The 103,618-nt window shown below is 39.6% G+C and overlaps 20 protein-coding genes, 1 non-coding gene and 1 pseudogene across 29 annotated transcripts; 8 read left to right on the top strand and 14 right to left on the bottom strand.

Moving 5' to 3' along the window:
- Positions 1 to 4,003: 4,003 nt before the first annotated feature.
- LOC140782518 (subtilisin-like protease SBT3.18) lies at positions 4,004 to 7,427 on the top strand. Of its 3 annotated transcripts, none has more exons than XM_073129141.1 (10): positions 4,004 to 4,096; positions 4,191 to 4,282; positions 4,367 to 4,464; positions 4,537 to 4,692; positions 4,779 to 5,449; positions 5,724 to 5,791; positions 5,929 to 6,168; positions 6,261 to 6,375; positions 6,453 to 6,666; positions 6,746 to 7,427. In XM_073129141.1, the coding sequence occupies exons 1-10, from the start codon at positions 4,010 to 4,012 to the stop codon at positions 7,339 to 7,341; spliced, it is 2,337 nt and encodes a 778-aa protein (XP_072985242.1). In that variant the 5' UTR covers positions 4,004 to 4,009; the 3' UTR covers positions 7,342 to 7,427. The 3 variants fall into 3 exon arrangements, with proteins under 3 accessions (XP_072985242.1, XP_072985249.1, XP_072985234.1); XM_073129148.1 differs by having other exon boundaries at positions 4,355 to 4,464; positions 6,291 to 6,375; XM_073129133.1 differs by having other exon boundaries at positions 4,355 to 4,464.
- Positions 7,428 to 8,103: 676 nt separating this feature from the next.
- On the top strand, positions 8,104 to 13,069 carry LOC140785357 (YTH domain-containing protein ECT4-like). The gene is made up of 9 exons (XM_073133230.1): positions 8,104 to 8,336; positions 9,039 to 9,115; positions 9,241 to 9,379; positions 9,657 to 9,730; positions 10,101 to 10,685; positions 11,031 to 11,618; positions 11,695 to 11,907; positions 11,987 to 12,133; positions 12,360 to 13,069. The coding sequence occupies exons 1-9, from the start codon at positions 8,309 to 8,311 to the stop codon at positions 12,606 to 12,608; spliced, it is 2,100 nt and encodes a 699-aa protein (XP_072989331.1). The 5' UTR covers positions 8,104 to 8,308; the 3' UTR covers positions 12,609 to 13,069.
- Positions 13,070 to 15,789: 2,720 nt separating this feature from the next.
- LOC140782089 (GATA transcription factor 7-like) lies at positions 15,790 to 17,781 on the bottom strand. The gene is made up of 2 exons (XM_073128466.1): positions 17,233 to 17,781; positions 15,790 to 16,673 (listed from the first exon to the last, which is right to left on the bottom strand). Exons 1-2 carry the CDS (start codon positions 17,362 to 17,364, stop codon positions 16,023 to 16,025), a joined length of 783 nt encoding a protein of 260 aa, XP_072984567.1. The 5' UTR covers positions 17,365 to 17,781; the 3' UTR covers positions 15,790 to 16,022.
- Positions 17,782 to 21,649: 3,868 nt separating this feature from the next.
- On the top strand, positions 21,650 to 24,929 carry LOC140784225 (NADPH-dependent aldehyde reductase-like protein, chloroplastic). The gene is made up of 3 exons (XM_073131534.1): positions 21,650 to 22,996; positions 23,120 to 23,343; positions 24,095 to 24,929. The coding sequence occupies exon 1, from the start codon at positions 21,846 to 21,848 to the stop codon at positions 22,653 to 22,655; it is 810 nt and encodes a 269-aa protein (XP_072987635.1). The 5' UTR covers positions 21,650 to 21,845; the 3' UTR covers positions 22,656 to 22,996; positions 23,120 to 23,343; positions 24,095 to 24,929.
- LOC140792413 (zinc finger A20 and AN1 domain-containing stress-associated protein 9-like) lies at positions 24,223 to 24,729 on the top strand. The gene has a single exon (XM_073143412.1). The coding sequence runs from the start codon at positions 24,223 to 24,225 to the stop codon at positions 24,727 to 24,729; it is 507 nt and encodes a 168-aa protein (XP_072999513.1).
- Positions 24,930 to 25,683: 754 nt separating the features above from the next.
- On the bottom strand, positions 25,684 to 25,767 carry TRNAL-CAA (transfer RNA leucine (anticodon CAA)). Its single transcript has one exon. It is a non-coding gene; the product is annotated as a tRNA-Leu (tRNA).
- A 108-nt stretch (positions 25,768 to 25,875) lies between these two features.
- On the bottom strand, positions 25,876 to 27,792 carry LOC140792390 (pentatricopeptide repeat-containing protein At1g11290, chloroplastic-like). Its single transcript, XM_073143372.1, has one exon. It carries the CDS (start codon positions 27,790 to 27,792, stop codon positions 25,876 to 25,878), a length of 1,917 nt encoding a protein of 638 aa, XP_072999473.1.
- Positions 27,793 to 28,188: 396 nt separating this feature from the next.
- On the bottom strand, positions 28,189 to 30,428 carry LOC140783910 (protein NDH-DEPENDENT CYCLIC ELECTRON FLOW 5). The gene is made up of 3 exons (XM_073131081.1): positions 29,821 to 30,428; positions 28,873 to 29,337; positions 28,189 to 28,561 (listed from the first exon to the last, which is right to left on the bottom strand). Exons 1-3 carry the CDS (start codon positions 30,322 to 30,324, stop codon positions 28,370 to 28,372), a joined length of 1,161 nt encoding a protein of 386 aa, XP_072987182.1. The 5' UTR covers positions 30,325 to 30,428; the 3' UTR covers positions 28,189 to 28,369.
- A 731-nt stretch (positions 30,429 to 31,159) lies between these two features.
- LOC140783979 (photosynthetic NDH subunit of subcomplex B 2, chloroplastic) lies at positions 31,160 to 32,700 on the bottom strand. Its single transcript, XM_073131183.1, has 3 exons — positions 32,121 to 32,700; positions 31,587 to 32,039; positions 31,160 to 31,481 (listed from the first exon to the last, which is right to left on the bottom strand). Exons 1-3 carry the CDS (start codon positions 32,598 to 32,600, stop codon positions 31,287 to 31,289), a joined length of 1,128 nt encoding a protein of 375 aa, XP_072987284.1. The 5' UTR covers positions 32,601 to 32,700; the 3' UTR covers positions 31,160 to 31,286.
- A 133-nt stretch (positions 32,701 to 32,833) lies between these two features.
- On the bottom strand, positions 32,834 to 38,504 carry LOC140783569 (T-complex protein 1 subunit theta-like). The gene is made up of 13 exons (XM_073130523.1): positions 38,129 to 38,504; positions 37,244 to 37,506; positions 37,006 to 37,152; positions 36,770 to 36,931; positions 36,541 to 36,618; positions 36,201 to 36,334; positions 35,412 to 35,484; positions 35,238 to 35,315; positions 35,033 to 35,155; positions 34,840 to 34,934; positions 34,029 to 34,238; positions 33,326 to 33,383; positions 32,834 to 33,211 (listed from the first exon to the last, which is right to left on the bottom strand). The coding sequence occupies exons 1-13, from the start codon at positions 38,274 to 38,276 to the stop codon at positions 33,146 to 33,148; spliced, it is 1,635 nt and encodes a 544-aa protein (XP_072986624.1). The 5' UTR covers positions 38,277 to 38,504; the 3' UTR covers positions 32,834 to 33,145.
- A 360-nt stretch (positions 38,505 to 38,864) lies between these two features.
- Positions 38,865 to 42,634, top strand: LOC140783643 (uncharacterized). Of its 2 annotated transcripts, XM_073130710.1 has the most exons (5): positions 38,892 to 39,037; positions 39,165 to 39,512; positions 39,822 to 40,736; positions 41,819 to 41,866; positions 41,942 to 42,634. In XM_073130710.1, the coding sequence occupies exons 2-5, from the start codon at positions 39,318 to 39,320 to the stop codon at positions 42,377 to 42,379; spliced, it is 1,596 nt and encodes a 531-aa protein (XP_072986811.1). In that variant the 5' UTR covers positions 38,892 to 39,037; positions 39,165 to 39,317; the 3' UTR covers positions 42,380 to 42,634. The 2 variants fall into 2 exon arrangements, with proteins under 2 accessions (XP_072986725.1, XP_072986811.1); XM_073130624.1 differs by having other exon boundaries at positions 38,865 to 39,512.
- Positions 42,635 to 42,839: 205 nt separating this feature from the next.
- Positions 42,840 to 44,626, bottom strand: LOC140792385 (glucan endo-1,3-beta-glucosidase 8-like). Its single transcript, XM_073143359.1, has 2 exons — positions 44,298 to 44,626; positions 42,840 to 44,029 (listed from the first exon to the last, which is right to left on the bottom strand). The coding sequence occupies exons 1-2, from the start codon at positions 44,624 to 44,626 to the stop codon at positions 42,919 to 42,921; spliced, it is 1,440 nt and encodes a 479-aa protein (XP_072999460.1). The 3' UTR covers positions 42,840 to 42,918.
- Positions 44,627 to 45,747: 1,121 nt separating this feature from the next.
- On the bottom strand, positions 45,748 to 51,253 carry LOC140784067 (probable NAD(P)H dehydrogenase (quinone) FQR1-like 2). The gene is made up of 3 exons (XM_073131290.1): positions 51,082 to 51,253; positions 50,118 to 50,946; positions 45,748 to 46,222 (listed from the first exon to the last, which is right to left on the bottom strand). Exons 2-3 carry the CDS (start codon positions 50,663 to 50,665, stop codon positions 45,994 to 45,996), a joined length of 777 nt encoding a protein of 258 aa, XP_072987391.1. The 5' UTR covers positions 50,666 to 50,946; positions 51,082 to 51,253; the 3' UTR covers positions 45,748 to 45,993.
- A 712-nt stretch (positions 51,254 to 51,965) lies between these two features.
- On the top strand, positions 51,966 to 56,416 carry LOC140780375 (cation/calcium exchanger 1-like). Of its 6 annotated transcripts, XM_073126320.1 has the most exons (5): positions 51,968 to 52,084; positions 52,165 to 52,241; positions 52,365 to 52,427; positions 54,142 to 54,640; positions 54,743 to 56,416. In XM_073126320.1, exons 4-5 carry the CDS (start codon positions 54,605 to 54,607, stop codon positions 56,351 to 56,353), a joined length of 1,647 nt encoding a protein of 548 aa, XP_072982421.1. In that variant the 5' UTR covers positions 51,968 to 52,084; positions 52,165 to 52,241; positions 52,365 to 52,427; positions 54,142 to 54,604; the 3' UTR covers positions 56,354 to 56,416. The 6 variants fall into 6 exon arrangements, with proteins under 6 accessions (XP_072982261.1, XP_072982181.1, XP_072982421.1 ...); XM_073125999.1 differs by having other exon boundaries at positions 51,969 to 52,084; positions 54,414 to 56,416; XM_073125918.1 differs by having other exon boundaries at positions 51,969 to 52,084; positions 54,142 to 56,416.
- A 4,815-nt stretch (positions 56,417 to 61,231) lies between these two features.
- On the bottom strand, positions 61,232 to 63,376 carry LOC140783485 (cation/calcium exchanger 1-like). The gene has a single exon (XM_073130416.1). The coding sequence runs from the start codon at positions 63,102 to 63,104 to the stop codon at positions 61,407 to 61,409; it is 1,698 nt and encodes a 565-aa protein (XP_072986517.1). The 5' UTR covers positions 63,105 to 63,376; the 3' UTR covers positions 61,232 to 61,406.
- Positions 63,377 to 66,957: 3,581 nt separating this feature from the next.
- Positions 66,958 to 69,417, top strand: LOC140783838 (beta-glucuronosyltransferase GlcAT14A-like; annotated as a pseudogene).
- A 236-nt stretch (positions 69,418 to 69,653) lies between these two features.
- Positions 69,654 to 74,508, bottom strand: LOC140783761 (DEAD-box ATP-dependent RNA helicase 38). The gene is made up of 8 exons (XM_073130832.1): positions 74,138 to 74,508; positions 73,419 to 73,712; positions 73,113 to 73,340; positions 72,266 to 72,331; positions 71,591 to 71,992; positions 71,395 to 71,503; positions 70,152 to 70,237; positions 69,654 to 70,070 (listed from the first exon to the last, which is right to left on the bottom strand). Exons 1-8 carry the CDS (start codon positions 74,384 to 74,386, stop codon positions 70,008 to 70,010), a joined length of 1,497 nt encoding a protein of 498 aa, XP_072986933.1. The 5' UTR covers positions 74,387 to 74,508; the 3' UTR covers positions 69,654 to 70,007.
- Positions 74,509 to 74,633: 125 nt separating this feature from the next.
- On the top strand, positions 74,634 to 76,543 carry LOC140784142 (uncharacterized). The gene is made up of 4 exons (XM_073131411.1): positions 74,634 to 74,793; positions 75,609 to 75,831; positions 75,934 to 75,977; positions 76,130 to 76,543. Exons 1-4 carry the CDS (start codon positions 74,740 to 74,742, stop codon positions 76,343 to 76,345), a joined length of 537 nt encoding a protein of 178 aa, XP_072987512.1. The 5' UTR covers positions 74,634 to 74,739; the 3' UTR covers positions 76,346 to 76,543.
- A 1,722-nt stretch (positions 76,544 to 78,265) lies between these two features.
- Positions 78,266 to 79,941, bottom strand: LOC140783393 (phosphoserine aminotransferase 2, chloroplastic-like). Its single transcript, XM_073130311.1, has one exon. It carries the CDS (start codon positions 79,813 to 79,815, stop codon positions 78,544 to 78,546), a length of 1,272 nt encoding a protein of 423 aa, XP_072986412.1. The 5' UTR covers positions 79,816 to 79,941; the 3' UTR covers positions 78,266 to 78,543.
- Positions 79,942 to 80,906: 965 nt separating this feature from the next.
- On the bottom strand, positions 80,907 to 89,523 carry LOC140792309 (protein RRP6-like 2). Its single transcript, XM_073143225.1, has 14 exons — positions 88,610 to 89,523; positions 87,414 to 87,569; positions 86,439 to 86,597; positions 86,256 to 86,339; positions 85,571 to 85,650; positions 85,395 to 85,445; positions 85,145 to 85,244; positions 84,883 to 84,965; positions 84,690 to 84,735; positions 84,173 to 84,260; positions 83,907 to 84,076; positions 83,474 to 83,830; positions 83,282 to 83,392; positions 80,907 to 82,046 (listed from the first exon to the last, which is right to left on the bottom strand). Exons 1-14 carry the CDS (start codon positions 89,297 to 89,299, stop codon positions 81,366 to 81,368), a joined length of 2,856 nt encoding a protein of 951 aa, XP_072999326.1. The 5' UTR covers positions 89,300 to 89,523; the 3' UTR covers positions 80,907 to 81,365.
- A 241-nt stretch (positions 89,524 to 89,764) lies between these two features.
- Positions 89,765 to 93,599, bottom strand: LOC140798967 (uncharacterized). The gene is made up of 10 exons (XM_073153063.1): positions 93,533 to 93,599; positions 92,708 to 92,936; positions 92,445 to 92,552; positions 92,134 to 92,303; positions 91,861 to 91,994; positions 91,563 to 91,743; positions 90,832 to 91,384; positions 90,632 to 90,744; positions 90,255 to 90,498; positions 89,765 to 90,153 (listed from the first exon to the last, which is right to left on the bottom strand). Exons 1-10 carry the CDS (start codon positions 93,583 to 93,585, stop codon positions 89,935 to 89,937), a joined length of 2,004 nt encoding a protein of 667 aa, XP_073009164.1. The 5' UTR covers positions 93,586 to 93,599; the 3' UTR covers positions 89,765 to 89,934.
- Positions 93,600 to 95,043: 1,444 nt separating this feature from the next.
- Positions 95,044 to 103,184, bottom strand: LOC140794220 (DExH-box ATP-dependent RNA helicase DExH3). Its single transcript, XM_073146146.1, has 19 exons — positions 102,609 to 103,184; positions 102,049 to 102,203; positions 101,796 to 101,883; positions 101,443 to 101,679; positions 100,958 to 101,053; positions 100,534 to 100,722; positions 100,255 to 100,414; positions 100,009 to 100,139; positions 99,230 to 99,400; positions 98,880 to 99,152; positions 98,570 to 98,764; positions 98,243 to 98,446; positions 97,600 to 97,669; positions 97,262 to 97,410; positions 96,756 to 97,064; positions 96,592 to 96,651; positions 96,329 to 96,481; positions 96,146 to 96,256; positions 95,044 to 95,767 (listed from the first exon to the last, which is right to left on the bottom strand). Exons 1-19 carry the CDS (start codon positions 102,834 to 102,836, stop codon positions 95,279 to 95,281), a joined length of 3,468 nt encoding a protein of 1,155 aa, XP_073002247.1. The 5' UTR covers positions 102,837 to 103,184; the 3' UTR covers positions 95,044 to 95,278.
- Between the last annotated feature and the right edge of the window lie 434 nt (positions 103,185 to 103,618).

The raw sequence follows: 103,618 nt of genomic DNA, 5'->3' as shown, positions 1-103,618 counted from the left end.
TGGCATCATCCAGGATAGCACATCACAGTGCTGCAGCTGCTGCTGCTGCTGGTGGCGGTGGTGGTGGTGGTGGTGGTGGTGGAGATATATGGACGTAGTGGAGGTTTGAATCACTAAAAGCAGTCAGTACCAGAACTTTCCGAGTGGTAGCCTTTCGCTGAAATTTTTGTACCACTAGAGTAGTGAGTGGAAGTGTCCAAGTGTATTTAATTGAGACTTTTGTCATTTGCCAAATCCCAATTCCCAGCCCTTCCAACCTCGCGTTGTCGACTTCAGATTGGTGTGGAGCTATTTTCCATCGTGACACTTTTTTTTCTTTTTTTTTATCCTTCCTCAAAGCCCCAAAGTTAAATATGAGTTGGGCAGAGGACTTATCTTCATTAAATATAGATTTATTTAAATTTTATTATATTTTTATTTTAAGTTGTCTAGACTTTAAGTTATATACATTATTAAATAATTATTTCGAAATAAACTGCTCCAAATTATCCTATGGTCAAGCTGTTTATTCAAATCAACTGCACTGTCAAATCATAAATTGAGTCGATCTATTAAATTAAGCCACCAAATTACTAAATAATATTATTTTTAAAATTGGAGCTAAACTCATGGCTTTATTTATCATAGAAAAAGCACCTACTAATTTTACTATAGATGATTGATGTACTCTACTGAAGGTTGGTCCAGCAGCACACTTTAAACTATCACAGGTTCACAGTAGATGTGGTAAATGAGGAGTACGTGGCCCACCACGAGGTACCGGCCTTTGGAGTTGCTCTTGATGTAGATGTATGCTGCACGCCTATTTGTTCAGCTCGTGATAGATGTCGACCAGAGTTGATGAATCTGAAAGTGTCGGTTTTGGTCTCACGATCTCTGGGCTTGTTGGGTCAGTAATAATAGGATGGTTTTGCTAATTAGGCTCCAAGTGTGCTGGGCTTGAATACTTGCAATGGTGGTATTCTTTTCCCACCTACTGACGGGAATCATTCTAAGAGCATATGCATTAATCAGTGTATGTAGGCATACATCCTCTCAATCTACCAAACCCACAAGGACACCGCTTTCAATAGTGACGTTGCCGGCTATATCAGGGAAATTGAATATATTTCAACAGGTTTCTTTCTCAAACTACGTTGAGCATTAAATTGTTAGAGAATAAATTCTATGGTCTCAACTTAATGCAATACCTGGAAACAACTGCATTAAACTCAATTCAACTTTACTTCCGAATAAAGTTTACCAAGAAACAAAAGAAAAATGTGCTCATTTTTCAACTAAAGAATGCATCAGAGATGTAATCCATCTTTTTTAAAAAAAATAAAAAAAATCCTAATCGCTGTTTGTTTCTTCTGGAGACAAAGATAAAACTACAAATTAATATGAAAGAGTTAGCTCGAGTTTGGAAGGACTTATTATGAGAGAATTAATTATCACATCCAGTTTAAGTAGGTATTGTTCAGCTTTTGATTTTTCTGAGTCAGTATATCAATAAAATAATTCATCAAGTCAACTTGACCTCAGCTAAAAAAGACATGTTCTTTAAGAAAAAGAAAGAAAGGAGAGACATATCTTGACGCTGTGTTGACAGCTTACCAAAAAAAAAAAAAAAAAGACCAAGACTTGGGCTAATTAGTTACCGGTGACGATGAACTCTACATTTGCTGCCTTACAAATTACCGCGTGAAATCACGAAGTAGCAGACAAATATGGAAATAACAGTTCGGTTGGATGCAATCATGTTGGACTTCAAGATCAATTAGGAATTAAAATTTTGGTTGTCTCTTTCTCGCTCTCACTTGGAGATTTGGTTGTCTTATACGAGCTATACAATCAAGATTGTTTTCTGTGGATAGTTGGGCCCTGGACTGTGCTCTTAGATCTATAGTAGCACATCGTATCCAACCTGAGGAGGGAATTTTATTCATGAACTCTTGTCTTCACAGTAATGCTTTATTATAACATATATTTGATTAATAAGCTATTCATAAACTTCTTTTCATCAACTAGTAGGCAAACTTGTCCTTCGGGCTTCTCTATCTTGTTTCTTACCTTTGTTACTGTTCCATAGGCCTTCAGGCTATCAAATTTTTTGATGCCATAATCGAAACATACTTAAAGTTTACTAGATGTAGACTATATAATATCACTCTTGATGCAATTTGCGAATCAAATACGAAATTATCTATGGTAAACTGTCTGCTCTCATAAATTATCTCAGTTCTTCCCAAGCCCAGTGGAAATTTCATAATTGCATTAGCATAGTCAACAATATACTCCTCTCTCATGCTTGAACTCAAGGAATTGGAACAATAACAGATATTATTCCACCCTGCAGAGGATTTGACAAGAATTGTTAATGCAAATGAAGAACTCTTAGAAAGAAATTTTGTGCTTGCAAAGTATAATAAGCCAGACCTTTAGCACAACTCCTGATATCGTCTGAAGGGTCCATAAAATAGGTTACATGGAACTATGACAGCCACTCGACATGAATCTTAACAAAAGTATTGTGGTTTGCATTCTCTGATGTTGTATACTATGACGCAAGACATCTATGTAATTATAGATAGCCACAAGAGATTGACGGTCGGTGAAGCTTGCCGTTATATTTTCGGTTAAAGTAAAAGAAATATGATGGTTGAACTCATGGCAGTAGAGAAAGAGTGTTACGTAAGTCTCATTTTAGTAGCAATTCAACTTTCTGAAATGCTTCATACTGAAATTTCTTTCTAGGTAAATATAACTGTAAAAATGGAATTTAGTTACTAGTCACAGACCAATTTTTGTGATAAAAGTTTTAAGACTAGTGGCTACATAGATTAAGAACAATAAGGAGCTACTTCGAGTTAATGATACCTCCTAAACCATGGATTGATCACACATAAAGAATAACAACATAGCATAGGGAGATTATAAGTATATAACTCCATGTTCTTAAGACATGTTTATATCGGTACATGACACGCATGACTCTAGGCGATCGATAGGGTTTAAGACTTCATGATTATGCATGTTAGTCCTTTACTTTCAGTTATCTCTTAAGAACTGAAATGAAAGAGAGAACGAAGAACAAAAAGGTTGAAGTTGATGAAGATGTTTGAAAGTTCGTAGAGTAGGTTCTTTGAAGATGTTGAATTGAAAGTTCTGAATAATCTAGATATGGTGCAGGCAGATATAGCACTTCACTCTGCTCATGCAACCTTTTAGTTGTTTAAGCATAGCTTTCATGACACTAGATCTACTGTGTTCAACAAGAAAGCTATGACTGTGAGGAGGGTAGAGTAATGTATGCTAGAATAGTATGAAGACCCTATGTTTTATGTAATGCCAAACATATTGAGCTTAATTTTGAGTTGTCGCACTTTCGCAGATTGCCCTTGGATACGATATATTAAGATACCCTTATCATGGTGGCTTCAAAACACTTTAATGTAATAGGGGAGATCTAGTTTATGATCTTATCATGAAATTGGATATTTAGGGGTAATCATGCAGACCACACATGTATTCTCTAAATGTCCATTCCTCACCTATATGCTTGAACTCTAAATCCTGAGATTAGCCTTTTTGGGAATCACAAAAGCTATCATAGTTTTACATAGCTTAGTCTCACCTATATATAATCTTAAGTCTAAAAGGTAGTAAGACTAAATAATAGAATTGGAACAAAAGAAGGGGAAGTGGGTTCCGTTTCTTGTTACAGCCTAGCTTGCAACATTAGCATAAAAATTATACTGTATGATCGTCCGTCTTGAATAAATTTTACCGCTTAGCTAAGTGATCAAAAGACAAGGAGCTCTAAATGTAGATGGAAGATCAACAGGACAAAGGTAATCATGCAGCCATGGGGGGTTGTCAGAAGTCATTCTAGCTTTGGAAGCTTGTATTGCAAGCACCCTACACCATGCCAATCCAGTACACTCAAACCCATGGAATCATATATTCTGACCTTTTCTTCATCTATATAATCCCCACGCATTCCATTTGGGTGATCGTGTTAAAGACAATGACTGCTTCCTTTAAGCAGCTCTGGGTCCTCCTCCTCATCCTCACACTCGCACTTTATTGTATCTCTACCACACCAACACCCCATGTAAACTTTGTCATCCCAAGAGCTTCACTTTTTATTCTGTTAGCCACCAAATTAAGGTTTTGTATCATGCTGTCTATTTTCCCTTGTCTTGCAGGTTCACATTGTCTACTTGGGCCATAACCATGGCCAAGATCCTCTTCTCACCACAAAGTCCCATCTCGGACTTCTTTCCAGTGTCTTCTCTAAGTAAACAACCTCTAGCTTAGGCTAAATGTGTTAATGTTTCTTTCTTTCATACCAACTCTAGCTATTTGAAAGTTTAACTTGCAGAGAGAAGGACGCAAGAAAAGCCCTTCTCTATAGCTACAAGCATGGGTTCTCAGGATTTGCTGCAGTGCTCAATTCAACGCAGGCCACTACCTTGGCCAGTAAGAAGCAAATACTTACTCATGCCAACTCTCTGCCAAAGAATACAAATTTTACATACTGGAATTTAACAGGTATGGAAGGGGTGATATCGGTTTTCAGAAGCAAGATGCTGCAGCTACATACGACTCGGAGTTGGGACTTTATGGGCCTCAAGTTGGATTCTGGGAAAGTGACTCCGATGCAGTTGACGTACGGGGATGATGTAATTGTTGGCATCTTTGACACAGGTGCATTTATTTATTTTTCCTTCGGATCTTAATGCAGTACTCCCTTATACTCTGTTTTGCTAAATTATTAATTTGTTCGCCGAAAGGCATATGGCCGGAATCCGAGAGCTTGAAGGAGGAGCCAAACATGGGACCAATCCCTGCATCATGGCGCGGTGCATGTGTCAAAGGTGAGAAATTCGACCCTAAGACTGCATGCAACCGGAAGCTGATCGGCGCTCGTTATTACATCAATGGCTTTGAAAGCGAGTTCGGGCCATTGAACACCTCCGGCGACGCCGAATTCAGATCGCCTCGAGACCGGCTTGGGCACGGGACACACACGGCCTCCACTGCCGTCGGATCGATTGCGCCGAACGCGAGCTTCTTCGGCTTAGGCCGCGGCGTCGCCCGTGGCGGAGCGCCCCGGGCTAGGCTAGCGGTGTACAAGATATGCTGGTTCAAGGATCTGCAAGGGAGATGCAGCGAAGCCGACATATTGGCGGCGTTCGACGACGCGTTACGCGACGGCGTGCATGTGATATCGGCGTCGTTAGGAGCATCGCCGCCGTTGATGCCGTTCTTATCGACAAGCACGGATATCGGATCGTTCCACGCGATGCAGCTCGGGGTGACGGCGGTGTTCTCGGCGGGGAACGACGGGCCGGAGCCGACTCTAGTGCAGAATGTTTCCCCATGGGGGTTGTGCGTTGCTGCTGGTACTATAGACCGGACTTTTCCGACCCAGATCACACTAGGGAACAATACCTCCTTTACGGTATATATATATATATATATATATATATTTCACTCCTCCTCTACTATTCGAATAGATCTATCTGCATGAACTGGGCTGGCTTATAACACTAACATGGATATGCCGTGCTACATACAGAGATGCATGTGTGCTGTAGTACTTATTGGTCCCTTGTGATCTTTTTCTTTTTGTAAATAAAGAGTAGGCGTGTGCATCTTGTCTTTACATTCTGTTTTATATTAATTAATCTGGGCTTCATGACAAACTAATTAACTAAATGATGAACTGTGGATAGGGGCAAAGCTTCAATGTGAAGGAAATGAAGATGGATTTAATAGACAGCGGGAAATTATTTGATGATGGGTGATCCTCTCTCTCTCTCTCTCTCTCTCTCTCTCTCTCTCTCTTATTTAAAACATAAAATAATAACGATTAATTGACCGAGAATTGGTGCTATACTTATATTATGTGGGCTTGTTAATGATGTTTCTTTTGTTAAGGTCGTGCTCCTTCGACAAATGGAACCGCAACCTTGCATCAGGAAAGATTGTTCTATGTTTCTCCACGGTAGGGCAAGTCTCGAGCACAAATGCAGCCCTGGCAATATTGGTAGCCAATGGATCAGCCATGATCTTTGTCGACACTCTCACCAAGCGAATTGCTCAAGACGATTTCCTTCCGACCGTCCATGTCGATCTCTATCAAGGCACTCAAATCCTCTACTACATTCGATCCAACAAGTAAGCCATCCTTAAATTCCCTAAGCATTATATAATTTCGTCATATTCCCTAGCTAGCTAATACAAAAGGAACATACATATGTAACTTGAAGGGACTCGACTGTACATATATATCCAAGCAGGACAAGTATTGGAAGCTCACCTGCACCTACTGTTGCATACTTCTCTTCCAGAGGACCAAGCTCTGTGTCTCCTAACATCCTCAAGGTATTCAATTAAGGTTAAATACTCCAACTATTCAACTATGTTTACTGTGCCATGCTCAATATTAATACTTTGCACAGCCTGATATTGCTGCTCCTGGAGTTAACGTATTAGCTGCATGGCCACCAAAATCATCACCAAGTTTGCTACCGTTCGACCGGCGATCAGTGAGCTGGAACTTCGATTCAGGGACCTCGATGTCGTGCCCTCACATTTCCGGCGTCGTCGCCCTGATCAAGTCTGCTCATCCAAGCTGGTCCCCTGCGGCCATCAAGTCTGCCATCATGACAACAGGTAACAAAAAAGAATAGGCTAATTCCAATGCGAACTACTCACACTTAGTTCTAATTCCAATGTTTTGGATGTGGTGTAGCTTACACGAGTGACAGAAGCTCTGATATTAGCTTGGCTGGGGGAACTCTAAAACCTGTCGATCCCTTTGATATCGGAGCTGGACACGTAAATCCAATAAAGGCGTTGGATCCAGGACTCGTTTACGACATGGAAGCACGAGACTACATCGTCTTCCTCTGTAGCATAGGCTATTCTGAAACGCAGATAAAGAGAATAGTTATTCCATCTCCGAGCATTAATAATACAAGCTGCCGCGGAAGCTATTCGGATTTGGACCTAAATTATCCGGCAATTGTTGTATCGGATCTTCGTTCTACCATAACAATTAAGAGAACTTTGAGGAATGTGGGCCAAAGAAATGCCGCTTACTATGCGAGCGTGACAAGCCCTCAAGGGGTCTACACTTTTGTGTGGCCAAAATTCCTAATTTTCTCCTTCCATAAGGTAAATATTTCGTATTATGTGACCGTCAAGCCGATCAAACAATCTCAAGATCGATACGATTTTGGAGAAATAGTTTGGTCTGATGGGTATCACCGAGTAAGAACGCCATTAATTGTGAGAGTAAATAATGCGAGGAGCGGATTTAGTGATGCCAGTCACCAAAGTGTTTAGTGTACCTTAATTTGACGAAGAAAGTTTATGCAGTTGTAACCAATTCACGAGATTTGTGATTTGCAAAATGGTTTCAATTTCTTTTCCTTCCGTGGCTCAACAATACGATTATTTTTATATTAGAGAAAAAAAAGAAACTAAAAAAGTATGAACAACTTGGTGTGCTTTCCATTAATATTAATATTAATATTAATATTAATATTAATATTGAAGGCGACACCAAAGTAGCAGAAGTGAGATGCATGAAATTGTATATCTGAACAATTTTTTTATAATAAAAAAAATGAAAACAATCTTCCAGTCCAAACAAAGTAGTTTTGCACGCAACTCTCAAGTGGTGTCCACTCTCCACCACAAACAACATTTTCTTATCAATTTTGGGGAAGTTCTCGTATGTCACTCTCTGACCGCTACATGAATAAAAATCTGCAAAGTTTTTACTTGCCCTTTTTGGTATGAACATTTCATAATTCATACCAGGGCCTCTTTATCCTTTTTATGGGTAATTTATTTATTTTGCGATCAGTAAGTAACTATTGCCTGGGATGAAGGAGTCTTCAATTGAAAGCTTGCTTGTGCCCATTTCATCTAGAAAGACTTTCTAACAAAGCTATTATTAGGTATGGCCCAGCCCATGACAGGAAGTAAAAGGCCCAACAAAAGCTAGGGTTTTAATCTTACTACCCCTTTGCCCAAGAAAGGCACATACGATTAAAATAAAGATAATAATAAATTGACGTTATGATATCCCATGGTGACGGAGTCGGAGCCGTGGAGCTATTTGAATCACCGCTTTTGCTTGTCCCAAACCCTCTTTTCTTTGACCCCCCCTCCTCCAGTGGCGGCGGCTCCCCTTCCCCCCACTCTTCTCCTTCCTTCTCTCACCTTAGGTTAGAGTTAGAGTTTGGGATTCGGATCCCTTCGGTGCCTCCTCCTGTAGATCGCGTCTCTCCTCCAGATCTGATCCATGGCGGCTGTTGCTCCGACCGCTGACCGTATCCTGCCTTCGATCCCCTACCTGGGGGTTAGGGTTTTTGCTGATCCTTCGATTCGTTGCCATGATTGCTGCCTTTGTTTTTGTGATGTTCTCTTTCTTGATATACTGAGTTATCACTCGTTATCCATCTTCGATTGTTGTTTTCGGAGGGCTCTGTTGGGGTTTACGCGTAGATTGGAGCTTCTTCTTCTTCTTCTTTCGTGAGATTTGTTATTGTAGTGGGGTGATTTGGATTTTCCTTTTATGTTGGCGAGCTTTGGCGGGTTTCTTTGTTCTGTTATCTGCTGATTATGTTATTTATTGCTTATCCGAAATTTTTTATTATTTATTTTAATTAGCCCCGAATTCGAGATTTATCTTGTGCCATATGGTGGGAAAAATGTTCTCTTTTATTTCGAATGAGCAAAATTAGTAAAGGGGTCTTGGTTTGTGTGCTGTTTTGGTGCTAAATTTGTTATCTTTTGTTTCTCCCTCCTTGCTTATGAGCTTTCTTTTGAATGGAATTTGACAGAACTTTCCGTTTCCCTTTTGTTTAATATAACTGCGCAGTCAGTCTTACCTGTTATCGAGTGATTTTTTTTTTCTTTCTTTTCCTTTCGTTCGTTCGTATGAACACCCGTTACTGGGCTCGTCATCTTGTTTCTTTCTTCTAATCTTCTTGTCGTTAGTTTACTGTTCCCCTTAATTCAATGAAAAATAGAGGCCACCGATTCATTGAAAAAGCTGTCCTTGGATTCTCAGAGCAAAGCGTACAATGCTGTGGATACTACTAAGAAGGTAGTTTTGTTATCTGACCCTTTTTCTAGCACTCTGTAGCTCATGGATGCATATATTGTTGTTAGTTCGAAGTTTTTCTTTATTGCATTAAAGTTGGATATTCATGATATTCTAAATTTTGATAGGCATCTGCTAATGGCGGAGAAGCGCAAAACATGCCTATCCCTTCAGAGCGGTCATTGACACCCGTGCTTCCAGATTTCATGGATCCAACGATGTGTTACCTGCCCAATGGATATCCATCTACAGCTTACTACTATGGAGGTAAACAACTTCCTTTATGCCCACCTACTGATTAGGGGTACCTAATTTTGAAGCTTATTATTTTTTTCTTTTGACAGTTTGATCTATCTGTTCATGGTTCTCATTTATTATCAATGATATCTCTGACATGAACAGATCTCATATGAGTTCATCATTTATATTGATTCTATCATTATTTTCTTTCCCAAACTTGATAATTTTTTGTTTCATTTTCTGTATCATCTGAACTTGTCCTTTTGTTTGCTGAAATGTAAAAGTTATACTTCCTTGTTTGCAGGTTATGATGGTTCTACAAACGAGTGGGATGATTACTCTAGATATGTAAATCATGATGGAGTGGAGATGGCCCCGGTAAGTTTCAGATGAGAACGGATTATTGACCTTGTGAACTATTCATTCTATAAAGGCGTGTGTTCCTTCAAATTGAAGTGAAAAAAATATATATGCAATTTGGATGTTATATGTGAAATTAGATGGGCATGATCTTTTCTAGTGAAAATGTTGTTCAAAAGTTAGTTTCTTCACTGGGTAAATAAGTATTAAGAAGACACGTCCTGTTGCTTTTCACATATGTAACACACAGTTTCTGCAGATGTATCCCTTTCTATGGAATGAGGTTACTAACTATTTTGGATATTCCTTTTAAATTTTTTGTACATTTCCTTTATGTTATTTGTGTACAACATAATGGTGGCTTAATGAGTTTCTCCACTTGTGTCAGGGAGTCTATGGAGACATATACCACCATGGATATGGGTATGCTCCTTATAGTCCATACCCTTCCCCTGGTTCCCCAGTTCCGACTGTTGGAAGTGATGGTCAACTCTATGGTCCACAGCATTATCAATATCCGACTTCATTCTTTCAGCCGCCACCATCTACAATATCATCACATGTACCAAGCCAGACTCCTACTTCTCAGGGGGAAGTGTCTACTTCTGTTGCTGCTGATCAGTCACCAGTTCCTGTTGAGAAAGCCAAAACAAACACAAATGGGATTGCGAATGGTAATGCAAATGGGAACAGTGCATCAGCACCTCTGAGGCCAAGTCTGCAAAATTCATCAGTGACCCACAATGGATCATTTGGGGGGGTCTTGCCAGGTGGAGTTCATTCTACTGGTTACCAGGACCCAAGATATGGTTTTGATGGAATGCGAACTCCCTTCCCATGGTTTGATGGACCTGTGTACTCTAATGGGCAACAGAGGCCAACTACAACCAACTCAATGTCTTCTGTGGTTTCACATACTTCGAACACTCCTTTAGCAAGGAACCAGAATCAGCATCCACTACCTCATCTCATGGTAAGTCACAGATCAGTGTTGCATACTTGTATTGAGAATTATGTTCTAGTGGATCTCTAAACATGCTACTACGAACTCCATTTGTCTGATAGGTTTTCTTTCTTAGTTGCATTACATACCTGATGTCACTGTTGGAGTACTGTTGTTTATACTATTGATTGGGTGACTGCTTTTTTCAAGGCGACTCTTTTCTTTCAGCATTATAAATTTGTTCCATTGTATCCATTTTGTTTTTAAGGAATTCCTTTGAATGTTCTTATGGGTAGAACTACAGATGTCAGATTTATCATGGTAAGATGTAACATGAGTCTCATATTTAGAATTAATTTTACCCTTTTATTTCAGGGTATGCATACTCAGAGACCAACCCCTGGAATGGCGCCAGCAGCTCCTGGATTTCTAAATAGGACATATCCAAATAACAGGCAGTATGGTCAATATGGAAATTCTTTTAAAACTGGTCTTGGTTTTGGTTCCAATGGCTATGATGCCAGAACAAATGGACGTTGGGGGCTTGTTGTAGATAACAAATTCAAGCCCAGGGGGCGAGGCAATGGATTTTATGGTTTTGCTAATGAGAATCAGGATGGATTTAGTGAGCTGAACAGAGGCCCAAGAGCAGGCCGTTTCAAAAATCAGAAGTCATTTGAACCTACTGTTACTATTGCTGTTAAGGGACAGAGCCTCCCTCCGCTTGTGAACGAGGATACCAGTATTGTTCCGGATAGGGAGCAGTACAACCGAGCAGACTTTCCTGAAAAGTATGTGGATGCGAAGTTCTTTATCATTAAGTCATATAGTGAGGATGATGTTCACAAGAGCATTAAGTACAATGTTTGGGCAAGCACACCTAATGGAAACAAGAAGTTGGATGCTGGATACCAGGAAGCTCAGGCAAAAACTGGCGGATGCCCTGTTTTTCTCTTTTTCTCTGTAAGTATGAGAATTGCTTTGTACTCTTCATATTTTCTCTTCAATGACATTATTGAACCTTTCCTTAAATGCACAGGTAAACACCAGTGGGCAATTTGTTGGTGTTGCTGAAATGGTGGGTCCAGTTGATTTTAACAAGACCGTAGAGTACTGGCAGCAAGACAAGTGGAGTGGTTGTTTCCCTGTTAAGTGGCACTTTGTCAAAGATGTGCCAAACAGCACTCTTAAGCACATCACATTGGAGAACAATGACAACAAGCCAGTAACGAACAGTAGAGATACACAAGAAGTCAGTATCTGCAAGAGGCGTCTTAGTAAATTATCTTGCTAAAAGAGGTATCTTACTGTTTCTTCCTATGACAATGCAGGTAAAGGTTGAGCAAGGGCTCGAGATGCTTAAGATTTTCAAGGATCATATCAGCAAGACTTCTATTCTGGATGATTTTGGCTTCTATGAGAACCGCCAAAAGCTGATGCAAGCAAAAAGAGCAAAGCAACAGCAGCTTCACAAACAGGCATGCTCATGCTCTCTGTTTTCCTTATTTTCAATTTGAAGTGCTTTAGAGTGGGTTATTAGTTCTATTGTTTCTATTATATTTGGTATACATTTGGTGTTCTTATTATCCTGATTTACATGTTTGCAGCTATTTCTATTTTTAAACTTTTGAGTAGGTGATCAGTGATGAGGTATTTACTGTAATCCATGGCCCTCCATTTTACTTTTACCTTTTAATTTGTTAGGTCTGGGATGGAAGGATTCCTGATGCTGTTGCTGGAGAGAAAGAGAAGGATATGGTTAGTGGCAAGTCTAAATTGCAGAAACCTTTGGAATATGTTTCCACCTTGAACAAGGAAGCAGCCCACGGTAGTCTTGGAGAGAAAAAACTAACTGAGAATGGTCTGGCCCCCATTGCTGATGATGCCTTTAAGGCTGCTAAACCTGCAACTGAGAAGCATGCTGTTGCAAATGGTATTGCCAGTGGTTGTTAGGTTTTGACAAATCCTATTTTGCTTAGCTGTAGCCATTGAGGCATTGCTTGAGCTATAAACTTTCAGGAAGACCTTTTCCTTAGCCAGATATAGATCCGAATATGCTTGATCTCAATTTCAAACAAAGGCTGCAAAGTTCATGGCATGATAAGAAACTTCTACATAGCCACTTCATTGTGGTGAGCCAGTTAGCTTTCCTCAGTTCGTATAATCTGAGTTGGTTTACTGTTTCCTATTTCTTAATAGTGTCCCTTAGATTTAGGAGCTCTAGTGTATGGTGAGTGATGGGTGTTCTGCAGAGTTGTCATACTCCCTTTCTTTCAGTTTTTGAGTACTAATTACCTTTGTTCTTTTTTTTTTCTTGTGCTTTTTTGAAGCCTTTAAGTCGCCTGTAAGTCTACCTTTGTAATCTCTTAAAAGTAAGAACCAGAAATTAAAGTAGGGTAGAATAGTTGAAGAAAGCAGTGAGTAAGTTGTCTCTTTCCCTCCATTTTATCTTTACTTGATTTCAGTAGCATGGATATCTTTATCTTATAACTTGATGTAAAATGATCTGCATGGTTAGTGCAGTTTGCTATTATTGTTAAGCTCACACCTCGGTGACATTTGGAGCAAAGAAATAATAAAGTGAGCATCTTGAGAACAGACAATGAAATCAATTTGAAAAGTCCATTTCTTGCATGTTTAGTTGATACCCGGGTGTTAACGGCCTATGATTGATTGGGCAATTTCTCTGAGTAAGTATTAGCCAATTGACCCACTACTTTGCAGATAATTTCCGGAGAGATCAATAATCGTTTGATGTCTGGTCTAGTGGATTTCTGGCAGTAAGAGCTTAGCTTTTAAAGCGTGGTTGTACTAAGATAAGTTTGCACACATACAAGACCAAACTAGCTCACTATAACCCAAACAAAAATGCTGAGTTTATCAGCGCTTTATCTATAACAGTGAATTGGATTTTATTTGGTAAATAAGTTTGAAGGTAATCTATTTCGATAAATTTTTTAAAAATTAAGTCTATTTTGGTCAAAAACTTGTTTTCTTTTGGATTAATATTTTTAGATTACAATACACTCGATATTGGCTTAACGATAATAATACTCCTAATAAGTTAATAAGCTCATTGGTTTAGCCAGCAAAATAAAATAAAATTATAAAATACTTAAATACCCTTAACTAACTTTTAGTTTTTTTAATGCCCCACTATCCTCCTTCAGCAAACCCAATCGTCACGATTTCGACGAGTGCGCCAAGGACGTTGTGACTTCGGTCGACGACGAGCTCGAGCAGCTCTAGAGCGCGGTGGGGTTCGCGGAAGGATTGCGGTGTTGGATCTGCACGAGTCATGTAAGGTCGCCTGCTCCGTGGAAGAGTCGACGCGGCGGCGCGGATGTAGAGGAGGCGCTAGGAATAGAGCGCCACTACCGTGGCACTTGATCTCTGCTCCACCGTGCACCGTCGTCACCTGCTCATGTGTCGTCGTCGTTGTGGATGGTAGTGTCGTCGAGGAGGGAGAGTAGAGCGGCGCTACCATTGTCTTTGTCGTCCTTCGACCCACCGTTGCTGTTGAAATGGATCACTGCCGGTGAATAGAGCGCCGCCCCGTGGCACCCGATCGCTGCTCCACCGCATCGCAGCCTCCCGTTTATCCCCGCTGTCGTCATCTTGCTCATGCGTCGCCGTCGTCGTGGGCGGTAGCATCGTCGGAAAGGAGGGAGAAAGAGAATGGGGAGGGGTCACCGCTACTATTGAACTAGATCACCGCCAATGAATAGAGCGTCACTTCGTGGGACGCAATCGCTGCTCCATCAGGTCGTCGCCTCTTGCTCATGCGCTGCCATCGTTCTCCTATGCCGTTGTCGTCGTAGGCGGCAGCATCGTCGGGAAAAAGAGAGGGAGGGAATGAAAGATTGAGATAGCTGGAAGGGAAGAATGCAGATGAGGGAAGGGGGTATATTCGTCCATTATTATTGGACCAAAATGAAATTAACTTTTTTCCCACCAATGAGGGTATTTAGGTCATTTTGCAGCTGGTGTATTATTTTTTTAAAGTTTAGGAGGAGACATTATAATCTAAAAAAATTTATGAGGTCCTTGCAATTAGAAATGATCATTGGGCGGGCTGGGTTGGGTTCGGGTCGGGTTAGAATAGTCTAGCCCATTATTGCCTGTCGGCCCGTGAGAGATCGGGCTAGCCGGTCAGGCCGGGCCGGCTCAACCCACCAATCATTCGGCCCAACCCACATTTTAGCTATTTTTAGAATTTTTTTTACTATTACCTTTTTTTTAAAAAAAAATATTTATGTTCCTCCATTTTAAAATAATAATAATAGATTAAAAAAATTTAAATGTGTGCTTAAAAAAATGTAAAACAGTACAATATCAAAATTTTAGTTGGTTTTTACTATAGCGGAACGAGTAAATACTGTAGCAGAACGGACGGGCCTAGTTGCGAACTTCCGGGCCGGATCGGGCGGGCAATTGCCGCCCATGGATAGTTCGGGGCTCGGGGCTTGGGCCGGGCCGAGCTTAGCCCGGTCCAAACCGGGCTGGGCCGTTTGATGAGGTCTAAGTGTAGTGCAAAGGGTATCAGTGTAATTAACTATTTTCTTTTTCTTTCGGCTGGTGGTTGTTTATTCTTTTCCGGTGTTATCGTTAATGTCAAGCCCATATTACTTTTGAGTTCTACAGGCATGCGTTCTACATTTGACTTAGATTATCCAACATGAAGCAGCCTGAATTTTCTTTCAATCTTATTCTACAATACTAAGTAGATCATCTCAGGTCTTTCTCGAAGATGGCTAACGAGACTTGACTACTTGAGCATCTTTTCTTACGTGACTGAATGTGTTGAGCAGTGCAAAAGGAAGATTTGACAAAAGATGAGTCTGTTCTGTGAACTGTACGTTAAATTTATATACTAAATTTCATCTCTCAGAAAAAGGTATATACTAAATTTTGGGTCCTGAGGTTCCGACATCGTTTAAAAGAAGTACTCATTTGGATCAGCTTTAAGACATTTCTTTGGTGTTTCATCTCCTAAATGTACAGAGGAAACCAAACTGAGACTCTTGAGAGCAAACAACCAGATTCCTTCTGAATGATCAGCATTTTAAGTCGAAAAATTTATAAACAAAAAATCTCTAGTAGTGCAAGTTCCTAAAACATATAAAGCAAATCATTTCCACCACAGATACATTTATATATTGTCATAAATTACTGAAAACAAAGTAACAAACATATAAGGGCAAAACTTGAAAAAAAGGAAAGAGAAGCAATTATGCAGAAGGAAGTGCAGACGAAAGAGTTTACTACCAAATCATGGGCAAGATGGAGTAGAAGAAGTACTAAGTTTATAACTGGAACAAGCTAAACAGATTTGTTGCATTGTGCTAGCGTAGCACTGTAGCCTACTCAATTGGTATTAGAAGACAAGACTGTCATTCTCATCTCCATGACCTTTTTGTGTGAATTGGAGTGCTTGTAGCTAACAAAAGTGGGGCTCTTTGCTGGCCTATACTCAGGAAGCAGCCTTCCAGACTTGAACCTCACCCCACATGCATTGCATAGAGTCTTAGGCCCCGAAGGCCCTGCCCTCCACTGTGGGGTCCTCTGTGACATGCAATGGGTGCACCTCCTCGGCTGCACCATCTCCCCCTCTTTCTCTTCCACCTTCTCCTCCTCTGCCTCCCTCTCCCTTCCTGCTGATCCTAGTTCTGGTGACTTGGTGTCTGCTTCTTGCTCCTTTTTGGGAAAGATGAGCTCACTGTCTGCCAGCCAATGCGTCTGGTGGAGAAGAGGTGGTGGGTCTGATGGGGTCACGTGAAGGGTCTGACAGTGGGGGTTACTTCTTCTTCTTTTGCCTTTGGGCTTGCTTGGGGATTCAAGGTCTTGGGAGGAGGGTGTCATGTTTTGGGATGGAGGGGGTTGAGAGGTTTTTGCTGCGGTGGTGGTGGTGGTGGTGGTGGAGATAGGGAAGTGTTGAGATGTGTAACTTGTGGTGCTAGAGAGACAATCCTCCACAAAGATGGATAGCCATTCTAGACCCACATCCTCACCTCCTTCCTGCATGCAAAGATAAAAGGGGAATCTTTATACTTCGCAAGACTGCCAAAAGAAGTGAGAGAATGATAAGAAGAGTAGTTGAATAGTAATTATATGTGTAGAAAATTCCAAGTAAAAAAAATATTTATTTATTTATTACAGTTTTTACGGTAAGATGTGAAAGCATTGATTTCAATAGAATGTGGAATCATAGCATGCAAAGGCAGATAAGGACGGACGGACTGCATGGCTCGATCGCTTTGAAGAGAAAAATTTAATACATCATAATTCATTATATTATAGGTTTGCGGAACAAATTAATCCCGGCCGCATTCCATAATAAACTCTCTGTATAAATATATGTGCACAGAAAAGATCAATATGGCTTAAAAAATTTCACCAGAACCCAAAAGAAAACGAATAAAAGGAAAATCACAAGGAAGGCCGGTGAAAGAAGGTGTCCAAGTTTTCTGATGACGAACCGTCGAAGAAGAAAACGGCAAGAAGCAGAAATCCAGAAAATGGAACAAATAATTGAAAGAAAGTGATTGTGGAAAAAAGCCCCAGGAAGAAAACCGACCGCGATATTCCCCGGAAAGAGGTTGTCCAACGTCGACGTGATCGGAGAAGGGCCGGTCTCAGGCTGAGAACCACCGGGGAGATCACCGGTAACGGCCACATTCCGGTGGACGTCCATGCCCTGGTGAGCCATTAATTCCTAATACCAACCAAGCAAAACCCACAGACAAATTAGTGTCTGTGTGTTAGAGAGAGAGAGAGAGAGAGGCTTTTTCTCGTGAGTTCTTTAAGGGGGGTTACGAACTAGAGAGAGAGAGAGAGAAGAAGAAAGGGAGAAGAAAGGGAGAAGCGGAGAGCAATAACTGCCTACTACCTCAATTGCGTTTCTTATTTACGCGTTTTTTTTTGTCGGTAGTCTCTCCCTCCCTCCTTTTATAAACTATAATCGGTAGACTTCAATAGACAAATGTCCGCATTAAAACTTGAAGCCTCACCAAAAAAGTTTTTACGCAGGCAAGGATGGATGTTCATCAAGGCTGACATTGGGTTTGGGTCCAAAATCTGGTTTACAATTTAGTCGCCAAATTGAGTCCCATCCTTTTGTGTCTACACCTTACCAACAACGATTTAATGCTGCATTTACTACTCTCCCTTTGGTTTTGTTTTGTTTTGTTTTTTTATATAAAAAAACTCCCTTCCTCTCCCTCCCCTTAAAACCCTCACAGGTGGGTGAGTGGTGACAACTTTCTTGTCTTAACCCATAATTGAATTCGAATACAGCTGTAGGTGCTCTGCCTCTCACTTTTCTCATTCCTAGCACCGTGTCCTCATCACCTTATTATGGCTTCTAGCCTTCTATCCCGATTATTTTCCAGTTGACTTTTGTTGCCTCGCCATTGGATTTTGGCCCCTCATGTCTCGTGAGCATTTGATATGAAACCACAAGCACCAAAATTAAGTGGGGTATTATATATATTATTAATCATGGAGGGAAGAAACCGATGCCCTTCATGTGGGCTCAATTGGAGGGCGTCCGTGCTTAAACCATTGCCATTCAATGTTGGTTAGGCCCAAATCCAGTCCAGATATATATGAAGTAGCCCAATAGACTTACTTTGGGCCAAGACGTCTCCTGTTTCCATATGACTCTCCCACGGACCAAACCATGAGCCATATGGCCCATATCCCACATTCTCCTTAATCTGGGCCTAATCTGACCTTATCTGTTAGGGTAGTCTAGCAGTAGATTTGTTTCTTACGTTAATTAGATTTGGAAGTTTTTTATCACTTGCATCCTATCAATTTTTTTTAAAAAAATAAAAATTAGCACGATAAGTACATCAAACTACTTATAAAGAATCAGATAAAGTCATCTCTTTCTCCTACCAAAATTGCGATCATGCATCCCACACGTTGTAGCTTTCTGACCATCCATCCACGTGCATCTTTACACTTGTCGGAAAATTCTCTCTCTACTCTATGTACCCTAGTAATAAGTTTCTCCGCCATTTTTTTTTTTTAAATGCCCTTAGTGAATACAAGTAGACAAATAAAAAGACACAAAGAATATAATGACCTAAGTCTCATTTATACTTGCCCTATAATAAATCGCTATAAATAATACAGAGTATCAAGCCTAATGACGCACAAGAAAAATCAAGAGTGAAACGAAGTCCTAAAAAAGTGCTGAAGGCCTCGAGTCAATCTATAGGTTCTATTAAACCAACAGTTTGAGATATAAGGTCATGAAATCTCTGAAAAATATTGGAGCATGACGTCACGGTGTCGGAATTCTAACAATGAGCTCGCCGACTAAGACAAAAAAAATATAGAGACCTAAAACCTAAATCTTGAAGCAAGGCTAAACACTAAGAAAAAGATCAACCCCCGCACCCACACACAAAATACAGAGTCTGGAATTAACCAAGGCAACAGCAACAAGATACAATCATGCAAGGAAGGAAGAGAGGATGAGGCTACCATAGTAGCCACAACCGAAGAACGTCAATCAGCAAGTCAGGGGAGGGACAAAGGGCAACAAGACACTAGTAAGGACAAAGACATTCCACCACCACCACCACCACCAAAACCCTTTACCAACTAAGGGGCAATGAAATGGAGCAAGGAGATGGAGAGGTAAAGGAGGCGACGATGAAGGTAGTAGAGTGGCATAGGGAAACATGGGGCATAGGGAAGCGGCAATGACAAGGAGGCAGTAGTGTATGATGGATGTGAAGGAAGATATCTATAATAGAGCGATGCAAGGAGAATGGCGTTGAGAATCACGCAACACAAGAGGCAGCTACAATAAAGCCATGCGAGGAGATGAGAGCATAGTTATCAAAACTGAATTAGACCGAATGATTGGATCGGTGAACGAACCACAAACTAGCTCGATTTTGTTATCAGGCTGAATAAGTAATGAATTCAGTAAAAACTGACAAAACCGGCAATTGAATCAGTGATTCATGCAACTCGACTATTTTTTAGTGAACAGACGGTGCCAATTATTTTTACAAAATTACCCTATTATCTTTAATATTTAGTAATTCTATTTAATATTCTACTAGTAATTTAGTTGTAAAATTTTTAAAATATTTAGTTTATAATATATATATTTATTTAGAAAATTAGTTTTTCTACACATATACACTTAAAAAAGGCACTTATTTACTTATATGTCCCTCTAAGTTTATATTTACATGTATATTGCTTAAAATACATTGTTTTGTATGTATACATTTTAAAATTCTTATTTTTTTTCACGAATAACTTTTGGAGTAAATGTTGACACAAGTTTTTAAGTATTTCTCTTAGTTAATGATATTTTTTTCCTTTTTCTATTGAATGACTTAATTTGAAAAATAATCACACGGGTATCTATATAAATAACATATATTTTAGGACTTATACATATAATTATACTACTTTGTAGATATTCTTTTTATATAATTACGTGTAACTATAAGTAAATTATTTAAATTTTTTAGAAAACTAATAGCTTAGTGACCCAACCTCTGACTAGGTCAATGCTCGATCCGATTTTGATAGCTATGGGCAAGAGCATAAAGAGACGGTGATTGCAAAGCAACGGTGGGAGGATGGCTAACAGGGGGAGTGATTACGACAGAGCGGCAAAAGAAGACGATAACATAGGGAGGTAGGACAGCACATGGAGGCGGCTGTAGTAGAGCGGTGCAGGGAGATGCGACGTGGTTGAGACTCTCGACATATGGAGAAGAAAGAAAAGAAGAGAAAGGAAAAGATGAAAGCAATAGAAGAGCAAGAAATCTAAAACAGAATTAAGAAGAGAGGCTTCTTGAGGGAGGAAGGGAGGAAAAACGGTCCCTTTCCCTTTCCTAGCTGCTTAGGCTAGGGAGAAGAAAAAGAAGAAAATAAACCTGCAAGCCAGGGAGGGAGATGAGGAAATGAGAGACAACCAGACCTAGTAGATCTAGAGCCCCGTGCTCTCTCTTTTACCTACTGTATACCAGCATAGAATATGGACTATTAATTTCTCCGCGGTGGGAATAAAAATCTTCGAGCGACGTAACGTTGCACTATTTGCCACCAGTAGTAGCAAACTGGCAATCTTAATAAAATTCATTATTTTGTTCATGAAAGTCAGCGAGTACTATGTTTAATTAGATCTTAATAGTATGGGCACAGAAATTAAGGAGAGTCAGTTTAATTAACATTGCATGCCTAAAGATGCCAGGAGGAAAGGCCTAGGATACGCCACAAAGTCACTTACTTAATATGTCGTCCCATTAGTATTAGTATAACAAGGGAATACTAAGTCACTAACACGAAGAAATTAAGTATGCCTACCAAATATTGGCCTACTAATACTAGTTGGGGGACATCAGGACATGAAATTGGTTCAAACTGTCCGCTCTGACAAGTTGTCATAAATATGTTAGATATTATGAATTTATAATTTAAGACTAATGATGTGATATTTCTAGAGATTATTGTAGGCTCATATTTGTTCGCAGTTTTTTTATCTTTAGTTTTCTTTTGATTGAAAAACTTTGGGCACGATCAGTTTTAGGCTGATCTTTGTGTCACATCAAGGTCTACAAATATCGATCCAGTGAAAGGGAATATGACATCCTTATTCATAGTTGCACGATTTAATTCAATATATTTATGAATCGTAGACATCTTTATTATACTCTTTATTGTATAAGAATTTGGTCTCCCAACTACTTGTTAAAAATGTATCTGTCAATATTTTATTAGATATTTTTATAAAATAATCTTAAAATTTGACTAAAATGAATAGACAAAATTGAATTCACATCCTTTCACCTTCATCTTTATAATAATTATTTCAAATGTCAAATTTTAACAAAATACACTTCTAATAAGAGGAGAAGAGAAAATAAATAAAGATATTTTTTATCCTATCCATCGAGGAAAATGATTAAATATATATATATATATATATAAGGCTGTGGGATATTTTTATAGCCCATAACTTTGGCCTCGTGATTGTGATAGAGTTATAAAAAATGTGTGTGAGAGAGAGAGAGAGAGAGGTTTGAATGGCTTTGTATTGAGTAAAATAGTACACCACCACTACCCAACTTAGCTGGCTAATATAAGCACTTCTACAACCTCACCTTAGCATTTCCACAAACAACAACCATACAGCTCGCAACAATACCAATGGCCGCAGCAGTAACAAAGGGCGGGTTGGCCGAGAAGCACGGCTACTTACCTCTCAAAGACCGCGTCGCCATCGTGACCGGCGGCGCCGGTGGCATTGGCTCAGCGATCTCCACCCACCTCGCCTCGCTCGGCGCCAGAGTCGTCATCGGCTACATCGGAGACGCCGCCCCGGCCCAAAAGCTCGTCTCCACCATCAACGCAAAGCACCCTACGACCCCACGCGCCGTCGCGGTGGAGACCGACGTGTCCAAGGCTACCCAAGTCAAGTCCCTCTTCGACGCCGCCGCAGCGGCCTTCGGCCCCGACCTCCACATCCTGGTCACGACCGCCGCCGTCCTCGACTACGGGCACCCGTCGATCGCCGAGACGACCGAGGAGAGCTTCGACCACATGTTCGCGACCAACGCGAAGGGCACGTTTCTCTGCTGCCGTGAGGCGGCAAACCGCCTGGTTCGCGGCGGCGGAGGCCGCATAATAACGTTCTCGTCGAGCGGGGTCGGGTCGCTGCGTCCGGGGTACGGGGCGTACGCGGGGAGCAAGGGAGCGGTGGAGGTGATGACGAAGATACTGGCGAGGGAGCTGCGGGGGACAGGGATAACGGCGAACGGGGTGGCGCCGGGTCCGACGGCGACGCCGATGTTTTACAACGGGAAGTCGGAGGAAGACGTGGAGGGTTGCATCGGGGAGATCCCGCTGGAGAGGTTGGGGATGCCGGAGGACATCGCGCCACTGGTGGGGTTCTTGGCGAGTGATGCCGGTGAGTTGGTTAATGCCCAAATTATCCGGTGTAATGGAGGCAATGTTTGATTTACTGTTATTCCTACCAACCGAGTGGGAGTGGTCAGTGGCCAGTGGTCATTTGTTGTGTATCACGGTATCAGAGTATTAGTATTACTCTACTTTTGTTTGTTTGTTTGAAAACAATTGATCTAGGACTCTTTTGTCTCTTGCAAAATTGTTTTGTCTGTCCCTGACCCTGCGTAACGCAAGGACCTCTACAATTATTTTGATAGCTTTCTTACACCTACCAGGATTTGTTATATTGGGCTACTGGGCCAAGTTCTGGGATAGGCCGTGCCCACTCTCCATTGTATTTTGCAAAATCACGAGAAATATGAAATTATTCAAATTCAGAATACAATATATAGGTATTCCCATTCACCTTTGGTTATTAATTTTTACATGGATATACAAATACATTTAATCGAACGAACAGTATGCTTTCTACCTTTTCTTTTTTAAATTTTCTTCTGTGGGTTTGAAAGTTTCAGGTCACTTTGCTGGTTGTTCCAATTATTAGGTACTCGGGCAGCCTAGATAAGTGTTACGGGCAGCACGGGCACTATAGGAGCCCAAACTCCAAAAGTCTCACCCACCACTTTCCACTTTCCACTTTCCTTAAGAATCGGAATTAGGGGGAACCCCTCCCTCCCCCCCGGCTGCTAACCGAACGAGAAAATTCTCTTCCCATTAATCATCTCCCAAGGAGATCAAGGTCAGTCCTTTTCCCATCATCTGTTCAATCTTCGACCCTAAAATTTTATTTTCGTATTGTTCTTGTCGTTCCATCTCTACACGTGCTTGGAACTTTTATTAATCTGTTTGGTTATTAAAAATTGACATGGTGTACGATTTCGATTTTTCCATTGAGATGGGTTTCTCCAATTACATATGAATTCCTCAAAATAGAGCCCTTCAAGGTGTTATTGCTCAAACGTTATCCAAATTATCATATATAATAGGAAAAGTTCGAAATTTGGACTCAATTCTGCGCTTATATGTTTGCATTTTCAAATAATTCTATTCCAATGTTTGGTTTTTCTACATAAACTTCAACATAGACGAAATAGTGATGCCCTTTTTTTGTTGTGGTCAGGCTTTACCAATCTCGGTTCAGAAAGTAATTCATGTTCATAATTCATTGTGAAAATTTTGGAATTAGATTCAACTTTGAATTGTGTTTATTTGGGAGATGGAAGTAATCTTATTTTTGGTTCAAAATCTATAATTCTAAGAGTGGCCTTGCTTTATATTTGTGATTATTACACGAACAGTCATATTATATTCAACAAATTCGTGTGTATTCTTTTGCAATTTAGCTAGCCAATCTAGAAGGTGCAATTGCTAACTTAATTTCTGCGTAAATCAGAACATCATTTTTCTTCCCATATTGGTATCAAGTTTATATGAATCTTCAGATTATTTACTTATATATTAAGTTATGAAAATGTTAATTCGTTTGGTAGGATTTGCATTGGAAATGGATTGATTCTCATTGATGTGATCTCCAAGAAGAAAGAATTGGTTATAATCATCTAGCCATTTGAAGGATAAGCCAACCTCAGCTATTGTTTTGGTCTGTTGTTGGTGAAAAATGGCTCAGGAAAGCTGGAAGGAAATTGATGAGACTGAATGCCGTACGCCTGAAGCTCCAATCCTTTGTGCTAACAATTGTGGGTTCTTTGGAAGTGCAGTCACCAACAATCTCTGCTCTAAATGCTACAGAGACTTTATCATGAAACAACAGGCTGTAGCCACTTCTGCCTCTCCTCTAGTGGAAGAGATGCCTACTGTTGCATCATCCTCAGTTCCCATTGATCCTACTCTGGAAGACTTTGATAGCAAAGATTTAAACCATATCATCACTGCTAATATCAAGGAGGCTGAAGATTGTAGCAACAAGCAACCAGCTAACCGTTGTTTCCTGTGCCGCAAAAGGGTCGGGCTTACTGGCTTCATATGTCGATGTGGGGGCACATATTGTGGGGTTCATCGTTACTCTGAGGTTCATAACTGCTCTTTTGATTATAGGACTGCTGGTCGTGAGGTTATAGCCAAAGAGAATCCTGTTATAAAGGCAGAAAAGATTGAAAAGATATGATGTTTCTGAAAATGAAATGCTCTAGACTACAAGGTGTACACGCCTTATCCAACTTGTGTGCATTTCATATCTATTCTCACGATTGATCTTTCATTTAGAGGGCATTGTGGTGCCTTTGGGAGTTCATGTATCTCCCTTGTGTGTGAATGGTGATTGTAATTTCTGATTGTGAATAAATTGTGCAGAAATTTCAATGGAAAGTGATGTGGTAACCGATATTCACTCTTTTGCCCAGAAGTTCTCATCTTATGTAAATCTGATGACTGACAGAGTTGTATTATAGCTGTTCTGTCAAAGTTCATGTTCATTCAGTATGTCTGAGAGTATCAAGTGTAAAGCAGCATAGGTTCACAACAGCAGTTACATGATTAAACTTTTTTCGTTAGTATCGTTTGCTGCGACTTCCAAGCCAGTCGTCTTAATTCCTAGAAAGATGTGATCTTTCTCAAGTTGATTAAATGTGATCCTTCTTTATGAGGATACGATACAGTAATTTTATTGTTTCTCAACTCTTGTTAAAACCTATGTACTGTTTTCTAACATCTTGATCGTCCTTATTTCTAGTTGAAGTATTTGATATATAAATGCATTTGAGATTACTATTTTGCTTTTCGGAATACTCTTAAAATCACCGCACTTTGATGCATTGCTGTGGAGTAATCATACGGTCATGAGTAGCAATTGATTTGTTGTCAGAAGGAATTCATTAGATGGATTCTTAGATGTTTAGTTGATAAGTTCTGATGTTAATACAAGAGGGAGGAATTACTTGTAAGATATATTTTAGGCCTAAAAGTATTGCATTAGGTGACCTACCAAAGCAATCATAATGCAACCTAGCTATGCAATCATTATTCCCACGTGTACTAGCAGGGCTACACCAATCCAACAAATAGTTCCAAAGCAACAACAGTTATTTTCGCTGAAGAAAAATAAAATATGTAAAAATTAATTTGTCAGAAGTGGGATTTGAACCCACGCCCTCTCACGAGGACCAGAACTTGAGTCTGGCGCCTTAGACCACTCGGCCATCCTGACTTAGTGATAGTAAGCATGAGATATAATTATAACAAGGTCTTACTAAACTAACTACATATATTTTTTTTTTCTCTAAAAAAAAAAAAAGTTTTTCGATAGATCTACATTTTAAAGTATACTATAACCTGCTGTTTTCGTCAGACCCCTCTCCTCTACAATGTCTCTTATTCTGACAGAATCTTCCCACATGCCCAGTTTGGAGTATAAGTTAGACAGTGTAAGATAGGAGGTAGTATTATTTGGATCCAATCGAATAAGTTGTTCAGCTGCAATCTGAGCGACCTTGACATCACCATGTGTTGCTCTACACCAGCCCAATAAAGCACCCCAAACAGTAACATCAGGTTTAATCGGCATTGACTTCACAAATCCTAAAGCTTCATCCAGTCTCCCTTGGCGTCCAAGCAAATTCACCATGCAGGTGTAATGTGGTAGAGTTGGACTTATACCAAACTTGTCTCCCATAGAGTAGAACCACTGCCATCCTTCATTCACTAGACCACAGTGGCTACATGTTGAGAGAAGGGAGAGGAAAAGTACCCCATTAGGCATCAGTCCAACCTTTAACATGTCATCAAAGGTCGCGATTGCAGTTTCTCCATACCCATTTATTCCGTACCCATTGATCATAGAACCCCAAGAAACAAGATCTCTCTTCTCAAGCCTGTCGAATAAGGCCTCACCTTGCCTATGCTTCCCAATCTTGCAGTAGAAATCAATCAAAGCTGATGTTACAAATGCGTTATGACTATGTGCTAACCTCGTAATACGGGCATGTATGCTTCGTCCTAGATCTTGTGCTTCTATTGAAGAGCAAGCTCTCAGCAAACTAACGAATGTTATCTCATTAGCTTCCATCTTTGCTGACTGCATCTGTTTAAACATCTCAAATGCAAGGGAAGGATGCCCGGACTGGGAATAAACCGAGATCATAGCACTCCATGCAACGTGATCTTTATCATGCATCTGATTGAACAATGCCCTTGCCTCCTCAACTTTCTTAAATTCTGAATACATCCTGAGCAGCGTCGTAGCAATGTAAGAAGATTCAGATACCCCAACTTTTATGGAATAGCAATGCAATTCTAATCCACAGATCAAGTCTTCGACTTCTGAGCATATGTTTATTACACTCCCAAGTGTAACTTTCTCAGGCTCAACATGAGAAGCTCTCATGTGGTAGAACATTGCAATTGCTTCTCTTAGCTTCCCATTCTCTATGCAACCAAAAATCATGGTCTTCCATGAGATAGCATTCTTCTCTTTGATTCCATGATAGATTGTAGTTGCAGCATCCAGCTTACCACACTTTGCATACATATCCAAGATTGAGTTTTGTATCCCTGTTTGGGTATGAAATGCCCTTCTTATTGCAAAGCCATGGATTTGCTTACCATATTGAAGAGCGCCAATATTAGCACAAGCTGGAAGCACACTCAGGAGGCTAACAGCATTTGGGCTAAAACCAGAATGCTGCATCTTACCAAAGGCAACAATAGCCTCTAAATATTGTTCATTCTTACTGCATGCTGAAACCATTGCACTCCACAAAATCAAATCTTTTGTGGACACCTCATGAAACAGACGCCGAGAGCTTTCCAATTCATTTAGAGAAGAATAGAAGCCTATAAGAACAGTGGCAATAGGAACAACCAAATCAATGCCTCTTTTGATTGCAGTTGCATGAATTCCACGCTTCATATCATCCGAGCATGTGCTGCTGATGGCACGAACAATACATGAAATATGTGAACGGAATGCCCAAGAGATATGAGAGTTTTTAAGTATCATATTTCTCTCAATACTTCTATCAAACATCTGGTCGGCAATGCCGAAGTTATATCCTTCAACATGGAAGTCATAATTTCGAGGTAGAACAGAGTAGGAGCGTGGGTTGGGCCAATTCAATACGTCGGTGTTCTTCGCCTGGGTGTTCTTGATAGGACATGGTTGGAATTTGATGGTTGTTCTAAATGACAAAGTGTAAGTAAGGTTGGACGAACGAAGTGGTCGGAGAAGGGTCATTAAGGAACTACGAAGAAGAATCCAAATCTACCCATTTCCCATTTCCCATTTCCCTACCACGAGTCGAAGCCCAGCCCAGGACTTTAGATATCACTAAAAGAAGAGCAGCGCATGCATTTGGAGATAGCAGAGGCCTTCGAGGGAAAGAGTAAGGTGAAAAGAACGAAGACCTGCGTTGAGTTAACCAAAAGCAACTCGGCAACTTTGAGGCGCTTGAGACCGACTTTTGTAATTAAAGTCGGCTAACTTAATGTTCCGGCGCCGTGTTCTGCTTAAGTCGTCAGCATCGTTATGTAACCAATAGCTTTTGTTTCTTAAAAAGTTCATGAGTATGTTTTACAGAATGACGAATATACCGTTCTTGCTGTTGCAAATGAAAGAAAATGGAAGATAACATATAGGAACTCTGATTTGTTATCTGATGGAGCTAAAATTCATATGTTATCTGCAGAAATACAAAGGGGGCTTGTAACTTTATACTCTCATCTACTACACAGCAACTTGTTTTCTCTTCGGTTTCAGTTTGCAAAACTATTGATCCCCGTTAAGCGACTGAACACTACTTTTGGGATATGTTCTAGAGATTTGGGTTATGCAAGTACTGTGCTCCTTTCCATACACCTCCAGGACCCAAGAACACTGGCTTAAGCATCGTAGGACCTATGCAGATAAATGCATACTTTCCATACCAATCATGATTTGATCCTGGGCTAAGAATATAAAGCTCATCAAAGCCGCTCCTCCCTATATCAACCGAGTTCCTTCTTCCCTGCATCACAAGAATCCATTAGGTATTCAAGTAAAGAAACATGTACACAACCAAAATTAACATGCAGTGATGCAAATTCTTAATTCTCTCATCTGGATGAAGTTGGTTCTGAGGAGATGCTGCACCCTTCAGAAGTTATTAGAGTTGGCACTATGTTTGTGACCTCTCAAAGTTTATAGATGTGGAATAGGCAGTTTTTTTACTGTTTACTAAGTGAACGGAACATATGGAAGTCTCTCTAGTTGATAGACAGCTCTGCAAAATGATTCTTGAGAGCAAATATATCTAGATTCACTAAGTTCATTACCCACCCGATCAATGACCGTAAATTCCCTAGGTGCGCTTGTATAAATCCGACACAGTTTCTCTGTCATTTGTGAATAATCATCATCTTCTTCTCCCTCTGATCCATCTCCAAATGCTTCATCTTTCATATCACCTTTCTTTTTCCGAGTAGAGAAAAGCAATCCTTCAAGTGTTTTCTCAGTCCACGACTGGTTAGTTGTTGGAGATCGAGATTCATAGTAATCTGGAGGAATGATGCTGAACTCAGACATCACTGGTTGCTGGCTACGATAATTCGAGCCCTGCAGTCCAACCGCATAAGTCGCATCTGGTGTGCTCACTTTCAGATGGTTCATAATAGAGCCTGACAATTGGAGAGATGATGATTTGAGGTTAGTAATTGTAAACTCCGATGCTAGGAGGTCGCGTTGGAGTGTCACTAAGTATCTGACTTCAATCATGCTCTGCGGAGCAACTGATACAAGTTCGACCTGTAATATAACACTCACTGCTGATTATTAGGTACAGGTGTACATGTCAAAAAAAAAAAAAAAAAAAGATAAGTAGAGTAATAGATGCTTTAAAGCACACTAGTGATGGAAATCACGCATCAAATACAGAAAGATATATGATTGAATCGACAAAAGAGGAGAAATGGAAGAAATTATATTTTCAGGAAATTTGAAATCTCCTTTTGCTCATGGGTCTTTGTAATTATTCTCATGATAGTTTTCCTATTGTCTCAGGCGGCATAACAAAGATAAGTATCTAGATGACTCATTAAAATGACTGCTAAATATTCCTCAACAAGTCATTCTATATTTAAATAATGAACCAAGTCATAAGCTTGTACAGTTTTACTGAAAAACAATATTACTACTCATTCAACAGATATCCTGTTCTAGATGGTTTTTAAAAGGATTATTTCATGTCATCATTTTTTAAGCGCTTCAAACTTTTTGATAGTTAACTACCTGAATGGACTTCTCTGAGCTCCCCCTAACATCATGAAGAAACCAGCTTGTTGGGGACCATGGCGTTCCAACATCGCTCACACACTTGAGATGTGTGGACACTCCTCCTTGAATAACAACAGCTTCACGATCTTCTCCCTCGGAGACAGTGGTGTGCAGCACTTCGAGTGTGGTGCCATGCCACATGAAAGGTTTGTATGATGTGATTAAGCCACTTGGAAGCATCAAGCTGGCCATGCTGCCATTCTCCAATCCCATCTTGATGACACAATTGTCTCCAATACCTTCAAAGTTGACTCCATGGCCACTGAATTCTCTCACCAAGTAATCCACATTGATTGGTAAAGTTGCGCCTGAAGCTACAGCTTGTAGTGAGAGCTGTCTCCCGTGCTTGTGAGGCTGATAATTGCAGAAAAGATGACGATGGGTTCTCTCAAGTTGCTTCCATGGGTTTCTAGGAGGAAGAGGAGTGGAGTTGGGGAAGAAGGCAGCAGTGCTGGTCATGACCAACTCCTGCAACAAATTGCTTTACTGGGTAGCTAGTCAGGATACAAAGCAGTGAGCAACTGAGACAACGTAACCTTATCTATAACCTTGTCATTCATTCTGGTCGAGCTATTTGGTCCACAATAATGAAATGGTGACAACATGCTTTATCCTTTAGTGGTCACAAGTTGGATATTTAGAAAACTTTCTGCAGGATTAATATTAGAACTGGGGCCGAATTGTTCGACTCTTCTTTACTATGATGTTGGTGGTACAATCAACCAACTTTGAAGAGAGAGGAAGATTTACTTGCCAATATTTCAAACTTGCAAAAAAAATTTCAGCAGGTTTATTACAGTCTTCTGACACGGTGCCAATCTTAAAGCACTGAGCAGATCTAAAAGATACATAATTGGTGTGAAATTGCTTCGCGAGTTAGATTGGGAGTCGAAGAGAGAAAAGGGAAGGCAATTGAACAAATTTATTTATATATCTGTATGATGCCTGATTGCCCTGTAAGTCAGTGGAGAAGAACTTATCATGTGCAGTGCAGTGCAGTGATAGCATGGAGCTTTTGTAGTGATCATGTCAACTGATGTCAAATAAATCTTGCAGTGAACGGAAAGGATGAGCCCCCAAAAAATAAAAATGCTTGTGGTTGAGAAATTAAAAGCTGGAATCAGTACACTTTCTGATTGTGGAAAAGTCTGTTCTGTTGAACAAGCATCAACACTATATCTCGCTACTCCAGCTTATTGATTACAGATATGAGTAGAAGGTCTGAAATCAGAGCACTTCTCCTTCCAACAGAAACAGTTACACAAACATCTACTGTATAGAGTGCGAGAGGACAGGAAAAGCCGTTTAGAGGCCTTGAATCTGTGATGAATATAAGCAGTAATTCTCTTGGAGGTGATGAAAACAATTACAGTGAGCAAGAGGAAAAGAAGAGCTCTACACAACTCCTTGTAAGTTTCATTTTACAAATTGTCATGTTCAATGACCTGTGCCCCTCTCCACTCATCACCTGGATTCAGAACTAGAGGTACTAGCATGGAGGCAGGGCCAGTGCAGATGAAGTACTCCTTCCCAAATTTTTCAAAGGAAGAACCAGGGCTGCCTAAGTATATGTCGTCGTAACCCATTCTTATCACCCTAAATCCGAGACCACTTCCCTGTAAAACCAACAATTTGCAAGATGGTTTGCTAGTTTTTCAACTATTAACTTTTCCATACAAAAGCTAAGATGGGAGCTATAATAACAAGGAGAGCATCAATACCTGATCAATGGTAGTGTACTTGGAAGGCGGAGTGCTAAATATGCGCTTCAATCTCTCCGACGGAGGTGCAGCATAAACTCTACTAGTCTTGCCCCTCAAGATGGTATACAAATCATCCTCCACAGTCCATGAATCCTTCTTATTATCTTTGTTGTCTGAACCCAGAAATGAGAACCAACCAGGTGGGTCTGGTTGCATAGCTTCAGCAGGAGATAAGATGCCAAAGCTAGAAGAGAGAGGTGGGTGAGCACAATATGAGCAGCCTCTGAGACCCTGGATTGCCGAGCCCCGCCGGCTATCGAACTTAATATGGCTCAGTATTCCACTGGTCAACTTTACTGCTTCTGCTCCCACATTCTTAACTATGACTGCATTTGCCATGCTAAGAGGATAGAGGGAGACAACATATGTTATGTCAAGAGAGCCATCTCCATTTGTGCAGCTCAACTCAACCTGAGAATAATGGCAGAGTAGAGCAAATTATAACAAAAGACAAGCTAAATTTACGATCAAATCTAGCATCTCACAAGAGACCTGTACTGCATCAAAGGAGTCTGAGTCTGCATCCTTCACAGCCCAATCTGAAGCAGACCAAAGAGAGCCATTTGTGTCCAATTTCGATACGTCGTTGAGAATTAATCCGATGCCACCCTTTAGCGAGGCCGGATCGGAGGAGGCCGGAATTGTGTGAACCACCTCCTTGAATCCATCCTCCTTCCACTGGACCTTAGGCTTGTAGGATGTGATTAGCCCATCAGGTATGCGGAGACGCAGAGAGCTACCATTCCTGACCGACAATTCGACAGCTGGGACATCGCCGGATTCCGAGAACTTGATGCCTTTCCGGCCAAACCTTTCTTCCAGAGACTGGGGAGGAGATTGGGTGGTGACAGTGGTGGTGGTGGTGGTTGTGGGGGTGGTAGTAGAGGGGGAAGTGGTGGAAGTAGATGAGGAAGCCCTAATGGGGAAATTGGGTTTAGGATTGGGGAGACGGAGAGGGAGGAGATAGGCCATGAGAGACTACCCCTTTTCTCCCGCCACACATCAAAGGGGCCTCATATGTTTGCTTGCCTCAGCCTCAGGATAGTTTTGGTTTTCTTGTTTCTTATCTCTACTTTCTCACCGTTTTCTTATATATATATATATTTCAAATATCCATATGCCACGTGTAAGAATGTGTGTATGGTACCAAACACAATAACATTACTGTCACGTGATGCACGTGAGAAGTAAATTGGCTCAACTGGTGCCATTAACTATCGATAAAAGATACATTATCACAAAAATTGTATCAGAGTAATTATCCATACAAATCTTCTGTTCAAGGATAAGGGAAAAAAATTCCAATCCAGAAGATTATGATTGAGCACTGCTGGATCAATAAGACGAACCAACCATATAACAATAACATCACACAAACCATGCTTATCAAGCTTGCTGTTTCTAAGTCCCTCAAAAAAAATCCCACTCCCTACACGTAAAAGAAAGGAACACCAGCTACCACCATTTAGCTTTATAAAGATCGTCACCAGGGAAACCAAATCCAGCCTCTGCTCCAACTAATCCTCATCCATTCCAGCTGGTTGATCTCTTTTTGGGCCACCAGCAGGTTTTGCCATTATGATCTGCGAAATGAAGCACATGTTGTGTCACTGATGCTACAAGATGTATACAAGAATTCCCACAGATTACGAGATGAATTTAAGAAACAATGCTACAGGGATAGAAAATCTACTCACCTGATCGACCCGCAGAACAGTACAAGCAGCATCAGCAGCATACTTTAGTGCAAAGAACCTGCTCAGAAGGAAAACATATTTAGCTCTCATAAGAAAAACCATATATCAGAGCAACAAAATATGCACCTAGGGCTATCCTTTTGGGTATCGTGTCATAGAGAGTTTGGCCTATGTGTGCAGAGATCAAATGCTAAAATGTAAGTTTATCAATTTTGGGCTGAAGACAGATGGAATGATGAAGGTGATCCATTCATACTAAGCACCTGTACAACATACATTTATCGTTAATTCATTCTGGTACTTATGAAATCACAGAGAAAAAAAAAATCCATAGTTCAATGACAATTAACAAAGACACCATATGAATCAGCCAATTAAACAATATCACATGCACAATTTGATCAAATATATCTCTCCATGATGCATACATGTTTTGTTTATTCACATATCTATGTCTCACCACTAAAAGCATAAAATGGAACCATTCCGTTCACCAAAATAGTCCACACAATAAGATAGCACCCAAGCCCAATGAATAGCATTGTATATCTACAGTTCTACACTGGAAACGACTCAAGGCGACTGAGAGGATCTTACTGGAAACACATTGAATTACATCAAGCTTAAATCCTAAGAACATATACATTCTAAAGAAATAAGATAGAAATCTAGATAATAATAAAAGAATTCGACATGGACTCACTTGGTGAGATGGAGGTCCCAGATTTTCAAAGATGAGACATCCGTGCAGATACCTTCCTCCAAGTCGATACCAACTTTGATATTTCCAGCAGCATGTTCAGCATATAAGGAAGATATTATCTCCATTGCATTGAGTCCAGCATTTTCAGATAGGGTCTTAGGCACCATTTCAAAGCTTTCGGCAAACTTTGCAATGGCGTACTGATCCAATCTGGACAAATGAAGTTGACAATCAGATGAATTACAAAGTTCATATGATTTGCAAATACAGTCTTCTTGTGACAAATTGACCCGAAGGAAATGCGACAATGGATCTGTTAGAATTTGTCAATACAAAAAAAAATATTTGATGTATTAACAGTAAATTTCGTGAAAAAAATAATAATTATAAACATAAGCTATCACAGCAATGTTATACCATGCAAATGTTTGAAGAACCAGATGTCTATAAAGAAAACACAAGTTAATGCATGAATGGTTGAATGTGGTCCAGAACGATACATCCATTCATATCTTAATGGCACTGCAGCATCTCTTACAAACAAAATCAACATCTAATAAATGTTCACCATCACTTGCAACAGTTAATCCATATTGAAAGTCAAAGATCCCCAATCTCAAGTTGAACAATGCATGCAACTGTGAGACTGATTGCAATACCAAGGTAATTACCTGCTTGAAGCAACTAAATATACTTTCTACATTGATATAAAAAGAACTTAAATATTTCAGGAATGCCTTCGACCCATATTTAAGTCTGTTTACATGCAACAGCTATACACAAGAGTAAGAATCACCAATGACTTATTTACCCTGTTTCCTTGAATGAAAACTCCTTCAGTTTTCTAGCTAGTTCTATTTCTGTTGCAGCAGCCCCTGGTATGATTCGACTATCTCTGCACATTGCCTGATAAATACAAGAAGAATGTGTCAGATAAGAAATTAGCCATAACTGATGCAGCATTAAGCCCTCATCATAAGATATGAGCCTTATGAAAACCAGACCTTGTATGCATTAACACCGTCATCCACAGCCCTTTCAAGGTCATCTAATATACTGTCAGTACTACCTCTTAAGACGATCGTAGAAACTGAATTTCCACCTTCATCATTTTTCACGACTGTTACCTGTCAAACAAAAGAAAGAAAAAATAGCTCTCAAGAAAGCAAGCTATTGTGTGTATATGCTTGCACACAGTAGTTAACAAACCCGGGAACCGCCAATTTCCTCCACTGAAACAGAGTCAGCATATCCCAGCTCATCCGGATTTGGTTGGCTAAGTTTCAGCTGTTCCATTAACATGAACAATTCCTAGCATGAGATAGAAGCACAATCTAACCCCCCAAAACAAAACAAAAAATCACTGTAGTAAAGATAACCTACACGAGCTATGGCACCAGTTGTGCGGCAAAACCTTCTTAATTCAAACTTTGAGCTGATTTTCAGAACCATGAGTCTGTAAAGATGGCAGTATATATAAGTATCATCAAAGAAGACCCCCTTATATATATAAACTCATTATCACCTCTATGTAAGACATGTCTATGCTAGACCTCATTATCATAACAGTGAGCTTTCATTTATGCATTAAATAGATGATCTGGCCCAAGAATCGATCATCTGAATTAATAAGTAATAACAACTCCATTTCTTTAAGAGATGAACTTGCAACTAAACATCTGAAAGGAAAAAAGGAAATAGAGCATGTCTTCTTCCACTGTTGGAGAAAAGCTAGACTTCTTGAGTTATTATACGAGGAAGAAAAGGGCTGAATAGTCTCTTGCCTCTTCTAGATATTTTTTTGCGAAAGAATATCAAAAATAGGATCAAGGCATGTTAATGGATAGAGGAGAAAGGAAAAAGCCTTTCGAGTTTTGAGTGACCAACGGAATAATGACCAAAGTGCATATATAGAACTGCAAAAGAGTATAAATATTCTACAACTGCAGCAAGAAAAGAAACACAACTTGTGTACTTCTTAATTTCACATAGAAAAAGAAAGAAAGAAAGAAAGAAAGAAAGAAAGAAAGAAAGGAAGAAGGAGAACAGCTTTTGAAGAGATTTGAAGAAAAATGAGACCACCTATAATACAAACATCCAAAAAACAAATTCATAATGCTTTCACATTTTCAAGTGTCGATATGATATAGGCCAAGATACAACTTCACTTACTTGTAACGCTCACAGAAATGCAATGCCATATCACCAACTGCAGCTCCACTAACAATAACTTTGGCACCTGAGTCGGCAACAGCTTTAATAAGCTCCTCAACTTTAGCTTCCTCAGTTTTTGCATAATTCTCCAGCTGCAAAATCATAAATACAAAATATTTACACCATAAATTCCATACCCAATTTTTTACTAATTGATACAATTCAGTACATAATACTTCGCACTTCTGCATCTTAGATATGAAATGAAATGAAATATGCCTCTGTGATGAAAGAGAAAGAGAGAGAAAAAGAACTCAATGAATGGTGCACCTAATTTTATTTTTCATCATTACACTACCTGTTCAGCACTTTGAATTAGAACAGTTCCTTTAGTTTCTGTTGCAGATGTATCAACACCACCAGCAAACACAGCAATCTAGAGAACAAAAGATGCATCATCAGAATAAATGCATAAGAGAACTTTAAATGTGAAAAGGAAAATAGACCACATAAAGGACGTGTTATATGTCTATCACTAAAAGAAATAGGAAATAAAAAGAAATACTTGATCCAGATACAAGTTCTACCTTTGCCTTCTCTATCCTTTTAATACTCCCAATGGCATCATTTTTCAAGACCATACCACGGGCTACTGTAGAGTTGTGCAAACCACCTCCAAGTAACTTTGCAACTCGAACATTGTCCACATTAAAGTTAGCTGGGTTTTTCGGGCAGACTTGGATACATGCCTGACACGTAGCAAGAATTATGCACACAATCTACAATAATGATTTTGAAGTGAAGGATCTTTGAAGTAACTTACATCAGCAATAAGAGGGCACAATATATCTTCTTGACCATATTGCTTGCTTGCAACAGCAGCTTTCATTCGCAAAACAACTTCATCCTTATTCCTCACATCCATGGTTTCCGAACCTTTCTCTACCAACTCATCTAAAATTTCCACTGTCTGCATGTTGATAGGGAAAGTAGCAAATATAAAAATCTGCCATAAAATACTCAATTAAGGAATCTCACACCAATCATTAATCGAGGCAGACCTTATTAATGGCCTTTGTATAGCCACTGATAATTTCACTTGGATGCAGCCCCATCCTGATGAGCTCCTCTGCTTTCTCAAGTAATTCCCCAGCAAAAGATATTGTGAGATTAGCTCCATCTCCTATCTCCTCCTGCTGGGCCTTGCTTGCTAGAACCAAAATCTTGGCAGCAGGATGCTGGACCTCGAGTTCATTCACAATTGTTGCGGCATCATTTGTTATGAAAAGCTTGTCCAAATGATTTATTACCATCTTGTTCATACCTAAGAAATTATAAGAGAACTCTGGCTGAATATTTAAAAAAGAAGAAGAAGAAGAAGAAGAATACATGTATATACATATTGAACAGAGATGTAGTGCATCTCCAACTAGAAGAATGATTAATAAGGACAATAACAGAAAATTTTCCAGAAAATGAAAAAAAAACAACACTTTACAGTCCTCTATTGAATAACATGCAGCACAACCACAAGGAATCAACAAAACCAGCAGTGCTACCACTATACTCAAATCATTAAATACTACAATGAGGCAACATACAAATACTGAGATCTAGGCACGGTAATCAAATAATTCTAACAGGTCCATAACCTTATGCTGTGATGAAGCTGTTCTCTTTCCATGTAACGAGAAAAAGGTCCTCCCGCAAGTCCTAGCCCCATTATTTTTTTTTTCAGGCAGATTACCATTATATCAGAGGACCACGCCTCCAATAGCAGAAGATTCTCACGATCATGCTAATATTTACAAACGACTCAATACAAATGTAACAGAACCCACCAAAACAAATGAAGGCAAGGTCGAAAACCCATTCAGAGCACAAATTTTTGGAGGAAAAAAAAAAGTAAAAGCCTTTAACGGAACTCCTGGGGAGGAAAAGCTCACCGTTTGGGCCTAGGGAGGTGCGAGTGATGACGGAGAGTTGCTTGCATGCGTCTATGTTCTTGAGGACAGCTTCATCGAGCCCAGAGAGGTGCTTATGCCCTTCCTTGAGCATCGACTGGATCCCGTAAGGCTGCATCTGGAACCCCATCTTCACCGCACTTTCGGATCGCAGACAACGAAAAGGAGTTCACAAGTAGAGATCGAAATCCTAGAGCTTTTTTGGAGTGCGACCGTTGAAGAGAAGAAGAGAGAAACCCTCTGAAGAAGAAGAAGAAGCAAGAGAGAAGGATCAACCAAAACAAAAACCCTAGGAGGCGAGGCTAGAACGTTCGAAATCGAAACCACTCTCCTTCCTCTGTCTATTGGACCTTAGGCTGGGCCGCGTATTCTGGAAAGGACAACCTATTGGAATAAATGGGCTCTTGATGGAAGCCCAAAACTTAGCCCAAAACTAGCCCATTATTACAACTTTTGCAAACCCGGACTTGGATTAAATGGAATTTAGTAATCAAGTTAGCAGTTAGGGTGAATCTTTGCAGATCTAGTCTTCTAGAAGATCCAAATATAAATTATATAAAGCAAACCATCAATCAAAACCCTGGGATGCAATGCAGGCTTTTGGTGGTCCATCATCTTGCATCCATCCAAGACACAAGAGTTAAAACGTGCCATGCCATCTCAAAAGAAGATTGCGTTTAATACATAAAGTTAATGGTGGTGTTCCAACAACTCCTTTATCCTTTGGCTTTCCCAAACAGCAAACAGACATATTATTATTATTATTATTATTAGTTCTCCATTACCCTTCTCCTCAAAGCAAAGCAAGGCAAAGGAAAGCAACAAACTCGTCCGTCCCCTTTATTTTCTTTGGTTGCAACTTGTTAGTGTGAAAGAAGAGTAAAGAGGGTGGTGAGACCTCTGTAAATCGTTCCCTCTTATTTATTAATCTAATCCAGTATTCCAGTGTGCTCACCTCTCAATTTTAATTAATCTCCTCCATCGTCTATCGACTTCTAACTGCCACGTCGGCAAGTAGGAGTTGTTCTCCAGCTAATGGCTCATGGTTAGACTACTGTTAAGAAAACCCTAGTTCCAATCGGAGCGAAGGGAGGAGAGGGAGAAGGTGGTAACAAGTAAAGGTATCGCGAGACGTGGGATTAGATCGTATCAGTGGATTGGCGGTGGTCGGATGGCGGAGGAGGACAGGAGGAGCGAGAGCAGCAACTTCACCTCGGAGGACGAGGGCACCGAGGACTACCGGAGAGGAGGTTACCACGCCGTTCGCGTTGGTGATTCCTTTAAGCAAGGGGCCTACATCGTCCAATCCAAACTCGGCTGGGGGCACTTCTCCACCGTTTGGCTCGCGTGGGATACCATCCACTCCGTAAGATCTATCTGAGACCTTCTCCGTGTTTCAATATATCCGAGAACATTTGGTATAGTCGTGCGAATTCAATCATATTTAGTACAAGAAGGAAAATTCACCTACTATCTCTTTTCGCTCAGACATAGATAGATTGTGACCAACCTACTATCTTGAAAAAAAAAAAAAAACCATCTTTCATTTTGCTCAAAAATTATATGTTGTGATCAAAATTTGATCTTGTTTTCTTGAAAGAGAAAACCATTTTCTGTTATGCTGAAAAAATGGTGAAAATGACCATTGTAGTACGATACTGTTTCTTGGTTGCAGCGTTATGTAGCGCTTAAAGTGCAGAAGAGTGCTCAGCAATACACAGAGGCGGCCATGGATGAGATAAAGATCCTGAAGCAGATTGCCGATGGGGATCCCATTGACACCCGGTGCGTTGTAAAGCTCCTTGACCATTTCAAGCACTCGGGACCTAATGGCCAGCATGTGTGCATGGTGTTCGAGTTTCTTGGGGACAACCTGCTAACCCTGATTAAGTACACAGATTATCGCGGAATCCCTCTTCCTATGGTGAAAGAGATTTGCCGTCATGTTCTTCTCGGCCTGGACTACCTCCACCGTGAATTATCTATCATTCACACTGATCTTAAGCCGGAGAATATACTCCTCCTGTCGTCCATTGACCCAGCCAAGGATCCATGCCACTCAAGCACACCACTCATTATTCCTTCAGTGAAAACTGATGAACCACCACCTAGAACCCCTGCCTTGACCAATGGTGACCTTAGTAAAAACCAAAAGAAGAAGATTAAGAGAAAGGCAAAGCAGGCTGCTGCTGCCACCTCAGATAATAATGCAGTGGCAGCATCTGCAGATGCAGATTGTTCAGAAGATAAAGAGGGATCTTGTGCAGTGAATGATGGTGGTGGTGGTGCCAATGAGGAACCCAATGGAGTAGTGTGTGGCCATCAGAGAGGCAGCAGAGATACTAGGAAGAGGTTAGCAATGGAGGCCGACCTACGATGTAAGTTGGTGGACTTTGGGAATGCTTGCTGGACATATAAGCAGTTTACAAGTGATATCCAGACAAGGCAATATAGGAGTCCCGAGGTGCTTCTGGGATCCAAGTATTCTACATCTGCCGACATGTGGTCATTCGCTTGTATCTTCTTTGAACTTGCCACAGGAGATGTGCTCTTTGATCCACATAGTTCAGACAATTTTGATAGGGATGAGGTAGAGGACTTGAACTTTAAATCTCTCTGAACTAATACCAATGAGCATTAATTCTTTGTACATAACTGTGGGTTGGTTTTTGCTTCTTACCATGGCAGTAATTAACTTTGAAAATCTCATTTCTCCATCAAAAGCTCTATATCTACAGTTAGTAATTATTCATCCATCAACAACAATATATTTTCTTCTAGTGCGGAAGAGACAAGGGTTCTCAATGACTGATTGAGTTATTTACTCTCCAAAAAGGCTAGTTGTTCAACTCTTCTCCATTGAAGTTTTTTTCTTCTCATTGAAGTTTGTTCTTAAATATTTAAATTGATGTGTGAACAAACCTTGACTGTTTCACTATTAAAACTGAAATATGGCAAGATTCAAACTTGGAGAAGCTTATGTGATATTGCCACCTGCATTTATTGTGAACTTTTAACTGCTTGGATAGGTGACAACACTAAAGTAAATAAAGAATAAAAAGGAATAGACTGTTACATGTTCTCCTTTACTATGTGCTTGAAAATATCTATTATACTGATACAATTTTTCAAATGCTTGTCTGTGTGATTCATTCTGTGTGCTGTTTTGTCACATGCCTTGAGGTTTAGGCTTATAATATCTAGACTTCATTCAGTATTTAAAATTTTAAACCCCTTGCATAAGCAGTGCTCTTCAGGCATAATCTGAATTCTGATGGATCAAACAGTAAACATCACACTAGATTCCTATATTAACATGAAGATACAGTTGAAACTGTTTAGACTAGGAGGTCAGAATATAATCATTTCCACATGCAGGAGCATCGTCTTCACTATGAAACCTCATGCTATCTGTCTTTGTCCTAGTGATGAACATTCTTATTGGATATGAATATATGATGCATCCTAGAGAAAACAAATATCTTTAATGGCACTTGTGAAGGGGGGAATCAGTCCATATTACATTCATGGGCTACTGTGCCTCGATTCTTCACTAGCCACACATGCTGCTGACACACAATTATGTTATAATACGGGGAGATTGCTAATTACCTAGTAGAGATTTTTCTGCAACAGGTATATATTGGTGACCATATTCTTATGTATTTGCAGGATCACTTGGCGCTGATGATGGAGCTTCTTGGAATGATGCCGCGGAAGGTAAATCACCTATCCTGAACCTCCAAGATATCTCATATTGTTTGAATTCTCTAAATCTACAATAGTGCTTCTCAGATAGCCTTGGGCGGTAGGTACTCTCGAGAGTTCTTCAACAGGCATGGTGACCTGAGGCACATTCGCCGCTTGCGGTTTTGGCCCCTCAACAAAGTACTCATGGAAAAGTATGAGTTCAGCGAGCAAGATGCAAATGACATAGCTGATTTTCTTGTTCCAATACTGGACTTTGTTCCAGAGAAACGTCCCACAGCTGGCCAATTACTTCTTCACCCATGGATCAATGTAGGGCCTTTCGTACGTGAGCCAAGGACTCCATCTGAACCAACCCAAGCTTTGGTTGATGGTGTTTCTGAGAAGCAAACGAAGGAGAGAAATGAAAGAGATGCAGTTGTAGTTGGATTAAGAAATATTGCCATTGGTGGAGCTTCAAATCAATCAAGTGATCCTCATCCTGGCAATATAGGATGCAAGTCAAATATTTCCTCTTCGAGGTAGTTATAGCAGAGTTGCTTTTAGGCCCTCAGCAAGTGATTTTTTTTTCCTCTCTTTCCACTATTTTATATATCATCGGGGTGGATACCACTCAGTTTAATATGTCTACAAGTGGTTGTAAAAGGAGAGCTTGGTGCAATGATTGTTAGCACTTGGAGTGGAAAGTGCGAAGCAGGGATACTGTTGTAAGGCTTACTAAGATTGTTCCTCTTAATTCTAATGTCCTCTCTATAAGACAAGTTCCAAATTCTTCAAAAATTCTTTAGAATTGAATTTTCAATGGACTGCCATTGTATGCTTCAATGTTGCAACTTCCTTTATCCTACGATGGTTATATGTTTTAAATTGATAATATTGATAAGCAACACCAGTGTCAGATTTGTGTCATCATTGTTACCTTGCTTCAAGCCTAGGAACTGGAGCAACTACAACATCAAAACACATTAGTAGTTAAACTCTGGCAGATTTTATACAATGAATCCAAGAAACAAGTTAGCAAATCAACGAATACCCTATTTAATTATCTACAACCTATCTTTTTTCTAGAACAGCTGGCTGAGAAGTCCAAGAAGCACTGACAAAAGCACCACTAGTGAAACTGTAGGTGATGAAGAAGCAGGAGAATTAATCTGTATGATGAAGTTGCACGACCCCTGCGACGCATTCTGCGTCGTCTCCATGGCCAGCCCTTGAAAATAGCAGCTCGACTCAACTTGGTTCTGAGTCTGGTAGTACATATTGAAAGCATAAGAAGCATTTCCATTTGCATCCAGGTTGTTGCAGGTAGAGCCGTAACCAAGGGACGTGCAATCCGCATAAGTGCATGCAAAGTTTACGTTGTCCGCAAGCTTGCTAAGATCTGTAGAATTTGGGTTTAACACACACCACTTAGGAGGCAAATACGTAACATTCTTGGCTCCAACGAGGAGCTTGCCTTCTCCCTGACCTGAGAGATCCATTGGAAACTTGGGTTGGCCATCATAGGTAAAGATTCCCCAGTGGCGTTCAAAATCCCCTGGAGCTACGCTCTTGGCATCCTCATCAATCAAACCAAAGAGATAGACTTCTATGTATGTGTTTGGCCTAAGTGGAGTTCCTTGATTGATACCAAGACGTTTTAGAAGGCCATCGTAGAACCTTTTGGCATAGTCCAAGTTTGCATGTTTGTCTCCATCTGTAGGCCAACCAACTTCTCCTACAATGATGGGCATGTCTCCGTAGCCAGCCTTCTTGAGAGCAGAGGCAAGGGTGTCGAAGTTGGCGTCAAACACATTGGTATACTCAATTCCGTTGTCGATGACCGGAGTTGCAGAGCCGTCGAAGAAAGCAAAGTCCAGCGGGAAGTTGTCGTTTGCATAGAGACTTAGGAATGGGTATATGTTCACGGTGAACGGCGCCGCATTTTTGTGGAAGAATCGAAGAATTTGAGTCATCTGTTCCATGATATCAGCTCGGAATTGTCCTGCAGAAGGGAGGGGATTGTTTGTCGGTGACTCATAGACGTCGGCATTGAGGGGAATGGTGGCCTTAATGGTGTTGCCTAGACCTGCTTCATTGATGGCATTTTGGATGTTCTCCAGTGCAGGGAATGTGGTATTATCAAATGTACCATTGTAGGATTTGAGAAAGGGCTCATTTCCGACTGCTACATATCTGCCAAAGGAGGGGGGGAAAAATCATGACAATAGCTTGGAGATTCACATCCATCTATCTTTGATTACTATACTAAAAGTGTACGAGGTTAATGAATTCTCCGTAAGCAAATTCAGAGATAGAACAGAGGTTACTACTTACTAGCATTGGGGCCATTCAGTAACGCAGTAGGTAGTAAGAAAAAAAAACTGGAAGAAAAGGCTGATATAATGAAACTTGCTACTGGATTTATAAGAAAAGGAAGGACGTTATAGATTTGGAAACGTACGTAATATTCACACCTCCTTCGAAATTATAGCGAGTTACGTTCTTCTGCACCCACTTCTTTGCCGTATCATAATCATTCATGGCGGCGAGCATGTCGTTCGGGATTGCGATCATCACCTCGATACCGGTTCCAGCCAATGCACTCATGGTGGATTCAGCAGCATCGAACAGCTTCACCTTCTTGATCCCATTGTCTTGCAAGAGCTGACTTATGTTCTTAGGCGGGAAACGGTGAGTCGAAATAGTGCCCCAGTTGACCCCAAGGCCTTCGACAATGGGAAGTGCGAGTCCCATAAGAAGAACCCACGAGAGCAATTGGTAAACCTTCATCGTCTTTCTTCCAATATCAATGAGACCACCTTTCTGGGATATGAATCCCAAAGGGTAGAACAAGGATGGGCAAAAGATCTAGCACAAAGAGTACGCCTTTAAAAAAGAAAACTTTCAGATAAAACAGAGGTTGGATTTCACAAAATAGCCAGAATTTAAAGAAAGCAATCAGAGGAAGGTGGTGTTCTCAATAAATCTACCACTCATCCGAACACAGAGAACAATGCAGTCACAGACCCTGTGTAAGAAAAAACTAATCTTTTCTGAAGGCTTAAAGAAAAGTTGCCTCCTTTAATTCGTTAACCCCCTTTTCTGCTGATCTTTGATGATGTAGCAGAGAGAAAGAAGAACGCGAAATAGAACGTATGAATTCAAAATGCAGAAAGGGTCTCTGAAAGATTTACGGAATCCTGATATGTTCCTTGGAATTGGGAGGTCGATGAACAGAAAGACACACACACCAAAAAAAGAAAAAAGAAAAAAGAAAAAGATGTACCTAAAGGAAGAGAGGGGAGTATATAAGGTTGGCGCGGTTTGCAATCGAGTGAGGGTTTGACCGCGTCGCTACGTGGTGCACGTCGCCCCCTGAGATTCCCTGGCCCCACGTTGGTCGTGTATAGGTGGGGGTCCCTCCTTCGATAGCAATTTCGTCATTATAAGTGATTTGTGCTCTTGCGACGACTGGGGCTGGTCGGCCGCCGGCTTTCGCGGCCGTTGGATCGCCGCACGTTTCAGAGAAGTTTGGCATTCTGGTGCCATTTTACAAAAATGTCCCCTGCATTGCATGGCGTATTGGCATGAGAAGAGCGTCGTCATTCAGAGAAGTGCGCAAGTGTGGAAGGTGACCCACGAGAACGTTTATTAACCCAGAGTAGTTTGTTTGTTAGGTTAGTCCAAATGGTTTAGTTAGTGAGGGAAGTCTTAGTCAGTCCAATGAAGAGTGAGAACGAGCATCATAATTTGTTGTCATTAGGAATTCCGATGATGTCAAAATTTCAGAGGAGCTACTTGTTTGGAATCACGGCAGCACCTCGGAAATATTGTGTATAGCAACAGGTATTTAACTTCACAATCAGATGTTAAGAAGAAACTGCAACAAGATATGCAGATAACAATCAATATAATAAACAACACAAAGCACATTTATTCTTCTAATTTATGAAGTCATTGTAGTAAATAATGGGCACTGATCTTGACACCAAATAAGACAGAAAAGCTGTCTGAGCTCGGGCAGAAACAGATAATGATGATAGAAAGGGAAAGAGGAATCACACAAGTATTTTAAAGAGGGACCAGAATCAAATAATTATGAGAAAAGCTTGATATTGGTGGAGAAATATGATAGAATTTGGTGACCTATTATTCACTCATGGGAGCACCAGCCTCTTGACTATAGAAGCCATATACTTGCCCTGGTGTTCGGCAAGGGAGAGCTCTCTTTCAGTAGCTTGCCTTGTGCCATCACCGGCGAAAACTCCTGCACCATATGGAGAACCTCCTCTGATATCATCCATGCTGAACATGCCAGCTCCGAAAGTGTATCCGATGGGAACGAAAAGCATTCCGTGGTGAGCTAACTGGGTGATTGCGGTCCAACTGCAATCAGAAAGTAAACCCGATTATGAATTGATGTAGCTAAGTTAGCAGCAAGAGAAACCAAATTTTTTTTTGAAAAATATGAGTTCCAATAAGAAAGTAAGTCCTTTCCAAAGCTCTCTCTGGTCAAATATCATGATAACTTAAACCATCAATGGGTAGAAACATTGCAATTTAAGTACATCAGGATGTCTTTCACTGTCATAGACCCTCTGTTTTGTGAATGTTAACTAACTCATACGCCCTAATGACCTAAAAGTTTCAATATTGTGAGGTCCATAATATAACTTTTCAAATTACATGCTTGCACTTTTCTTAAGAACCTAGTAATGGTATGTAAATTGATTGACGATAACAATCCAAAGAAGAGAATAGAAAAATATGCTCTTCAAAGGGAGTGCTTCAACAGAAACCAGAAAATATGCACTTTAAATGTAACAAAACATGAGATCTTACACTGGCCTTAAGTTATGATTCCTTTAAGCAAACAGTAAATTATTTGCTCTACTTGTAGAATTGCTGCTTATGTAATCCAATAAAGTAAAACAGTCACATGGTTTATTAATTAGATGCTTGGACCTCACCGGCTTGCCCCCATGATAGCACAGGATTTAACATGTATGCATTTGATATGAAATTAACCTAATATTTCAACCTCTTCAGTCAATTGAAGAGTGAAGCTCTGTCCATGACTCTGACACTACAGCATGTAATAGGGGCCATTAGGTACAGCTTGAGCTAAAAGTAGCTAAGTGTTGCCATTTGTTAGACTTTGAAAACAGAATGGACATGCTTAAAGGGTTTCTAGGTTGGTTCAAAGATCCCCATTCGACAAAATAATTCTTATGATCTAAGCTTGAAACATATACATAATTAGAACTATAATAATTGAGAAATCTATGGCTTAGATGTATGTAGCTATCACCATATAGTATATGAGTTACTAGATCAGTATCAGTTTTAGCATGTATATACTATTTAGATTGTAAGCATATCGTAGTGCCAGTTGAAGCTACAATGAATCAGCAATAGCATTTGCATTCAAATGTTCTCAGTTAGAACACACTGACATACAACACTGGAGATGTTCTTACTTTCTATATTTAGCAACTAATTAACCTTGAGCAATGTAAGACATAACATTATAACATAATCAGCAATAGAATCAGAAATCCAGCACAGAGCAAAGTCAAATCTCCTCTGGCATGGACTGCAATTATTTAGATGCATGTTCTAACTTACTAAAGAAATAACCAGCAATGGTACCTAACTTTCTGAAGTAGGGTTTGTGGTTCATTAGACTTGGTTATTCGTGTAAAAAATTTCTAGATCATTTCTCACAACTACCATCCAGAATACCTAGGTTTTGCTTCCTTATTTGATCATGTTTATCAAAAGAAAATCTTAGCCAGTTCTTTTGCGCTTGCATGATCAATTACATAACAACACCCAAAAATCCAATGCATCTAAATCAGAACCATACTTAGGGTGATCATTTAAGGAGAATTCAGTCTCTATTGCTGAAGGAATAGAGAAAAGAAAATGACACTTAGTCTGCACATTTGTTAGAGACACAAAACCACAAAGTTGGGATCTACATTTTGGATTTTTGAGAGTGATGTCCTCTGAAAGTAAGTAGATTAATATTTTTAATCTGTTCTTCAAAATACGTGAGTTATTCGCCGCATCAATTTTCTAAATGCTGGTGGCAGGTATCCAGACAGTTGAAGTTGTTTTCTTTGCAGCAGTTGTAAGCAATTTCAGTTGTTGCAGGCAACAGAACTGCTCCAATGTGATATCCACTGTCACCTTGGAATCTGAATGGTAAAATTTCTGTAGTAAAAAACCTCCATCTCTCTAGAGCTAGAAGATAAGAATTCAATGGCTGTGCAATTATATGACGATACACTCATCTGATTCACATTTTACTGAATAGGTCAGCTGTTTTTGTATTCTTAAACTATAACCTCAAGATCCAACAACATGGCCTCAGATTACAGAAGTAGGAATCTTGAATTACTGTGCCTAATTTGCTTAAGTATCTGCTTGTAAACTTGCTTCCACATCTGCTATTCAGTCACATTCTTATGTTGTTTTGATGACTCCATCTCCATAGATAAGCCTACATCAAGACTCCAACTTCAGAGTTAGGCAACTAAGAATCAGGTATTCAGATCTTTGTGTCACTCTTCAATTCCATCTAGGCCCATACTGCATTCCATTTACCATTTACTGAAGGGCCATCTTGACTTTTGTCATTTTGCTGATGGCCAGGGATTTTTTTATCTCTCTTTCTCTCCTCTTTAAGGAACCTATTATCTAACTTATCTCTATTAGTAAAGTAAATAATCACTACAATCATATCCAAAGTCCAAACAATATATAGCTATTACGATCTCCTCAATAACCAATAGTTGGTCCCTGCAACTTTCAGGAAATGCTACAATTCAATTTCCAACGTCAATAACATACGGTGACTTCTCTAACTAATATCGAAACTTTAATTGAAGAAACATGATTCAAATCCTCCCTGTTGTTTGACGTGAATTTTTTTGTAAAATATAAAGCACCATTTGTCTAAGCCTCTAAGGTTCTTCATATGATATCCCCATAATCCAGCCCATTGTGGAGCTAGCATGTTCCTTCAAAAGTCAAAGAAGAATAACACTAATTTCCATTAGGAAAATGATGACTAATAGTGAACCATACAGTAGACAACATTGAGATGGCAATCTCCATCTAAAGTGTACTAATGCTCATTTGCAGTTTTGCTGCTCAATATTCTAAAGTTTGATTCTCAAAAGATTTTTGATTTCAAGTAAACACAATAATCCAAGAAATGCCTCGTGCATCTATTATTAATATTCAGCATAGTTTCTCATTTTACCTGCAAGTTCAGGCTCAAAAACATACCATGGAAATTATGCAGCACAATTAACAAAACAAATAACATAATTAAACATGCTTCATAAAACTCTCCAGCAAATAGAAACAAATGAACAATCAAATACATTCTGTAAATTGAAAATAGCATTCATGCCAAAAGTTAGGAACTAGGGTGACAACTATGGTTTGGCTGCAGATAAATTAACCATTTCCCTCATACTACCAGTGGTCAGCCCAAGGCTAGCCCTACAAATTCGGCATAAAAGACTTTCTTAATTGATATATTATTTCATTTGCTAGGCATGAGGATCCTGAGAAAAAATCTATTGTTTTATCCAATCACCAAAAAATTGAAAAGAGATTCATGGATATGCATAATCGGTGACTGTTAAGTTTCCTCTTCTGAAATTAAAATAATTCTGATCTCCAAACATGTTTCCAGAAGAAAAAAGTAAAATGCTACGGATTTATCTGCAGATAACATTCTATAGACTTACTCTCAGAGCATACACATTGAATGGATGTTAATGTGGGTTTAAAATGTAAGAGTCCAGAACTGAATCAGGGTTTATGCTTGTTCAAGAAAAGCTTAAGTGGAGCTTCTGGGACTGGTTAACCCATGAATTAGGACCAAAGATTACTTAGTAACTAAATTGAGCATTCAGCTATGAATTCATCCTTCTTTTAAACTTTAGTGTTAAATCAACAGATAAATATAAGAGAGCATGATAGTAAGGCCTACTACAGGCAGCCCGACATCTGGTTTATATAGCAAACCAACCACTTGAAAGGTTTGTACTTATTGGCCTCCCAAAATCAACATTGCTGAGAGCCTCATCCACTAGGAACAGTTGCTCGTCAACAGGCCCAAAGTAAAGCTAAATTCTGAGAGAACAACAGAATCTACAAACTAGTTTAACTCCAAACTCTTGCGCAGACAAGGAACTAGAGGCAAAAGGATTGGATATTTATATATTAAAAGAGAGATCAATGCCATGAAGAATCTTACGCTGTTGTTTCCTGTCCTCCTCCTTGGGTCCCCGTACTCACAAAAAATCCAGCCGGCTTTCCGGCCAGCTTCTGCTCTTTCCACAGCTGTCCTGTGGAATCAAAGAAGGCCTTCATCTGAGCCGCCATTGCCCCATACCTTGTAGGAAACCCAAACAATATCCCATCAGCCTCTTCCAGCTCAGCTGCTGCAGTGATAACAGGGATCTCAGGATCCTTCGGTGGCGCCTTCATCTGATCCAAGACCTCCGATGGCAGCGTCTCTGGGACGCGGTAAAGCACGCCCTCTGCACCGTCGATGCCATCCACTCCCTTCTTCATCCTCTTCGCGAGACTCTCGACGTGGCCATACATGGAGTAGAACACGATAAAGATTTTAAGCTTGACAACAGCCGGCGGCGGAATAGCGGCGGCTTCCAAGGCCTCGTTGCTTGCTTGGCTCTTCTGCTCCGTGGGAATTGGGACATTGCGAGCAGATGATGGAGCGTCGTTTGATGCGACTGCTGGCTGCCGCTTCTTGCTTGGCACACAACCTCCTCCTTTTCCCATTGTTGCTCTATTCTCTCATCCAATTCTAACGACGGTTCTAGGGTATCAGCAAGGAACGGTTCGAATTAGCTCCAAAGTTAACAACTTTCCTACGAAATTTGTCTCCTTAGCGAATTCTGCCTCGATTTGTCCGAAACCCTTGTAAAGTTCCGAACTTTCCTAAGCGATTCGAAGCAGATCGAACAAAAAACAGGGAAATAGAGATTCTTTCTGGAAATCACAATTGCAGAAATCCCCGGATACCTTAATTTGGATCAAGTCGAAATGATCCGCTTCACAATCTGGAATAAAATGCAAGCCATAAAAGTGAGATCGAGAATAAATTCGTTACCAAAATCGAACTGCAAACCTTTTAAAATAATTCCAAGCGAACCAGCGGACAACAAAATTTCCTGTAAAAGATGAATGGTACTCACAAGCTTGTTCTTCCTCCCTTTCCCGAGAAGAATCGGAGCAGTTCCCTTCGACTCCGATCTCCCTTACCTCTTTCTCGAGGCGGATGGATATCTAATAAAAAGTCTCGTTACTCGTTTTAGAGACTTCTCTAGATGTTTTGACGAGCCACTGCGCTGTTCACGACCAACCCTGGATCAGGTGCAGCTCGGCTTGTGGAATTCTACTACCCGATAGCCATTAGTCAGGTGACACGTAGATCCGTCATAGAAAGCGGCTGTGTGTAAAATTAGTTGTGGCGGCCCTTTTTGTTTGAATATTATTTTCTTGTGCAACTTTGTTCCACGTACGCAGCAGGCCAGATCAAAATAGAATAAAATACATCTCTATTCTCTACTCAACCAATAGGCTAGAGAATAGATAAGTAGTTAGTATTATTATTATTATTATTATTATTTACTTGGATGTTCGAGTAGAGGAAACCGCACGCCAAGTTGACTCTATTGGCAATGAATTATCGAGCACAACTAGGCCATATCCCTTCATATATATTTTAGGTTAGTTGCTAAGCTGTAACCGGGCGTAGGAAAATAAGAGGCCATCTTGGACTATATCGACAGAGTCGACAGGGGGAATGAACGTGGTCGGTCCTCCTTTTGTTGTTGTAAATTTTATACTCGATAATGGTGTTTTTTTTAGTTAATACCTCACCTACCCTTCTCAAAATCATTGTCTATATGCTCCTCCTACGGCTACGGCTAAAATCAGCCCAAATCCTTGAATTGGTCAACTCCAGATATTTGAAAGCCCCCAGCCCAGCCCAGCCCAGCCCAGCCCAGAGCAATAATAAGCAATGGTAAATGGATTCGGGTTGTCAAGTAAAAAAACTCCTAAAATCCGACGACCCTCTTCCCCATCCGACTGAGAGGTGATCTCCCGCGAGTTTCCCATCTCCACGATCGTTTCTTCGCCTTCTTCTCATCTCGCTTCGCCTGCCGTAGCTGTTGAAGCGCAGCAATCACATTGGTATTCCTCCATTAATTTCATCCTTATTTGCATTTGTTCCTATGCCGGTTTAGGATTTTGAGCTTCAAAAATATTTTTAGGTTATATGATGCAAGTGGAATGGTGTTTCTTGCTTCAGAAGAGGGATTTCATTATACATAATGTAACTTGGGGAAATGTAGGTCCACATTTGATTAGCTTTGACTCTTATCATAGATTTGTGTCTTTTTTGTTTCGATGAGCCATGGGTGGTATGATAAAATATTGAATTCTAACTGTGTTCTTATACCCTTGAAATTAGGGCTCCTTGACGTGGATGGCGATTGCGCCTATTAATATCCGAACTTGTTTTGTAGCTCAACAGGTAAGGGATGTTATTACTTTTACTTCACTCAGTGGTGAAAATATGATAAACCGGTAGGTTTGAGAATATGCATATTTTGATGAAAAAGGTTGATATAAAGATAAACACGAGTAGACCGGAGGCATATTTTAGAGTATTGAGAGTTTATCAGTAAAATTCCGTTGCAATCATTAGTTCTTTCAGAACATATGTATTGATAGGAACTTGTGACCTAATGCAAAGCACTTTCCTATAGGAATTGTCTAGGAGTCAACTTTTTTCTCCTAGGAGATGGACTTCTTCATCTGTTGGCTGTTGCAATCTCCTATAGAGCAACAACAATGCTGTTGTTGTCCTTGTTCATTTAATATTTCTTCTTGAAATCTTTCTTGTCAATGGAAAGAAAGTTAAGCTAACACCAACAGATACATGGATCTACTTAGGGATGCTTTTGGGCTACTCGAGTTGAGGAGCTCAGACTGTCGTTGTTGAGAGCTTGAAAGGTGCAATATCATCAGAATAATTTACCATAGAAAAGAAACAAAATCAGCTCTGCTTTGGAAGGACATTTGTGCCTGGCTACATCACGCAAAGCTGAACCTTTGTTACCTGGAGAGTATTATCTCCTGCCTTTAGGAGGCATATGTGGTGAAGAATTGGGGAGTCCTTGTTGAAGTCAATAGCATGAGATGATAGCCTTTTGGTAGTGCTAGTGCATCTTGTCTTTTATAAATCTTGGCCTATCACATTTATTTCTCTCTTCTTAGTGCTGAGCTATGAAAAATTCCATTAATTCTGCTTGTTTAGCATCTACAACATGGGCTAAAAAAATTCTCTTCTGGTACTAATATGTTATTATTGAAATTAATTATCTAAACAATCTCTCCTTGAACACTTTTCCACAAACACTCTTAGAGCATACCTAAAATGAGAAATTGATCAATATGGTTAGGAAATGCCCAAGAAGACCACACAGTGCATCAGTTAGAAAGTATGGTGTTATTTAAGTAGAAGGTGCATTGGAAGAAAATGAAAAAAAAAAAAAAGGGGGGGGGGACGGCAAAATCTAGATGTTGTACAAATTATATATTTGGACTTGATTTGTAGAGAAGCTTGCACTAAATAGAGATGAATAGAAGGCTGATCCATATAACTAAGATAAGCAGTTCTGACTAAAGCTTGTCATTGTTGTAATTATTGATCATAGTATCATGACCCTGTGTCATTATGTAAGTAAAGAAAAGATGGCAGAATCATCAAGGAAGTGAGGAATATACCATAGATTTTACCTACGCCAGGAGGCATAACATCTCAATCCATTAAAGTTGATACCTTCCCTACTATCATTGAACAACTGACTGGAATGTTGCTGGTAGATGGCGATGGGTTTGGCAGAAATCATGGCCTATCACATAATTCACTTGACGACATGGATTTTAAACTTAGCCATGTGTTCATACTTCGTTGTTAGTATGATAATGCAAATTCTGATTGTGAAAGTCAGATTGCCACTTTCAGTTTTCTTGTCATATTTATCTCAATTTCACCGATCCTTTGTCCTACTTATGTGATTACTAAGTGGAAATACACCTGTTCTCTTGGATAAGCACGATCAGTCATTTATCAATTTATCATCATTTACCTATGGTTCTCATTCATGGGCCACCCAAATCTTGTCATTCTTTTATTTGTGCACATGTTAGATTTCTACTTGATTAGTTGTTTATCTCTGCAGATGCTTTTAAATTGGTCTTTATAGCAATACTTGTTGTAAGTAGCAATGCCTCTGAATTGTACCCTTTGTCGCTGCACAAAGCATCTGAAATTTGTTGGGTTGAGATGGGTCATGCTTTTAGAACTGTACTCTTGTATATCAGTCTTCCATAGTTCCTTGTGGGAGATTTTAGTATTTTACTATGAGAAATAAAATAACATGGTATCACAAAATCACCCGGTCATGTCAGATTAACCTGGGTATGCATCACCGACCTTATCTTAATGTTGCAGTTCTGGGATTTATTTGTTTGCCGTGCTTAAAATTGTGGGCACTGATAGTAAGCTTGGAGCCCTTCTCTGACACCCCACCAATAGCACATGAACCACAGATCTCTCAAGTTCACTTCAATAATGCCATTGTTTCAATGAGGAAGACTACTTAAACCTTATTTACACACTGGAAATTCTTGTATGGTGCTGCTATGGGAAACTCTGTTCATGATTCATCACCGGCCAAGGTACTTAATCTCTTCCTCAGCATCTCGCTTCTACTGGTGATTTTCTTCTATCTCACCGCATGGTTGAGTTCTTCCTATCCTCTATTGCAACAACCATTAAAGGAAACCATCAAGAGCAACCAAATTCGGCATTCTGATGATTCCGGCAGAGTCTGCAATGGCCTTTATAGATTTGAAAGCTATGATGAGAAGTGCAACTATTTGAATTCTGAAGCCCAATGCCTTCCAGAAGGATATATTAATTATCTCAGCCTCTTCTACTGTGTCTGTGGTCAATATCCCATCCTTGGTTATACAATGCTGATGCTATGGCTTCTTTTGTTGTTCTACCTACTGGGAAACACAGCTGCAAACTATTTCTGCCCTAACTTGGAGGGCTTATCAAGACTACTGAAGCTCTCCCCTACCATTGCGGGAGTGACCCTCCTCTCTCTAGGCAATGGTGCCCCTGATGCCTTCTCTATCATGGTCTCCTTCTTGGGCAGTGACACCAGTGATGTAGGTCTCAATAGTGTGTTAGGTGGTGCATTCTTCGTGTCATCTGTGGTCGTCGGAATCCTAAGCATCTCCCTTAGTCCTCGCAAGATCTCCATCGACAAGTTCAGCTTTGTGCGTGACATTTGCTTCCTCCTTTTTGTTCTTACAGTTGTACTTGCAATCTTAGTGATTGGTAAGATGAATCTATGGGGTGCCATGGCTTTCACTTCCCTTTACTTGGTATATGTCTTCCTCGTATCAATCACATATGCCTGTCACAAGGGAGATGAAGAGACGGGTATCTATGATGATTCGTTGCCCTTGCCACTGCCAACGGATACAAAATTTTCGCCGTGTCAAAGCACAGAGGTTGGTGAATTGAGAGCCCCTCTTTTATGTAGCAGGGTTGTGGATCAATCTAAGATCTCTACAGTGAGACAAGGTGACAGCTTTAAGTTCCTAACATCATCTTGGAGTAAAACTATTAGTAGGATATTGTACATTATTGAGCTGCCTGTGTATCTGCCAAGGAGATTGACCATCCCAGATGTTTCCAAGGAGAGATGGTCTAAGTCATTTGCAGTTATGTCGGTGACATTGGCACCAACTCTCTTGGCTGCACTTTGGAATTCCAAGAGAGAAGATGCGGGTGAAGAAGAGAGGTTGACCATCCATCTGTTTGGTGGATTAATAGGGATTGTGTTAGGGATTGGTGCTCTTGTGAAGACCAACAAAGATAGACCACCATCCAGATTCCTACTCCCTTGGCTTGCAGGTGGGTTCCTGATGAGTGTCATCTGGGCCTACATCATTGCTGAGGAGTTGGTCTCCCTCTTAGTCTCTCTTGGTGTTGTGTTACAAATAAGCTCGTCCGTTCTGGGACTCACTGTGCTAGCCTGGGGCAACTCTCTGGGAGACTTGATCGCCAACGTGGCAGTAGCAATGAATGGTGGGCCACGAGGGGCCCAAGTAGCAATATCCGGCTGTTATGGTGGGCCTATCTTTAATATTCTAATGGGCCTGGGCCTCTCTCTTGTGTTGTCCTCCTGGGCTAGGTATCCCTCTCCATCGGCCATCCCCAACGACCCCACTCTGTATCAAACCCTGGGGTTCCTTATGGGTGGACTTCTGTGGGCCCTGGTGATGGTCCCTAGGAGAGGCATGAGGATTGACAGCATATTGGGCTATGGGCTGTTATCCATATACCTGTGCTTTTTTATCTTTGAGATTAGTTGAGTCTTTTGGTGTAATAAATTTCTAAGTTTACCTTTCGCCTTTAGATGGTCAGCATCAACTTTATTGAATGAGTCTGATGTGATGGGTAGACATCATCGAAAGTGTCGTGGACCAACACGAAGAAGCTTAGCAAGGAGACAGAACTCAGAAGAGAACGGTAGTATTAAAAAAAAAAACCGCCGGCTCATAATTCAATCCCACCCCTTTCTCCTCCTTCACTAACTCCAAAAACGGTGGCCCCCTTGATTCTTGCGAACGTGATTAATTTTCAACTCTCAACATGATTTTAAACCTACTGCCTAAATATAGTTATCATCATTATCATGCATGACTTTGAACTCTGAACATTTTTCCTTTTTTTTTTCTTTTTTTTTTTAGTGGGGAGTGTTGGTGGCCCAAGATAATTTATGAGCAACGGTTGAAAATCGATGGTTGCCAGGTTGCTATCGTTACTATCTCTCGGACATAACAATCGTACGCCCCATCGGCGGTGAACAACTTGTTTTGGATCTCCTTTTATTCTTCTTCAAGGGGGGCCGGCATAACTTTAAATATATATGTAAGAGGGAGCGGGTGGTGGGTATAACTGTAATAATAAAACACTCGGCTTTATTCTGGGCCAAAGCCTTGATCAACCCAGTAACTAACATAAGCTCTGACTGGGCTTTACTTCAATCCTACAGGCCAACAAGTCATTTTAATTTAGCTAGTGGAAATTCAAATTCAATTTGAGTTTTGCGTAACAAGTAAAGTAAACCAACTCATTGTACATTGATGAGCCAAGTAGGCCCTGATTGATTAGTGTTGATACGTAAGCATCACGAGTCCTATTGATTCAGTTTGGTGTGCAGACCCAATGGAGATTCGATGAGCTTCTCGCTCTGGTGATGCCAGATATCAGAGCATATATTGATGAGGAATATATCTTTTCGTACTTTGATTGTGAAGCATTACTGATAACAAGTATATCTAGACGATTTGCCTCTCTGTTCTCTCTGCATACAGTGTTATAATCCACGTGCTTACTCTACCGTCTCTAGAAAATTAACTGTGACCTGTCGACAAATCATTCTTTTAACTGGTCGTTGCTGTTGGAAGTAACGCTTTAGAAAGACGTTTTTGGATGCTTGCTCCTCTCCTTGTACTTGGTTTTCAGGAATTCAAACCACAATTTTATTATTAATTCAAATGTTGCTTATATATTAACAACTGCTTCCTCCATGCAATTATATATAGATATATAATCGTATAGTTTTTCGGTTCCTATATTTCAAAATCAATTAAACTCTTATCACTCCTATCTGAAACTCTCCTTTGGATTACACTTGAAATTAGAGTCGGGGTTGGATAAACTGTGAAAAAGAAAGATTTGGTAATGAATTCATTGGTAAATCTAGCAAGCACCATGTTTTGGTTCTTTATATCGTGCCAACGGACGAGTTTGAAATCCGTACAAAAAAAACTTCAAAGAAAATATAAAGAAATCATGAACAGCACAACAAACAGGTACAAGAATCACAGCTGTTGTGCTCTGCGATATCTTGCATGCACCATCCAGGAACTTTCTGCACACTTGGTCCTTTGGAATAACAACAGCTTCTTGAAAACATTTCTGAAAGAAGATAAATGCCTTCGTTTCATTTCCTTCAAACACCAAACAACTTATATTAATCAGTCAGTGATACTATACATATGTATGTATGTATGTATGTATGTACGTATATCAAATAAGTTGGTGATAATATATATTACTTTTCTGTCAGTACTTTTTATGTCGGTACTGCCTCAATGATTGTAGTCCTGAGGAAAAAAGTTCGTCTAAAATTTTCAATGAAAAGGAGAGAGGATATGAAAAGGAATGAGCTACATACTTGTCTCCCAACTTCCACTTTTTTATGCTATCTGCACCTTTGCTGATAGCAACCACACAAGGGAATGAGAGTTGAAAGGGGAATCAACAAAGCTCTCATTTCCGTGAGTCTGTCTATTATGTACATGTGCATGCACCAGAATAAGGACAGTAGTAATTTTGCAAACTACCCTCTCTCAAGTTAATTAAATTTAATTTCATCAATAAGGCTCTCATTTCCCTACGTCTATCTATTAATCATCATGATCATGTATATATATATATATATAAGACATATGCGATCTCTAAGCAGGAAGCAATTAATTAGTTTTAATTATTATCTTCTTTTTTCTTCTTAACCAAGTAGCCAACCTTCACGAGTCAAACCAGAGCATTGGGAGAAAAGAACAAAAAAAAAAAAAAAAAAAAAAAAGGAAAAGTAAGAGTCCAATTTAAGTCATGACTAGTCACTGACATTTTAAGACAGTTTTGGGGTTCTGAGAGAGGAGGGGGTTTAGCCTGAGCCCTGAGCCCTGAGGCCTGAGGCCTGAGGCCTGAGGGGATTAGGGCTGGGTCCCGGTCCAACCTGACACTCGGTCCGAGCCGCTCCAAAACATCGTCAAGTACTAAGCGTCTTATTTGCCTGCCGGCCAAATGAAACCGGGTTCACATGAGTCGGACTGGGACCCACCTCCCAAGAGACGCCTACCTCGGAATTCGTGTTCGGCAACGCATGTCGTCGTCCTTAATTTGCTTTCCTCTCTACTTCTTCTTCCGTATCCATGCATGCGAGAATATTACATCTGACTATCTGAGGTGAGGTGAGGTTGGTTGGATATATGATGATCAGCACTTTTATTACATTAATTAACAATATTTGTTATAAATAAATTCATACTGTGCATTTCCTGTATATATAATAGTAATTATTATTTACCATTCGTTAATTATCACCGATGGAGATTTTACCGTATTGTCTTTACTTTGATCCGGCCATGTGCGTCGTCCTCGTTGGTGTTTCGTGTGTTCGAACGAGGCCTACCAAACCAATTGTAAAGAAAAGGTGAGGAAAACAGGTTGTACTATGAATTCTTCCTTTTTATGTACTACGATTTCTTCTTTTATCTCATTTTTCTGCATCCTCTTTCCGATTGAAAGGGCAACAAATGGAGTGTTACTTAAAAAAAGTTTAAAACCCGTGATACTTTATACGTGTGGTTGAGTACTTTATGATTTTTTTTTTTTGGATTGGTTAGAAAACATGATTATAATCCTTGTGTTTCTTTTTTCCCTTGACAAATGTACAGTCAGGGTTTGATTATTTAAAGCAAGAGCTCCAAAGGATTCATCCTCGTCGATTCAACTAAATTAGAGTGCGTACAAGTGATCTATTATTAACTTTTATTTTTCTTCGAAAATTCAATCCCTGTTGGTTTTATTATGTTATGTCAGAGTAAAGAACATGTATCAGTTTACATATATGGTTATAACATTTGTTCCAGGAAAGCAGTTAACAGGATTCCAGGAACTTGAGGCAGGTAATAATAAATATTTTTATTTATTTATTACTATTGTTAGTTTTGTCTCTTTTCTTTTTGGCTGCCTAGGTTATCGTGTTTATATTTATATATTTAATAGCTTCTTTTTGAGTATGCATCGATCGGCGATCATAAAAGAACAGTTCGCAAGTGGCACTGAGTCACTGACAATGCCGAAATACTCGGACTATGCATGGATCCCATTATACATTGGCACTCACCTTCATGCGTGCTTCATACGTAACGACCGTACGTACCTACTCTGAACTATCTCGATCTCCATCTTATCAAGCATCCAGAGTTGAGAGTCATGTCCAAATATCCAATACATGGACGTACGCTTTGGGAGTACTTCGAATTTTGCAGTATGAAATGAGATCATGAAGAATAGAATGTGATCGATTATGACAATTCAATAGATCATATCTTTCTATACATAAACTCGATTGATTGCGCTAAAATATTCTTCTCAATGCTGCACCTACCTATCTTTTTCTTTGTCGGATGCTTTATTAGTTTGCATCACGTATTGTACCACTTTTCCTTGTAGGAAGTAGTACGCACACTTATACAATGCATTGAAGTGGCTCTTAGGACTAACAATAATATCAACAGTTTTTAGTTTAATTAAGTTTCTAGTGTGCAGCATCAATTAAGAGGTAGCGTTACTCCTCTGTTGAATCGAGTCGAAAGTCGAGACAACTTCTGCATGGCAAAAGGTAAAGGACAAGTTTTCTTCTTTCTTTCTTTATTGTCTTTTCAAATTAATAGATAGATAGATAGATAATGTTAACGATGATTGGCTATTAAAGAATGATGGCACGTTCTGCTAATTTCTTTTTAAATTTTTTTTTTTTTGGGTACTCTAAAAATCAACTGCCAGAGTACTGCAACCTTATGAGGCTGCATGTGAAGTATGGTTGTCTTTTTACGACTACTTACACGATAAATGATGCACATGTGACACCTTAAGATGAACCAAAATACGGAGATGGACGCTTTAGATGCTGCAGTAGAACCCGAGTTCTGGGAAGTCTCCAAGGAGGAGGATATGTCAAGGACCTCTATATTATATTGTTTAGATATTATTATTTATATATTTAAACCCTGGAACAGTAACTCACAAAGCCTCGGTAACGTCATAAGTACGAGTACATGCAACACAGAGACATACATGCATATCCCTTCAAAATCCTCCTCTACATTGGCAGAATAGTAAGAGGCACCAACAACAGGCAACACGAAGAGCCCTAGTATTTCAAAGGCCAGGTAACATATATTAGCTAGCTAGTTAGAGGCACTTTGGAGCTAGCTAATATATTGGTTACCTATCAATTATTGAACAGCCTTGCTCGATGTTGGAGTAATATATATATATATATATATATATATATATATATATATCTCCTTTTATCATATACTAGATATGCCAACGCAACCAACAATATACAGGATTGGTTTTGACATTATGGAAACGTAGCATAAAGCAAATTAAATCAAACGGCCAGCTAGCAGCATGGGATTGAAATATTAGGAAGACAAGCTACAAGAAGTTATTTATATATCAAGAAAGAGTTGAATAAAATTTGCATGCTCTCAATAGCAGCTAGCATATTAGACCCTCTGGGATGAGAATTAGAAGAAGATCCGCATGCAAGCAAGTTGGTTAAACTTGCATCAATCCTAAGCTCTGAGACAGCCTCAATGAGAGGAAACATAAGTAGATAGCCAAGAGTCCAATACCCAATACCCTATCCAGTTTCATGTCCTTCCTTGGCAGGATGACCAATGCCCACAGTAATCCTGCTATCATAAAGCCTAGAATCTCAAACAGCTGGGGGCCCACCGGGATTACGAAGGAGGCAGGGTGAACAGCCCATGCAGCTACCAACAGTGACAGCCCAAGCCCAGCCAATGTGTTAAAGATGGGACCAGCGTAGCACCCAGATATGGCAATCTGGGCCCCATCCTGTCCTCCGTTCATGGCCATGGCGACATTTGCGATGAGGTCACCTATGGAGTTCCCCCATGCAAGCACTGTGAGCCCTAGTATCGAAGGGCTTATGCCAAAGATGTAACCCAATGACACCAAGAGTCCTACCAACTCTTCTGCGATGATGTAAGTCCATAGCACACTCATGAGGAATCCTCCTGCTAGCCATGGGAATAGCACCTTCTTTGGTGGGTTATCTTTTTTCGTGGTGCGGAATGCGATGATCCCCACAACCAAGCCCACCAATCCTGCGTAGAGGTAGATGGTCATCCCTTCCCTTGTTCCCATCCCATTTCGCTTGGAGTTCCATAAGGTGGCTACAAGAACCGGCGCAAGTGTGGCTGAAGCCACTGCGAATGGCCTGCACCACCTCTCCTCCGTTACGTCCGGTATCGTTAGCCGCCTGGGCAAATACAGCGGCATGTCGATGAGGTAGAGGAACCAACTGATGTAGAACGATGCTGTTTCCTTGAACACGGTCCATGTTGATGGCTCTAGATGATCATCTTCTTGGCTGTTGCTCACGATAGTGACCTCTTTCGCCCCCGACACGGGTTCGTCGAGCTCCTCGTCGTCCAGGATCGGGACGACGAGGTCTTCATACTTGTCGTCACGGCAGAAATGCGTAGCGGACACGATCGAGACGTAGACGAAGTAGAGGGAAGTGAACGCCATGGCGCCCCATATGTTGATGCGACCGACGAGGAGGATGGCGAGGAGCGACGAGAGGACGACGATGAAGAAGCAGACGTCGCGCACGAAGCATGAGCGGTCGATGCGTGCCGTCCGAGATGCCGAGCTTGAGCTGGAGGCGCAGACATTAATAATGCCGACGACGACGCACGACACGAAGAATGCACCACCCAGAACGCTGCTAAGGCCGACCTCTCCTGACCCAGACCTAAACGAAATTATACTTGCAAATACATCTGGCGAGCCGTTTCCTAACGACAGGAGTGTAACCCCAGCTATGGTTGGCGAGAGCCGCAGCTCCCTTGATAGGCTCTCCACAGAAGAGCAAAAATACTGGGATGCTGTGTTACCTAAGAGGTAGAACAAAACTAAGAGCCAAAGGGCTAGAAGCATGTAGCCTAATATGGGATGTCTTTCACAGACGCAATAGAATATGTAAAGGTAGTTGACGTAGCCTTGAGACACGCATGGTATGTGGGTCTTGAGGTATAGGCACTTGGAGTGGTGGTCTTGGAGTCTTTGTAGACCATGGCAGCCATCTCCTTTAGGAGCCTTAAGGGTTGCAAGGTTGAAGGAAGGCGAGGGAGACCTTATGTGGGTTGTGAAGAAGAAGCATAGCAGCAGGAGGAATGTTGTGTTTATGAAAGCCTTCAATTTGCTGGAGAAGACAAAAGCCATTAATGCTAGCTTTACCTCTCTCTCTCTCTAGCTCTATCTTTCTTTATGACCAAAAGAGAGGAAGTATGCCCCAAGGTGACGACACAGGGAAGAGAAGTCTAGAGATCGATCGAGGTGAAATGACCCAAAGATCGATGTTTGTATGGTGAAAATTAATGGCGGTGCCTTAGGGTAGGTTTGAAAGGATCGAAACCTTCTTCTGGTAGAGTGAGAGGAGAAGAGAAGAACACCTCGTTAAACCTTTTTGGTGGTTGGGATCTTAGGATTCTGTGAGGTTTATAAAGCCTTGTAGAGGTTTATCTAGCCTTTGAGACAGAGTGGGCTTCACTCGGGACTAGCGAGCTGTAACAAATACTAAATGTACCAAGTAAATTAAAAATAAAAATACATATCGTGGTAAATGTGTGTTGGAAACTTGGAATCAAATACGATACCTATTAGAATACTCACATGCCGATCGACTATGATAGTCGAGGTGATGCTGATCGAACGTATGTATGTACCCAAGTCTCATTTTCAATGTGTCCATCTTTTAAAACGTTACAGACTTTGTATGTTTAATTGACTGGTTAGAATCTAAACCCTAGAGAATCCTAGATGCCGATTGAATTCCATCTCTACGTACGCTCCACATCATTCTTTCCTACTCTTATTAGCTAGGTAAATTCTGCCAAGAGGGGGAGCTAGACTGCATAAAATTGCTGCAGTCTCTCGTGCAGAGAATCTTCTACTTTTTTTGTTAAAAAAAAATTTAAAAAAAAATTTCTGTGATAAGAGTAGGGACACAGTGCGTAGATTCCCAAAATGAAAAGAGAGGGTAAGAAGGGGGCCGGGTACTGGAGGCATCCGGAAGCCGGACGGAAACTTCCTTTAGACACATGCATGGATATATAATCTAAGAAAGAGAGGAAAATGTTAGTTGCACTGGTGAAGTGAGATACGGATTCACTGTTTGGGGGCCAGGATCATTTTTATCACTTAATATTGGTAATGACATGTTACACGACAAACTGTAGATGACGTTAATGGGCTTTATGACCTTTCATACATGCTGATTGATGCATCCATATATAATTAAACTGATCCGGTCTTTGGTCTCACATTTGGATCGATGCACCCAAAAGTGACTCGACCTCACGACTATATAATAATATATATATAATATAATTGGAGCCGGAGCTCGAGCTATACCTTTTCTTTTTTATCATTCATGAGTCCGAAGGCTAGATATAGATTGGACAAAGGGCCAACCTTCCCTAGATACGGAGACAATTATGCCCTACTGAACTTTTAGCTATCTAGTTTAGGTTTTAAGTCATATGCGTCGTCGAACAATTGCTTCGAATTAAATGCCGTCGAGACCTGCTCCAAGCTATTAGCACTGTTGAGCTGTTTCTTCAAACTAAGCGCACTTAGACATGATCATCGGGTGAGCCGGGCTTTTTCAGGCCAATCGAGCTTATGTATTTGTTCATGGCCCGACCCACCAATTACTCGAACCAGGCTAGAATAGTCTAACCCGTTAGTGCTCGTCGGCCCGTGAGAGATCGGGCTAGCCGGTCGGGCCAGGCTGGGCCGGCCTGACCCACCAATCATTTGGCCCAACCACATTTTAGCTATTTTTAATTTCTTTTTTACTATTAGCTTTTTTTAAATATTTCTATTCCTCTATTTAAAAAAATAACAAATTAAAAAATTTTAAATGTGTGCTTAAAAAAATGTAAAATGGTACAACACCAAAATTTTAGTTGGTTTTTACTGTAGTAGAACGGATAAACACTGTAGCAGAATGGGCAGGCCTAATTGCGGGCCAAACGGGCGGGCTTCTGGGCCGGGTCGGGCGAGCAAAGAGTTGGCCCATGCCGCCCATGGGTAGTTTGGGCTCGGCCCGGGCCGAGCCTAAACTATGTCTGGCCCGGGCTTAGCTTGGTCCAAACCGGGCCGGGCACAGGTAGGCTAAGCTGTTTGATCACGTCTAACTGCACTACCAAGCTTCAATTGAATCGAGACAAACTACCAAACAACGAAATAATTTTTTTATAATATTATTTTGAGTTGGAATTGAACTCATAAACTCCTTGGTCACGAGGAATATACCTATCAACTCTATTGGAGTTGGTTAGTCGGAGCCATATCCTTCACCTTTAATTCCCTATGAAAGGATGGGAGCTAGGGTTGATTTAGTATAATGTGATATGTACAACAAAACTACTGTTACAATGCCAAATAAATTTGCCAACCCAAAATTAAAGAAAATGATTACTTTATCTAGTGGTTAGTGGTGATTTTTGGGTCCGAGATGTCAACACACCCAAGCTTCGGCCCAAAGCTTGTCATTGGGCCCTCTACTGGGTAAATTCTGACCCATTAACAACATTGAGTACCAGACATTATTTAGGGCACCAGAATTGGGTCCAGCTATTATTTTACTCCGGCAAGAACTTTATTATTATTTATTATTGTACATATAGGAAACGATATGTACAGAAGCCTCGATGTAGGGCACATGTCGTTTATATATATGTATAAGCCCACTATGGCCCATGAAAGTAAACCCATGACATTATAATGATATGGGCAGCAATGTGGCATCGCATCTTTTACTTTGACTAGAGATAATTTCAAGACAATTAATGATAATAATCAGTGAACTGCCTTTTGCTGAGAAAATTTTAATTTATGACTGGTATATATAAATATATATAAATAAATAAAATAATAATAATAATAATCCTAGACGAAATGTAAGTAATTTTTCTGAATAAGGTCCAAGCGTCTTAAAGAAGGGAACAAGGCTTGAGGTTTAGTTAAAGGGGAGTCCAGACATTAGAAATGCTCAAATTTGACATGTGGCTTCGATGTGGACAACCTTCGGCCGACATTGGAATCGGATCACATGAGATGAGATGAGATGAGATGAGATGCGATGGCCTGCAGTTCCGAACGCAAGAATTGGGAGTACTTGCCATTCCAACTTTTTTGCCGGCCAATAACGGTCCGCCAAGTAACCCCTTCATGGAATTTCTTGCAGCGAGGGCTCGGATCTGGTCTTGCCTACTTTTCCCGGAGGAGAGGGGCATCCATCGTGACTAAAAAAGGTTATGGGTTTAACTCTAATCCCAAATAATATTGTGGAAAAATTATTTGCTGGTTGGTGATTTGATAGCTTGGTTTGATTTGGTTGATGGCTCGGCAGTGCGGTTAACTTGAAAAAATAACTTGACAACATAATAGTTTAAACTAGATCTCAACAACGTTTGGTTCAGAGTAATTTTTTAGCGGTGTATATGACTTGAATCCTAAACTAGACAGCTAAAAGCTCGGTGGAACCTAAATGACTTTATATCTAGAGAGAGTTGACTCTTTATTCAGTCAATATCTAGCCTTTAAATTTATGAATGATAAAAAAAAAGTGCCTATGGCTATGAGTCCTCCCCTCCAAGGAAGGAACCACCAGATAAGATCAGTTCAGATCTAAATCTAATCCAACACTTTAAAGCTACTACGGCATGGGGATGCGGTAGGGGGAAGAGCCCAATCATCATCACTTTTAACTACCACCCATCCTGATAACTACCTTTCTCCTACCATCTTCTCCTCTTGCTTGTCACGGAAAGTAAAATCTTTCTTTGCTTCTACTCACAAAAAGCTAATTAACCATTCACAAGCCTAAGATTCTTCGTGACCTGTGAACACTTTTTGACTTTACTCCCTTCCTTGAGAGGTATTAGAAAACTTCAAAGAACTAATCCACATAATTAATAACAACAGTTAAAAAAAGAAATCCTTTATTTAGAGTTCTACAATTTAGATCTTCTCAACCAACCCAAGACATTAAAAAAAAATTGTTTTTTTCTTCCAAATGTCTTATCTGTAGTCCACTCTGTTCCTTTTCTTCCCAAAAACTCAGGATTGCATACTCTATCTCTCTCTCTCTCTCTCTCTCTCTCTCTCGTTTTCCTAATTCACTTTTGTTTCCATTGGTTCTCTCTCTATGGGGATCAAAGAAATCATGACCTCCTTCATCTTCGCCACATTCCTACTCTCCCTTCTCTTCATTCCATCTCTCCTACCCATCTCCATACTTCGAACCACCAACCACGCCAAGCAGTCCTCTTCCAAATCCAAACCATATCCAGTCGCATTCGCCTATCTCATCTCAGCATCTAAAGGCGACGTTGGTCGGCTAAAGCGCACCCTCACGGCGATCTACCACCCCGCCAACTACTATCTCCTCCATCTCGATCAGGAAGCATCGCCGGAAGAACGCCGCCACCTATCCAAATTCATTTCAGATCAACCCACGTTTGCCCAAACGGGCAACGTTTGGATCGTCAAGAAGTCCAATCTTGTGACATACAGAGGACCCACCATGCTTTCCACCACCCTCCATGCTATATCCATCCTTCTGAGGAGATGCCACTGGGATTGGTTCATAAACCTCAGTGCCTCGGACTATCCATTGATTACCCAAGATGGTATATATGGTTTAAGAAGTATTGAAAATTAGTAGCTTTCTGGCCGATTGTTTATTTGGGGGTAATTTCATCTCAGCTCTTGTGCAGATCTAATAGCGGCCTTCTCCGAATTGCCAAGAGATCTCAGCTTCGTAGAGCACACAAGCCACTTGGGTTGGAAAATGTAACAACTCCACAGCATTGTTAATTGTGATATTGGTACTCGAAGTGAATTTTTTTAATTTTTTTTTTTCTGTTCTACTGATGTTTACGTTTGTTAGTATCTCAGGAAGAAAAGGGCAAGGCCAATCATCATAGACCCTGCGCTCTATAATCTCAACAAATCGGAGTTCATCCGTTCTGGTGCTAAAAGGAGTCTGCCTACTGCTTTCAAGCTCTACACAGGCATGAATTCAAACTCACCTCTGTTTTCTTGCATAGGATTGTCTTATTACGAATGAAAGATTAATAATAAAACAATGATATCGAGATTAGATCGTAGCATAGTGCTAAATGCCAAACAAGAATGGACTACAAACTCCAATATGTCAGGAACTTTTGGGGTTCCAGTTGATTGAAAATTCTGTTGTAGTACACCATTGTCAATTGAAATATGGCTTATGAGAGTACGGATGCTTACTGGTCAAGAAGTACATGAGACATGACTAGAGTAAAACATGCATGTGAATACCAATTTTATGCTGCTTAAAACCTCAGTAAACAATATTATATATTATAAATGCTATGTGTCATACCGGTCTGAGTGCTCATGTGGCCTGTGAACAGAACAAATTAATGAACCTCTACTTTTATTAGTTCGAGTTCAGAAAGCACATGCTATGGCAGTAACCCTTGGAAGCTCACATGTCTTGCTGCTCCTGCCAAGGAACAATCTATTAATAAGGAGATATATTTTAGAATTTAACATACCCTTTATAGCTATGCTAATGTATTACTCCTTCAATTTATTCATAAATCTTTCTAAACTCAAAACCTCAGATCTGATACTCCTTAGAGAAAACCAAAGAAATTATTTGATTTCAGTATCAGTTCATCATCTATATATATATATATATATATATATATATATATGTATGTATGTATGTATCCTTTAAGTAACCGAAGCTTAGAAATAACGATTATCCTCAGGCTCAGCTTGGACTGTGTGTCGAGATCTTTCGCAGAGTACTGCATTCTAGGATGGGACAACTTACCAAGGACCCTCCTTCTCTACTACTCCAACTTCATCTCATCGCCGGAGGGCTACTTCCAGACTGTGATCTGCAACTCAAATTATTACAGAAACACAACTGTTAATCATGATCTCCATTATATTATGTGGGACAATCCGCCAAAGCAGCACCCTCTGCCCCTAGGATTGAAGGACTATAGAAAAATGATTTTCAGCAGTGCAGCATTTGCAAGGAAGTTCAAAAAGAATGACCCGGTCCTCGTTAAGATCGACAGAGAGCTCCTTCGACGAAGAAATGGGCAGTTCACTTACGGTGGTTGGTGTACTGATGGGGAGTCAAGGACATGCTCAAGTGCTCACAGCAGAGAAAGATTCGGAATTCTGAAGACTGGTGCAGGTTCTAGGAGATTGAAATCTTTGCTAACAAAGCTTCTATCTGATAGAAATTTCAGTAAGAGGCAGTGTAGGTGAAATAATCTATAGAGGTATGTACAGCGAAACTAAAAGCACATGCAATTTTGGGAGGAACTGGGAATTCTTAGCAACACGTTGGGAAAGGATTTTAGTTTGCTCATCATTGCAGAACAAAATATTCTGCAAGGTACATGAACATATCAGTATATTCTGAAGGAAAGATAAAATATATCTGTATGTTTCAACAGCATGCCTTGACTTCACAAGGAAGTTAATCCCTCTGATGCACTTCACACAAAAAAGGAGAAAAAGAAAAAAAAAGAGACTTTCAAACAGAAGTGAAACCCTCTGATGCACTTTCAATTCATATTCGTATTTGGGGTCCTCGTACCACATTGTTTAATCACAAAGTCGAAATGGTTCTCCTGGAAATTCGTAAGACACTTATTTGAGTAAAGATAAAAATAAATAATTGAAAGCAAAATATCATCAACTTCCACGACTTTTCAAGTAATTAATCTTCAAACAGTTCAAACGCCATCAGCTCAAGGCTGAATTCAGTCTTAACGACCTTATAATTGGTGGGTAAAAGAACATCAAACACTTTCTGCTTCACAGATGAAGGAAATCCAGTTGCAGCTATCAATAACACTGTGGGTACAGAATACAAGGAAAGGACAAAAAAACTCCTGCTAGACATGACCCTCCGCCACAATAGATAACTTAGCAAAACGATCAAGATATAAGATATATAGGGCTCAAGTTTGTACAGCTCAGTGTCGATTTCTCAGCAGGATGATCAATACATGGTTCACATCACTCAGTGGTATGAAACACATTCTATAGCAAGCCGGCATCCTTGAGTGCATTCTCAAAGTCGTCTTCACTTCTCCAGTTAGGAACCTGAAAGATTTATGGTCCATTCAATTGACTCAGTCTATTGAAAGAATACCTACAGAAACATAGTATGAAAAACGATGCTACCTCAGGAATGTAGTGTTGGAAATGACGCTCAATCTTCTCCATGATTGACTTGTCCCAATCAGTACACAACAAATTGAAAACAGCTCCTGTTGCCATCAGAAACGAAATAATCAACGTTCAAACTTGTTATCTAGATGCAATCGCCACTCAAAAATGGAGTACCATGCAATCTGGAAACCTTGGGAAAATGAAGCACAGACCAAATAATAATAAAAAAAAGAAAACTGAATGTCCACCTAAAAAGGCCAAAAGATTAAAGTCGCCAGCAACCAAAGCCATCAGAAATAAAAGACGAAGTTAAGCGATTCATTGCCAACTAATAGTCAATTCAGCAGAACTCTTTCTTTACTACTCTTAAAACTAACAGTTACCCCATGCATGCCCTTAAGGAATCATTAGCCAAACTAAGCCCTTAAAATTCAATGACATACTTTAAACGAAGTCAATGAGCTTTACACTCTCCATGTAGTGTAGAACATGTGCTAGTAAAGATAATTCTAAGAATTCAACCAACTTGATTCCAATGATATACAAATTATTGCAGCTTTCCCCATACAGAACAAGAGTGAAACCTACCACTTACCCAAAGGCCTAGTAGGAGATACTAGTTAAGTCGTCCATCCTCTGATCCTGGGTTAATACAGTAGGTAAAACTTTGTGCTTCTCAACTAAACAGTAGAATTAGACAAAGGGCTTTCAAAAACTTGTATAATCAGATTAAAGCTACAACCTTCATAAAAAGAATGAACTAGCACAGGCAGATTAAATGTACTACACCATATCAGATACTCAAAACCCAATGAGTGATCCGACATCATTCAAAAAATAGGAAATCTATCTAGTTACTCAAAATATTTTAGAGACAAACGGGGGAACATTTTAATCAATCTGCATTTTCCACCAGGACAACAGAAAGATGAAATATCCTGACTTCATCTACAAACACCTCTCAATTCATATGTTCTTCCTGTCACTAGCTATATATGATTACTGGTTTACCATGAAATCAGATATATAAAGGCAAGCACGAAAAATTCATAAACTAAGCAATATGAGGAGAGTTTCTACTTTGTGCAACCAATATATAGGGACACACTATGAAAACTCTCTATATATTATTGGGTAATCTCAGGATTCCACTTGCTGAAGCTAAGTGAATATGGACAACGAAGAATCAAGCATTCATAGTTATTGATCAAAATTAAGAAGTAGACAAAATCATCAGAACTGAATAGAAGATTACCCTTGCGCCCGAAGCGTCCAGCTCTACCAATTCTATGCAAGTACACCTCAAAATCAGGCTCTCGCGTATCATACTTGACAGGCAGGTCATAGTTGATAACCAAGTTAACCTTTGAAAACAAAAAACCACATCAAAATCACTTAATCACTAGCAAACATTACAAAATATTTTCTCTGCTAAACTAGATATGTCGTACCTGTGATTGATCAAAACCTCGAGCAAGGAGATCTGTGGTTATCAGAACCTTCGTGAAACCATCTTTAAATTCCTTTATTATCTTGTCCCTGTCTTCTTGCCTGAGAGCACCTTGAATTGAAGTGCACTCGTAACCCTCTTTAGCCAAGGAATTGTGTAAGACCCTTGTACTATCCCTTGTACGGACAAATATGATAGTCTGTCCAACCTTTTGTCCAAACTCAAAAATCCTGTCCTTTATAACATCTATTTTAGCCCTTTCATTTGGACACTGCACCTGGTACTGCTTTACTTTTTCCAGCGTGAGTTCTTCTTTCTTCACAAATATTTGATTTCCATCCTTTACAACCTTCGAAACAAATGCCTTGACAGTTTCATTGAAGGTCGCAGAAAACAGAAGCACCTATATCAATCAGGGAGGGAAATGGTAAACAACAAGCTCATTCTCCAATAAAAAATAATGGTGTAAGAAATGCATCCAAGACAGGAAAGAAGAGTATAAATATAATCTGACTTTGGGATATTAAAATTAAAGAACACAAAAAACAAACCTTTAGTTTGTACCAACACAATCTGATCTAAAGAAAACCAAAGTACCTTTCTAGAAAACAACTAAGGGTTCATGATTCCAGGTAAAATAAAGAAAGCAATTATCTTATGATTTCTGGAGACAGACCTGACAGTGTCCACTGCCTCTTTGAATATCCTTCATGATCCTTTCTGAATCATCCTTAAAGCCATCCTACAACAACAAAAAGAAACATTAGTACAAAAATTACATCTGAAAAAGTAGCAAACAGCATCAGATATAACACAAAAATTAATTTACACAAGGAAAAGGATCTACCTGAGATCTATTTGCATTTTATCTAGACAGGCTTAAACTTCTTAGCATCATGATTTCAATAAATTTCAAAGTACAGACACAGTGGAAAGATCATGCATAGACAGACAAGAGTTAGGTATCAAAAATAGAAAATCTGTAACTTCTTTATCCACTAACTCGAATGAACTATTTTTAGTAACATCCATAAAATAACCTCACAACCGAGGTCATTAGCTCATCACTTCATATATTGACACAAAAGATTTCTAGTGATAACTTCAATAGCAACCAGCGGCAACAAAATTCATGTGATAGTTTCAAATGACAGTCACAACAGTGATCTCAACCTCTGTTTTCCACCAGCATTACAGCTTTGAGTTGAAGAAAAAAATTTGATCCAATCAAATTGATGTTAAGAATGCCCTATACCTTTAGAAGCCAAAGATTTACCTCATAAATGCATCCCTTTTTTTTCTGAATCTACAAACTAGATTATATCTTTAAGATGAGTCTATAAGCATGCAAGTACTGCAATAAGCTAACAAATGATGCACAGAGGTTCACATACAGCCAATTAGAACTAGGAGGAAGATGTACATGCTAGAAAGGTAGAAACGAATATATATCAGAGTAACAAAGTTCTATTGATGCAGAATGAAATTCATGCAACTTAAGAGAAAAATAATACAAAATCTACCTCCGCTAGCATGTGGTCTGCCTCATCAAAAACAAGTATGTTGATATCCTTCGTTGCCAACTTCCTAGATGACATCCACTTCTTAATTGTCCCTGGAGTGCCAATAACTACCTGCTCAGTTACTGGAGGGCGTTTTGCAATTGGGACAAAATTTGTGGAATCTGATGGTATAGCACACATTGAAGTTATGCCAGCGAACTTCCCCATCCTTAGAAGAACAGATTGGTTCTGCATTATTTTGCAGACAGTCAGAGAATGTCAGAACGCAAGGGAATGGCACAAAGCAAACAAATCAAGCCAGCAAACCTGCAGGGCCAGCTCCCTGGTGGGACATATGCAAATAGCTTGAGGCACTTGTTTTCTCGGATCAACTCGACTCAACATTCCAAGCACAAAGCATGTGGTTTTCCCTGAGCCGTTGTGAGCTTGGGCGACCAAATCTTTGTAAGGTGGTGTCAGAATCATAGGAAGGGTCACAGCCTGTATCTTGCTGGGCCTACTAAAGCCCATTTCAACATATAAACCCTTCAGAAGCTCCTCTGATAGATTCAAGTCTTCAAACTTGAGAGCAGATGTATATACAGTATCACCAGATGTAACCTGTGCACCGAATTGCAGATCAGGCATACAATCAGTGTAACAAATTAAAAATCTCATATGGCGTCATTGTCGTCGCCATGACCTTTGCTTTAGATTTCTCTTCACGGCAATAAGCTCAAAGATCGATATCGAGAAAGGAAACGACAACCTTGCTAATTGAAGGAATCACAATTAACCCCAATTGCGGAAGAACGAGACGGGATCAAGCCAATCCCGATTAAAGACGATTTTTCTACTGAGGAAGAATGAATCAAGAGCACCGTACTCATGAAAGAATCCGAAATACGCAAATTTTCTAAAGTTCCAAACTATTCCGCGCACCGAATTAGGATTCCACCTCCAATAATCCGAACAGAACAACTCGAAATCTAATAACGTCATAAAAACCCTAGCATGAAGGAATAGCATTAGGAAGGGATCCTTACGGCCTTGATATCGGAGTCCTCGGGTTCTTCAAGGGCAGGTCCACCGTCCTCGTCGGATATTTTGAGGGACTCGATCGCCTTCAACTCTGACGTCTCTTCTCCCGACTGCTGGGAAGATGATACAGCCGCCTCCGCGGTTTCCTCCTCATCGGGCACCTCGTCGGCCCAAGATCTCTTCTCCTCCTTCTTCGTCACAGTCGGCAGCGCCGGCGCCGGCGCCGCGTCCGAACTGGTGTTGTTGTCGGCCATTGAGGATGATAGAGAAAGAAGAAATCTACCGGAGAAAATTACAAACTAAGACGGCGATGTAGGAGCATTTTATAGAGCACGAGACTTCCAAACCAAGGGAGTAGAGAACCGCCTTAATCCTTAAGAAATGGATCGGCCCAACTTAGCAGCACTTAACCCATATGTGGGCCGTAATAAAAAAGATTCAGCCCATATAACAGCCTGTCTAGATTTTCGACTCTCCTTTTCTCTATAAAGTTTAAACCTCCTATCTTTGCAATACCAAGATAGGAAGTCAACGTAGATGGTTTGATCTCCTTCGAGCGGAGCCAAAATCCGAGGAGGAATCTTTTGAGATTAAACCATCTCTTTCAATGGGGGAAGAGGGAGATGAGGGACAGGAGATGCCCCAGCCTTCTCAGCCACAGGTAATATATATGATGGAGCATGGAGCTGTAATTGTTCGGGGTTTTTTTTTTTCTCTTTGCTTCTACTTCTGTTGGTTAGATTGTTTGGGTTTGATATTCGTTTTTCCTGTTGTTTTAGTTAGATTGCCGTACACGGTCGTTTGTTCTCTTGTTTCCCGGTCATTCCCTTCATGCTCGTGTTGTTAATGGCAAATTTTGTGTAGGAAATTGTTTTCGCATTCTCTGCAAGGACTTGAGCTAACCATTTTCACGAAATGCTTTACCTTTTACTTTTCTCTAAGATTTTAGTGGTTTGTCATCAAATTTTGGTTTTGTTGCCAATTACAGCGATTTGGAGATTACTCAATTGAAACACTTTCGGATTGTACTTAATAGTACCTGTAAAGATTTATAACTCTGTTGTTCTTAACCATCTCGATTTCCAAATTTGAAATGATTGGAGTTCTAAAAAATGCATATATTTAATTAGTTGTATCAACTCAGAGAATGGATTATGGGCTTTTGAGCTTAAATTAGATCAAGAACTATATAATCATTACCTGGCGATTGCACATTACTTCTCTTAATTTTGTTTCATGTACATGTCTTTGATTTTCTCTTGTCCAGAAAAAAGAGAGTCATAATTGCATTGATATGTATCATGTATGTTAACAAGAAATAATAGAAGACTTGCCTGTAGAATATCTTCCAACGTCTGTTAGGCTGTTAGCACCTTATTGTCATAAGATTTAAGCTATAGATACTTTTGGAGGTTATCCTTCACAATTTTGTTTCATTAAATAATGGTAAGATTGTACTACTTACTTTACAAGCAGTTTTTGGAGGTTTCTTGCAAGACATCCAAGAAGGTTAGACGCTTTGCAGCTGGAACCGACGCCCGGCATGCACTGTATATGATAAATCGCAAATTGACTGGTGCTCCACCAGCCTTGTACATTGAAGCCATAAAAGAAGGGGAAGAGCCTGTGAGTTTTGGTCCTAATGCAATTCTTGTAAATTATGGCAAAGGCTGGAAATTGCAGACAGTTACTGAAGAAGGTACTACTTGATACCTGTAATTAGTTGCAGATATGCCTGCCACCTTATTGAATTGGGAAGTTAACATATGTATGTGTACTTTTCTTGAATTTCTAAAATTAGGAGATGGAGATGCATACTCTTCAAAGCGTCTCCCTAACACAATGGTATGTAATTCTTGATCTTATTCGATTGCATGAGTGCACCATGCTTTTGTCGAGTATCATTCCTTGCTTCCTCCTTTTAAAGTTAACATGGTCTAAGTAAGCAAATACCAGTTCAACTAAATTTCCTTGGTTATTTGTTGTCTGTTTTGCAGAAGCAACCTGAATTCCAATCTGTGCAGAAGGAGCCAACTGCTGGATTTACGCCAATCTTCACTTTGGAGTATCTTGGAAAGCTCCTGTTCGCATTTGTCTTCATCTTTCTTCTTGGAGGAATATTTACCTTCTTTCTGGAATCTCTTCCTTGGTTAATCTCATATTTCAGTTCAGATGTTGACTCGGTGTTGTTAAATAGTGATGTGTCTGGTTAAACTCCCACAAGAGTTGTACAAGCATTCTGTATCTGAATATTTTATACATTTAGCATTTGTTGGACAAAAGTGTTCCAGTAATAATTGCTCGAGGCTATAAAGGAATGTGAGGATTTGGTAACCGAAGATGAAAGGATTGATGTATAATATTGTATTCACATCTATCGACTTAAGCTTTATGCACTATGTTCCATTTTATCATGTGTCTGCTGTGATTGAATTCCTCTTTTGCATTCTATATGCTTGTTGCGATTTGCATTCTGAAATTAACCTGATATAACTGTTCTTTGTTTACCCTTGAGTGAAGATGGAGAATCGAATCTTGTAACCTTTTAGTATGTACATCAACATTAACAAGGAACTAGGTCGAAACCCAAAATAATAATTTCACCACATTGAGTATATTAGCACCATAAGACAATTGGAACGTGATGCTTACTTGAGATGCACCTTGTGATTGTTAAAAGGAAAAACGACAACTCATAGGCAGCACCTTCCTTTAATTAAATTAATGTAGTCAGTTGGCATCAAGCAAAAAAAGAAAAGAAAATAATGATATCCTCAAAAAATTTAAAAGCTACAAAAAGGAATTCTCCTTTTTTGAACCCGTGATTATCTCATATTTGATGTAGAAAAAACTCAACGGTTTGTAGCAGGCGAGTTCTTTGATAAGGCACATCGGCAGCACAAGACAGCATCTCACGTTTTATGCTTTATTGACTGCAAGCCATGACATACATTGGTGAAGGTACCTGGATACCAAAGCTGGACTCATGGACTAGTCTGGACTCTGGACTCACTCCTACAAAAAAAGCCACAACTCAACTCCAGTAATGGCGGTTGTGATGAATATAGCTTAGCTTTCTATGTGGGGTGGGAGAGGACGCACATTTGCATATTAACTGCGATTCAAATAGGAGATAAAAATGCGAGAGCACTGTGAAGAAAAAAAAAATCAGGCCAAATGGAATAATGAAAGTTGCAGCTCTCAAATCAGAACGTGACTGACTGCAGCTTATGAATCGCATACTCATGCTTCACTATCATAAATCATGCACAAAGATAGTGATGAAGATACGAGGATGGAAAGTTCTGCGTTTTAGACATCATGAAGCTTTCACCAAACAAAATTCAGCTCAAGGGAACTCGAAAGACAACATTTCCTATAGCAAAATTGTAACTCGCTTCTGTCGCAGTATGACTACAAAAATCAATCAAAGAAGCAGAAAATTAACAAATTCCTGTTTTACCAGTGTTCAGGATCTATAGCTTGTGTCTAGTTTTTTTGATCTTAAACACTTTCCAAGGACATAGGGTGCGCTTAGTTAAGCAACTTGAACTTGGAATAAGTCAAATGAATAACTTGGGAATGTGTTTCAATCTAAGACAGTAATTCAATAATGAAGTGGACCAATTTAAGCTAATTTTAGATTCGCCAAAATCATAGTTCCAGCAGCTCTGAATATAAATACCAGCTTTGCGGCCGGGCTTCATGGTTGCTCGGTCACCAAAATCCTCAATCCTGATGAAAGAGGAATTTTATTCAAATCCTATGGGTACACCCCCTAAAAGGACTCACAGAAAAGCTAATCCTCACCTTAGCATAAAGAAATGGTACTGATAGCTTACTAGAAAGTAGAAACATAAACCAAATTACCCCATGCTCTTCAAAGTTATCAGATAATTGATAAGTATAAACTATATGAGAAACTCATACCTGCTATTTCTTGGGGAATCATGGCCAGGAACTCCAGATATAGTTAATGTTGGGCAGAAGTTGGTGCAGTATCTTCATAGAGAAAATACTGAACAAGCTACCAGTCTCTATATGCATTCAACTTTTATATTCTAAACAAACAGTGCAACAATTGATTGAACTAGAGAAAAGAAAGTACATCCAGTTTCCATAATTCCGTGTCCTAAACTAACATGAGCAATACTTATTCCAGAACTTTTTAAGTAACAACAGATATTGAAGACAAAAAGGAATCCTCATAAGTCCACCTGAGTAACAATGTCTGGCTATCCAAACTTTGATTCAGGTGACGATACACTTCTACGGCATCAGTTCAAAAGAGTTAAATAACAGTAGAGTACTAATGAGTAATGGCAGCTGACAGGGGAAGAAGCAATACTGGCCAGGAACTCGTGATGAAAAAGAACCTACTCTAACAGAAAGCCGAGACACACCACCCAATTCAAGGATGCCTTGCTTGGAAATCTTTCATGAAAGCAACCAGCTTCTCCACACCCGCAAATGGCATGGCATTATATATCGAAGCACGAACTCCACCGACCGATCTATGGCCCTTGAGCTGAAGCATGTTTTCCTTGGCAGCCTCCTCGATAAACTTCTTCTCAAGCTCACTCTTTTGCAGCGTGAAAGGGACGTTCATCAGCGACCTCACTGATCTCTCGACTGGACACACATAGAATCCGCCACTCCCATCGATGGCATCATAGAGAATACCAGCCTTCTTCAGGTTCTTCTTCTCGATCTCTGCCAATCCACCTTGCTCGAGCAGATCCTCAAACACCAGAGCACAGATATAGATCGCGAAGCACGGCGGGGTGTTGTAGAGAGAGGCGCTGTCCGCGTGGATCTTGTAGTCGAGCATCACGGGCGTGATCGGCTGCGCATTCCCGATCAGATCTTTCCGCACGATCACGATTGTGACTCCGGACGGCCCCACATTCTTCTGTGCCCCGGCATAGATCACTCCAAATTTAGAGACATCTACGGGCTTGGAGCAGAAGTTGGAGGACATATCTGCCACCAAGATGGCATCTTTATTCTTGGGAACCGGATAATCCTTGAACTCGACCCCATGGATCGTCTCGTTGCCGCAGATGTGGAGGAATCTGGCATCTGGGTTCTGCTCGACGGAATCAAAAGGTGGAATCTTGGTGTACTTTTCGGCTTTTCCCGACCAGATTAGGTTGGCCTTGCAGTACTTCTGGCCCTCCTTGAAGGCCTTGTCGCCCCACGACCCCGTGACGATGTAGTTGGCGGCGTCCTCGGGCTTGCAGAGGTTGAGGGGGACGGCGGCGAACTGGGTGGTGGCGCCACCCTGGAGGAAGAGGACGGCGTAGTCGTCCGAGATGCCGAGAAGTGTGCGAAGATCTGACTCGGCCTTCTTGATGACGCCATCGAACTCCTTTCCGCGGTGGCTCATCTCCATGATGCTCATGCCGGAGCCTCGGTAGTTGTAGAGTTCGGACTGGGCTTTGAGAAGGACGGACTCCGGCAGGGTTGCCGGACCGGCGGCGAAGTTGAAGACGCGGTCGGATGAGATGGATGGGGAGACGGGAGGATGGGAGGTGACGGCGGCGCATGAGATGGAAGCGAGCCTTTTGGGGTGGAGAGAGATGAGTTTGGGGGAGAAGAGGGAGATGCGTTTGGGAGATGGGTGAAGAGGGTGATGGAGGAGGAGCGAGTTGGCGGAGGAGGAGGAGGTGGCGGCTGCCATTTGGTGGTGAGGAGAGGAGAGGAGAGGAGAGGAGAGAAGCAAGGGTGTAAAAGAGGAGGGTTAGGTGGTTGGGAGAAAGAGGCGTCTGGTGAGGAGAAAAGGGAGAGAGGAAAAGCTTTAATATATGGCGGTGAGTGGGCTTGTGACTTATTTATATCTTGTAATGTAGGATGACGATAGTAGCCTCGAATCGAATATTAATCTAATATAATATTAGACAATACTATAAGGAGCTTTAAGGTATGTTATTCATTGTATGATCAAACTTCAGTATGAAGTATATAACTATATTATGATCATGGTATACCTTTTCTATTGATTTTGTTAAGTTTAACAAATTGCGTCTGATATAGTGGAATTTTACTTTGTAAACAGACAGAAGGAGGATGTCACTCGTTCTCTTGCTAGTTCCGTAAGAACCTAATAAAGTCTCTCGATGGGACTAATACACTCAGATAGGCTCATAGTGCAGCTCATTATAATATGATCAAGAAACCCTATGGATAACAAAACGTATTCTCTTTATCCTATTAGTACTCTTTTATACAATCAAATACAATTCAAAAGAGGGATAAGGAATATCCAAGACGTAGAATTTTCTGTGGAAAAGATCATACAAGTTTACACAGAAAAATTGAGATAGAAGAGCGTTGTAGGGTAGACAGGTAATTTTTCCGGTGTTGGTGGTCTTGGAATCTGGTAGAAAGAGCGACAGCCCACTGGTTGGACCCGAAAGCTTCCATTAGATTAGAGGGAGAAAGCAAGTAAGTAGTAGGTGAGATCACACACAACAACGGTGAGATCTTTCTCCTGAGGTCTGAGGAAAGCACCGACGTCATTCTCTTGGATGGACGCTGCAACTTGCTTCTGATTTATTATACATGTCGGACTATTTGTACCGTTGAGAGGATTATTAGTCTGCACCCATTTCAATTTTGATGCAAGATCCTTCCCACTTCTGTGAGTTGTTTAACGTAAAATACTAGTTCGCATATCTGGCTCACAGTGACAATGAGACACTGTGTTCAATTTTATTATTATTATTTTATTTTTGCCGGCCCCTCAATCTGCAGTAAAAGGAAAAAAAGATGGAACATCAGCTGATCTACTTTCCTATTAGAGAAAATATCAATCCATGAGAATGAACAACAAGGCTGAATTCATACAAAATGCGGACATGGTTTATAGGATCGCCATCTGAAAGAAACTGGCAACTGCGATCAAAGAAAACCAACAAACCGCTCCATGTCGAAACTGTCCTGAGGGCACTAAAATTTAACATGGACAGGAGGAAATCTATCATTCCTAGAAAGCAAAGTCCCAGAATTACAGGCACCCCCATCAGAGGATACCCATTACACTATGTAAATTTTCCTGGGCAGCTGGGCGCTAGGCTGCCGTTGTGCCATTTGATTCCTTTGTTACTAACCTTGTGGTAAGAGACAAATATTGGAATAACAGGTAACATCTATGCTCATAATTCGCCTTCTTTATGTTGCTTTTTCTGTGGAATACACAAACAACAGCAGTTCCCGAATAAGAGTATATCACTAGTGATAAGTAGTACTTCTGTTGCCTGACTGAGGAAAAGCCTGGCGTCGACGAGGTTGTGAAAAGCTCCTTTCTTGCTCTTTACGCTGAGCCTTACCAAACCCCCCTCTTTTACTCTTATTATCTACAGAATCCCCAGATGTAACCTGGTCGTCGCCTTTGGCTACATCCTCTTCTCCACGCTCTCCAAATTTTATATTCTTTCTAGCGGCAGCATAATCAAATGGCCTCAACTGGAAATTAACCTCAGGTTCCACAGGTGACCTTCGATTGTGTTGAGAGTTTCTTCTCTCGTTGATTGACTGAAAGCATTTCTCAAAACTAGAGGAAAGCTCAGATGGCGACACAGGCATATCCATAGAATCAGGTTCTTGTTGAAGACATCCACTGGTGACATTTTCGTTAAGCCAAGGGAACCGTTGCCTATGCTTTGTATCATCATCAGTCATTGGGGTTTCTTCAGACAAATTTGAATATTGTAATTCATTTTCCAGAAGTATTACTTCTTCCATTTTGGTTAACTCAGTGGACTCGTTATGTTGGCCATGCTGCAGACTTTCTGGTGGTGGCGGAATCATTTTCACCTCAGGACCTTTCTGAGGAGGCTTCTCTCCACCAGAAAAATAATGGAATGGAAGTATGACTGCAGATTTTATCTTCTCCACCTTGGTCTGACTCTCCTAGAAAACAGTTCAAATTACAACATGATCAAGTCACCCTTGTGTTTGTTCATTGATAATGGAAGAGCATGAAGCAAAATTTATGCTAGTGTAATATGTAATTGAAATGCATCTTCTAACAAAATCTTCATTTCCATGTCAACATTCTACATCCCAGTTCTCTACATATACTATGAACCTAAAGGTGACGCTTTCTCAGATTGTTCTGCAATTGTTCTGCAATTATTCTGAAGTAACTATTTCACTCAGATTGTAAGTTCTAACATCCATTTGTTTAACACCAATATACAGTGTTTCCATTTTATTATACCAATAGCTACCTTAGTTAATCTGCTTCGTAGAAAGTTTTCTATATCACTTTGCTATCATCATCTGCTATTTTGTCCACTCTCTTATACTAGGAAAAACCCATTATAATTCATTCTGCCCACAATGTAACTAAACATGCATTTATAATGGCCAATTAATTTTCTCTCTAAGCCCATACAGTCCTACCACATATAGCGGTTTAGACTTCAGAGCTCAGATCTTCCACATTGAATTACCAATTATGGATATAGCCTTAAGACTATGCTTAATACAGTACAAAATACAGATTGGGATTCATATACCTGAATTATACGATGTCTTTCTTTCCTCTAATATGAGTTCCCTTCTTTTAGTTATTACATCTCCTATTCATCCAATTTCAAAAATCTTCCTAATCCAATAATCAATTTGCATATTTTCTTTTCTTACTAGCATACCATAATAACAGCCAAGTGCACTTCTCTAGATTTTTCTCCTACAAAATTTGTTTCTCCAATTAAATCATGCTTTTCCATTCTGTTACCATCACTTCCAAAGTAAATCAACTCTATGCAAGTTAATCTTTTATAGCTACTACTCCAGTAACCTAGTTTTTTCCACACAGGATATTCGGAATAATGCAATACTGCTGCATAAATTCCACAGTTTTATCAGATTTATGGACCACTGCCTGCATAAAAATGGCAAGCTGCATAAGAAAACCATCCACTTCTGACCAGGCTTGGAATCAGATACAATGGAATACTATTACTATTTACTAACCATGAAGGCTCTGTTCTGAATTAATAGCATACAAGTAATAGACTATGCATTAATAAATTGAATGCTAAATTTGATGTTATCTTCTTTAGTTACGAATAGTATCTCAGACACAGATCTGGTGAAAATAATATCAAGATAAATAAGGTAAAATGATAATAAAGTACCTGCTCAGTAGTGACCCCTCTAAAAGGATCCACTTTTCTACCAGAAGAGTTCCCAAATAGAGCTCCAAAAGCTGTAGGTCTCTTCAATATTTGAACTGACGCCATCTTCTCCTGCAATAGAAAATATTTACCAACTCAATTTACATCTCACATACAATAAAGAAAAGAAAAGGAAAGAAAATGGCCACAAACTTTTCTAACTGGTTGGAAGCTTCCATTTCCCATCTTTTCTGTATCCATTGTCCCTTTCATATCAGATATAGTCAAAGATTCTCCACTTGCAGATACTGAGATAGTTTCCAGTTTCTGTTTCTGCTGGATTCCACTATTTAAAGAGACTTGAGTGGTAAGCTGTCCAGAATTTGCAGGAGTGCAACAATCATTTCCAGAAGCTATATGAACTGGAGCAGAGTCAGCATTCTGTGCAATACTAGTCATGGTAGCACTGCCAATTGAATCTTCTTGAGAAACTGTAGACTCCATAGGATCCTCCGTAGAAGGCAGCATTTCCTTCTTGTAGCCAACAGCTTCTTCACTCTGCAGTGTGGACTGCAGGCAATCATATGTCAATATCTTAATAGAGAAAATCAATTATGAACTCCAAACAAAGATTTATTTATCTCACTGCTTCACGCCGTCTATTCTTTAGTTGTTCAGCTATACTCTCAAAAGCAGAGGAGCCAGCAATTGAACTCCTAATAATGCCAATAACAGAGCTAAGATAGCGCTCAACAAATGGATGCTTTGATTTCACCAACTGACGCAACTTTCCTGAAGATAGAGGCATCTGCCTTGCTTTTGAATTCACAAAAAGTAGTTAGAGGAGCATACCACATCGAGACTAATACCTAAGGCAACATCATAACGAAGAGTAAAAAATAGTTGTAATACCTATTTCAAGAAGAGCTTTGTTTGGTAATATGTAACCAGTACTCTCATCCTCTGCACGGGCAACAGTATCTCTCCAATGGCATAAGCCCTGTTAGAGATATGGTGCAAAGCTAAAATTAATCCGCTCAAATAATGCATAAACATACAATTACAGAATTTTACAGAATATTGTGAATATACAACATATGATTCAATTCTATCATGGGATGCATACACTCATATAATAGTACAATAGTGGACAAACAGAACAGAATCTTTCAACAGATAAGAAGGTTACCCTACTAAAATATGAATGCTCAAGACAACTAGTACAAGATTCTAAGATAGGAAAAGTAAATAGCATAGCTCAGATATGCACTAGAACCAGAAAAAACAACTGATACGTAATTTCTATCATCTCAACAAAATGAAACAATATAACGATATCAATATTGAAATCAGGCTATTACAATCACGCATGAGAGAAGAAAAGCAACTGCTCGGGACTCTGATAAGTAGAGCAAAATAGAACACTTACAGCAACAATAGCAAGTTGTTTCGAGTTGAACTCGGCTTCCTGCAAACTGTCAATAATGCAGTTAAAGATATGCTCGTGAGAAAGGCAAACCAAATGAAAGAAATATCATGACAAGTTATTACACCATCAAAACTACAAGCATGATTGTTTTCAAGATCAGAAAATAGTTAAATCACAACTACAATGTACAAACCCATAAATATGTTGATATGACGTATCTGTCAACAGTTCTTTTTCATAAAGTTGCAGGCAAATTTCATTGCTGCGTTTGTGGACCTGTAATTAGTAGAAAATACAATAAATTTTGTATCAGCCCACACTAGCACTAAAAGAATAAGAGGAAAAAGGAAGTGACAGCATATACTAACAATACGATAGACAACATCTGGTACATGCTTCATTTAAATACAAGTAAATAAATAACAACTAGTTATTACTTATCACAGTGGTTCCACCTCTAAAAGAAGATCACTTTCGCTTGTGGACACTGATAGCAATCTGATTTTCATTAGATCATATATATGTAATAGGTAGTGTGTGTCTTCTCTTGCATACCTGCAAAAAAGAAGTCCCTGTCAAGGTCTTACACAAAAGCTAAGTGCAACTTCAAAATTCAAAATTGTTCACTGGTCAATGTGCAAACCCATTAAAGTAATTTTAGACAAATGTAACCTATTTTACAGAAAGAGTTTCGTGGTACACTACTTGAGCATTTCACCAGGAAGTGGCCGCAACCTCCATTCTGCATTCTGATATCTGCAAGAAAGTGCAACTTAAATCTCACAAAAAATAAGAATCTAAAGAAGATAAACAGAAAAAAAGACGACTGTCATAGGTCATGAGCCATCAAAGATAATAAATAAAACAGAAATGAGCATTACTCTTTGTTTGCAGTAACTCCACAGAAGTGATGCAAAAGGTACTCTAAGCTGTTCCTCTCCATCTGTAAGACCCTTGAAGCCTGCATAGCGTAGAGGGAAAAAAATCAACTCACTAAAAAGAGAAACTAAAAAAAAGCAACTCTAGAATCTAGACATTTCCGAGGATCATGAAACTCATAAAAGCACACTCAATTACATAAGTTGCCTGGTTTTCCTATGAAGGATCAAGGATAGGAGATTGAGCAAGGTACTTCAAGAAATTAACCGTGCTAGTACATAAAGGTTTCACTCTTCTCAATCTGTTTCCACTAAAGTACTAATACACAATAATAGGATAATATCGCTAAGTCTACATACTCAATCATTGATATAAAATAAATTATGGAGGAAATGATATAGCCAGATTTCCCTAAACAAACTTATACTTTTTCACTCACACACTGAATCTACCATATCCAGATATTTCATTTTATTGAACAAAAAGGGGAGTTACCCAACATCTGAATGTGGGCTTTGGGGAAAAAGATAAATGAAAGAAAAAAGCAGTCTTCAAACCACACTATTTGTGGTCGGCTAAATGGATCCTTTTCCTTTATTTATACTAAAGTGCAAGGATTTGCATCAAATCATGTCGATATTCATAAACAAAATGATAGCAGCAGAACTCCTAATTTGCAAAAACTACCTGCCCAGTGTCAAAGAGATTGCAAACATAGATGGCAAAGTCCCGTTGGAGCCACACAATGTCACGATCGGCCCCGTGCATTACCTATTAGAAGCAGAATATATGAGCGACAGCAAGCTTGGCAGCACATTAAACCTAATTAATTTATGCATAAGGAAGAGATAAAGAAGGAAATAAGCAGACCTTTCTCTTCAGTGGATCTTTAAAGACCTCTCTTAAGTATGGACCAACATGTATACGCAGCTTAAGGGTGTCTATTACAAAGTCTTCCGTTCTTGTAGAAATTTGCATCAAACAGGTCATCCCCTGAAATGACCGATATTGATTGTGTTCCAAATCAACCTGAAACATAAGTAAAATGACAAAGTTTAAGTCGACCGAGAATGAAGAATATGTTGGCCCACATTGACCACTACTATTAATAACATTAGTAGACAGTTGGAGTCCATATCTAGAAAAGAAATAAAAGATAGACAATAACATTGAGTGCATTATTGAAGAAGCTCAGAAGGAAGGTGCCATCAAGCTAGAATTGCTTCAAATTGTTTGCAGAAGTCCTTGCAGTTTCTGCCACATAATTGCTTGCCGCATTATTATGTCTCCTATAATGTGCTACTGCTAATTAACAGAAAGAAATACATAGCTGACAACTTGTCAACTAGTTAATGGAATCTTTTGCTATGGCAGATCACTTGCTATATATATATATATATAATTTTTTACAGAAGATACGTGGTCCTAGATAAACAAAAGCAAAAGTTTGAAGCATGAGTCAGCATAGGGTCAGCCTTAAGAGTTTCTTTTTTACAAAAACACGGGATTCATTTCTTGTCCAATTTCATTAATTCTCATGGACTTCTCTCTTATCAGCTATCCAGTGAAATTATTCCAAATTCCTGAGTCATTCATGAATGTTTTATATATCAATTGTATGGCAGAGCACGGAAAGAAGTTACAATTCTCACAGGCAAGCCAAGTAAATCAAATAGTGTCCGCATCTAATCATGCAGCAGAAAATAATGAAGCTAAAGCATTCAAAACATAAAAGAGAAACAACAAGATCAACTCCCCCTATGATCTGCAGAATGTTGAGTTAGACAGGAAATAGGAAATAAGGAAAACATGCAAACTAAAATTAAAATAAAATTTACAACTGACCGCAAACTCAGCAACACCCTTCAACTTAGAAGCTAGTTCCTTCAACTCTTTCACTTCTTCCACAAGTTTAAATGGGGTATTTTCTAAAGAGAGTGGTTTTACTGGTTCACCCTCGCCAACATTTCTGTCAACAAAATCCAAAACAGACAGCTTCTCCTGTATAAATGGAAGTTGCAGCATTATTCTCAATGTTATGAATAGATGCAACTCATTTACACTAACAAATGCTGAAGAGCTATAAAGAAAGAATTGATAACTTCCTGACTGAGAAAGCAATAGAATTACAACCATAAATAGAAAAGATAGTAAAGTTTAGCTGATCAAGAAAAGGTCTAATGTTAATAAATGTTCCAATTTTCGGACAATAGGTCAAAGATGGAAGCATCACACAGGGTAAAGAATGGGGTTCAGACTGAAGAAGCAAGGGTTAATGCAGAGTATATTAACAAGCAAATGAGGTGACCAGTAAAGACAGAAGAAACGACTGCATCCTCCGCGATTTATAAGTAGCAGTGATTGTTCAAAAGAGTTTGAATAGGTTTAAAAGGGCCAAATAAGTAAAAACAGAGGGCAGCAGTTAATGAAACCAAATTGCAATTGCCACAAAAAGGATAGGAAGAAAAATAAAACCTTGAAAATAGCAGGAAGAAGAAAAAATGATTGGTCTTAAAAATTAACAAAGAACAAGGCTCCATGTGATGCTGAATGGTGTAAAAGACTTCAAATTGACATCCACCTAGTTGGAACTTGAGATTCTTTTTGAAGCTCTAATATGTGAAACTGCTAAGTTCTAAAACTTTTTTGAATCCATAAAACACACATATGCATCAGTCCATAGATCCTTTTCCCTCATACAGTATCGGTACACAGTAAACTTTGATAAATGAATGGGCTTCACGATTCCAATAGTTCTGATTATTGCATTATGGATTGGCATATAGAATGCATATCAAACTTAATACTTTCTAGACCTTTTCTTTGTCACGCAAGTTCTGTAGCCCCTAATCAGAAGACTTCTTATGGTTAACATTAGTAACCTGATTGCAAACCAACATATGAGAAAATGGTGAGAGAGCAGAGGGGGAAAAAAGAGTCAGAAATACTCCAGGAGAAAAAGAGTTCCTGCCCTACAACAAATCGGACGACACTAACGAATTCAATATATATATATAAGAGATTGTACAAGAGGAACCAACCAATGGGTGGACGAACCGGCTTCCATCATCGCTCTTCTCCAACCAAACATGCTCGAAGGGCTGATTCTTGTTGTTCACGAGAATATTATACTCATCCTGTGGCCGGGGGATGGTGGGTATATGAAATGGCACTTTTGACCGAGCGGCCGTAGTCTTACTGTCCTTCATTGCCACCTTAACCCCTAACGACGACCTCGAAGCTGGAAATCCTTCATCTTTCTCATAGTCACGCATGCCGCCCCTCTTCTTTTTTCCATAAACCAACTGAAACCCACTTTCTGCATCCTCCGCTCCAATCCTGCCACCGATCTCCTCTTCTTTCTCCCTCCAGCTCTTGAATTCGTCCATGGAAACGCCAAACCTCTCAAGAAACTCGTCGTTGAGATTAACCAACCAGTCAAAAGCCTCGTCGAGATCGTCGGGGAAAGGAGGTGGCTTCTTCCGGCCCAAGAGATGGTCCGAGGCGGCGAGGGTCCTCAAAGATGCCTCAGATTTCGCGATGATCTCGCGGACAGGGGTTTTGAACTCCGGGAAGTTATTGTAGAAGTGGAAGTCCCTATCCGAAGGGATCCCTCGGGATCGGCCGGAGAGCTTGGCGGCAGATGCTGCGATGGGGCCAGAAGCGATGGCGTGGAGGGCGGTGGCCTTGTGCTTCAGGGCGGATTCCCCGGAAGGGGAGTCCGCTTCCATGGTTGGCGAGGTGATGGTTTCTTGAGTCCAATTGCTTGGAGTCGAGGAGGGATTCTTCGGAGACCTGGAAATGGAGAAGGAAGAAATGTTGTCTTTTTGCACTCTTCTTGTATCTTTTATGATCGGTTTCTCGTGTCTAGGGTTAGGGTTAGGGTTTTCATTCCAGCATGGACATGCGAGAAAGAGAAAGCGTCTTTTACAATAACTTCAATTTAGTAATTGGTATTTGGTAATACTTCTCCTTTCGATTTTTGGGGGTATTTTCTTTCGCTTACCTTTTTGCATTTTTAAGATTATATCTTATTTAAGCTTTATTTACCATCACGATTTCTTGATGAAATCCCAACACGTGACATAGATGAGAGTAACTGTACAGGCTCGCTTTAATGCATGACAATTGAGCCTGGTTTCTGTAACTTAAAATTCGAATCCGACTGTCCAAAGTTCATGATTGATATTAGAGGATTAGAGCTTAATTCAAGTTTATTTCAACTCACTGTAGCCACAGAAGATTAACTGCAAAAAGACTCGTAAACATGTATCAGTAAAACCCCTTATTTCTATATTCGCAAACATAATATTATTTCTCTTAAAAAAGAAGCTCTGCTCTGCTCTTCCACTTGATTATTAATTTATTATCGAGGAGGGTTGCTGATGGTACGAACTGGAACGATAGGTATCGACTCCCACCATTCTCTCAACCTCCTATTCCCTTGTGAACCGGACATGGACTTTGCAATCTTTAAATTTGACAGAAAGCAAAACAGAGTCAACCCCATTAAGATGTATTTAAATGGGATCGCGGCAACAAGAACAGCAACTCCACTCATCGCCAACATCGCCATGTCCGTGTGCTGCAAACAGACGGACAGACAAACAGAAAAAAAAGAACCATCAAAACTGCTAAGCAAAAAGTGTTTTTAAGAATCGAAATTGACAATTCGAGTGATACTACCTTTGGTGCCCTTGATACCATTATAGCCCAGAGCTTCAGTATTGTCACGTTTACGGTCTTAACCAACGAATTCAGATACTTGAGACTATGCTGAGCAGTGACGATGTTTTCCATGGTCGTTTTGTCCGAGGAAGTATCAATCACCACCTCTGACCACTTATCGCCCATCTTTCTCCATCTAGCCCATACCATTATTCCCACTCCCGTCATCAAGAAGGCGGCTAGCGCATGACCAACACCTTCCCTGTTTCCAAAACAACCGGTCACGAATTACCTAGCTAGATGTACTATTACTAAACAATAATTTATGAATATAACCACTCTTTCATTCATGATACCTATTATTTAGGTATTCAATATTAACTGCCGGTACTCACTTGTATATGATGAGTAGAGCTATGGAAAGACTGCAGATTGTGATCGCTGGCCTCTCCCAAGAAATTATCCTTTGGATCCAAACAAGCAAGTCTCTAAGCGGACTGAGTAGACCCTGTAAAACAACTTAGTTATACACTGGTCGGTGTCAAAAGAATTGCAAGAAAAGAGACGACGAACAGTAGTTTTAATTATGACTTACCACTAGAATAAGAAGACCATCGCTGATTCCTTCCTCTCTCATCTCTTCAACCGAAGCCTTGGCGATGGTAACCTCCTTTGCTTCCTCTCTTACCTGATCGATAGTCGTCTCTAGAGAAGCCAAAGACTCCGCCTGCCCGCTTGGTTGATCCTCAAACACTTGTTTTATCTCCGTACTCGAAGCCATAGGATTAGACATGCTGAAGCTCTCCAACACAGAGGTTGCGCTACATGGAGTTATCTTCGATGTTTGTTTCAAGCTGTTTGCTAACTCTTCCAGCACATAGTCACCTTTAGGCAGGTCATCATACAGTGAGAATATCAAGAAATTAGTGGGAGCTGGTGGTGATATTCTTAGCATCTCCCTTGCTGCATGGAGCCTTAAGATTCCTAAGATAGTTCTTGAATGTGCCTCCCATGCTTGCACTGAGGATTCTATGCTGAATATTGATAGGAAGCGGTGAAGTAAGAAAACTTCCTTTATTAGCGAAAGCCAATGGTCACGCCTTGTCGAGCTAGTCATCTCAGGAAACTCTATAACCAGAGGTTCTGATCTGCAAAATTTAAATTGGACAGGAGTGAAAATGCTCTGATACTATCATGCTTCAAAAATTGCTTCTATTTCTCAAGTATAAATAAGAGAGCATAAATTTAACTTCCTTCTACATTAAAAAAAAAAAAAAAAAAAACATGCATAGCCAATTAAGATTCAGAGATCCAAAGGGATCTTACAGCTGTGAAGATTCATATGTTATAGATTTGTCGTACAATGGAGCACCCCAAGGCCCCGTCGAAGATGCTTTGACTTGATGATCTACCTCATTATTTGAAAGATCAACCTTCAGAGCAGGTTCATACGATATTACTCCCGAGGCCTCAAAATACAGTGCCTTATTGGTCAGGGTGAGTCTGCCTGATGAAGCCCAAAGTTTAATAAATCTGTCTTAGTTTTATCTTATCGTATTATATGCTGACTAGAATTCAATTATAGCATATACAAGAAATAGATCAAACTTGCAGTAAATGTGACCTGGCCAACTGGATGCCCCAATATGCCGCACTACTCTTTGTGTTCTAGCAGTCCCGTCCACATGCAAGATGAACTCACCTTCTGCTAGTTCACAATCAGTTGGTGTTGGTTGCCCCTGCAAGTACTTAAGACACCTGACAATGGAAGATGTCGGTATGTAAGTGTTAAATTACATATAACTATCCGAATGCTCATCTTATTCGATGATAAAATTGGCTTGTCATCTGCTGGGTCCTTAACAAAATAACAACAGAAGTAGGTTAGGTGAATTACTTGTCCAGCTCTTTCAGAAATCTGTCATAAGCAGGGAAATGAAGCTGGTTAGCCGTGGATGCCGTCAGGGTTTCAAAAGTGAATCGTGCATTGACAACATCACAAGCCAAGGGAAGTATGGAACCAAACCAAACGTATGCATCTTCTCCTACACTTGGCTCCGCATTGACCTGTGGAAACCAAAGTTTCAACATGATATATATATATATATATATATATATATATATATATATTATATATTAATAACCACAGCAAGACATTCCCCCTCAATTGTTCATCCATTTAAATATTTTAATAAATAATCTACTTACAAGGAAAGGCATGATGTCTGTATAAAAGAGGGGTATGTCATCGTGCATCTGCCCTTCATTTCCTTGAAGAGGTTCCTTCTTATCTTCTTTCTCTTTTGCAATTCCCTCCTGCTACCAAGATATCAAGAATGTATGAAAGCTAAGCAGCAAAACCTCCTTTATTTTCATTCTATGATAGTTAGAAGAACTGAATAGTAATTGACAATCATAAAAATAGACCAATAAGTCAGTAGACTAAAGATACGGAGGTAAGAGATGTGAACCGAATAGGGTTCGTCGTCAATTGCGCTAGGCCTCTCCCATGCAAGCATCATATCATAAGTAAATCTACTAAATGATCCATCACTGATCTTGTCCCCCAAGTCAGCAGTTAAATTCTCAAGTGCTCTAATGCTGCAAAACTCCACTAATCTTCTCGAATAATTGTCCACTACTGGCTTCAGGCTAGCCTCAAACTCTGACACCAGCGCATCAGCTGAAGTATCCAGAGTCCTGAAAGGTTCAATTCAGAATTAAATTGAAAGATCCCTAACAGAAGGTGAAAAGGAAAACAATAACCAGATGTTATTACTCTTTTACTACAATAAAGGGAATAATAATAATAATAATAATAATATATAGTTACAGTTTCAGTATTTATTGACTTTACACTTCAGGGAACTCAAATTTGAAGCATGAAATCGAGTAACATATACGACACAATAAGCCCCACCCATTTTCTTTTATGCAAACATATTTGACATGAACTTGATGCGCAACCGAGAATCACACTTTCATATATAAATATAATAGATATCCGTATGGTTCGAGGATTCACCCTTAGCATCTCGTTCACGACATGTTTGAAACTAATAGTACATTCAATTGATCTAAGAATTAGATACAACCCGGCCACAGCAATTTTCCTTATCTATATCGATCATCCTCTCCGTGTTGTCCATAAAAATTACTCTTCCCTTCCATCCTGACATGGTAAAAACCGAAATAAAAACCCACTAAGGGGGCTAGTTCATCAATGTCACTTCTCTACACCCATATAATTTGTCCACCAAACAAAGAAGAAGAGAAAGAGAGAGAGAGAGAGTTACTGGGCACATCTCTGGATGACATCGTTTGCAATGGTGGATAGGTGCTTCCTCATTCTCTACCCTTCACAGTCTGCCTCTGGTGTTCGGTTTCCTTTAACCCTCCTCCTCGAACTCCTCGGCTGTTGACGTGTCGGCCTGGTTACATTGCCACGTGGCAATCCTCTCACACATGTTCCTCGCCCAAGGATCGCACTCTGCATGTAAAGTGTCCCTTCGTCTGCCCTTCTTACTCGTTCAGCTCTCTGGCCTCTAACAGCACCCACCACTGTTTGCCCACGTGGAGGAGCTCTATTGGGTTACACACATTGTTAGGTGGGTCCAGTTGCAACTAATATTCTTCATTTCTTCGCATATTATTACTGGTGTATTATAGGACCTGTAAGGGGAATAATTTCTGCGGAAACGAGTTTACGCAAGTAGCCTGAAGGACCTTTTATTTACAACGAACTTACCCCTCTTCACTTTGTGGATGGAATAAATATTAATATCAGTTCAATATTAGCATAAGTTACAATAATTATATTTGATGTGATATAAAATTAGTATTAAAATAAAGTAATTGTATTAGAAATTAGTGATGTTTTAAACTCAACGACAAAAATACCCGTGAATATATATATATATATATATATATATAATTAGTATTAAAATAAAGTAATTGTATTAGAAATTAGTGATGTTTTAAACTCAACGACAAAAATACCCGTGAATATATATATATATATATTAAAAAATAGTAGTAAATAGAATTTTTCTAAAATAATATTATCTTTTATTAAAACTGCGGATTTAAAATACTCTATATACTAACACTACGAATAAATAATTACGCAGGGTAATACATGATTATAAGTCCACATTGCAGAAATAATCCTGCACTCTTTATATAAAATAACTATACACTAAATAAAAAGACATTGCGGGGATAATAAGCCCGCACTAAAAAATAATGCATTAGAAGATATAAAGATAAACTATGAGATAATACAAGGTTATAAATCTGGACTCTATATAAACTAATCATACGCTAGAATAAATAAATAGATACTACGAATTAATACAACGTTATAAGCCCGTATTGGCACCTAATGCGAAGTTATAAGTGTGAGATGTTTAAAATAAAAAAAAAGAGATAGATAAGAGAGAAAAAATAAACTGTAGTAGAGATGACCAAAAAAGAATCTCAACTGTAATTGATTCATAATTAAATATTATCTAATATAAGAATAAAATAATAATTATAAATTATTATAAAATATTATTATTATTTTTTAAAAGTTGTATAAAATAAAATGAGAAAATAATAAATTACTATACTAAAATAAAATAAAATATTATTTAATTACTATATTAGAATAAAAAGGCTTATTCTAAAATAAATTTATTCTTATCCTATAAGTGAACTGGGACTTCCTATACAAAATGTCACAGCTTTGGCTGAACATAAAAACACGTCCAGAACCAGATCTTTGCAGCGAAGCAACGGCACTACGAACCAAAGATACTTCCTATTTTATAAGAAAATTTTGTAACTTAAATATGTAAAAAAGAATAAACAATATATAGTACGTTATACATGTTATGGGGCAAAATTTTCTGATAATACTACATTGACCACTCTGCTAATGTTTTGTTTAGCTGTAAGAGGTCGATATAACGCTTCCATTTTCCTCCCAACCTCAAAACGGAGGATGAAAGAGACAACAATAAACTTCCTTGTTATACAAATCCCGATTAAATGCATTGTCATCGACCTGCCTGGCGCTTTGACCGCCGTCTCGGCTGATTAAGTAGCTTTAGCATGTTATCTGTTATGTCAAGGTTAGAGTCATCGTCCTCATTCCGGTGGCTATTATCAGAAGTATGTGTCAACCATGCCAACGCCTCTATGGCAGCATCCCTCTCTGCGAGCTGCTTGTTCTTCTTGGGTTTTCCGACAAATTGCATCCCTTTGAATTCCACAATTGCTCTAAACTCATTGGTCTTAAGGTGCTTTGTCTTGTACTTTGGAGGGCTGTGGCTTGCTCTCATCAACAAGGTCTGCAACAAGCTTTTCGGGTTTGTTCCATCCTTCACAATGTTACTTTTGTTACTATCATTGCTAGTCAACCTAGCTCTATTTGTTTCCCGGCCAAATACAAATCTTCCTTCACATAAATCACCAGCAACCAGCTCCTGCAACGCAAGCATCAGGAACTTGCCTTCCTTGTGAATGTCGAGACCAGGATCTTCAAGCTGCGATTGAATTGAAATATTGCTACATGAGTGTTGAGCATAGTACAAAATCGAGACAAAAATGTACTCTTCAAGAGTATTCTCAAATCGTATTGTCCTTCTGGAACCATTTTCAAAAGACAATTAATGTTAATGTCAATTATCTTATATGTAACTGTTGCTGTTGGTGTTATTTGTGACTGCCGCTCTCCAGTTCTTCTTTATTTGCATAAAATAGTATAATAGAGGCCTTTTTGCTCAAATGCTTATGGATAGAATCTGTTTATCCTTGTGATTCTTTATGGTCTTCTTTTCTTTTCTAAAATTACTTCTAAATGCAAGGTGAAATATTTCCTACACGGGAACAATATTAGCATTGTGTACCATGATTGCAGTTACCTTCTTTTGTACAAGCTTATCAAGTTCCTCCTTCAGGTGCAGATAGCATTCTGACAAACTTGGATCCATGAAGAAGTCAATGTAACCATCCAGCATTTTCAAATGCCCTGCCTGAATAAAGGAAGGATAATTCAGATGGCCATAATCAGAACAGTTAGTAAACGGGGAAAAAATCAGTCATACCATGTTGCCTTTCGTAAGGGTGCCACCAAATAGGATCAGAACAGAATCAGATACACCTGTTGAATCTCGGATGAAGACAGTATTGACTTTGACCTTCTCGCCAAAGACCAACCATGGGTAGGGGATAGTCTGGTATTTTGCATTCACAGAGTTCTGAAGCAAACACATTAAAAGTATACATCAGCTCTGACAAACATGAGAAAGATAATTAGTTTATAATTATGACTCCTGGGCATTCCAACAGAAGCAGGACATGGACTTACAGCATAAAGCATAACCTGCCCATCATCCATTGTTTTGAAGGACATGGACTTCTCTCGATGCTACAGAAAGGTGGACAACACAATCAATTTCATGAATCTAAAATATTGAAGAATAGCATGAAAACGATAATGAAAAGGGGAAAAAAACTTGTTTCAATAATTACCACAACAGATACTATGCCTGGAAAGAGGCCAGCGCATATAATTGCACGAACCAATGCCTGGTTATGGCTCAAGCTATTACTTATGCTAGGTTCGGCATCTAATAAACCAGCATCTTTCAGAATAAAGTTGAACTGCTTTCGAAGAGAATGGATCGCCTGAAGAGTTTGGGCTGAAAGAAAGTTTCTCCAGCAGTACTCATAAGCAGATCCTTCTCTCTCTGCATCTTTCCATCCTTCATATGCACGGACAAGAGCCATATGATCACTGTAGTCTTTTGCAGAGAATCTTGATTTTGCTGTTCCTGCCAACTGACCAAGCAAACAAAGAACTTCAACCAATCACATACTTTAGATTATAAATTAAAGGAATTGATTGATGACACGTGAACAGATGCAGATGGTACTAACAAGTAACAACGCAAAGCCTTTCAATATAAGCAATCCAAAACCTATTATGTTTGTTCTCCTCTAAATCTAGCTACTAGTAGCTTAGACAGTAAACTTACATCTTTCTTATCTTGGGGCAACAGAAAAGGGTCCCGAACACTTAACCCAGACACCACAGTGAGGACGGGGTCAATGCAACGGAAAACAGAACCCATAATAAGCATCTTTCCTAGCTTTGGATCAACTGGAAGCATTGAAAGATATCGCCCTGCAGATTGCAAGCAGAATACTGATATGTAAACACATCCAGCCTATTATCATACTGAAAAAGTATACAGGCATCATACTAATTACAGGATTCTGATTCTGACTCAGCAACAAGGAAGTGCAAGCAGGACAAGAAAAGGCATGCTTCAACCATGTGGAAATGTAACACATAAGGAAAAAAAGATCATACCGAGGTTTGTGAGGTTCTCATTTTCATCTAATGCTCCAATCATCTTCAAGAATTGAACAGCATTTTGGACCTGCATGTTTTCAAGTTGTTAATTCCACAAAACCATAAGGATATTTTAATGGAGTTGCAAATAAAAGAGGCAGAGAGACTAGGAAGAATCAGCAAGTGATGCAGATAAGATTACAAGTAGCTATCTCAATTATTTAATTTAAGTGCTCCTGTAACCTCACAATGCATTAATTTTATGGATAGCAAGATCAAAGCTATATAGCTATCATGCAGGAAACAATAATGAAGGACTTGATCTACAAAGTAACTGCAGTGCCTTGACAACTTGCCATATGTGTTATCGAAATTTATCAACACCATCAGCACATGAATTTAATATTTACAAGATTAGGCAAAAATATAATAGTCTTGCAATATTTTGGTAAGAAATAGATAGACAATGCATATAATGAGGTTTAGGGTATCCCATAAAACATATTTGAATCTTGAAGCATAAATTACATTCGATGATGCTACATAATTTGCTAGAAAGAGTTACAAATGAAATAAGTGGGTACCAGAATCCATAACAACAATGAGAAAAAGAGTTCTCGCCAAACAAATTTCAGCAATTGAACAGGTAAAGAATGCTTACGGCCAAGCTTTCTGGAGGCTGCAAAGCAGCGGACAGAAACTCCCCTATGGTACCAAGCTGCAAACTTTTTATTTGCAAACATAAGGAGTTCAGAGGAGTTCTAAGAAGCTCTGGAAGCTGATAGTCTGCAAAAGCATCATATACACATCTAGGATAGAGGTGATAGCATTCTCCAGGTTGCACACGACCAGCTCTGCCTCTTCTCTGTATACTCATAAAAGAGGAAAAAGGAAAATAACATAAATACACATATATAAAGTAGTAATAGTAACACTTAGAAGGCAAAAACTTATACAATTGTGTGTGTATAGAGAGAAGCTATTTTACCTGACGCGCTGAAGCTTTGGAAATCCAGGATGGGAGCAAACAAGGTGTATTGTTTAAAGCATCGTATGAGGTCTCCTTTGCTTTCCCACAGTCAACCACAAAAACAATATCATTGATTGTAATACTTGCTTCTGCCATGTTTGTAGCAAGGACAATTTTACGTACATTAGGCGGTGGTCTCTCAAATATGAGTTTCTGAAAACATTACAATGTCTATTTAAAATGATAGAATATACATGATTAACTTCGTCATCAGCAGCATGTAAATCATATAGAGATGATTCCTTAAAAAAGACTAAAAAGGACCTACCTGCTCAGAAGTAGCCATGGAACCATGACAAGCAAGCAGTAAAACCCTATTTGGATCTCCTAACAGAGGATGTGCTTTTAGCTGATCTCTTAAGCAGCTAATATCATCCCAGCCAGTCATGAAAACTAGAACAGCACCTGAGCGTTCTTTGCGACAAATGTGACATAGAACAGCCTCAATAAGATTAAACCCTATGCAATCTGGGTTCCAACTGGACAAAGAATCACGTGTCCTGGAAGTGTAGTTCTCGAAGCTTGAGATTTTAAGACTGTCCTGCATTTGTAGAGCAGAACCACTGAAGGGCATTGGCCAACAAAAAACAATTATCATTTTTTTTCATAATATAATACCTCAACAAGTGCAGTGATCTGATTCTTTCTCTTTCGAGGCACTAACTGCCTCTGTGTCTTCCAAAATTTATCTTGGCCATAATCATCCATTTGGTTAGATGAACTCAATTTGTATCCAGTCTTCTCCAAAATTTCTTCTAGAAAGTGTGCCCTTACTGGGTATGTAAAGCCCTGAAATCAATAAATAGCCTGATAAACTGCACATAAATAGCCTGATAAACTGCCAAAGGAAATTTTAAAAAAAAACTCTTCGGTCAAATAAAAACTCAAGCAATTAACAACTAATTCTGACACCATTCAAATCTAAGAAGCTTGGGGTAAAAAAGTCCATCAAGAAATATCCAAGGAGTTTAAAAATAGGAAAGATGGGCGCAAAACACTATCTCCTATCAAGATCACTGCAGTTCCTCTTCGGGCGGCTGTAGGACGGACGGCCCCCTATAGGTAGTAGGGTAGGACGGCTTCTATCAATATTTAAGCAAAAAAAAATTGTCATTTAAAACTCTAAATCAACAGCATCATAAAGAAAAAGCTATATAATCCCTGCTCATAATAGTTTCATTTAACAAAAAAAAAAAGAATCATTCTACTAAACTAAACATAGTAGGGTGAATAATTCATGTGCCTTTTAGTAAAAGAAAACAGATGTAGCAGCACATTCCAACAAAGAAGCTTCTCAACATATACAATAATAAAGACATGACTACCATCTCTCACTTGATTAGACGTTAATACAAGCATATTGATACTTACTTTAAAATGACAAAATATTATCTCACCGGTATGTGAATTGTAGGAGCCCCTCCAAAATAATTTGAGAAAAGTTCAGCATTCAGAGTGGCACTCATCAAAATTAATCTCAAATCCCGACGTCGTGGAAGGAGATCTTTCAATACGATCAATAAGAAATCTGAAAACAGTTATAGTAGCATAAGTAGTAATGAATACCAGCCAAAAGTGTAAGTAAGTCCAATACAAAGGACCTTGCCAAAACTTCAGAGATAGTTTTAAGTCAAGGAAAGTACCTTCATTCATGCCTCTTTCATGAATTTCATCAACAAAAACATGAGTTATACCATTCAGATTACGGTCCCCAAGCAATCTTCTTAACAAAATACCACTGGTACAGAACAGCAGATGTGTATTTTTTCCTTTCATTCCCTCTAATCGAACTTTGTAACCAACCTACATCAAAAGCTAATTTTGTATGGAAACTACAGTAAAGATTCTAGAAAATCTTTAGCTACTGATAATACCAAGTTAGTGGTAAAGGGCCAATGAGGCAAGTACAAAGTTAAGCTTACCGATTCACCAAGATTCTCTCCTCTTTCAGTAGAAACTCTTTCTGCAACAGCTATAGCAGATATTCTTCGCGGCTGAGTACAGATGATGTTACAGAATGCCCCGCGACCAGACTCGATCTCAGATTCTAGTACATATTGAGGGAGTTGAGTAGTTTTGCCACATCCAGTCTCCCCAGAAATCACTATGACCTACAATGAGCAGATGGAGAAAGCAAACAGCAAAAACAATATTCCTATATATCAGCTCGCACAACAAGTAGAAACATGTCAATACAGTTACATGCTAAATATTTACAAATAAAGGGACTTCCAGAATAAAATATAATGAAAGTAATGATAATAAGAGCAGCATGAGACTTTAATAATGTAAATTACTATTAGCATACAAAGGGAAAGGTTAAGTATCAAAGTTCTGGATTAACACCTGATTCCGTGCAATAGCTGACAAAAGTCTCTCCTTTTCCTTGTATGCTGGAAGTGATTTCCTGAAGTTTAGCATCTTGATACCTTCAGGAGATTCCTGTTAAAAGTGAACGACACACAAGAATAATAATCAAGTACAGATTCATTATATAGAAAAAAAATATGATCATGAAGAAGATCATTAAGAACTTCAGTAACACATGCAGCTAAAAACACTAGATCATTTGCACAACCACAAGCAATAACACTTAATCAGAAGTTCACAAATACTGCAAAGAAACTACTATCAACAAAGAGGGTTCTAACAAAATCTCTCCCCAAACTTCACTATGTCTGCACTCAACAGTTAACCAGAATTGCAGGGATAATAAGAAAAAACAATATGATATAATTATAGTGCTAATAATGAATCAATTCACTTAAGTTTGGACTATTATTACAGCTTAACATGCATAAAGCAACATATCAGCAAGGAACAAGGCCAACCTGCCATGTTCGCTGCAAATTCTGCATGCGCCAACTCTTTCTATGAAGAATTTTTTCCATAACTGACCTATCGACTAAAGAATCTTGGTTCTCATCTGGGTTGATATCATCAATATCTTCAATGGAAGAAGCATGTTCTAGCTTATCACTGGCTCTCTCAGCTGTCAGTAGCATCCTGTCAAGGTGTTCCTCCATTAGACCTTCAACTCTCCTTTGCAAACTTAGAGGGATCACGACCTGTATCATATTCAACACACCAAGAAAAAGAAAATTTTAATACTATGTATGCAGAGAAAATTTTTGTTTAAAAACATAGCAGTGAGGGAGGCAAAAGATCCATTACAAGCAGTTACCTCTCTTTGTGGCCGTTTATCGTCGAGATCGGGCCTGTAATTTGGCAGAGGAACTTTGCTGCCAACCACCACCTTCCCATAAAGCTCACTACATGCATGTACATATATATATATATATATATATATATATATATATATATATATATATATATATATATATATTACAAATTAGATACCTGAACCTAAACTTAGATAGAAATCCATAACACATATAGCTATACTACAGTAGCAAGAATGAGTTTCACTGCCCAACCTGTAAAGTCCCATTCTTCTTGCAAGGCTAGAGATTTGCTCGTAATCACGCCGATCCCTCTTATCTCTTGAAATAATCTCTTGTTCATCCGTACTACGCAAGAGCATGCTAAGTTTCCACCTCCATTCATCAATGTTGACCACCGAAGAAGATGGCTACAAGTAAACATTCTTCTTTAGAATAAAGATAGAGACTAAGAGAACACAGCACCCAGAAATCTAAATTCAAATAAATAGATTAATAGAAGTCCTCAGATGCAGTCTCAAGATCCACTAACATAATTAAAAAAGAAAACGGTTTGCCTTATTTGACAAAAAGAGACAGTCTAGACACTTGAATATAGCTTTTGTTACACGAAATAAGAGATACAATAAAGGAGAGAATACAAATTTCAAGTTTTACCCAGAAAAATACTAAAAACTTTGCAAGAAAAAGATTACTTACAAATAAATTTGCAATTTCTTAAGTTGCTTAAAGTAGTGTAAACTCTAAACCGTAACAAAAGTTCAATTTTTCACAATCATATTACATAGACACAGAATATATCATTAAGCAGAGACCTTCTGGTCCTCGTACTCGTATTCGTCATCAGAGAACTGCTCGACCGCGTACCCACAATAAACTCTTCCCCTCCCAATCCACCACGGAACTCCAACATCATTAGATGAGGGTAACAAGCTTCGCAACAAGCAATGTAAAGCTCCAGGCCTGCAATCCAACGGCGCTGCCGCTAATCTCTCGGACCTCACAAGAAATCCTAACCCTAACCATAGCCCTCGGCGATGCATCCTTGTCTAGGGCAGCATGACCGCAGATTTCGCGGTAATCTCGCGGACAGGGGTTTTGAACTCCGGGAAGGGATCCCTCGGGAGCGGCCGGAGAGCTTGGCGGCGGAGGCCGCGATGGGGCCAGAAGCGAGGACGTGGAGGGCACAGTGGCCTTGCGCTTCGGAGCGGGAGTCCGCTTCGGCGAGGTGATGGTTTCTTGAGTCCAATTTCTTGGAATCGAGGAGGGATTCCGAGAACTGGAAATGGAGCAGGAGATTGGAGACGGACGAAAGCACTCTTCTTGATATCTTTATTATCGGTTTCTCGTGTGTAGAGTTAGGGTTTTTGATTCCAGCACGGACGTGCGAGAAAGAGAAAGCGGGTTTTTATTCGTAAGTCCTGCTGCGGCTGCTGTACTTGATTAGTATCCTTTCGATTTTTTGTTTATTTGTTGTATTTTCTTCCGCTCACCTTTTGCATTTTTTACGATTATATACTTATTATTACGCTTTATTTACCATCACGATTTCTTGAGACGTGACATAGATGAGCCTGGTTTCTGTAGCTTAAAGATACATCAAAAAATAATTTGCTTAAACTTAAAACTCGAATTCGACTGTCCAAGGTTCATGAAATTAGAGCTTAATTCAAGTTTATTTCCACTCATTGTAGCCACAGAAGATTTAACTGCAAAAAGACATGTATCAGCAAAACCCTTATTCATATATCCGCAAGCATAATATTATTTCTCTTCCAAAAAAAAAGAGAGAGAGAGAAGCTTGATATCATCTTGGTACTCATCT

This window comes from Typha latifolia, chromosome 1 (genome assembly GCF_019914945.1).
Source record: "Typha latifolia isolate L0001 chromosome 1, TyphaL0001v2, whole genome shotgun sequence".
Lineage (NCBI taxonomy): Eukaryota > Viridiplantae > Streptophyta > Magnoliopsida > Poales > Typhaceae > Typha > Typha latifolia.
The sequence above is the reverse complement of the archived record's forward strand: the minus strand, read 5'-3'. Positions and strand labels throughout refer to the sequence as shown.

Coding starts and splice junctions, on each gene's coding strand:
- LOC140794220 (XM_073146146.1), bottom strand. CDS start 102,836: ATGCATCGCCGAGGGCTATGGTTAGGGTTAGGATTTCTTGTGAGGTCC. Junction 101,884..102,048: donor AGAAGAATGGGACTTTACAG/GTTGGGCAGTGA, acceptor ACATGCATGTAG/TGAGCTTTATGGGAAGGTGG. Junction 99,153..99,229: donor AGATCACTGCACTTGTTGAG/GTATTATATTAT, acceptor CTACAAATGCAG/GACAGTCTTAAAATCTCAAG.
- LOC140782518 (XM_073129133.1), top strand. CDS start 4,010: ATGACTGCTTCCTTTAAGCAGCTCTGGGTCCTCCTCCTCATCCTCACA. Junction 4,465..4,536: donor GCAGGCCACTACCTTGGCCA/GTAAGAAGCAAA, acceptor GGAATTTAACAG/GTATGGAAGGGGTGATATCG. Junction 6,376..6,452: donor TGTCTCCTAACATCCTCAAG/GTATTCAATTAA, acceptor TACTTTGCACAG/CCTGATATTGCTGCTCCTGG.
- LOC140785357 (XM_073133230.1), top strand. CDS start 8,309: ATGGCGGCTGTTGCTCCGACCGCTGACC. Junction 9,731..10,100: donor ATGGAGTGGAGATGGCCCCG/GTAAGTTTCAGA, acceptor CACTTGTGTCAG/GGAGTCTATGGAGACATATA. Junction 11,908..11,986: donor ACAGTAGAGATACACAAGAA/GTCAGTATCTGC, acceptor ATGACAATGCAG/GTAAAGGTTGAGCAAGGGCT.
- LOC140792413 (XM_073143412.1), top strand. CDS start 24,223: ATGGCTCAGGAAAGCTGGAAGGAAATTGATGAGACTGAATGCCGTACG.
- LOC140783979 (XM_073131183.1), bottom strand. CDS start 32,600: ATGGCCTATCTCCTCCCTCTCCGTCTCCCCAATCCTAAACCCAATTTC. Junction 32,040..32,120: donor ACTCCTTTGATGCAGTACAG/GTCTCTTGTGAG, acceptor CATTATTCTCAG/GTTGAGTTGAGCTGCACAAA. Junction 31,482..31,586: donor AGTACACTACCATTGATCAG/GTATTGATGCTC, acceptor TTGGTTTTACAG/GGAAGTGGTCTCGGATTTAG.
- LOC140780375 (XM_073126160.1), top strand. CDS start 54,605: ATGGGAAACTCTGTTCATGATTCATCACCGGCCAAGGTACTTAATCTC.
- LOC140798967 (XM_073153063.1), bottom strand. CDS start 93,585: ATGAGGAAGCACCTATCCACCATTGCAAACGATGTCATCCAGAGATGT. Junction 91,744..91,860: donor TGGGGCATCCAGTTGGCCAG/GTCACATTTACT, acceptor GGGCTTCATCAG/GCAGACTCACCCTGACCAAT. Junction 91,385..91,562: donor ACATATGAATCTTCACAGCT/GTAAGATCCCTT, acceptor TAAATTTTGCAG/ATCAGAACCTCTGGTTATAG.
- LOC140792385 (XM_073143359.1), bottom strand. CDS start 44,626: ATGAAGGTTTACCAATTGCTCTCGTGGGTTCTTCTTATGGGACTCGCA. Junction 44,030..44,297: donor GAAGGAGGTGTGAATATTAC/GTACGTTTCCAA, acceptor CTCCTTTGGCAG/ATATGTAGCAGTCGGAAATG.
- LOC140792390 (XM_073143372.1), bottom strand. CDS start 27,792: ATGACCCTTCTCCGACCACTTCGTTCGTCCAACCTTACTTACACTTTG.
- LOC140783761 (XM_073130832.1), bottom strand. CDS start 74,386: ATGGCCGACAACAACACCAGTTCGGACGCGGCGCCGGCGCCGGCGCTG. Junction 73,713..74,137: donor AGGACTCCGATATCAAGGCC/GTAAGGATCCCT, acceptor TTCGGTGCACAG/GTTACATCTGGTGATACTGT. Junction 71,993..72,265: donor GAGGCAGTGGACACTGTCAG/GTCTGTCTCCAG, acceptor TGATTGATATAG/GTGCTTCTGTTTTCTGCGAC.
- LOC140783569 (XM_073130523.1), bottom strand. CDS start 38,276: ATGGGGTTCCAGATGCAGCCTTACGGGATCCAGTCGATGCTCAAGGAA. Junction 35,316..35,411: donor CAACTGGTGCCATAGCTCGT/GTAGGTTATCTT, acceptor TTAATGGAACAG/CTGAAACTTAGCCAACCAAA. Junction 34,935..35,032: donor ACGGTGTTAATGCATACAAG/GTCTGGTTTTCA, acceptor TGTATTTATCAG/GCAATGTGCAGAGATAGTCG.
- LOC140784142 (XM_073131411.1), top strand. CDS start 74,740: ATGGGGGAAGAGGGAGATGAGGGACAGGAGATGCCCCAGCCTTCTCAG. Junction 74,794..75,608: donor CCCAGCCTTCTCAGCCACAG/GTAATATATATG, acceptor CTTTACAAGCAG/TTTTTGGAGGTTTCTTGCAA. Junction 75,978..76,129: donor AGCGTCTCCCTAACACAATG/GTATGTAATTCT, acceptor TCTGTTTTGCAG/AAGCAACCTGAATTCCAATC.
- LOC140784067 (XM_073131290.1), bottom strand. CDS start 50,665: ATGGGAAAAGGAGGAGGTTGTGTGCCAAGCAAGAAGCGGCAGCCAGCA. Junction 46,223..50,117: donor GGAGGACAGGAAACAACAGC/GTAAGATTCTTC, acceptor TTCTGATTGCAG/TTGGACCGCAATCACCCAGT.
- LOC140783485 (XM_073130416.1), bottom strand. CDS start 63,104: ATGGCTTTTGTCTTCTCCAGCAAATTGAAGGCTTTCATAAACACAACA.
- LOC140782089 (XM_073128466.1), bottom strand. CDS start 17,364: ATGGCTCACCAGGGCATGGACGTCCACCGGAATGTGGCCGTTACCGGT. Junction 16,674..17,232: donor TCTTTCCGGGGAATATCGCG/GTCGGTTTTCTT, acceptor CTTTGCATGCAG/GAAGGAGGTGAGGATGTGGG.
- LOC140783910 (XM_073131081.1), bottom strand. CDS start 30,324: ATGACCAGCACTGCTGCCTTCTTCCCCAACTCCACTCCTCTTCCTCCT. Junction 29,338..29,820: donor GCTCAGAGAAGTCCATTCAG/GTAGTTAACTAT, acceptor GTTATATTACAG/GTCGAACTTGTATCAGTTGC. Junction 28,562..28,872: donor AATTTACGGTCATTGATCGG/GTGGGTAATGAA, acceptor CTTGTGATGCAG/GGAAGAAGGAACTCGGTTGA.
- LOC140792309 (XM_073143225.1), bottom strand. CDS start 89,299: ATGGAAGCGGACTCCCCTTCCGGGGAATCCGCCCTGAAGCACAAGGCC. Junction 86,340..86,438: donor AAGATCCACTGAAGAGAAAG/GTCTGCTTATTT, acceptor TGCTTCTAATAG/GTAATGCACGGGGCCGATCG. Junction 84,261..84,689: donor AACAACTTGCTATTGTTGCT/GTAAGTGTTCTA, acceptor TATCTCTAACAG/GGCTTATGCCATTGGAGAGA.
- LOC140783643 (XM_073130624.1), top strand. CDS start 39,318: ATGGCGGAGGAGGACAGGAGGAGCGAGAGCAGCAACTTCACCTCGGAG. Junction 39,513..39,821: donor CGTGGGATACCATCCACTCC/GTAAGATCTATC, acceptor TCTTGGTTGCAG/CGTTATGTAGCGCTTAAAGT. Junction 41,867..41,941: donor TTGGAATGATGCCGCGGAAG/GTAAATCACCTA, acceptor AGTGCTTCTCAG/ATAGCCTTGGGCGGTAGGTA.
- LOC140783393 (XM_073130311.1), bottom strand. CDS start 79,815: ATGGCAGCCGCCACCTCCTCCTCCTCCGCCAACTCGCTCCTCCTCCAT.
- LOC140784225 (XM_073131534.1), top strand. CDS start 21,846: ATGGCCGCAGCAGTAACAAAGGGCGGGTTGGCCGAGAAGCACGGCTAC.